Source organism: Camelus dromedarius, chromosome X (genome assembly GCF_036321535.1).
Source record: "Camelus dromedarius isolate mCamDro1 chromosome X, mCamDro1.pat, whole genome shotgun sequence".
Taxonomy (NCBI): domain Eukaryota; kingdom Metazoa; phylum Chordata; class Mammalia; order Artiodactyla; family Camelidae; genus Camelus; species Camelus dromedarius.
This window is the reverse complement of record NC_087472.1, coordinates 87146932-87291110: the sequence shown is the minus strand read 5'-3', so window position 1 is coordinate 87291110 and position 144179 is coordinate 87146932.

Here is a 144179-nt window from a genome sequence, read left to right as displayed (position 1 = left end):
ATCTATGAAGAAATAATAGCTTAAAATAGACTAAAAACAGCAATGACATTTCCACCTCTGAGTATTGTGATTTTAGTTCCAGAATATTCTTATAACAAAAGCACTTAAGTTCTAGAGGTCTTTTATTTTTCAGTTGACACAGTAATTCCAAGTGTATAATTTCAATAGTCTCATAGACTTGATTTCATCTTTATTTTGCAGATGAAGATAATGAAAGCCACAGGGTGAAATAACTTGCCTAAGGCCAAATAACCAGTCTGTAGCACCCACAGTCTTGTTCTTGGTCCAGTATGCCTTCTTCCATACCCAGGTGCTGTCCTTTGCAAGTACACAGTAGAGTTCTGGAGGGAAGAGGTATCTGCAAGTTCTTGCTAGAGGAGGTGAAGGATGATGAACTCTACTACAGCAATGACTAATATTTGTTCCATATCTGCCTTTCCTATTGGATGGTAATCTTCTTAAAGACAATACATTAAATCTGTATCCCCCATACCTCACACAGTATCTAGCATGTAGTCAGTATTAGAAAGGTTGGATTTAAAAAGGCTTAATGAGAATGACTGTGAAACTCTCTCAGGGACACCTTGTCCTGTCACTAACAGTAGAGACCCTTCTCCAGACCTGGGAAAATGTGAGAAGGTATGTGGGAACTGGGTTCATTCATTCAAAAAGTACTTATTGAGCATCTACTATGTGCCAGGCACCGTGTTAGGCAAAAAGCATACTAATGTAGAAGATAGACGTGGTGCCTGTACTCCTAAGAGCACCCATAGCACCCACAGACTTGGAGCTGTGCCTTAAACTCTTGTTACAAACTATGGAACAGTGCTTCTCAAATTTGAATGTGTGTACGAATTACCCAGGATGTCCCAGATTCTGGTTGGGGTGGGGCCAAAGAGTCTACATTTCTCACAAACTCCCAGTTGATACTGATTATGCTGGTCCCAGGCTCACCCTTTTAAGGACCAAGAGTATAACATTTTATTCTTTTGAAATATTGCCCTGTGTCTGTGTATGTTTAGTTCTATGCAATTTTATCACACATGTAGGTAAAGATACAGAAAACATCCATCACTCCCAACACCCCCTCCCCACAACATTGCTAAGCTCTGGCAACCACAAATCTGTTATCAATCTTTATAATTTTTTCATTTTAAGAATATTATATAAATACAATCATACAATATGTAGCCTTTTGAGATTATTGCTTTCACTCCATGTAATTCTCTGGAGAGTCATCTAGGTTTTTGCCTGTATGGATAGATCACGCCTTTCTATTGGAGAAAAGTATTTCATGGGATGAAAGTATCAGTTAGTTTAACCCGTCGTCAGTTGGAGAATATCTGGGTTGTTTCTATTTTCATTGATTACAAATAAGACTGCTATAAACCTTTGTGTACAGATTTTTGTGTAAACATAAGTTTTAATTTCTTTGGGACGAATAACCAAGATTGCAATTGCAGGGCAATATGATAGTTTCATGTTTAGTTTTATTAAGAAATTGCAAAATCAGAATAGCTTTACAATTTTACATTCCCACTAGCAAAGTTTGAGAGTTCCAGGTTCTCCTTATCCTTGTCAGCATTTTTTGTTGTCACATTTTTTTTTTTAATTTTAGGAATTCTGATGGTTATGTAGTGATATCTCAAAGTGGTTTTAGTTTACATTTCCCTAATGAATAATGATGTCAAACATCTTTCTTATGCTTCTTTGCCATCTGAATATTATCTTTGGTTAAATATCTGTTTATGTTTTATCCCAGCTTCTAATTGGGTTTTTTCTTTGTTGTTTGAGTTTTAAGAGTTCTTCGTATATTCTAGATACTACCACTTCATCATCTACATTCTTTAGAAATACTTTCTCCTGGTCTTAAACTTGTCTTTCATCTTCTGCACAGGGTCTTTTGCAGAGCAAAAGTTTATCATTTTAGTTAGGTCCAATTTATCGGGGTTTTTTTCTTTTATGGATTATGCTTTGGGTATCAAGTTTAATGCTGTTCACTTAGACCTGATTGCAAAGATTTTTTCCTATGATTTCTTTTCTCATAAAGGTTTTATAGTTTTAAGTTTTACATTTAAATCCATGAACCTTGTGAAGTTTCTTTGGTATAAGGTGTGAGTTTATTATACCTGTTGAGGTGTAGTATGAGGTCCAGGTGGGTATTATGTTCAGTTTCCCATGGACCCCACCGGCATCACCCTTACAGAAGTGGAGCAGAGCACTTACACCTCACTGTGGCAGACAGTTGAGGTGGAAGTTCAGCTAGCCCTTCCCTCTGTTGACATCTTCCTAGCATGTGTGACACTGACTTTCACTGCCTTGTTGACGCTGAGTGAATGTGTAAGCTCAGCTCCTCACTGGGCCCCTCTGACACTATAAGAGGAGAGGGAAATAGTGTCCACCATCTCTCCAGCTCTCATCATCCCATTGCTGGTGGGTGGGGGTTGAGACTCTCCCCGTTGTGACCACTGACACAGGGAAAGGACTGTGAAGCCTGGAGACTAGCTCTACCTCATACCACCTCATTAAGTCTTGTTTCTTCTAGGAAGATGTGGAGAGTCTGTTCCCTGCTGGATCCAATGACACTGTCCTGGGTGGGAGGGAGGATGATCATAACACTTGCTTCTGGCTGGTGGGGGGCAGAAGATCAGATCTCCACTGAGCTTTGCCAGTACTATTCCTGTAGGGGAACTGGTGCACAGCCTGCCTAGGCTGGGCAGAGGATAGATGACTGGTTCCCCCTTAGCCCTGCCAACACCACTGGGCAGGGGAATCAGAGGGCAGCCACCTGCTTCTGTGGTGCAGGGGGGGAGTGGTAAAGTGAAAGATCAGCTTGTGCTTACTTTCAGTGGGACTCTGGGGAAAGGGTACAGTCTTTCCATTGTTCCATTTGGTTTTGGCTGGAGTAGGGTGGCTATTGCCAAAAAGGTTTCTGTCGTTAAGGTATCCATTTTCTGGGCCTTCAGCTAGGGGAAGCAGTGTTTTTTGTTTTGTTTTTTTTTTTGATCTGTGCTTGTTGGCGGTTCTGAGTTGGAGGCTTTTGTGGCATCCTGTCTGAGATACATGGAAATGAGAAGAAAACACAGGACACTCACTGCCATGTTATTTCTCAAAGGCCCTGCAATTTAAACCTGCAAATAACATACCACTAAGGGATGGAAACTGGCTTCCTCTGGATTGTTACTGGCAACTGACCCTTTTTCTCAGCCCTAGATAATTGCGTTCTCTGAATCCTGTGGGCCCGGCAGCATGACACTTTCTTTGTCTCCTGTTAACTGGCTCTTTCATAATGATTTAAAAGAGCAAGGCTTCAATTCTGAGAGCCACCCTGGTGGCTTCTAGACTCAGGAAGTGCTATCAGCATTTGGGGGGTTACATGGGATGACAGCAAAGGAAGCTCTGGTCAGCCTCCTCGTAGCGCGATCACATCTGGAAAGAAAATGAGCTCCTGGCTTCTCTTTCTGCCTCTGAATGTGGTCTTTGCTTACACCTTTCCAAGTCCAACGTGCCTTATGTTCCTTATTACTTAGTTAACATTTCCAAGTGCTCGGCTCCAGGAAGGTCTTGGCAATCAATGGTGAAACTTCATAGCAATTATTCTTAACCTCTGCCCCTTCGTATATGTGCTCTCTGCCCACCACCAAGGATAACTCAGAGTGGCCAAAATTTCATGACATGGTCAATTTTTAACATCTTTTGTGAAATAGAGGAATGTGACAGACTTGCACAAAAATCTGACAAGCTTTGGTGTTTCAGACTCCTTTAAAAATACTTTTTAGATTCATACTAAGATTTTATCAATAAATAGTTATAGCTCAGAGCTTAAGTGTAAATTTCTTAAAACTATTTCAGTTATAGAAAGTATAAGTTCTCACTCTGTCAAATATAATGCAGAATCATAAAAAAAACACGAGTAAATCAACCCGAGTCATCCAGACTTAATTGTAAAATCCAAACACCAATGCTCTTTGTAATGGGAAATCTAAAATATTTTCCTTTTATAAAATGATATTTATATTTTCAAACTGTATTTGGAGATGAAAATGAACCTCTTCTAGCTATACACAAATAACCCATTAATTAAAGGCACAACTGGTTGAATTGTTAGAAGATTCGATAGTCAACCAAACCACATAATTTTCCAAGCTCTGGAGAGCAGTTTCTCAGAGATCAGTTTTCTCCCCTAAGTTGTGTATATCACAGTCATCCTCAAAGGCCAAACTGGAAAGGGCCCAAAAGGTCATACAATTCAGACTTCACTTGGAGATGAGGAAATTGATGCTCAGCGAAGGTAAGTGGCTTGTCCAAGGTCACAAAACCAATTAATTCTGAATTAAAATTCATATCTCTTAATCCTTAGACCAATACAATTTTCATTACATCAGTGGTTCTCACATTTTAGGGTGCATTAGAATCACTTAGTGGGCATGTCAAAGCACAGACTGCTGAGTCCCACCCTCAGAGTTTCTGATTCAGTTGCTCTGGGGTGGAACCTAAAGTTTTGCATTTCATGCCAGATCCCACAAAACTACTGATATTGCTTGTCTCAGGGACCACTTTTCAGAACCACTGAATGGCAGCATTTTCCTCTCATATTTCTATGCTATGTTACTTTAATGAGCATCTTTATTTTTAACTTTATATTTTGGAGAATTTTGACAATACACAAAAGTGGACCAAAAACTATGTATAAGGAATCCTCACAAATCCATGAAACACCAACAACCACCCAACAATGGCCAATCTAAAGAACTTCTTAACATACCACTTTATTTTTTATGCACTTTTCTCTGGGAGACAGGTATTCTTAGATGTTCAGAATGTCTAACAAGAATAATGTCTTGTATTATTACTCTAGTATTTTTCATTTTCTAATTTTATTTAATGTAAGCTATCTTTACAACTTTAAGAAAAGGTGGAGACAGTCGTTTACCAATTCCATATGACGGTGAAAGAAATGGAGACTCACGTGGTTCTTAAGTGATTTGCCTGGGACTCAATACTGATGTCTGACTCCAGAATTTACCTTGTCAATCATTATCATTTAATTGCTTCGATTAAAGCCAAACTCATCCAATTTAAGGCAAAATTACTCTCTTAGTCCATTCAGGCTGCTATAACAGAATACCATACACCAGGTGGCTTAAACATTTGTTCTCATAGTTCTGGAGACTGGAAAGTCCAAGATCAGGGCTCCAGGAGCTTCAGTGTCTTGGAAGAGCCTACTTCTTGGCTTATAGATAGCCATCTTCTTGCTGTGTTCTCAAATGGTAGAAGGATGAGGGATCTCCCTAGAATCTCTTTTATAAGGGGCACTAATCCCATTCAAGAGGGTTCTACTCTCATGACCTAATCGCCTCCCAAAGACCCCACCTCCAAATACCATCACATTGAGGATTAGGACTGCAATATATGAATTTGAGGAGAACACAGACATTCAGTCTATAGCAAGCACATAACTGGCTGCAGTTATTTCTGTATATGTAGCCAGTTGTGGTGACACAATGTAAGCACTTGTGGGCAAATGTTAAGTGGCTGGTGGCCCAGGAAGATTCAGACCTTCTGGTGGAGTGGAGGTGGCTGTATTTGCAGTCAAACTTCCAGTGACGTTAATTGACATAGGGACTTAAACATCAACAGTGTTCATGCCTGAGTATGGAGTTCTTGCTTCATTTAGGACCTGGGTCTCACTGAGACAGTCTCTTGCTTTTCAGAAATGTGGACAGTCATTGTCATTTATGTGCCTCCAACAAATTGTGAAGCTTAATGAACTATCAAGAGCTTTTTAGGTGAATGTTCATGTATAGTAGCATGTATCTCTAAATAGTTCTCTGTATTATACATTTATGAGTAATTCATATGCAGTTATGATCCAGGATAAAATACCTACATGTCAAATAAAATGCCACTCAACATTGGCATCTTATGAAATCTTATCCTCAGTTCTGAACCCTTACTTTGTTCTAATAGTTATTGCCGCATGAGACATAACTGATTTACTTAGTATGATAATGTACCTCTCTGATTGTTTGTGACAGACATTATACCCCGGACTTTCTATGATTAGCACAGGATAAAAAACAAAAGGTCAGAGAAAGGCTACGTAAGATGAAACTTGGTAGTTACAGTACTTTCTTACCACTGACCTGTGGGTTTTTAAAATGTGATTCTGGTTTATTTTCTTCAGGTTTATTAATTTGGGGTAATAATGAATGATTTTTAGAAATTCTGTGAGTTGACAGCTGTTTTTATCTAAGATCTATGAATAAATATAAAAGCACCTACTTTAAGATACTTTTATATTAAAAGATTTGCATCCATACAGATTAATTATTATGTGAAAAATTGTTCAACATTATTAGTCATCAGAATTGCAACCTCAAACCTCAATGAGATATCACTAGACTACCACCGGAATAGTTAAAATTAAAAGGACTGATAATGCCAAGTGTTCGCAAGGATATAGAGTAATTGGAACGCTTGCACGTTGCTGGTTAGAAATAAATTGGTAAAACCACTTTGGAAACCTGTTTAACAGCAACTGGTAAGGCTAAAATACAAATACCCTAGGGTCCAACAATTCTCCTCTTGGATGTGTACACCACATGTGTACACGTGTACCAAAATGCATGGGCAAAAATGATCTTCCCAGCCAAAATCTGAGAACAACACAAATACCGAATCAAGTGATACAGTCATACAATGGGCTATAACTCAGCAATAAAAAGAATAAACTACTGATATATGAAAATACATGAATGAAATTCACATACATAGTATTGAGCAAAAGAAGACCAAACACAAAAGAGGACAAACTGTATAATTCCTTTTATATTAAGTTCAAAAACAGCCAAAACTTTTGGGAGTATTAACTAGAAGAGGGCATAAGGGAGCTTCCTGGAATTTTGGACATGTTGTATATCTTGATGTCAGTGCTGGTTTCATTGGTGTAAATATTCATCAAGCTTTATACTTAAGATCTGTTTACTTACTAAAAAATATTTTTAAAAAGAGAAAAAGATTATGTATCCAAAGTTGTCAAAATGCCCTGCTGAATCAACATTTCTGGACAGGCTGATTTCAAAGTGTATAAACTTGATCTCAGAGAATGAAAGCTTTTCTTAGTCACCAGGTCATATTTCTGGAGGTTCTATATGGGCAATATATTTTCAATGCTGTGCTCAGGAACAGGCGATGCTTAAATGTAGACTTAGTGTCATCTCTTTTTATTGTAAAGTGCCACATGGAAGTGACAACATCTCATGACCTACATTTTGAGTTTAATACTAAGTCATATAACTTATAAATTTCTACTCTTAAACGCACAAGTTAACAACTTAAAAACAATTAACAGCCATCATAACTCATACAACTCCTTAAAAGCAATGATTTAAGTTAACTACTAGATTTATCCAATAATGGAAAAATTTTGCTTAATAAAATACTCATCAGTTTTTCCTGAGATTTAGGAAAAATATCTTTAAATGTCTACACGTATCTTATTTCATAATTTTTCCCAGGTAGATTTCTTTTTCTCCACACATACTCTATCACTGTTTCAAAAAATTATATGCAGGCCCAGAAAAAAGGTACAGCCTCGATTTGTAAGCCATACTCTGGATGGGATTACTTTCTACCTGGAATGGACTAGCCCACAAAGGGACCACAACATAGGAGGTGCTCTAGACCTGAAGAGATTCCAGCTGTGAAGACATCTGCTGAGGGTTCTATTTTGCTTTTGCTAAAGTTTTGCACCACCCTCTGTTGCCCCAGATACAAAATGACACAGGGAATTAATTCCCAGGAATGAAAGTTAAGTCATGGGTTTTGTTTGTCTTTGGAAACCTCAGAATGCTTTTTCAGCACTGCCTTTCTGATCTTTGAAATGGAGCAAACCTCTGTTTCCTGGGGTTAGTTTTCACACCAGAGGACATTCTTGAATATCATTTTTCCCTTGAGGGGATCTGTCCCTCACATTATAGTCATGACATATTATTAAGTATATCATCTCTCCCAGTTGAAACATACTATTATAAGTCAGGTGCTACTCTCAGCATTGCAATAGCTGAAACCAAGTAGACTATAGAAGATGTTTCATGTCCATGGATGTGGTAGAGGCAGAAAATGAATTGGATTCCTTTAAGATGAATCTTTTATGGATCAGCAGATTTATTTGGGGTTACTTAAAAAGGAGTTATTCCATTAGCAACTAACTCTGATCTATGTCAGCAATAAGGCTTCCTTAAGTCATTTATTTCAGTACAAGAAGTCACTACAGAAGAAATGTCATTATTGACTATCTAGGAGGGAAATAAATATTGAGGCAAAACGAAGACTTTTTTTTAACAGAATTATGGATATTACAGTTGATTTTAAGCTTCATTTAATGAAAGTGGCTCTTTTACTTTGCTGAGTAAGTTTATGATCAGGAAAGACAAAGTAATTATTTTTTAAAAACACTAAAGCTAATGTATTTTTGGAAAGTTTTTAGCAATGATTTAAGTATAATTTCTTAGAGCTATTATACAAAGAGTATAGGAGATGCCAACTGCTCAACTGATTTTGGACAAAGAAGCAAAAGCAATTAAATGGAGAAAAAAATTACCTTTTCAGCAAATGATGCTAGAGAAGTTGGACATCCGGAGCCAAGTATATAAAATGAACTTCAGCCTAAACCTCACACCATATACAAAAATGAACACAAGATGGACCACAGATTTAAATACAGAATTTAAAACTATAAAACATTTAGTAAACACGAAGAAAATCTTTGAGATCTAGGGCTAGGCAAAGAGTTCCTAGACTTGACATGGTCGAGCACAATCCAGTAAAGAAACCCACTAAAGAAAATATTGATAACTTGGACTTCATCAAATTTAGAAACTTTGGTTTGTAAAAAATGATGTGAAGTGGATGAAAACAGAAGCTACAGCCTGAAAGATAGTAACTGCAACCAAACCATATATCTGCCCACAAGACTAATATCTGCGATATATTAAAACTCTAAAAACTTGATAGTAAAACAACAGCAACCAAAAAAAGAAATCAATAAATGAATCTGATTTTAAAATGTTAAAAATATATGAAGAAGAACTTCATGAAGAGGATACACAGAGGGAAAGCAAGCATATGAAAAGCTGTTCATCATTAGATGTTATAAAAATGCAAATTGAAACCAAGATGAGACACCACCATACCTCTGTCAGAAGAGTTACAATTAAAAATAGTGGCAGCAAAATTTCTGGAGAGGATGTGGAAAAACCTGATCAGACATATGTTGCTGGTGGACATGTAAAGTGGCACAGCCTCTCTAAAATCAATTTGGCAGTTTCTTATAAAACTAAACATACAACTGCCATACTACAGCCCAGAATTTGCACACTTGGATAGTCGTTCTAAAGAAATGAAGATTTCTGTTCACACAAAAAAGTGTACATGAAAGTTCGTAGTGGCTTTATTTGTATTATTCAAAACCGGAAATAACTCAGATGGTATTCAACAGGAGAATGGTTACACAAACAGGGGCACACCACTACCATGGACTACTATTCATCAATAAAAAGGAACAAACTGTTGATACAGCAGTCTGGATGAAACTACAGAGATGATTCTGAATGAAAAAAAAAAAAAAACCAATACCAAAAGGTCATATACTGTATGGTTCCATTTATATAATATCCTCAAAATGATATAATTGTAGAAATGGAGATCAGATAGTGGTTGTTGAGTTTTAAGAGAAGGTAGGAATGAGAATAAAGTAAGCTTGGCCATTAAAGGGCAACATGAGACATCTTTGTAGTGATGGGATTGGTCTGTATCTTGACTCTATCAATGTCAATATCCTGGTTATGAGATTGTACTATAATTTCATAAGATATTACCACTGGGGGAACTAGGCAAAACATATATGTAATCTCCTTTATTTTTACCACTGCATGTGAATCTACAACTTCTTTAAATTTTTTAAGTTTATTTTTAAAAAGTATTATTCACAATGTGTTTGTAATTATAAAAGAAATTGTGTTCAAAAATATTACGAATGAGTAATACCGAGATTCTTTTGGATGAAGATACCATGAATCTCCACTAAAAAGCACTTCTCTCAGATATATAAGAAGGACAGCACATAGTCATTTGTCCTGTCTGTATCTGGTTATATACTTCACTACCTCACCCCAACTTGGTCTGACCATGGTGTGGTAAAATGTGGAGGCCATGAACCTTCTATATCCCTTACCCATATACTAGTATTATCATGCTTTCTCTTTAAACAGATCCAGAAGGAAATCCATCTGGTAAGCTCATTCAGAGTAAAGAATTAGTGCCTGAAGTTTAAATATAAAGGAGAGATCTGTCAGAAGGATCCAGGTGTAACACATGAAACCCAAGGATATGCAATACAGACAGACCTCCCCAGTGATATGAAAAAGACACTGGAATGAATGGTATTAGTAAGCAAGACGCATCATAGCATCTCCAGTTTGTCTCTCTCTGTACATTTACCTTATTTCTCTATCTGAAGATGTTTTTCTTCATTTATTGATGCATACATTGCCATCTCACAGCTCCCAAATTTATCAACTGAATAGTTGATACCAAAATAGATTCTCCCATTCCAATGCCAAATTCCTAGAGAAAGTATCTGATGTTTTTTTTCTAAGGTCAGTTTCCTGCCTTTTATGCAATTAACTGTAGGGTCATGCAAGAGGATGAGCATGGATATTGCGGACTTAGATCTAGAGTTCTGATCTTGCTTCCTGATCTTGCTGGGGACATTGACCCCTCTTCTCTCATACTTCTTTTTCCCTTCTCTGAGTAGATCAGAGTTTCCTCCAGTGTTCAAGCCCTACTCACACACTGCACCCTGACTCAGATGGGCCTATGTTATACTTGAGACTTTCTCATGGCCCCTGCTTCTCTCCTTAACTAGTTGATTGAATTGGAAAATTTTACGTAAGTCTTTAAATGTTAAGCATCTCCTAAAACACCGAAAATAAATTTAGTAACTGATTATCATCTATATGTGTAAAATTCTGGAAACCCCATAGCCATTTCCACTTGAAAGTGGTTGGATTTCCTTTATTAATTAATTTGGCAAAGCTCTAATAGAATGTGTAGTTAAAATTAACCCAGAAACACCAGTAAAAATGTCACAGTTCTGTCTTTCATGTATCCCCTTTTGCTCTACAAACTTGGCAATGAAGGATAAATTATAAAAAAAAAAACCCAAAGAAACTTAGATAAGATAAAAATCTTCATATGGCAGAGACGAAACAGAAAGCTGGAATTGTAAATGAGGCTGAAGATCCATATTCCAAGGGAAGGGAGGGTATAGCTCAGTGGTAGAGTATGTGTTTAGCATACATGAGGTCATGGGTTCAATTCTCAGTACCTCCATTAAAAATAAATAAATAAATAAACCTAATCCCCCCCAAAAGAATAAAGAACATATTCTAAGTTAGTGGGAGGTATAAGTTCACCTCCTTTGGGAAAAGAAGGACTAGAGGTCTTCCATGTGAAATGGAAAAATTGAGTCAGCCTCACTGCATAAGTCCAAGGGCTCTGAGTCATAAAAGTTGGATGAAAAAACACTGACAACTGCTGCCTGGGGCTACAACTTAGAAGGAGCTGTAACCCTGAGGATCCGGACACAGCCTCAGGACAGAGCTGCCTGAGGCTCACTAAGCAGTTCGGTAGATTCTTCATATCCGTACCGGGGAGGAGGCCCCAGCCTGCGATAGGAGAGCTACTTCTCAACCCCAGGACATTCATGGAAGTAGCCTCATAACCCCTTGTTGGAGAGGAAGGAGCCTAGAGAGAGAAAGAAAGAGAAAATGATGCGAAGAAAAAAAGAAAAAGAGATGTTCCCCTTATATAAGCCTGTGATCTGATACTCTAAAGTGCCTGAAGAAATCTAATGTTAAGGAAGAACCAGAAAAATAAACCTTAAAACAGGAGTTATTTTCTAATGATGTAAATAATTATGAAAGAGTTAGACAAATGTTTTAAAATAAGCATGGTTGGGATGCTCAAAGGCTTGAGGATGGAACACTCATAAAAAGAGCAAGATCACATTAAACAAGAAGTTATATACATAAAACAAGGCGGGTATTAAAAAGAATTAAATTGAAATAGTATAAAAATGTAATAAATGTAAAAATAAAATTACTAGACAAGATAAACTCTAAACAGAGCAGATTCATCTGAAAAGATTAATCCTGATTGATAGCACTGAACACTTTGCCTACCACACAGTAAAAAGATAAAAGAGAGAACATACAGGCCAGAGCAGTTAGTATCCCACAAGATCTATTAAGTTATTTTGCACTTCAACTTCACTAATCTCTTTGAAAACATGTCCTAGCATATAGACAATACAGGCAATGCATGGAAAGAATATTTGATATTAGCTGAGAATTTTCTAACACTGAAGAGAGTCAGAAGTTCTCAAATTAATAGTGCACTGTGAGTACCAAGCAGAATAATAACAATAAAATAATAACAACATAATAGATCTATAGATAGATACATAATAGAGAAATTTCAGGAAATCAAGGATAAAAGAAAAAAATATAAGCTAGAATAGCTTATAACTATATTCTTATAACTTATAACTATTGAACTATATTCAAGATTTTGTAATAACCTATAATGAAAAAGTATCTGTAAGAGAATATGTATATGACTGAATCACTTTGTTGTACACCTGAAACACTGTAAATCAACCATACGTCAATAAAAATAATTAAAGAAATAAAGAAGTGAGACTAAAGAAAAATCAGTTTATCTAAACGGTAAAAGTAATGTGACAGTGTATTTCTCATTATCAACAAGTAAGGACAGAGAAAGTGGAATAATAGCTTCAAAGTGCTGAGAAGAAAAACAATTATGAACCCAGAGTTCTATACCCAGCAAAATGTAATTCAAAAGGGCAAAATGAAGACCATTTTAGAAATAAAAAGACTAAATGAAGTTGCCACAAATGAATCTTATAATATTGACTTCGGTTAGAAAAAAAGACCCTTAATAAATGCCATTTTTTCTCTTACTGCAAGTAAATTTCAATAACTATTTACAGGGAGATTATATAAGTCTCAAAACTTTCCCGAGACGCTTTACAATCCACACTTGACCCTTTCCTTCCAGGGGATAAATACTCCATGTTGTCCAGTCTGTGCAGGATCTCTACCTTGCTGGGGTTGGCTCAGTGGGGACAGAACTTCTGACTGGTGTGCTCTCACTGCAGGAACAGGATCTAGATATTTCTCATTCTAACCAGTTTCTTGTCAGTTTACACCACTGCCTCTTCTTTTCTCTGCTCATTGCTCTTTAGTTGTCTGTTTTTCAAGCTTGTGTCTGTGCCCTTTTTCCCTTACTCAATATTTTGTCTTAATGTGTGAACCTTTGAGTCACCTGGAGCATTTATGAAAATGTAGATTCTTTAATCTAGCCCCAAGTATACTGAATTGGTGCAAAAGAACCTTATAACTGCATTTTAAGCAATCAACTCAGATAATTCTAATGCACATTAGAGTTTAAGAACCACTGCTTTTATGAGCTTTCTGCAAGCATTATCATGTATAGCTCTGCTTTTGACTCATTATAATTCACCAGTAAGTCACAAAATTTATATCAGAATCAAACCCATGTTCCATCTGCTGACTGTCCATTTCAATATAAATGTCCTATATTTACCTAAAGTAGTACATCCAAATATGAGCCCATCTTCTTACCCCCTTATTCCATGTAGTCACTGAGCTAAGAATGTGAATTACTTTAACCTCCTCTGTTCCTGCCTACATTTGTTCCCATGTTTTCTGACAGCCCCCAGCCCATTTATCCTGAGCTCCAAACATTGCTTACTGGTTCATGGACATGCAAGTCTGAAAATTCATACTCCCTTTTATACATGGAAGACTCCAAATCCAATCACACTTTGTTCAAAAGTAACCTCTTCCCTCTTCCTTGAAGCCTCTTCTCACTCCCCAGCTAGAGAGTGAGAAAATAAAACCCTCTGTGTTTCCACATCGAGGTCTCAATCACAGCACTTTCCGTATGATTTGGAAACTGCGTGCTTACACTTGTCTTCTCCACTAGTCAGGGAGCACCTGCAGGAAAGGTCTGATCAGGGCTCCTTTGTTTTTATATCTCAAGGTTGAGTACAGAACTTAGCTTGGAACTTTCTTAATATCTGTTTATTAAGTAAGGGTATAAACACAGGAACAAACTGATAGATACTTCCAATCTACAATCAAGTTCCAAATCAGTATATGTATTTTTTTAAAGGATTGTTTAAGTTTCATGTGGAACTTTCAGATTCCCAGAAAACTCTCATCTTCCATTCTGTAGGAAATGAACATATTAGCGACCCTCAAATAACAAACTCCAAACAAAACATCTTATGGCTTTTTCAGATTCCTTTTTCAATATGAAGTTACAAACATCAACACAATATAGGGTAATCCTTCTCCTCTAGAGATAAGGAAGAAGTTTATGGACATGGTTAGACCTTTTCCTGGTTACCCACACCCCGTACTCCCCATGTAACTGAATTGATTTGATGCCCTTTGATTTTAAGAGTCTTTTGATATTCACAAGCGTTGGACTAAGAAATAGTGAAAAGTATACAGTGCAACAGTTTTCTCTCCCTTAATCCTTTTCCAACACCGTTACATTCTTAAAGTAAAATAAAATAAAATAAGGACTGGTCCTGCTTGAAGACTCTTCAAGGTTTTATCAATCTTATGTTGCTCCACAGGTTATCATAGGAATTAGGACCACAGCTATATAAAGACAGACATTCTGAACAATGTTTCTATAAGAAACTGAAAAAAGAAAAACTGCCAAAGGAACATTTTAAACTCCTTATCTAATTTCAAATCCCTTAAAATATTAAAATAATCCACAAAGGATGGGAGAGCAGAGAACATCTGACATTATGACCTTGCTCTTTACGTCTTCTTGACACCTTTGGTGCCTTGTGACATAAATCCATTAAGTCCTGAGGTTTCAGGTATTTCTTGACATCTGGCTACATTGGGGACAGTTTCAGATGGATAAATACCAAATTTATAAACTAGGCAAAATATGAAGCCCAAATATTCTAAAACAAATTGAGAATTGTTTGCTGTATGGTTCTGATAATGGATAGGGCTTTGGAAGAGCATTTGAGAATAAATACTAACTAGAATAGCTTGTACTTCAGATGCCTGCCAGTAGAGGAATCCAGAATCATCCTACAAGTCCAACAGAAGTTCCCACCTTTTAAAAATTATAGTATTGATTTACTTCTCTCCCTTACTGCCAGATACTATTTACATTGACATTGGCCAAATCCCCCTCACATCAGTCATCTCTGTGGAGATTCTGGGATTCAAGAATGACCCTTGCATGTTACCTTTAGAAAACAGCAAAGAAGTAAAAAAAAAAAAAAAATGTATATTGAATATGTAGCAACAGTGTTTGACTCTTCATTCATCTTCTTGATGAATACCTTGAAAATCCCATGTAAGGGATTTTTACCCACGTAAAGAAATACTTTTACAAGATACACATCACGGCCATTTAACCTACCCTAACGTCCTATGCTCTTCTTAATGCAACATGACTGAAAATTGATCATCTCTTGTCTATATAATAATCACTCCCTAGTGTATGCATGGAAGGGTTCATTAATGTCAGATCAAAATTCAAAGACCACCAGTGCTGATAAAAACAAGTAGAATTTACTGCTCTCCAGGCCTCTGCTTTGAGAAGCAGGTATGTCACTCAAGAGACAGGTTCACAAGGTCTTGCCAAGTTAAAAGCAAGACTGGATATAGCATAGAAAGAGAAAGATTTTCCCAAATTAAGATTCTGAAAGTCATGAGTTGAATGAATAGGAGAGAATTATAAAGTCTTTTGGGGACTGATCATGGCACTGGTTTACCATGGGCCCAGAGATCATACATTTACATTAACAGAGATCATCATTTTCCACTTGCAGGACAGACTGCAAGTTCATAGGCCAGGACTTTGTTTCAACTGGCTCTGCATACCAACATCATGCCCCTTGTGTCATGCTGGGCACATAATAACTGTAAAAAATAGTTTCTGAGTAAATGAGTGGATGCACAGAGGTTATGCAGATGCCCCAACTTTGCATCATCCTCAGAAACCTTTGCCTCCAAGAATGATTATTTCCACGTTGAGCGTAGTGCTGTGCTTTTCCATGTCAACACTTTATCTCCAGGAGATTTTCCACTTTTCTGTGGGTCTTTGCATGGTTTATAACTGATTCTTTGTCTTCAGTTTATTTTCACATTCTGTTCTCTCTGGACCCATATATAAATCCAGTACAAAAAGACCTTTTAAATGAAAATGATGTCAAATACTGAGAGAGTGTCCCCTGAGGACCTATCTTCTATTCCAGTGGATTAAGGCTAGAATTTCACTCTGTTTTTATCTCTTTGTCTCAGTTCCCATCTTGTTTCTGTTTTAGTCAAGGATATTAAGGCTTCTCCGTCTTTCTTCTCACGTGTTCATAAAGAAAACTAAATACCCACAATTAATCCTTTTCTCTCAGCAGTTTTTCTGTCAAAGAGCTGCTTAAGCAATCCAACAAGTACTTTTAGGGTGCAGGGCTAAGTACAGGTCTGACAGATGCTCTTTGGCTTCATAAGCATTTTTGATACATCAGTAATTCTTAAATAGGTCTCTAAACTAGGTCTCTAATAATCATATCATCCCTGCATATAAGTTAAGATGCCTCCATTATCTTAATGTGTCATCTCTCCTCCTAAAGGAGCATGGGTGTGCAGGGAGTAAACCACAGTGTGGCACAAAGGAACAATGAAAACTGGGGGATGACGGCAGAAAAAGAAAATCAAGAACCAGTTGGAATATCAAGGTGTCAGTTGCAAGAGGTGATTCAGAGGGCAGAACAGGTGAGGCCTGACAGCAACAAATGCACCAGAGAATCCAGACAAGAGTGGCTATTTGAATTCCTTGCATATGGGAGTCGGGGCGTGGCTGGGAGTTGGATGAAGGTGGTCAGTGTCAGAGAACTGCCTGAAGCACTGAGGCACAGCTGTGGACTCAGACTGTGACTTCAGCCCCACTGAAGAAAAGATGGGGAGGACAGAGAACCAAACTAGGAAGGGCATTGTCCCGAGCTATAGTATGAATGGTGCTTTTGATACACGTATCTAAATTGGTGGTAATCTCTTGGAAACTGCTTTTGCTGGTCCCATATGTATGGTAGGTAGAAAAAGCACTGAACTACTAATAGGGAGACAGATTCCAGGACTGCCTCTCTTACTCACTTAGGGCTTTTGAGGCAAATGCTAAATTCACTTCAAATAAAAAGACAATTAATGAATGCTTTGCATAAGGAACAGCAGTAGGTAATGTGGTGGATAGAAAGATGATTAAGTTCCTATCTTCTAAGGGCTCAGAAATAAAGTGAGGGAAGCATTCATGCCCAAGTGATAATGAGACTGTGTGACAAGGACTACCATGGTATAAAGCACAGAGAGAAAGAACTCGGAAAAAAAGAAGTGTTAACTCAGGTGGAAAACATCTGACACTAAACTTTCTGCTGAAAGAATTTGAGCAGAGTTTTGAAAGATGGAACGTATGTTACTGGGCAGGTATGGGAGAGAAGGGTACTTTAGCAAAGGAAAGTGCACAGGCTAAGGTACCAGGCAAGAGATTCACTGTGACCTGAGCTCTGGTTTTAAGGCAGATGAGGGCAAAACAGTGTGGCGATAAGACAGTGCATGGAAGAGGGTAAGATGGTGAAAAGATTTAGATTTCAAGCTGAGGAAGATGATCTACATTGTAAGTGATGAGAAACCCTTCACAAGTTTGGAAATATAACTGATACATTAAAACAAAACAAAACAAAACAAAATGTATTGGAGGGTGGCAAGCTACGGCAATCTAGACCTGCCCTATCTGACCAGGGCGGTGCAATGGGCCTAGAAAGGAAGGGATGGTTACTCATAACGCTAAAGAGGATGAATCAATAGGATCTGAAAAAAAAAATCAGAAAAGAGAAATAGTAACTTTTTGGAGCAGTTATTAAGTCTGTGGCTGTTAAACCGCCTGTGGAGGGCTTGGTTCCATTCCTTGTCTCATGAATCAGGTTGGATTGAAGAAGAGGCTATTGGGTGGGCTTTCTGCAAGAGTCCAGAATGCAGTCAGCAGGAAGTGGGTCATTTTAATGCCCAGATATTCTTATCTGCCTTTTTCCTGATCTCCTCCTCCCTTCAGTCATGGAGGTCCTGCCTCAATACCCTGCGTGCTTCAGGAGAGAAATAAGTTTCTCCAGGAGCAGGACACAGCTGGGGAAGCCAGGCACCCCCTCAACCACCCTACCTTCCACCACCAGGAGAGGCACGGCCGGCAGGTTCAACCTCGCGTGCCACGTTGGGAGAGGGGCGGCGCTAGTAAAGTTCCTCTTACCCTCTCTAATGCATTCAAACTCATCATTATTTTGGGGGGGCTCCAATGGAGGGCTGAATCTCTCCTCAGGAAACCAGGACTTCTACAAAGGTTCTCTCACTGTCCATGGGTCAGCGCCTTCCCGGTATTCCTGGACCACAGCCAAGAGGGGCTGAGGCGGGTTCACCGACTCCTGCTGGTTCCACGGCCTCTGTCAAGGTCTGTCTGCCTATTACCCGATGCACAGGTGGGCGAGACTCCCTCGGGTTTCTTGCCATACGGTTCTGAATCCCACAACTCCCACAGATGCACTTTTGCTTATGGATGGATGTCAAATTTTAGTTGTTAAGGGGTGGTTGTGCAAAAAGCCGGGGCATTTTATGCCACCATGATGCTGACGTCACTCCACAGTTCTTATTTTAAATTTTTTATTGGGACTTGGCCTTTCTTTGGAGACTCAAAAAGTATTGTGACAGGATTTCGATCTAAAACAAAACCGGAGGATCTGAAATGGAGAATCTCACGCATGCGCCCTCAGAAGAATGAAAGCTGAGAGAAAGACTTACTGTAAATGCCTGATTTACCTTATCCTCTGACCAATGAAGAGCCGCCATGAATCGCTCCCCATCCTCAAGCCAATGAGCTTCCCGCTCTTTGTGCTCCTTACCCATAAATAGCAGCCCACCCCAAACTCGCCGCACGCTCGCCGGTCTCTTGCTACGCCTCTGCGGTTTGGAGTCGCTGGTCCTGTGCTCTTCCCAGGTGAACTTAATTTCAGGTAATTTGAGCTTGCCTCAGTTTACCTCTTTATTTAGGTTGACAATACCTTATATTCGCTTGAACAAAGTTATTTTTTAAGCAGTGGGCGTGTGACAAAACTAAAAGCAAATGGAGTAAATCTCAGGATTTTTGTAGGAAATGCTAAGAAAAAAAGGAATGTTCTTTTTATGCATTAATCATGATTTTTTCCCTGTATTTTCTGATGTTTTGAAATATTAAAAATCTTGCTGGCTGGAGAGTGACTCCCCCTCCCAGGGCTATCTAGCCCTTTCTGGGAGACAACAAAGCACTCTAGCCAGGAGCATGTTTTTCCGTATACAAACCAACCAAGCAACCAACCCTGAGAGTATAGTCCCAACCACCTACTTACCTGACTCTCAGGCACAAGCCAAACCACTATTTTCTCTGCCTAAAATCATCCTAAGTCTAGGAACTAGAGACCATCCCTGTAGCCGAAATCCTGCTGTAATTATTCAGACAAGCCTGTTTTAAACAATTTTCTCTCACTTGCCTTGCTTTTCTTTCCATAACCCCACTAAAGGCTCTGGCCTAGACTTTCCTCTTGCCATTGAAAAGTAAGATTGAAAAGCTTGCCACCTGACCAAAACCTGAAGCTTCCTCTGTGGCCCTACATGGTGTGCAGTGACTACCCTCTGGGATCTGTGAATATACACCTAGTTTACCATATCCAACATTTACATTCTTTGAACGCTTTACCCATCTACTTGAAACTAAAAGGATAAAACAGGTATAGTAAAATACCCCATGAAGGAAGACACTGGAGCTTCTAGGCAACCATGTGTAACGCTGAAACGGAGCTTACCCACAGCAAGAGATGAAATGGTCCTCAATCTTAATGACTTTATTTTTATTCTAAATCTAACCATGGGTGAAGCTGCTTCTTGAGTTTACAGTAATGTGAGCAAAAAACTCCACTTTGTTATTTAATCCAATCTGCTTTAGGCTTGTTGCCAGTTGCAATGCAGACAAACCCACCTGATGGACAGCTGAATGTGATGGATCCTAAATTATTCAGTTGGCTGAGCAGAAGTTAGATGGAAGCCATGAGGGACTGATTAATTTTACCCTGGTATTTAGTAATTTTTAAAAAATAGTAGTAAGACAGTAGGTCAATGTGTTGCCTGTTTTATTTAGCACTAAAACAGTGTCAGTGAGGCTGCAGCATACGAGGTTTGGAAGTAAAAATTCAGGATGGACTTTGTAAAACGTTGCCTCGTTTGTTTTTTTTTTTAATCAGTTTCACTTGGAATGTACAATAAAGATTCAAGCTATTAACAAGTTTCTACCGTGTAGTACAGGGAACTATATCTAATATCTTGTAGTAACCTGTAATGAAAAAGAATATGAAAAGGAATATATGTATGTATATGCATGACTGAAACATTATGCTGTACACCAGAAATGGATACACTATAAACTGACTATACTTAAATAAAAATAAATAAATAAAAATAAAATTAAAAAAATGCAAGCTATGACTATATATATACATATATATCTCAGGGTAAAACTTTAGTTGTTGCTTGTTGTTTCAGCCCAAGCCTGCCAGATATATTCTCCTGGATATATATCACCAAAAATTATCTGAACAAACTCTAGATGAACAGAAACCAAATCATTATCTGCTTCTCTGTTTTCAATCTTTATTAATGGTACCAGCACTTGACAACTCACTTGGCTCAAAAATGTAGAGACAGGTTTGACGCTGCACCTTCCCTTAGTCTGCATATGTTGTTGGTGTCTCTTATCAATGCAGCCTCTTCGCTCCCAAGGCTGCCCTCTGATTAATGCCTTATTATCTGTTGCCTCTAATGATCTATAAGATGAAATCTCTATCTTTATTTGGTGTCTTTTTCTTACACTGATATTATCCTCATGTCATAGCCATATTAAAATTCCCTAGTGCACAGTTGCCTTAATTGCTTTCCTGTTCAAACATCTTTTAATATCTCCCACAGCCAATAACACCAAAAAAATCAAATATGTACATTATAGTCTGCCAGTTGAGCTTTTGTGTAATGTGACTGCAATTGAACTAAATTGTCTCCTGCTATTCTCCCATACATACACCCAAAGAGAAATAGTCACGGTTTGACAAAATCACCCCGTACTTTTCCTGCTTCTGTGTATGCTGTTCCTTCTGTGTCAAGTGTGTCCCCTTCTGTCAGTCTTTTGTCCTTCAGTTTCTAATTCATTTTATCTCCTCTAGGACCCCTATTCTATTTCTATCTCAATTATTAATAGCAATTTGTACCTTTCCCAGTGTTGGTTGTCACATTCTGATTTGTAGTTAGTGTTTTTTTTTGCCCCCCCACAAACTATAAATACCTTTGGATAAGAACTATAGGAACTACGTCTTCAAATACGCATCCCAACTCCAAGTTAATGCTTTATAATTTTAACAAGTTGTTTCCATAATATTTTATAGGCATGTTTAAATAATGTAGTCTCTTGACAGTTTCAGAAATAAGTTAGAATTATAACATATTTAGTTAAATTTATGGGTGTTTATATGTGTATGTGTGTCATAAAGTGATTCTGAATGTCAATTCCAAAAGTGAAGCTACATAAAGTCTTTTGAACAGTGGAAATACTGCCATGTATCTGACTACCAGGTGTATAGCGAATGCAATGTCAAAGAAGATAAAATGATTCGTATCAAAGCTTCAAAACTGCAGTACTCAAAGGAGGCTTCATTACTCAGTTGAGCCTTGAAAAGTCAGTAGGCTTTGGCTAGGCAGAGGGGGAAAAGTCAGATGGGACAGGAAAGGCGTGAATGAAAGTACAAGAATGAAAATAAATGATTATGGCGATTTCGTAAAGGGAAGGAAGGAGCCTTGTCTGCTGACAGCAGAGACCGAGTGTGAGGGAGGAGGAGTAGTAAATAATGTGTAAGGTCACGTTTTAGAGGGCTCTGAAAAATGGTAGATTTGGGCTTGATGTAATAATAATTGATTGTGCTTGTGAAATGACTTATACCTTACAATGCATAACAGATTTCTTTTTCATTTAAACTTGAATTTGTAACAGGTACTCTGTATTATAGATGAGAAACTAAAACCAGAACAGTTGAGAATCTGCTGAACATCACACAGCTAGTAAAATGCAGGACACCTGACTTACTACTCAGCATTTTTTGTGTCTGCACCATGTTATCATCTGCATTTTTAGGCAAATGATAGAAATAACTGGTATTTTAGGAAATGTGTTCTGTCTATATTGGAGACAACTCTGTAGGAAACATCCAATCTACAGTGTAGAGGCCAAAGATATTTTCTGTATCTGAAACAAAATAGAGGGTAATGGAGCAGGAGAGTGAACACAAGAACAGTAGAAGTTGTTTGAATAAGATATTTGTGAGGAGTATTATTTGGAAACAAGAAACAGTTTCTTGTGATGGCTGCTTTAATGATGATAGCAAAGGAAGATTCCTCTGCCTATCACAGTCAGAATGGGTAATTACATTTCCTTTCTAGAATAGTGATTAACATCACAAGCATGCATCCCTGTTAAGAAAGCAGATATGAGCACTTAGGAGAGGAGAGGAGCACTTAGGAGAAAAACCACAGGTCAGATAGCAGTGTGGATTCAGTGTAGCAGTGATGAAAAAAAGAAAGTATTCTTGAGACTTTTGCTGGGGTGAAATGTGTTTCTCTATTTTGGAAAAGACAAATGAATTCTTCCCCGCAACGCTGAATCAAATGTGGGTAATGAGCAGATGAAATATGAAGAGGGGATAAAAGGGGGACAGGGTGACCTGGGGAGCATGGATGAGTCAGCTTTCGCACAGCAGTAACGTGGCCGCCACTGATGATAAACAGAACGCGTCAGGGGACTGAGATGCCGGCCCTGTGCTGAGAGTCCCTGTCAGAGTTATAAAATGTATTAAACAAATACAACTAAACAAGATAAAAAGATATTTTAGTGCCTCAGGAATCAATGAGTGGGCTTGTTTATTTGCTTGGTAATTTTGTTCTTTGGTTTTTTACTTGTTAGTTTTAAAAAAAAATTTTATGAAAATAGATGTCTAAAGAAAAAAGTCAATGAATATTAAAATAATTATAGGGAATAGGGAATTCAGAGTTACTATCAAAGGCCCCTTTTTAAAGGAGAGAGAACATAACAGTAGGGGTGCCCTGTGTGCTAGTCTTCAGGTCAATAATTTTATTTTGTAATTTCTTATTTAAAAGATGGAAATTGCATAAAATTCCAGTAGTTGAAACTTTCTGAAGATATTATCAAAAATGAGAGCAGTAATAAATTCACTTTTGATACGTTTTAATAGAAAAAGAATCACAGTTGGAAAGTGCCAGCCCATTTTGAGATCCTGCTCTTTAAAATGTAAACATTAACATAAAATTCTGTGGATTAACTACTTTTCAACTGCTTTGCACCAAGTTACTGTGCATTTAAAGCATATTGCACAGTCATTTTCACTGAAAATCAATCCAGTTTATCAGTAGCCTTCGTTGATGATTTTGACTGAAAATGACTAGAAGTAGTGATAACATGTGGTAGTATGAAGAAAGACAATTTTCATTATTTGATACAAACATGTCAAAAAGCATCAATATTAATAATCTCTTAATGAGTCCATGTACTTTCCCTCCCGCTCTGGATCCTGAAGTGCGTGCTAAGATGATCGGTTCCATGTTTACTTCTTTTTATCCGTGATAGCAGACATTTGCAGTTTAAAAAGACAGATCCTAAAAATGGTGAATCATGGATCTCTGATGCAGCATTTTCATTGTCTCAAGATAAACAGTATCTAATAGAGCTACTAAAATTTTGTTACTTTGAGGAATAATCTCTGATCCACATTTCAGAAATCAGTATCAGCATATAAGGATACCTAACCTGAAATAAAGGTTTTTTTTTTTTTTTTTAATGAACCACATTTCAAGGGCCGATGAATATTCAGGAAGAGTTACTGACTTAAAACTAGTAATATCTTATATCTGGATGGTATAGATGTTGGGGACATTGTGATGTACATCTAGATAACTCTTCAGTGAAGGACTTAATGCCTCGGATGCTGAAAGTGCTGTGCAAAGACTGTCCTTGGCTGTCAGTCCCTTAAGGAATTGTCTCAACTGCAGAGAAGCACCTCCTCTAAGATTGCATCCATTTCCAGGTTGATCTACATCAAATATCAGGGCAATAGAGGTGTGTTAATTCCTGGCCATATCAACCTTACTCCAGGCAACTCACTAGATATATTCTAGCAGCAGAGATATTCATGGGGTTGATGACAGTTGTCTTTGGGACTGCATTGCAGCCTAGCTTCTTCCTCTAACCAATCTTGCTTCCTTTCCTTTCTTTACACATGTCTTGTGTCTAAAGGTCCTCCTCACTAAGCTTCTGCACGGTGCACTCCATCTCTGGATCTGCTTTCCACAGGACTGAGTCAGAGCAATTGTCATTAAAAAATAAACCCTGTTTTCCTCAGGAGTTAGCTAATTAGCTTAGTAACTCAAGCACAAATTGAAATGCATTTTTCTTTCTTCTGTATGTGAGAACACAATTATTTGGTTAAAAGTTTAAACCCAGGGTTAAATTGAGAGTATGATTCATTGAAAGCATTGAGATGAAAGAATAATCTGATGTTCTGGTGAAGTCATAATTTTAGCAGATGTTTGAGAATGCTGAGGAATCACTTGTTGGAATGTATTTCTTTTGTTAATGTGTTGAGATTTACTACCCTGATAAAGTTACAAAAGTAATTGGCTTTATCAAGAAGTCGTAGCCCTTAAAATCTCTTTATCTTGTGCATTAGTTTTCATTGTTGTGTAACAAATAACCACAAATTTACCAGCTTAAAACAACATCCTTATATTGTCTCACGGTTTATGTAGGTCACTTGTCCAGATATATCTTAATTGGGTCCACTGCTCAGGGTTTCACAAGACTGAAATTAAGGTGCCGTCTGGAATGGACAGAGATGAATCCATTTCCAAACTTATTTCAGGTTGTTGGCAGAATTCAGTTCCATGTGGTTGGAGGACAGAGTCCCCATTTTCTTGCTGACTCTCAGCTGGGGACCATGCTCAGCTGCTAGAGTCCACCCTCTGGTCTTTGCCATATGGCCATCTCCACAGTGTGCTCACAACCTGGTATTTGCTTATTTAAAACCAGCAGAAGAATCTCCCTCATTTTGAATCTCTCTTGCTCTGAATTCCTCTCTTCAGAAAGAACCTGGATCCTCTTTTGAAGGGCTCCCTGATTAAGTTAGGCTCAGCCAGGCTGACCTCGCTTGATTAACTCAAAGATAATGTGTTAGGAGCCTTGATTACATCTACAGAATTCCCCCACCTTTGTGATACCCCAAATAACCTAATCAAGGAGAGAAATCTCATCATAATTTATAAGTCCTGCACATACACTCAGGTGAAAGGAATTATAAACAGCCTTTGTACATAGTGTGGGAGGGGGGATTTCAGAGTCCGTATTAGAATTCTGCCTACCACAAATTGGTTTTGTGTTTATAGACACCATATTTTCACATAAATTAACTTCTCATTTCTGCTTGTTTAAACTCATGCTTTAAAGCTTTGCGAGATACTTGACATACATTTTATCTGATGTGTGTGTGTATGTGTGAATTATCTAAAATTAGAAGAAAAAAGGAAAAATCTGTGTGTGGGAGGTTAATGTCATTTCAGTATCCTAGGAGTCACAGGTCAACCTAAAGATTATTTAGGAGAGTGAACTGTTTGACTCAGTTTCCTATTAAGATTCCCAGACATAATGATGTTACATGTTAAATTACAGATTTTCATTTGGTATAGGTTCAGATAATTGGTAGAAAAGATAACTCAGAAGTTACAGTTTATAACCCTGTAAGTCAGTAACCAACTGTGTATGTAATCTATCAATTTTATACATTCATACCAATTTATACATTATACTCTACATAGCTCCTCAGTTTCTCTTTTAAATGAGTCTCAATATTGTACTGGTTCCCTAATTAATAAATTATTTAAGTAAATCTTTGACCTCACATATTGACCTGAAGGTCATTACAATTACAAGAATTATTTATATAATCCAGCTATTCACCTGAGACTTGGCTATTTTTTACACTCTTGCCACCAAAGTCAACCTAAGTTTGACCAACATTGGTAGTGGGTATGTGTCTATTTCCCAACACTTCCTTTCAGTTTTAAGTTGACAGAAAGTCCTTCCCAGAATGAGAGATGATTTCGAAATAGGATGGATTGATGGATAGATGAGCGTGTTAAGCAACTATGGTAAGTGTTCATTACAGAATAAGTGATAGGTATATGAATATTCCCTGTATACTTATTTTGATTTTTCTGCATGCTTGAAAATGTTAATAATGTAGAAAAAATTTTAATATGGACCCAAATTCAAATTTCTTAAAATATGTTTCTCTACAAAAATAACAGGTATTCCTCACTAAAATTACTTCTGTGGAATAGTCATATGACACGCTAGAAATGTACAATTTAAAAAGCAATATTTTCAAAGAATTTTACATCAGTTATACTTAATATTAGCCACAGGATTTGTACACTACTTCTCTATATAATTTTTCACTTATTGTAGAACTTAGTTTTTTCCCCAAAAAAGGGCAGCAACAAATGGTTAAGTGACATAAATTTGGTTACCAGTTCAGTTTGTAGGATTTGTTTTATTCAGTCATATAAACACTCATTTTATTTGGGATTTAAGAGCAAGTTGTACGGTACTGTGATTTTTATTCAAAGTTGTGTTAAGAATAAGTTTATGGGGAGATATAACATGACTCAGTACACATGCAATGAGAAATTCAGACAACCCAGCCCATGGGTAGTTAACTGTAGCATTCATATATTTTCCCCTGAACTGTATAGAACTTATTTCTCAGAAGAGAAAGCTAAATGAAAATAGGAAATTACTTCTTGCCACTCACTTTGTTGTAATTATATGAGTAATTTGAAAGTAACTACTGTTGTTCAGGCCTAATCCCATTAGAGGCAAACATACATTACTTACAATTTTCAGCAAAACATTATTCTTAATGATACCAGCCATTAGAGTCCTATATAGATCTTTATAACATTTGCCTTTAAGTAAGTGTATAAATCCTGAAGAAGCCATCATATTCAGTGTATTATATGAAATATTTTAACCACATGGTGAAATATGAAAACAGTTCACTGATGGCTCTTATTTTCGTATCTTGCTGTCTCAAAGAATCAATGAGGAAGAGAGCCATGGAGTAGCAAAATATGTTACCCAGTCATGAAGAAACCCTCTCCCTTTTTCTCTTTCATCACTTTCACACTTTGATGTTGTGTTGACATTATTACCAATGATGTCCTTGGACACAAGCAGGAGAAAGTAATCCTAAAGCTATATATACATAAAAATCATTAAAAATGTTCATGCTGTGCAATTAGAATAGCAATGATTCTCAAAAGTTTTGTGTATCTTAACCCTATTAAAATCAAGCCTAAAGCCTCTTCATTTTGCCTGAAATGCTTAGGTAGTCAATACCTCATATTTGAATTCATGGCTCATGATTTTCAACCTTTTTTTTTTTTTTTTTGCATGGCAATATAGCAAGTAAAAAAGGAACAGTGGAGCAAATCAGCTGAGATAATGTTAAGTCGTAATAGTTCAAGGAAATAAAAATTAGCAAACTAAGAATGGAATCAGGTCACTTCTTAACCATTGAGTTAATAGCAACCAAAGTTGCATTTGATCAAGACCTAGTATAGCTCAGTAATGCATGTTAAAAAAAATCATATATTCGCTGTTGGTTATTCTTCTCTGAAAGGTTACTTACACACTTGATTATGAATGATGAATATGAAGGCAGGTGTAGTTTGAGTACATTTGGAGACATACTCAATAGCACTGTCAGACCAAAGCTTATATATAACCAATAAGCAAAAATCTAAGAGATTGCAGATACTGCTGTAGGCCCAGAACTATGCAGTTGCAAGGAATGCAAAAGAACTTTAAGGAAAAGACCGTCTTCCAGAATTTTGCCACCTAGTTGAGAAAAATTGAAAGTGACAGCTTAAACGACACTGCTTGATGTTGATACAACTGCAATAGAATTTGTATGTTTTTTTTTTTTGAAAAAGCCCCATAATTTAGCTGACTCATAAACACACCAAGTATGATACGAAATAATTGTTTTTTAAAATTCTTTTCACATTTTATATTTTCTATTTTTTAAATCAAGCTATAACATTTCTAGTAGGGTTGATTATCTGATACAGTAATTCACTAGAACAAACAGATGTCAGAATAAGGAGGGAAGGAGAGCACTGAAACCACCTTTGACAATTCACACTCATGTTACTTGCACGGTGTTTGTGAAGCAGCAGCACTAGTTGGATGGAGCACACATTCTAGCACTTGATCTTAGATGGATGACTGTCCTTTATGTTGTAATAAACTCTGACTCGACAGTCACATAGGCTGCCATTAAAATCCCAGCTCTGCCACTCACAAGCTATGTGATCATAGAAAAACTACTTTCTGTCTTTGAGTTGGCTCTTTCCCTCAGGGTAAATTACATTTTTTTTCAGGGTGAATAAATGAGGAAATACGTCTGTGGTAGAACAATTCCAGTACTCGTTAAATGGTAGTACCTTCCCTTAGGCTTGCTTCACCAGAATTAGGTTTAAAATACATTTAATGTTTTTCCAGCAATGTGGCAGACTAGATATCCTGGAAAAAGAAAGAAAATACAAAATTTTATCTAAGCATCTAGCAGTACTTAGTTTAAAAAGGGTAATGAAGGCAGAAATGAACACTTTAAATAGCAATAAAAGAATCTCATAGGGAATAGCAGAAACAAACACAAAAATGAAGGTTAGAAAAAAACAGAGGTAAGTTAGGGCAGATGCAAATGCTATCTTGGGGGCTGTTTGCTGATTTTAATAACCAGATTTTAACAGCTGTGTCAATAGAAAAGCAAGTCTCCACATGGCAGGCAGTCAAAGCTGAGGCTCTGTTTTAAAGCCAAAGGCCTTGAAGGGCTGTACCCTCGGTAAAAGAGTAGACTAGATAAAAATCTGTGCCAGAAAAGAATATGATTAGGAAAATTGAGAATTTATAACTATGTGCAAATCCTCATGTTGTGCTGATGTTTGTATGTACATTATCATTAGGATTTGAGAAATCCGCAAACTAAGATAGTACCATAAATTTGACTCAGATTAAGTGTTAAAAGCAAATTCCTTCTAATGGGACACATCTTCAACCAAGGTCATTTAATATTCCCACGGTTAGTCCTGCTAAACACAGGATCATCAACAAAAATTGTAAACACATGAAAAAGTAAACCATAAGCGCAAAAGTTAGAAAACTTTTAAACAGCCACAATAAAATTTCAAGAACTAAAATTAGTTGAATATAGATTTTAAGACAGGGCATAGGAATCAGCCAGTTGAAAGCTGGGGATGTGGAATGATGTTCATTTTTATCGTTAAGAAGCCATGAGCAAAGCTCAGAGGAGGTAAACAGGATGCTCAGTTTTGCTGGAAAAGAGGTATCATGTGTGTCAATTATTGTCATCATCGTCACCCTGGAAGTGTAATGTAAGACAGTGAGATAGTAAGTATTGGGACTGAGTGTGACGTCCTGGCTCTGTCAAACACCGTGGCCTTGAGAAAGCTACTTTTACTCTCTGTGTCGTCATTTCCTTACTTGTGAAATGAGGATAATAGTGTTTTTATAAGGACAGAATGAAATTATGAAAGCACTCAATTAGTTGTTCAGTACATATCAGTAAATATTCAACAGGGATCTTCAAATATATTCATATTAATCAAGTGTGCATTCAAAACATTTGGCTCTGATAAAGTATTAAACATTGGTAAACAAAGCTGGTTAAGAAGAAAAGAAATGGTCAGGTGGGAAAAATACTCATATAAGCTAGCAGTTATAATGTAACGATTTTATTTGCCTTAATGTAGATGCATATAAATTGAAACTAAAATCTGGAAGAGTGAAAGGCAAAGATTTTGTCATGATGTAGTCAGCTTCAACGTGGAAGGAAATATTCAAGCTGAATCAAAAATGGTTATTAAGAATTTCTTGACAGAAGAGAAAGGAATGGAGACAATACTATGGGAAACGTTAAAAAAAACCACACACACACACACACACGATTATATCCAGAAAATAGCAGGTAGTGCCTTGTGGGTGATGTTTACTGTATTAAAGGGAATATGGAAGAAAATTAAAAATGTAGACTAAAACAGCATTGATATGGCCTTGTACGTGAATCTTGGGAAGCTAGAACCAGTATTAAGTGTTAGAGGGTTTTAAGTCTTTGTTTATTTCTCACATAGACTTCAATTTTGAGAGTTCACAGCAAAATTGAGTAGAAGATATAGAAACTTGCCCTATATCCCCTGCCCGCTACATATGCACAACCTCCTACCATCAGCATGCTGTATCAGGGTGGTACCTTTGTTAACAGTGAATTAACATTGACACATCGTTATCACCCAAAGTCCATAGTTTACATTAGCGTTCTCTTTTGGTATTATGCATTCTAGGGGTTTGGGCAAATGAGTAATGATATGTATCCACCATTATAGCATCCTCCAGAATAGTTTCACTGCCCTACAAAATTTCTGTGCTCTACATAGTCATTCCTCCCTCCCTCCTAACCCCTGGCAAACATTGATCTTTTTCAAATTTCTTTATTTTTGCTTATTTTCAGAATGCCATTTAGATGGAATCAATTATGTCAGATTATTTCTTTTACTTAGTAATATGCATTTAAGTTCCCTTCAGGTCTTTTCTTGGCTTGAGAGTGCATTTCTTTTTAGTACTTCATAATCCGTTCCCTTGATGCACCACAATTTATCCATTTACCTACTGAAGGACATCTTGGTTGATTCCAAGTTTTGGCAGTTACGAATAAAGCTACATTGAACATGTGTGTGCAGGTTTTTGTATGGACATAAGTTTTCATATCCTTTGGGTAAATACCAAGGAGCATAATTGATGGATTGTATAGTAAGTGTGTTTCATTTTGTGAGAAATTTGCCAACTGTATTCCAGAGTGGCCATACCATTTTGCATTCCCACCAACAATGAGAGTTCCTTTTGCCCCACCATTTGGTGTTGTCAGTGTTCTGAATTTTGGTCATTCTAATAAGTGTGTAGTGGTATCTCACTGTTGTTTTATTTTTTCCCTAGCTTTATTGAGATATAATAGAAATATAATGTGTAAGTTTAAAATGTACAAAGTGATGATTTGATACATGTATATATTGTGAAATGATTGCCACAATAAGACTAATAAACACCTCTATAACCTCACATAATTACCATCTTTTGTTATTGTTTGAGGGAATGAGAACTTTTAAGATCTATTCCCTTTGCAGCTTTTACATATATATTACAGTATTGTTAACTATAGTCACTATGCTGTACATTAATCCCTAGAATTTATTCATCTTAACTGGAAATTTGTACTCTTTGATCAACATGTCCCTATTTACTTCACCCCCTAGCCCATGACAGCCACCATACTGCTCTCTATTTCAGTGAGTTTGGCTTTTACAGATTCCTCCTTGTAATGAGATAATACCCTATTTATCTTTGTCTAATATATTTTACTAGCATAGTATATTCAAGGTCCATCTATGTTGTCCCAAGTGGCAAAATCTTCTTTCTAATGGCTGAATTATATATATCTCCACTACATTTTCTTTATTCATTCATACATGAATGGGCCCTTAAGTTGTTTCCACGTCTTGGCTACTGTGAATAATGCTGCATTGAAAATGGGCGTGCTGATATTTCTTCAAGATAGTGATTTCAGTTCCTTTGGGTATATACCCAAAAGTGGAATTGTTGGATCATATAATAGTTCTATTTTTATTTTTTTGAGGAACCTCCATACAGTTTTCCATTGTAGCTGTACCAATTTATATTCCCACCAGCAGTGTACAAAGGTTCCCTTTTCTCAGAACTCACTGACACTTGTTATCTGTTGTCTTTTTGATAATAGCTATCCTAAGAGGGATGAGGTGATACCTTATTGTGGTTTTGATTTGAAGTTTCCTGATCATTAGTGTTGTTGAGCATCTTCTCATGTACCTATTGGCCATTTGAATGTCTTCCTTGGAAAAATCCCTATTCAAGTCCTGTGCCCATTTTTTAAATCGGGTTGTTACTCCCTTTTTTTTTTTTTTTTTTTTTGCTTTTGAGTTGTATGAGTACTTCATGTATTTTAGATATTAACCTCTTATCAGATACATGGTTTGAGAATATTTTCTCCCTTTCTGCAGGTTACCTTTTCATTTTGTTAACTGTTTCTATTGCTGTTCAGAAGCTTTTTAGTTTGACATAGTCCCACTTGTTGATTTTTGTTTTTGTTATTTGTGCTTTGGATGTCATATCAAAAAGGTCATTACCAAGATCAATATCAAAGAGTTTTTACCTGTAATTTTTTTTTTAACAGTTTCGTGGTTTGGGGTCTTTAATTAAATATTTAAGCCTTTAATGCATTTGGAGGTAATTTTTATAAGTGGTGTAAAATAGGGGTCCAGTGTCATTCTTTTACATGTGATTATCCAGTTTTCCCAGCACCATTTTTTGAAGAGATTACCCTTTCCCCACTGAGTATTCTTTGCTCCCCTGTCATGTTAGTTGACTGAATATGGGTCAACTTGAGTGTATTTGAGGGCTCTCAATACTGTCTTATTGGTCTATGTGTCTGCTGATTCTTTGATCAGAAATTTTAAATTTGCTGTTGAAGGCCTGTAGTGAATTTCTCATTTTTGTTATTGTATTTTCAACTCCAGAATTTGTTTGCTTCTTCCTTATAATGTTTATCTCTGTTAATTTTCTCTGTTTGATAAAGCATGGTCATCATGCCTTCCTTTACTTCTATAATCATGGCTTTCTTTAGTTCTTTGGACATAAAATGACTACTTTGAAGTCTTTGTTAAATCTGATACCTGGCTGAATACTCTCTTATCCCAGGAGATGAGTTATACTTTCCAGTTTCCTTGTGCTGAGGGTAGAGGCAGGGCTGTCCCAAAATATGCCAAAGTGGCATATAGATTATTTTGAATTAAGTTAACTTAAGAAATAGCTGATGCAGGAGAGGTACTTTGACCTCTCTGTCTCCCTGAAAGCAGAAAATAAATCTCATGTAAAAGGTGCCCTCCCTGCCCAAGGAGGTAGAAGGACACCCTCATCACCAGAGATAGGGAACTCAGGGCTAAGAAACCTGTATAAACAGACCTTGTTACTTCTTTACTGACAACTACCCAAACCCAAATTTTGCTTCAGTTCTTTCCTAATTAAGCACCCAAACTGAATTTCTTTGTCCTGTCAGTTCTTCTCAAATGTATTGTTTCTTTGTCTAAACAGAATAAAAGCCCCCTGCTTTGCCCTTCCTTAGGTGCCTTTAAGACCTCCAGGAGCATGAAGTAAAATTTTTTTCTCCTATTAATCTGTCGGTTTAATTATTAGATCTGCCAAAACTCAAGAAGAGTAGGAGGGGGAATTTCCCTCTCCTTGACATTTGCATGACCCATATTTTTTTGTTGGAAATTCGACATTTCAGATACTATATTATGGCAACTCTGGGTACTGATCCCCTGCCTCTGGCCTTGGGGCATTTTATTGCCATTTACTTGTTTAGTGACTGGCTGTATTATTTCCCTGATGTCTCCAAGTCTATACCCTCTGCTTTGATGTGAAGTCTTTGATTTTGTAACTCAGGGGACGCAGCCTTGGGTATTCCCAGAGTCACCAGTAACGTGAAAGTGGTTTTGGCAGGGCTGTCTTTGACTGTCTTTCTCTGACCACACTCAGCTGTCAAGCACCACTAATTGCTGCCTGATTGCTTTATTATTTTAAACAATTCCCTGCTTGACCAAATTGCTTCACAAACTAACCCCTTTGAAAGGATAGTCATGGAGGTCAGTGTTTGAGATATTTTCTGACCAAAGGAGGGCTCTCTCCCTATTTCGAGAATTCTCTCCAGAAGACCAGCCAACCCACAATTTAGCCTATATCTCAAATGAATCTATCAGTATCCTTCTGACTGCCTTTTAGCACAACTTCCACTTTTTTTTTGAGAGTGCCCATAGTCACGTTTCAATTAAAGTCAGTTCCTTGGAGAAGGAATTTGAAGCTCTCTGTTGTATGGCTTGCTTTTCTACCCCAGGGGAAAAAGATCTCTGAGCCCAGGTTTTAGTGTTGGGAGAAAGAATAATGGTGCATGTCTCTCTGAGTGAACTCCCTCTTTAAGAGCTTAGTGCTCAGTGGATTGAATGACAGTAGCACCAGGTCTCCTTGGTTTGCCATTGCCATATCAAGAGAAGGAACCTCCACCCCACAATCTGGAACAAGGACCATTAGGGCCCCCCTATTCTTAGTGACTTCACACCCAAGGTAGAGCCTGTGTTCAGTGAGTTAGGGTATGGGCAGGAGAAGGGAGCCCCCACCTCTTGGCCACACGCATGCCCAGATTGTAGCCTCAGCAGTAGGTATCTGGGACCTGGATGAGAAATGCTGACTTCATGCCCCTCTTGACAAGGAAATGGTGGGAAAGGAAAATTTTTTTCTTCCTTATACCAATCTAGAGTGGAGTTTCTATGTCACTGAGCTTGACCAGGGAGGGAGGACATGCATCTTGGTTCAAACACCAAAAACTCTCATAAATATTACCATATTTTAGTAGATTTTCTTGGATAAATGTTCTTCACTTGCAGTTTGCCCTTAGGGCTATTTTCAGAGATTTTAAATGTTTATCTTTTTAAGTAATTTTTTCCAGTTTCATTGGCAACTGAGTCTGTGGAGCTCCTCACGCTGTCACATCAGATGTGGGACTTTAATAATTTTATGTCATGACCCAGTAAACAAACACATACAGACACACACAATTGAAACCAGATTTTACAGAACAGTACTTTTCCTTACCAAGTGTGATTATGTCTGATGTTTTTCTATTCTGCTTTGTTTAATTAAAAAAATGTACTAGTTGGCGATAGCTAGATTGATTTTTCTACCCACTAACAGATCGTGACTAACATTGCAAAACACTGCTCAAGTTGATTTGTAGTCTTTGTTTATTTGTCCACTCATTTATTCTTTTAATTCAGTCTATAATTATTTAGCATGCTAGTTCAGTTTTCATTTTTGAAAGTGCAAATATGAATGAAATACAATTATTTATTCAGAGGAGCTTAAATGCTACTTGGGGAGCATATTAAGTATGAAAATGCTATTGACAAGAAACATACCATTGGAAACTTCACCAGAGGAGTAACGTAATCATACCTATGTTTCAGGAAGTTAAGTCTGGTGGTGGTGTAGAGGTTGGATGGGTGATGGGGAGAAACCACAACTGGGTATATCCATTTGGAGGCTTTTGCATTGTCAGTAAACATAGTGTGAACCCAAATTTAAATATTATGGTAGAATCAGGTAAGAGACAGTTGAGGGATGGAAATCTCAGAGATACATAACAGATAGAGCCGATACAGTTCAGTCAAAGGATTTTAGGATAAAGATGTTTTCTTCTGCAGTGGAGGGTACATGTGGCATTACTTAGTTGAGGTGGGGGTAGGAGGAAGAAGGAATATGTTTAGGGGGAAGTGCTGATAATTTGTTCATAACTGAGAAGATGTAAACTGAGGAAAGCATTAACTGAAAAGTCTGGTAGAAATTATAGGAATTTAACAGAAAGTGATACACCACTGAGTGCAAATACAAATTATTCCACAACCCTGATATTTATGAAATTAAATTAAAATTAAATCATTTTGACTTAATATGTATTATGTAAATATTTGGCACTTGTTTTCGTGTCTTTTAGTGTAATGCATATTGTCAGTTTCATTTAGTGTAAAGTAGTAATCTATTTACAAAGAAAGCATTAATTTAAAAAGTTAGTGTACATTATCTCAAGTACAGTGGTTATATTTGAAATCATTTATGAAATTTTTAAAAATTGCAAGAGAAGACCATGTTATCAATGTATTTTGATTTTAGAATAATAACTGAACTATTTCAAAGTAAATGACTGCATATAGACATTTACCACAGTGATCTTGATGCTTCAGGGTTTATTAAAAATAGAGGGAAAGTAATATTCATTTGTACTTGTTTTCTGTAGCTGAAATAACATCTGCTCTTGATCACATAAGTAAGAACCAGTTTCAAATTCCTGCATAACTTACTATGTGAAAATGAGAAAATAATTTTTCCTTAAACCTTGTTTCTTCATCTAAAAGTGAAAAGTAATACCAGCTCCCTCCTAGAGTTACTGTGAGGATTCAGTGCAGAAGCCAAATAAAGGGACCAGCACCCACACCTGGCCTTTAGTCGGTACAAATGAGTAAGATTCAGGAAAAGACCTGCCTCTATACCTCAAACTTAGTGCAAATGAGTGACCTGCAAAATTGGACACACACAGCATTTCTGGAAGCAACGCACGGCAAGCATTAGCCCTCCAGTTTAATAGCCACGTTATCATGGTGCAGAGTGACTGCTGTCTATCTTGTAAATAGTATTATTGCTCAGGTCACGTCATTTTTAGATAACAGTAATGGCTGTAATGCTCGAATTTTGTAATGTTCAAAATTTGAGGATGAAAATAACTACATTAGAAACTGCGGTCCAGTTTAATGTTTATCCATTAAAGTGGTTTATATATTCCTATAAGCACTCTAACCAGGTCGTATTATTAGGAACTGTTTCATAATTAGCAATTACCAAAAAATGTCAGTTTTTGTTAAATGATTACATGGATGGTGCTAATATCTATAGAACAAAGTCTCAAATGCAAATTTCTATTTAATTTTGTACAATTTTAAAATGGAAACATTATGTATATGGAATTACAGATGCCAAAATTTTTTAAGAGATTAGCTTAAATATCTTAACATAAGCTATGTTACTACAAAGAATATTTCCTGATAAATTTGAATAATATACTTCTTGGAATCAGTATATGAAAATATCTGTAAAGGCCCATTGGAAATAACCTATAAATATACTAAATTTAAAGCCCTAATTTTCAATTAAATTAAATTTCAATCAAATTAAAGCCCTAAGTTTCAACTAATTTTGCAGTAAGTGAACTATACTTTATATCTGTATCTATACATTTCTGTATTTCTCTATCCAATACTAAATGCAGAGATGGTGGTAGATGATGCTGGGCATGAAATGGAGTTCAGAAATAGATAAGGAGTATTTTATTTTCTCACATCGTTAGAAGGAATGACTTACAATGGGAGTCATAAAATCAGTTAGTAGAAAGTCGATCATGTCATTAATCCAATACACCGTTTGCTGATGTGGAACTGTTTGAGTCTACCCTTTGGAACTCAGGAAAGGTCTTAGGAGGCCTAATGAAGCCTATTTCCTACAAACATGAAACAAGGGACATGGAAAGGATTTATACCTGGGAGGGCCCCACAGGGTCCTCCTTGGTTTCAGAACTATATTCAGGTACCCATGGGTTCTATAGCAAGTTTAATGACATGTATACCTCCTATGTATGAGGAGACCCAGGAAAACTGAGTAACTCTGAAATGGCTCTGGCCACCACCTTAAATAAAATCTCTAACTAAACACAAAAGAAGGTGGTGGGGGTGAAGGTAAAAGCACACTAAACAAGGGTAAGATTGTGCAGATTTAAGTCATTGCCTTCTCCACTGATAAGCGTTTCTGTATATTTAGAGTCATCCTCCTCTTCCTGGTACAGAGAAAGAGACACTCCTACAGATGGACATTTGCTTATAAATGTAAATGTCTCTCAAAAGAAAGGCAACTTTGATTCACTTTTAAGGTCTTTTCCTGTATTTTTTGTTTCTTAAAAATAATCAAATTACTTAAAATAATCCTCATGCCAGAAAGGCATATTTTGGAGTGATATGTTCTCCTTCCCTTTCTTTAATAAGGAAGCTTTATGTTATTTATAGCAGAAGTTTAAAATTCGGTATAATTCTAAAAAGTCACTGCTTCTAGAAAACTTTGATCCACTCTTCTGAATTTTTTAAGATGAAGCACAGAAACCAAGCCTGGGATCTTCAGGAAAGAAAAAATGTTTATGGTATTAAAAAATAAAATTCAGCTGAGTAAATTTGATCTAATTTGCTTTATTCCACAACACATGAATTGGGCAGTATTCCTTCTAGGAAGTAGAAAGTTGCTCCAAGGGGCTGTACAAAATGGAGGCTTTTAAGGGCACAAATGGAATGGGGAAAGGAAGTGAAAAGCAAAAGAAAGGATTATTTCAGGCAACGTCATCTTCCTTTGGGGGAAGAGTAGGAATCTATCCTACAAGTCACATCAGTCACTCATGTTGATCCAGAAATTTCAGACTGATTGCTTTAAAATTCCACTCCTGGAAAGGCTGTTTAAAATTCCACTCCTGAAAAGGCTGTAACTGCAAATAGGTTAGGTATTAAGTTGTGGTTTGCTGACGTGAGGCTAGCACAAGTTGCTCCATTTGGGGACTGTGGTTTCTTTTTTTAACAGTGAACATCAGTGAGCTATGCAGTGTGTTCTTCTTTCATATATTCTACTAATTTTTTAAAACAAAATCCAAGCAGAACAAGTATGCCTGGAGCTGAGAAACAACATCATTGATGAATAGCTCTATGCATGAATAATAAAAATAATGGCCATCATTTATTAAACTTATGTCACATCACATTTCAGTCAGATCTCTTAAATGAACTGGGGAGAAAGCTTTAACCAGAAATGGGGAGGATTTAGACTGGTTTCCAGGAGGGAGCAAGAAAGACAGAAGCCTAGGGTCTAGAACTGTATTTCCTGAGGGGATAGAAGAAACTACAAGTACCGCTCTTTTGATACAAGGGCTGATGGATCAGGAGATTGTCTCAGCCTGGATGCCGTGGTTGTCTGCCCTTGACAGACACCAGCACCTGCTGGTTGTGAAAGCTGTCATCAGCACTTGGGGAGAAGTCATCATCAAACAGCGGTAGCACAGTGGTGCAGTCCTGTCCCCTCTGTGATTATGCATGTATGCAGGCTTCCTCTGGCTCCAGTGGCATCCTGGGGCCCTGTCAAATGAGAGGACCTGAGCAAGGGATGGCATTGGCCTTGAGGGAGGCAGAAATATGAGCGGACAAAGGACTCTTCAGGAGGCTCCTGGGGCCTCAGGAGGAGCTATGTCAGTCCCCCAAAGGCAGCATGGGAAGAGGAAGAGGATGGCAAATAAGAGACACCTCAGAAATCCCCTCCCTTTTAGAGCCAGAGAGAAGGCACAGGATGGTCCCAGACTCAGAAAAATAGACGTGTTATAAATGTATATCCAGCCTATAATCTTAAATTCAGGTTTTGCACAAATCCCTGTCATACAGACAGCTACCAGTGCATTAGTTATTATTACAGTTTTGCCATTATGATGTTCAGACCCAATTGCTTAATGACATAATAATGTAGATTTCCTTTGTGAGACAAATCTTTTTAAATGCCTGTGTTTAACCTGACTTCCCAGTTACACACCTTTGTTCCCTGGTACTGATAGATAGGGGTTGTGTAGTCTCAGGGATTCATGAGAAGCAGTGACATTGTACTAGTGGAGGGATTTGAATAGAGACAAGAATTTGAACTATACAAACTGAGAGAAGTAACAAATCACTGAGCCTGTCCTATCCTTGAGCATCCCTAGCAAAGTTTTGTTCTGTCTTAAGTCATCCCATATGCAATTATAAATCAGTGTTTTGTTTTGAAAACTAGGTCAAAAATTAGAGATGTCAGCTATTGCTGATGATGGGAGAGGATAAAAAACCAAAGCAATCAGTAAAATTTGACTTTCAGAAGAAAAACAAAAATTCTGGTTGCATCAGGTAATTCAGTGTTGAAGCAATAGTTTCAACTTATTGTATATGATGTGAATGGGCCTCCTGTAGGTTATATGAGGAAACAAAAAAAAGGAGGGGCTTTCTAAAATGACTTTAGTCAGCGCTCTGGTCTGTTCAAAATAACACTCATCTAATTTAAAAGAAAAGCATTAGAGAAAATTGGAGAGTCATTTTAATTGAGATTCAGGAAATGTATAACTTTTCAAGAGAAATACAATTCAAGAGAGACTCAATAGGTGTCCCTTCATCATCATTACTTTTACTTCATTACAGTCAACTAAGTTCATCTTTAACCTTACTAGACTTAATTCTGTAAGATTGGGTATGGCAGCGGCAAAATTTATTTCAGTAGATACACAGAAAATGTATCCTATATTTATAGAATCATTGAGAGTTTTCAGAGAATCATTTTTGTTTTTCTTATATGTTGCCATTCTTTGTGGGGGAAGTGATATGCTAGAGATATGTTCACATTGGAAATCCAAGAACTTAAGACATCACCATGTAGAATATTAAGGGCATACATTATCTCTAGTTATTTCATTCATTTACTAAACGTACTAAATCCCTACGTTACATATCCCTAATGGGGGATACAAAGAAGTGTAACAGATGATTCCTCTATTCAAGTAGCTTGTAATATACTTGGGAAAATGAGCTATATAGACAAATAGCTATAAAAACAGAATCATTTAAAATTTGAAAAGATACAATATATCAATACTTAAATAAAGGCCACAGAAAAATAAGGATTTTATAAACTCACAGGAGAAGGGAATCTGTGAGGTAAACTGGTCAAATAGTTGAAACTTACACTTTAAAAGAATCACTCTGGCTATTCTGAGGATAGTCTAGGTAGAAAGAAACCAGTAAAGGAACTTTGCAGTAATCCAGGCTGAAGATGCTGGTGGTTAGATCAAGATGGCAGTGGTAGTAATGGTGAAAAGTACTTGGATTTTTGTTTCTATTTTGTAGATTGCATCGACAAATCTGCTAAGGGATCAGATGAGGTGTGCAACAGAAACAGGGGAATCAAAGTTTGCTGGAAGTTTCTTGGCCTGAAAGAATGCAACAGTAAAATTGCATTTACTGAGATGGGAGGACTTTAAAAAAAAAAAAACACTTTAGGGAAAAATTCAAGGATCTGTTTTGAGGTATGTTACTGATAAAGATGAATACCAGCATGCAAATAGTGATGTTGAGTAGATAATCGGTTACGTGAGCCTGAAGTTCAGGGAAGAGGCCTAGGCTGGAAATACAATTTTGGGTTTCTTCAGAGTCCAGATGGTAAGTCACTAGATTGGTGAAATCACCTAGAGAGGGAGAGTGGGTAGAACAAAAGTCTGAAATTAAGTCCTGGGGTACTACAATATTAAAAAAAAAAAATTATGGAGATGAGAAAGGTAACTGAAGGAATCTAAGAGTGCCAGTAACAAAGGAGGAAATCCAAGAAAGTGTGAGGCTCTGAGGGTGATGTGAGCCCAGTGGTTCAAAAAAGGAGGAGTGATGAACTGCACTGATGGACACAGGTTAAGTGAGATAAGGAGTAAGAACTGACCTTTTATTGAAAGCATGGAGCGAGTACAGCAACCCAAGAGGCAGTGGTATTAGATGCTTCATCTGAGGGGATGCTGAAGTCATGGAGAACCACACCAGGGATGGTACAAGAAAGAGTGACATTAAACTAGCTGTCAACAGGAAGTTATTATGGTGTCTTTAAAATGACTGTATCAAGGAAAAATAGAGGTGGGAGATTGTGATGTCATGAGCTTCAGAGCTGGCATTTGGATGAGGACAGTGAAGAGTATAGGGAGGCAGTAGTGAGGAGGTACCTGCGCAGGTCCAGGCCCAGTGATCTGTGGAGTCCTGGGGATGGGAGGTTTAGTGCTCTTCCTTCAAGGCTTTAAATGTCTACGGTACCCAACCAACCACTCCCCCATGGATTTTTAAATACCCGCTAAGAGGGTTATTATGGCCCTGGTTGAAGGCCACTGGACCTGGTTCCAAAGCTCTTTTGCTCGCCTTTTTTTTTTTTTTTTTTTTTGGCACTTCCTCAACTCTGTGACCTTTTCAGACTTGTAAAGTTCTATGCATATCTATACCAAGATTATTTTTACATGGCCCCAACAGTTCATTGTAATTGAAGTTGGCATGGTTTCCAGGAGATTCTCCTTCTTTACCTAGTGGTTTGCAAGACTTCTGTTTTATTGATTTATATTTTTAGCCATGGACTTCTTTACTCAAACAAGTTATATAGAAGCACAAAGGAATAAAACAAATGAAGTAGGGTGTTTCTGTTTAAGAGTTTGTGTGGGGGGGTGGATGGGGGTTGCTGGGGGAGAGAATAGAGTTAGCAATTTGAAAAAAAAATAACAAACTTAATACAAAAGGATGACTCTCTAATAGAATTTCAGACCCAGTGTGTGATGACAGATATTTATAGAAATTATCCCTTCCTCTATGTGGTACTCCTTAAATTATACTGCCCAGTAGGATACCTATTCTGCCAACATCTGCCAAAGCTAATGCTGGAGATTACTGATGTAATCAGGACGGGGATGTTTAATGGCTTTCTCAGTGCTTTTGGTACATAAAATACAGCTGGCAGATCTCCTGTGTCCTTTGTATACTACAGATCAGAATAGTCTAGATCTGAAGTTCACAAAACACTAAACTGGAGTAGGGATGTGAATAGGGGTGTCTCTGTTGAAATGGAGCTGGAGGGAGGTGACAAAGACTCTCCTTGACCAAACTGTAGACAGGTTCCCCTGTGCCCTATTCTCAGCTAGGACTTAACGTGGGGCCTCCACACCCATCCTTGCTGAGTCCAGCCCTGACAAGAATCCTGCTAAATTAGTTTAGAAAGAATCCTCTACTCTTGATATCTGTTAACCTTGGCATGACTTCAGTAAGAATCCTGTTAAATCAATTTATTAAAAAATGTCCCTACTCTTGTTGTCTCCTCTTAGTAATTCTTCATCCACTGACCCTCTCACCTTATTCTTGGTCTATAAATTCCCACTGGCCATTGCTTTTGGAATTGAGCTCTTTTCTTTTTCCCTATTGCGATAGTTTCTGAATAAAACATTCTTTACTACTTCAACTAGTATCTAGCTCTGGTTCTCTATAACAGTTTCTTGGCGTCATGACTTGGATATGGATTGGAACCACCATTGGACCCTCAGACATGACCTCTAGACCTCTAGGCATGCACCAAGACCTTTTGTCTCCAGTCTGCTTGCTTATTTGGTTATCTCGAGGTGAATCTGATTACAGATTCCAGTGCTCCAAATAAATATCCATCAAAGCATGTAGAACAGATTTTGACTGATAAGAATCAAATATACTCTGGAAGTTGAGTTAGTCTCAGACAAACAAAAGCTAGATTAGGGTCACAGCCTCTCTGTTCATAAGTATGAAGATATCATTAGTCAAGAACATGGAATCTTCTTAAATGATTGAAATCCACCCCCACTTTGCAAACTCCTGCTGACTATATGCTTAACCACTACACCCTAATACTATCCACTTTCTTTCTCACTGACAAAGTTTACAAAACACTCACTTGAGCTGCATTGGCCCCTTTGGGGCTTCTGGAATATCCCCAAATTAATCTGCCTAAAAGGAGCCCTAGAGTAAAAAGGAAAAGAAAATTGGACACAAATGGTCTGCTTATTTCTCCTGGTATAAAGAAGCTGAAAAATGGCTAAATAATTCAAGCCTCCTTCAAAACTATTGAGGCTCTTCAACAGTGTCTTCAGAAAATAATTTTCTGACCCAGTAAGCTGTCTAGAGACCCCCATCATGCAAATATTTCCCTCCTAGTCCTCTGTATCCTTTTTTTCCCCCAAAATATTCTCCATCAGTCACACTTTAGCTCCTCAACTCCCTGTAATCATATAGTTCATCAGGCCCCCATCTTTTGCATATTAAGCCTGGGGACCTTGGTATTGGTTCATATTATGTGCCATCCCCAAGGGTTTCCTGATCTCTGAAAGGAAAGTGAAAGATTTACTGAACAATTTAGAATTGTTCTAGAAACATATTCTCCTGGATTCCCCAATTCATATCAACTTAACATACCTATTGGTTGGGCCCAGAGATGCCTCCCTTTGGTTTAAAAAGCCAAATGGATCACCCTTGAACACCTTCAAAAGAGTTCAGACTACTCGATTGCCATTGGAAACTGAGGGAAGTAAAAGAAAAATTACTAGGGACCATTCTACAACAAAGAGATAAAACGGTGGCTGTTACCACTGATTGGAGGTAACATGGAAAGGCATTCAGAGCTAGTAATGACTTCCCAAACAGCTTCTGACTACAAGCTTCATAAATGGTATCAGACCGGAGCTCCATGACATATTATGGGAAAATATTAACTGGCAAAATGCAAGCATTTCTGAGGTCCAGACATTAGCCCAGCATTACAAAAGTAGTATTTCCCAAAACGGAAAATACATGATGCAACCTTATGGAGATATTAGCCCAGCATTACAAAAGTAGCATTTCCAAAAAATGGAAAACACAATGCAACCTTATGACATTGGAATTAAGACAGTCAGAAAAACCTGAAAAATTTAATCTGTGGCAACCTCCAGACTCACAGGTTCTCATTGATGAAGATACTTGCCAAAATTTTAAGAAAAAAAGATACTGAATCTGGGATTGTCTGGACCTCAAGAGAAGAAGAAAGCCAGAGTCTTTTTCTCGTCAGAACATGATTGGCTCCCCTCGGAGAAGGTAAATGCCCAGTGCCCTCAACTGTCACTGATCTTGCAAGAGAAAATAACTCTGCAAGTTGAAGGACACTCCAAGTAACTCATGTTGTGGGAGCAGCACTTTCAACTTGGAACACCACTTCGTTTCCTGTCTCCCTTCCTCAGTCACCAAACTTTAACAGTGATGGGTTTGATAATTTGCCTCAGGATTTCTTTATCTCAGCCTCTTACTATTTCTGTCAGACCTTTCAAAACTCAAAAACAACTTCTTTCACAGTTCTACCACCCCAGTAAATCTGTTAGGAAGGGATCTTCTCATGAATTACAGTGTCAAAATGTATTGTGCCCCTGAAGGACTCCTTTCTACAGGTCCTCAACTCCTCCTCTTGATGCCTGTGTACCCTATGGACTTTGTCCAACTTGACTGAGTTTCTTTGCCCCCTTCCACCTAGCACTTACTTGACTAAAGATTTAAATCAGCTGTTAGATAAAATTCTTATTTACAGCCAACAGATTACACCACTATTGGACACATGCAGGATGCAGAACCACTCAAAGTGGAAATAGATTCTTTTACACCCCTCCTCAGGATTCCTCAACATTGTCTAAAACCAGAAGGACTTGAGAGGCTTTGCCTGATATTCCAAAGTTTATTAAACCAAAGACCTTTGTCTCCTCTTATAGCCCATGCAACATTCCCATTATTGGCCATTAGGAAAACAAATGGGATAGGATGTCATTTCGTTGAAGACCTAACATCTGTCAATAATGTTGTCAAATATAGATTTTCCTTGATGCGTAATCCTACCACTATCCTGTCTGCTACCTCTTCCAGCGCCCAGTATTTCAGTCATTGATTTATGGTCAGCTTTTTGTAGTACTCTCCTTCACAAGGAATCCTAACACTTCCTTGTCTTCACCTGGGAAAACCAACAATATACCTAGACTGTTATGCCTCGAGAATTTGCTAATGCTTCTACTTACTCTTGCATGCCCCAAATGCCAATTTGAAGGTCTTAAAAAATCCCAGGAGATGTCACAGTAATCCAGTATGTAAATGACCTTCTTATATGTTCTGACAGTTCTGACAGCTCCCTTCTGGACACTGAACACTTTCTTAAGGCATTAGCAAGAACGAGCTTCAAGGTAGCCAGAGACAAAATTCAGTTATGCTCTCTGGCTGTCTGATATCTCGGTCTTAGCTACGGGAAAAATTCTGCAGACCAAGAATCTACCATCCAACATTTTTCTCTCCCTGAAACAAAATGACACCTGAGAGATTATTTTTTTTTATCTTGTGGGATATTATAAGATGTAGATACCTAATTTTCTTATGATTGCCTTACTTCTCTGTGTTATGACTAAGGAGTCATCCCCAGACCCAGTAATCTGAAGTCTTCTATCCAGAGATGCTTTTGAGAACCTTATGGGCTCTCTGCTTTCACCTTCCCACCTTGACTTTTCAGTTACTCTCTGCCTTTTTCCTCGTTTGTTCATGAATGAGAGGGCCATGCCCTTGTAGTATTATCCCAGAGGCCTAAGAGATACCAGCGACCCAAGAGATAATACAGCTTGGCCTTAGACCTGGTATCGGGGGTAGCCCTCTTGCCTGTGAGCTGTGGCTACAACTGCCAAGCTTGTCCATGCTATCTCTGAGTTTGTATTAGGTCTCCGCTTGACATAATTGCTCTTCAGGTTGTAAAGATCCAATTTCTTAACATACACAGTACTATTCTGCCTCTTGGTTTACTATTCTTCATTTCTCGCTCACTGTACATTGCTGTCACAAACTTAACCCTGCCACCTTGCTTCCTTTACCCACTGAAAGAATCTCCCATGAATGCTTCACTAATACCAGATAATTATCTTACCCTAGGCCAGATGTATCAGAAAACTCCCTCTCCAAGTTGATCTCATTATTTCTGTTGATGGCTCCTCCCTCTAGAAGGAGTCTGGGATATTTCAGGTTGAATATGCCTTCTCTGATCAAAACATATCTCTTGAATATCAAGCCCTGCTAAATGTTAAATGAGCTCAGATGGCTGAATTAATTGATCTCACTCAGGCTTGCATAAAAGCAAAGGGAAAGAAGGTTAATATTTATACTGACAGCCACTGTGCCTTTAGGGTAATGCATGATTTTGGTATGTTATGGAAACAAAGGATTCGTGAAGTTAGCTGGTATCCTGTCTAAAGTAAACCTGAAGTGACAGAACTTCTAGAAGCATTGTTGGGGGAGAGTATAGTTCAGTGGTAGAATGTGTGCTTAGCATGCATGAGGCCCTGGGTTCAGTCCCCAGTACTTCCTCTAAAAATAAATAAACCTAATTATCCAGCACCCCCCCCCAAAAAAAAACTGAAAAAAAAAGGATATAGAATTAAGAAAAGAAGCATTGTTACTACCCCAGCAGATTGCTATAGTTAAAACTGAGGGGCATAGTATTAAAAAGATCAGACAAGGCCCAGGAAGACAAATTGGCTGATAAATATGCTTAACTAGCAGCCTCTTTCCTTAGTTGGTTTCCAAGTCTTGGGACTATGCCCCTGGATCCTGTTTCAAAGCCCTGTCTGGTGGAATTACTCACCCTGCCTTGAGGGAAACAGCTTACTTAGAATGGCTCCCAAGGAAATAACAGATACCTGCATGACCTATATAGCTTCAGGCTCAAAAAGAACCAAATGGGAAAGGTGGAATGTTCAGTCCACTAAGACTTTGGAAACACCAAGATGGCTCTTAAAACCACTTGATGGCTCTTAAGTCGATTGCCCAAGACATGGTGTATAGTTTACATGATATGACTTATCAAGGAAAGGCCAAAATGATGAATATATTAAACAAACAGTGGTTTGGACCCTTTTGCTTTTATTTGGACCAAGTAGTTGCCACGTGCTTCATATGGCAAAAGCATAATCCTGGAAGAACTATGTGTCCTTTGTGGGACAAGGAAGGGAAGTAGATTCTCCCCCATCAAACCTTCCTTCACTCAAAAGTAGATTTCATCAGATTACCAAAATCACAAGGATACCCACATATACTCACTATAATCTGCATGTTTTCTAAATGGTTTAGAGGTTTTCCCCTGCCAAAATGCATCAGCAACATCAGTTGCCAAAGTTTTTTTAGGATGAATCTTCCCCTCTACTATTACTAGTGACAGAAGATCGCATTTCATTGGCAGAATTATACAGCAAATTGAAAAGGCAGCGCACATTCATTAGTCAGTCTCCACTGCTCTTACCATTCTCAGTCATCTTTGCCCATAGAAAGAGCCAACAGTACCTCGAGACCAAACTAGCTGAACTATCTGAAGAATTGAACTTATTACCCGGGCCAAGAGATTCCTCTTGCACTTATGACTCTCAGAATTTCACCCCTATCTTTATATAAGCTGTCTCCTTTTGAAATTATCATGGAAAGGCTCTTGATGATGCCTTATTCATCTTGGCTTGCAGAAGCTTCTAACTTGACACAGTCTGACATCTTTAGATACCCAAATGTTAGTAAAATATATTCAATCTTACATCAGCAAATCAAGACTGCCTTCCCTTTAGAATTTCCTAATTATCCTTTATATGACTTAGAAATATGTGATCTGGTATTCTCAAAATGCCACCATTGGAAAACTTACCTTGAGCCCAGATGAAGGGACCTTATACCAGTTTACTCTGCTCAAACTCCTGTCAAATTATAGATTATTAAACCTTGCGTTCATATTTCACAACTGAAGAAATACAGGAGCTATTCAGATGGGAGAAGTATTCTAACCAGAGACCTTAAACTGAGGCTATATCAAGAGTTCCAGAAGCAGACAAGAGCCAGAAGCAGTCATCCTAAGAACTGCCAAATAAGTAGGTGACATCACAAGGTAGTCATCTTCTGCCCAAGGTCACAGAAGAAGACTCACCTGGATTCCCCTTCCTTATCCCCTGCTCCTTTATCCTTGCCATTTGCCTGGAAACTCTCCTGCTCTTTCTGACTCTTTTATCAAGATGTGTTTCTACCCACGATAACTCTTTACCTGCAGCATGACCTTTCCTTGCCTAAACTTAGTCTTCACTTCATTTTTCTGCCCCTAAATTTAAGATTTCCTGCTCCTCCCTCTACTCCCTCCCCTTTCCCTACCTCTCTGCAAGAGTTTTTCACCCATAGAACCTTTGGCCATCCTGGGCCAAACTTTACCTAATTAAGCATCCTCCATTGTAGCAGGCCTGCATATCCTTTAACACTTTTCTCGTTGAAAGGTGGGCCCTATGTTCTCTTTCTTAATTGCAACCAGTAGAATGTGGCTGAGGTGATGCTGCCTAACTTCTGTGTCTAGGTCAGTGTCCTGCATCTTTCACCTGATTCTCTTGAGATACATACTCTGTGATAAAGCAGTCATCATATAGAAAATCCACCTACCAGGGAGATACGTAATAGACTATATGTAGGCACTTCGCTTGACAGTCCCAGCTGAGCTGCCAGCCAACAACCAGCATAAACTGCCAGTCATGAGATGTTGATTGTCCAGCTCTGTCAAACTGTAATTGTGGACATGACCAACATGGGACTACACCTGTATGAGAAAGCCTCAGTAATTAAAATGCATCAAAAATGTATTCCAAGCCTACATACTGAATGTAGTTAATAAAGAAAATTCCATTTGCTACTCAGTATGTTTTAAAAATCCACCAGTGTCAGTATGTATAAGGCTTGCATTATTATATTCTCAGAGCCAAAGTTATACAGAATCAAAGTCTGTAAAATATTCTGCTGGCATTTTTGGATTACTTGGTAATTCTGAGTAATTCACTCAATATATGAGGATCATCAGAGTTCAGGACAGAAGAATCAATTTTCTTTCATATTTTGAATTCCTTTGACATATGATTTGGTATAGAATTCCTGATAAATACATTCTTTTTCTAGGAAAATGTTTATTGATAATTAATGGAGGAGATCTATTTCATATTTCTTTTGAGACTGTTTTTAAAATTAGCACTTGAAGAAATACCCCAGCATAAAAGACAGAAGCTGCTTCTAATTTGAAACAAACACCTAACAGTATATTAGGGGTACTGATTAAAGATGAACTCAGCCGTTAAGTTTGAAGCAAAATTACTGCTTTCTTTTTGTTTCTTCCATACAAACATTTTGCCATACTAGCCTCTTTTATTCTCTTAAAAAAATACTGGGGAATAAAAAAAGCAGACTGAATCTTGTGTCATATATTTTCCAGTGGTACCCATAGCCAAACTACCGCAAAGATGTTAAAAACATCAAGGTATTCAATGAAAATACAAAATTAAATGAAATGCCAATCTGAAGAAATTTATTTAATTATTTTAATGTTTTGTTAAATGCTTAGAGAATGTAGAAAGGTAATCTGGAAGTCAACTTGGACTTGGATTGAGAAGAAATGAATAGATGTAGGGGAATAAAGCAAGAGTTGAGCTTCTAACTTACTACTCTGAAAAGGCTGAACAGTTCATAGTTTTAGTATTCTCACTTGTATCATAGCAAATAATATTTTCAGTGTATCTGTAAAATACTAACATTAGTATTACTACTACTACAGTAGAGTCTACTGTCATTAGGATGATACCCCCAAAACTGAAAGCAAGTCTTTTTGGCATCTAAATTAAATTGTATATTCAGTAGGATGTGATATGCCCCTGTTCTTCCTTACCCTCTTTGTGAATCTAAATATGGACATGTCATGTCTCCAATTAAATGTGACTGGGAACTCTGCCTGCAGTTAAAGACAAATTAGACTAATGAATTTTGTTTTCAACTTAGAAATAATTATGATGGCATTCTTGCAGAAAACTCAAACATTTCATTTTCGATCTTTATTGAGAGTTTTCCTTTGTGTCATCTAGAATTTTAGACTTTTGTGTTGATTGTAATTGCATATAACTGATGATTGAATTACTTAATCTGTCAAAAGCAATCATAAGTGAGGCAGTAGAGGATGGAGCTTGTGTAATTTTAATAGAAATTATTTGGTTGCTCTGTTTTCATCAAATTACATGCGGGATACTATTTAAGATGATAAATTAACAAGGACACAATATAATAGTTCAATTACTCTGAACTCTATATATTAATTTCTGCAACCAAGAAAGAATGAAGAAAATTTTACTTGTTAAATGCCCATAAAAGTTATGAAATCAGTTTATTATATTTTAGGTGGAATATACCTGGTGTGTATTTAGTTAATTATCACCTACACTAGAAACTTGTGATGTAGAATATCTAAAATACACTCCTAGTTGCAAAGACTCTGAGCAAACTCCAAATGTTATGTAGAACAGATGAACATACAGAACTGAATGAAGGAAAATCAATTTCCTACCCAAGAGGTAGATTTTTCAGAGTAAACAGGTAGAATAGTATAATCTACTGCCTGCCAAGTAAGTAGAAATTCATTTTTGCACTCGTGATTGCAAAGGGAATATTTTCAACTTGAACAAACTGGGAAAGTTACGTGGAACATTTCATCAATTAGTGGAGGAGCAGAGCTCTCATTCATGCCCATAGCTGTGTTTCTTTGGAGTTGATTAACCCATTTAAAAAGCCTGTTGTTTATGAAAAACAAACTTTGAAAAGACTCCATACATAGATGTAATTGCCTTATCCAGTGAATAAGGATGAAGATTGGCAGAACATAAAACAAACTCTTTTAAAAATATTTTTTGAACTTTTACAAAATCTCTAATTAGAAATAGTAATTAATTATATATGCCTGTATTCCCCAGAAGCCCAAGAAATACACGAAGGCTCTCTTGTTTTCCAAGAATACTTAAAGGCAAATTTATATTCAGTAGTTACTGAAGGCATCACCAACTTGTTACTGATTGTGGAAACTAAAGTGCTTGGGGATTTTCATTCTTTCTATGTATACTTAATAAGCATCTCTCACATGCTTGTCACTGTGCTGGTTGGTTGTTGGGGATACAGTGCTTGAACAGGATGACCATGGTTCCTGCCCTCATTGAACCCAGGCTTATGGTGATAACAGACATTGTAGGACAACAACACGGATCATTTCTAAAGAGAATATTGGTGTAGTATTGTTATAGGAACATACTTACGGCTTTCTAGTATGCTTCCAGAAAGAAATGACATTTAGGTTGAGACCTGAGGAATGAGTAGAAGTCAGAAGGTGCAGGGACGCTGCACTGTTCTGCTCAGATCACCTTTCGTGAATGAAGGACTTTTAACTCCCCTAGCTGGTGAGAACACAGATGGCTGACCGCACCAAGCTGTCAGGCCTCTCCAGGAGTTGCCTGCACTTGAAGAGAGCTACTTTATCCAAAGACACCCCTTCTTCCCTGGGTGGCTACCTGCATCCAGTGACTAGCCAATGCAGAGATATAAAAGCAAAGCCTTCTTACTCCAAATTGGGATACATCAGAAGAGTTAATTAAGTAAGAGCTTGAATGAATTTTTATTGAGTCTACATCACAGCTCAATTTCTTCCTCTGCCAAATCCTGAATATTTTTCTTTCTTCAGCATATGGTGAGTCCTGAGAGCACTCCTTGCACCATCTGGCTCTGACTGGCCTCTCCAGCAACTTGTTGCCCTCTACACTTCCTTAGCTTCATTCTCTCAGCCATGCTGGCCTTCGGTGGCCCTGTGTCCACGTCCTGCTTTCTCCTCGCCAAAGGACCTTTGCCTGTGTGGCTTCTTATGCCATCAGTCCTGGTCTTCTCTTCCCTTCTTATCCCTCTGCAGCCTTCAAATCTCTCTTCCTGGTAGAGTTTCTCTGACCTCCATGGCTGGGTCAAATTTCCTCATTATATGTATCAGAGCACCATTTACTTCTTGTCATAGTTGTTACAGTTAAAATTTCACATTTTTTTTGTATATGTAGTTAATACATTAAATAAATTAATGAATAATAAAATAATTAATGACAAAGCATACTGACCCCATTATTACATAGGAGGTAATGTTTCTTTGATTTGAACATTCAGCTCACACAGGACTTTATTTTTTTTTCAGCTTTTATAGAACCTGAGTCAGGTGATTTTAGATCTCCTTATTCTGCTTTTCACATGTTTCTAGATGCCTTAGAAGTTTACAGTGACCCCCTTACAATGCAAAATTCAGAATGAATTAATTATTGATAATGTCTCTGAATAGCAGTGTTGAAGCTCATGCTTCAAAATATCCAGATTTTGCTTCCTTATTGTTATGGCCATTTTTTCCAAAAACTTTTGATTTCTACATAATTAAGTTCTTCCTTATGGTTTAGAACTAACTCCAGAGAGTGGTAACCATTCGGAGTATAAACCTATCGGTGAGACAGTTAATTTAAGCAAATAGATCAGTGTGGATGATAGTTGTTACTGCTCTGTCTTGCTTCCTGCCATTTTTTATTATCAGTACAAGGGCGTTATTACCTCCCATGGTTTATGTCCTGCCACGTAACCTATAATGTAGTTGCTTTTCTCATTACTTTACCCAAACAAATTGAGACCTGTTACCACAGACACAAAAAAGTTATCCCTTGTATCTGTTCATATATTTTGCATCTCTAAACATTACCCAGTATTTTTGAGAAAAGTCTTATGATTTGAGTTTTTGTTTGCCACATGTGATATACAGTAATCCAAAGTATTTTTTGAAAACTGTATTAACATAATTACTACTATCACCTAAAATAATACTTACATCTGGTTCTTTAATAAAAACAAAGACTAATAACTTTGAATACTTCTCAGAAAGGTAAGTGATTTTTTTTTAACCTAAGAGATGACAGTCTTCCACCACAGTCTCTTTTTTCTTAGGTAACCACAATAATTCAGACTTGATTATACCTTTTGAATGGATATTAGGATTCCACACTGCTATCAAATACCAGTAAATTACATCTCACCAGTGAAATTGCCTCATTTTTGTTGTTCTCCTAAAAGCACACATTTTGAAAGTTGATCACATGTGCAATGAAGAATTTCAAGGTGCAGAGAAATCTTACCCACTTACAGCCTTCTCACAGTTCCAAATGGCTGTTTTTAATTTGCAACTTTATAAAATAGATTTTTTCTTTTTCCTTTTTAAAAATTTTTATTTTTTTGAGTTATAGTCAGTTTACAATGTTGCATCAATTTCCAGCGTAGAGCACAATTTTTCAGTCATACATGAACATACATATATTCATTGTCACATTCTTTTTCACCATGAGCTACCACAAGATCTTGTATATATTTCCCTGTGCTGTACAATATAAATTTGTTTATCTATTCTATATATACCTGTCAGTATTTACAAATTTTGAGCTCCCAGTCTGTCCTTTCCCACCCACCTCCCCCCTGGCAACCACAAGTTTGTATTATATGTCTATGAGTTTGTTTCTGTTTTATATTTAAGTTCATTTGTCTTTTTTTTTAAGATTCCACATATGAGCAATCTCATACGGTATTTTTCTTTCTCTTTCTGGCTTACTTCACTTAGAATGACATTCTCTAGGGACATCCATGTTGCTGCAAATGACATTATGTTGTCGTTTTTTATGACTGAATAGTATTCCATTGTATAAATAAGCCACAACTTCTTTATCCAGTCATCTGTCGATGGACATTTAGGCTGTTTCCATGTCTTGGCTATTGTAAATAGTGCTGCTGTGAACATTGGGGTGCAGGTGTCTTTTTGAAGTAGGGTTCCTTCTGGATATATGTCCAGGAGTGGGATTACAGGGTCATATGATAAGTCTATTCCTAGTCTGTTTTCCACAATGGCTATACCAAACTGCATTCCCACCAGCAGTATAGGAGGATTCCTTTTTCTCCACAGCCTCTCCAGCATTTGTCATTTGTGGACTTTTGAATGATGGCCATTCTGATTGTAGTTTTGATTTGCATTTCTCTAATAATTAGTGATATTGAGCACTTTTTCATGTGCCTATTGATCATTCATATGTCTTCAATGGAGAATTGCTTGTTTAGGTCTTCTGCCCATTTTTGGATTGGGTTGTTTGTTTTGTTCTTATTAAGTCATATGAGCTGCTTATATATTCTGGAGATCAAGCCTTTGTCAGTCTCATCTTTTGCAAAAATTTTCGCCCATTCTCTGGGTTGTCATTTTGTTTTGCTTATGGTTTCCTTTGTTGTGCAAAATCTTGTACATTTAATTAGGTCCCATTTGTTTATTCTTGCTTTTATTTCTATTGCTTGGGCAGACTGCCCTAGGAGAACATTTTTGAGATGTATGTGAGATATTGTTTTGCCTATGATTTCTTCTAGGAGGTTTATTGTATCTTGTCTTATATTTAAGTCTCTGATCCATAAAATAGATTTTTAAAAAGTCAACAAGTGCTCATATAGACACTGAATCTCTAAAGCAGAAAGAAATGAAATATATGAAAAAAGTTATAAATCATATATAAATATATGTATGTTTTCTTCCTTTTATTATTTTTGAATACCTGATTAGATTGATCCTCAAGAATGATCTCTTCATTCTAATTTCATACTTTCATTTGTGTATTCACTAATCAATATTTCCCAAATTCTAATATGAGTCATTTACTCAAATAGGTGTTAGATCTTGTGCCTTAGGAACTCATATTGTCAGTGAGAGAAATAAATATGATAAGAGGTAATATTGCCTGTAACTTAACAAATATCTTATGCATACAAAGAACTAGAACAGGAGTTGGTGGAGTAATTCTTTATTGAATAAATGAATGAAGAATATTGCCAAAATCAATTGCCTTCCCACCAGGCCTGAAAAGTGAACTAATCATAGACTGTAGGGGCCTGTATAGTCATCTTGTTAAGTACTTCTTAGTGACAACATATACAGCTTCATCTGCTCCCAGCCTTATCAGTTTCACTGTGGCACAATAAATTCTAAAAATTAAAACTCTTGTGGTTCTTCAAATAGAACATATTGTTTCATGTATTCTGTGTCATCTATACACATTGTTCTCTCATCCTGGAATTCCTTCATCATCGTCCTATATATGCCTTGCAAACAACTATTTAACCTTAAAACCTCAACTTAAAATGTCTGTTAATTGAAAGAATATATAGAGAAAGCAGGTGGGGAGTTTGCAGATATAAACAATACATAAACCCAGTGGAGCTCACATTCTGTGGAGTTGTGGCAGATTGTTCTTCCCAAAGATGGCTGTCAACATGCTCTTGCACAGTACAATCTGGCACCTTGTCCTTTGAGAGGAAGAGCCTAAGTCTACACCTCTTGAATCTGGACAAGCTTGTGACTATTTTGACAAAGTGTGATCAAATGATGCTGTGTGACTTCTGAGGCTGAGTAATAAATGGAAATTCAGTCCTGAGATGTTCATAGAACTCTGATGCACTGTGTAAGAAGTCTGACTACCTCAGAGCTTCTGTGCTTTGAGGGGCCACATAGGGGCCTTTCTGTGCATAGAAAGGCCACAGGTGATGATCTGGCAGATGCTAAAATCCCAGCTGACAGCCAGGATCAACCACCAGCTGTGTGAGTAAACAAACATCCAGATAACCTTAGCCACAATCCTCAAGTCACTGCCAGCTTTTCAGTCTTCCCAATTGAAACCTCAGATATGGTGGATGAGAGACAAGCTATCTGCACTCTCAGTTCAAATTCCTGACAGACAGAATAAATAAACATAATAAAATAGCTGTTTTAAGGCACAAAACAACTTTGGTTTTTTAGGGTCTTTTATGCAACAATAGTAATAACACAAAAAGTAAAACATATTATTCCCTTTTGCTGTCTAATTTTCACAAAGCTTGATCTTCTTTGTATTTGTCTTTAGTAACTGGCCTAATACCTCAACTAAAATAAACATCTGTTGATTACCCACTGTAAGTCAATAGCTTAAATGTTTTAAAAATAGAAAATTGCATAGTTCTTTAAATTAATGACTGTATCATAGTTTTGATTTTGATTTATTTTCTGGTATTAAAGGAGAGTGACATCTTGTGTTTCTTGTACATAAATATAGCAATTTTTTCTATTAAAATTATATCCTATTTGACTAGAAGAACATTTATCTTGGGGGGTTTTGTTGAATAAATAAAAGAATGAGTTATTTCAAAATTATTTTTCATATATTGATTTTAAATACTAGATGATGTGGGATTACAAAAGAGAGTCATTAAATTACACAGAGAAATTTTATTTGTTGCCTAAGGAATATATTTCTAACTGGCTGGGCATATAAGTCATAATCTTTAAGAGTAAAATAAAAGTTTTGGTTTCAGTTATAATGGAATAAGTAGACTCAAACCTGTATTCTAAGTGAGTGCAACTAAAAACCGTGAGTTCAGGAAGGAGTTATTGAAATACTCTGAAAAGTAATGATAGCGCAGAGTTGGGTAGGAGATCCAAACACAGAGTAATATAATTTACTGGTGGGTTTCCTGTTTATATTTTTCCTTTATTATGCTCAGACCTGGAGCCAAAGACAACCAAAAACCCAGAATTGAGCACCATTTGTGAACAGAAATAGCTCTAAGCAGTCCCCTCTTTTTCTTATCCAAGAAATGAGCAAGAGTACCACTGAGAGTTATAGAAAGTGGAGAAGATGTGAAGTTTTATTTTAGTTTTTTTTCCTCTACTCTTCTCTATCACCCATCCAGTCCCAAGGCAGCAAAGGAAGTTGCAATGGTGAAATCAGTGGCACTGGTTAGGCCCTACAGCTCAGAAAGAAGGGAACCTTTCTCTGTGACCAGAGGAAATGTGGTACCAAGATTGTGGGGAAAATCCCATGTACCATGCGAAAACTGAACACTAATCAAATTAAACTTGGAGTCCCTTATATTAAAATCAGACAAAGTAGCCAAAGATGCTCCATAACAAAAAAGAGTTTACCAAGGACATAATAATAAAAATGTGTATGTATGCATCTAAAAATAGAGCTCCAAAATAGAAAAACTGATAAAATGTAAAGAAGACTTGGACAGAATCACACTATATTTGGAGAATATGTGAACCCCCCCCCACAATAATCAGTATATTAGGCAGGAAATCAACAAGGATATATTTGAACTAAAAAAGATTATCAGACACTAAAAAAGATTATCAAAGCAATGAATAATTCTAAAAGGAAATGAAAAAAAATTTCTTTAAAATAGCATCAAAAATAATAAAATATTAACAGGTTTACCAAGGAGGTGAAAGACTTGCACATTGAAAACTACAAAACATCACTGAAAGAATTTAAAGACATAATAAAATGGAAATATATCCTGTTATCAACAAACTCCAGCTAGGAAAAGCACAAAGAGATCTATACCTAGATATTTCACAATCAAATTGTGAAAAGACAAAGAATGGAATCTTGAAAACAGCAAGAGTTGATTCATCAGATACAAGGGATTTACAGTAAGATGAGTAGTTAATGTCTCATCAGAAACAGTGGAGGCCAAAATGCAATGGGATGATATATTCAAATATTCAGTTTTTTATATATATATATATATATATATATATATATATATATATATATATATATATATATATATATATATAGTTTTTTTCAGAAGCTTTTCCATTATAGATTATTACAAGGTATTGAATGTAGTTTCCTGTGCTATACAGTAAATCCTTATTGCTTACCTGTTTTTTGTATAGTGGTGTGTGTCTGTGTATCCCATACTCCTAATTTGTCTCTCTCCTCCCCTTCCTCTATGGTAACTGTAAGTTTGTCATCTGCCTGTGAATCTGTTTCTTTTTTGTAGATAAGTTCATTTGTATTATTTTTAGAGTTCACATATGTGATATATAATATTTGTCTTTCTCTGTCTGACCTACTTCACTCAGTATGATAATCTCTAGGTCATCTATGCTGCTGTAAATGGCAGTGTTTCATGTTTTATGGCTGAATAATATTCCATTGTATCTATACACCACATCTTCTTTATCTAGTCATCAGTTGATAGACACTTAGGCTTCTTCCATGTCTTGGCAGTTGTAAATAGTACTGCCATGAGCATTGGGGTGAATGTGTCTTTTCAAATTAGAGTTTTTGTCTTTTCCATGTATATGCCCCAAGTGGGATTGCTGGATCATATGTTAGCTCTATTTTTATGTTTTAATCCAAATGTCTCCAGCTTTGTTCATTTTCCTTAGGATTGCTTTGACAATTCTGGGTCTATTGTGCTATCATATAAATTTTAGGATTATTTGTTCTGGTTCTGTGAAAAATGCTATGGGTAATTTGATAGGGATTACATTAAATCTGTAGATTGCTTTGGGCAGTATGGCCATTTTAACAATATTAGTTCATCCAACCCAAGAGCATGGGCCATCTATCCATTTATTTGAATCATCTTCAGTTTCCTTTATCAGTGTTTTATAGTTACCAGCATATGAGTCTTTCACCTCCTGGTCAAGTTTGTTCCTTTTTTTTTTTTTTTTTTTTGCTGTGATTTTAAAAGGGGTTGTTTTCTTATATTCTCCTTCTGATATTTCATTGTGAATGTAAAGAAATGCAACCAATTTCTTTATGTTAATTTTGTGTCCTGCTACCTTGCTGAAGTTGTTTATCAGTTCTAATAGTTTTTGTGTGGAGTTTTTAGGGTTTTCTATCTAGAGTATAATTTCATCTGCATATAATGACAATTTTACTTCTTCCCTTCTAATTTGGATCCCTTTTATTTATTTTTCTTGTCTGATTGTTATACGGCTAGGACTTCCAGTATTATGTTGAATAAAAGTGGTGAGAGTGGGCATCCTTGTCTTGTTCCAGAATTTAGTGGGAAGGCTTTCAGCTTTTCACCATTGAGTGACATGTTGGCTGTGGGTTTGTCATAAATAGCTTTTATTATGTTGAGATATGTTCCCTCTGTATCTACTTTGATGGAAGGTTTTTTTTTTTTTTATCATGAATGCATGTTGAATTTTATCAAATTCTTTTCTGCGTCTATTGAGATGCTCATGGGTTTTTGTCATTTATTTTGTTGGTTGATGAATCACATTGATTGATTTGCTTATGTTGAACCATCCTTGTAACCCTGAAATGAATCCAGCTTGATTGTGGTGTATGATCCTTTTTAGATATTGTTGGATTTGGATTGCTAATATTTTGTTGAGGAATTGTGCATTTATAGTCATCAAAGTTATTGGCCTAATTTTCTTTGTAGTGTCTTTGTCTGTTTTTGGTATCAGGGTGATGGTGGCTTCATAGAATGACTTTGGGAGTGTTCCCTCCTCTTTAGTCTTTTGGAATAGTTTGAGAAGGATAGATATATGATTTTGTATGTTTGGAAGAAGTTCCCAGTGAAGCTTTCTGGTCCTTGACATTTGTTTGCAGGGAGTTTTTCTTATTCTTATTCTTATTCTTATTCTTATTCTTATTCTTATTCTTATTCTTATTCTTATTCCAGATTCTATTTCACTTCTCGTGATTGGTCTGTTCAAATTGTCTGTTTCTTCTTGACTCAAGTTTAGCAGGCTGTATTAGTTTCTAGAAACTTGTCCATTTCCTCTAAGCTGTCCAATTTGTTTGCATATATTAATGTTCATAGTATTTTCATATTTTTTTGCACTTCTGTAGTATCAGTTATTTCTCTTCTTTCATTTCTTATTTTGTTTGTGTGGGTTCTTTTTTCTTCTTGATAAGCCTGGCTAGAGGTTTGTCAATTTTGTTTATCCTTTAAAAAAACTGTCTCTTGATTTTATTGATTTTTTTCTTTTTTTTTTCTTGCCTCTATTTTATTTCCTCTCTGATCTTTATTATTTCCTTTCTTTTGCTGACTTTGGGTTTTGTTTTTTCTTCTTTTTCTAATCCTTTTATGTGGTAGGTTAGTTTGAGATTTTTCTTGTTTCTTGAGGAAGGCCTGCATTGCTGTGAATTTCCCTCTTAGAACTGCCTTTGCTGCATTCCATAGGTTTTGTAAAGTCGTATTTTTATTGTTGTATGTCTTGAGGTTTTTCTCATTTCCTCTTTGATTTCATTGTTGACCCATGGGGGCTTTTTTGGTAGCATGTTGTTTAGTCTCCATACTGTCGTTTTTGGTTTTTTTTTTTTTTTTCTTTCTCTCTTTTTACTTTCTGTAGTTGATTTCTAGTTTCATACCGTTGTGATCAGAATAGATGCTTGAAATAATTTCTATTATCTTAAATTTGTTGTGGCTTGTTTTGCATCCTCCTTTGTCTATCCTAGAGAATGTTCTGTGCATGCTTACAAAGAGTATGTACTATGTGTGGGGGGTTTTTTGGATGTAGTTTTCTGTAGATACCAATTAGGTCCAATTGGTCTGTTGTGTCATTTAAGACCTCTGTTGGCTTATTGATTTTCTGCCTGGAAGATCTGTCCATTGGTGTCAGTGGGGTGTTAAAGTCTCCTACTATTATTATATTCCCATCGTTTTCTCCCTTTATGTCTGTTAATATTTGTTTTATATATTTAGGTGCTCCTATATTGGGTGCATATATGTTAATGAGTGTAATGTCCTCTTTTTGTATTGATCCTTTTATCATTATATGGTGTCCTTTGTTTTTCTTTATAGCCTTTGTTTTAATGTCTGTTTTGTCTGATAGGAATGTTGCTACCCCTACTTTCTTGTCATTTCTATTTGCATAAAATATATTTTTCTGTCTCCTAATTTTCAATCTATGTATGTCTTTCACACTAAAGTGGATCTTTTGGAGGCAGCATATTGTAGGTTCTTGTTTTTTTATCCAGTCTGCCACTCTGTGTCTTTTGATCAGAGCATTTAGTCCATTGGCATTTAAGATAATTTTTGATAAGTATATATTTATTGCCATTTTAAACCTTGTTTTCCAGTTGATTTTGTAGTTCTTTGTTTCTTCTTCTTGTTTTTCCTTTTGTGGTTTGATGGTTTTCTTTTGTATTATGCTTGAGTTCCTTCTTTTTGTCTTTTCGTGACTCTATTGTATGTCTTTTGATTTGTGGTTACCCTGATTTTCAAATATGTTAACCCATACTATACCTACTTGCTTTAGATTAAGAGTCATATAAGTTCAAACACATTCTAAAAGATCTACTTTTTTTTATTCCCCTCCCCTACATTTTGCAATTTTGATGTCCTATTTCACTTCGTCTTTATCCTTTTGCTGTTCATTGCAGTTATAATTGCTTTTGTAATTTTTTTTTACTGTTTTTTAATCTGTGTACTGGCTTATTGAAGGTATCTTCAATCTTTTAATATATTTGCCTTTCCTGTTGTTTTCCCCTTTCCTATAGATTCTTGCTTCTTTTCTATTTAGAGAAAACCTTTCAATATTTTTTGGATTAGGTTTAGTATTGCTTTATTCTCTCAGTTTGTGCTTGTCTGAGAAATTCTTAGTTTCTCCTTCTATTCTAAATGATAGTTTTGTTGGGTAGAATATCTTATGTTGCAGGTTTTTCCCTTTCAGGACTTCGAATATATCATGCCACTGCTCTCTGGCCTGCAAAGTTTCTGTAGAGAAATCAGCTGATAGCCCTATGGGGTTTCTTTGGAATTGACTGTTTTTCTCTTGCTGCCTTTAGAATCCTCTCTTCATCTTTAACTTTTGCCATTTTAATTATGGTATGCCTTGGTGTAACTCCATTTGGTTTCATCTTGTTTGGGACCCTCTGTGCTTCCTATCCCTAGATATCTGTTTCCTTCTTTAGGTTTGGGAGGTTTGCACTCATAATTTCTTTAAATACATTTCTGATCCCCTTCTCTCTTCTCCTTCTTGGATCCCTGTTACTGAGATTGGCACACTTTGAATTATCCCTTAGGTCTTGTATGTTGCTTTCATTTTTTAAAATTTGTTTTTCTGTTTGTTGTCCTGATTGTGTGTTTTCCATTATTCTCTCTTCCATAACACATTCATTCCTCTGCACTATCTTTCCTGATAGTGATTGAGTTTAGCTCAGTTTTTGTCTGAACAATTTAGTGGTCTAATTTTGATTGGTTCCTTTTTTATAGTTTCTAGTTCCTTGTTACAGTGATCTGCATTTCTGTCAATAATCTTTCTTAATTCCCTTAGCATTTTTATTACCTCCTTTTTGAAACTGGGGGTCTGGTAGGCTGGAGAAATCTATTTCATTGCTTGTTCCTTCAGGGGATTTCTCTTGTTCTTTTAATTGGGAGCTGCTGTGGATTCCTTCCCAGGGGCTGTTCACCAGGGAAGGTGCAGTTTTGTGATGCTGCTCACCACCTGGTTTGTGGCCAACAAAGTCCATTGCTGCTGGTACTACACGTGCTGGCACTTGCTGCTGGCACCACACCACCCCCACTGGGAGAGAGCTGATAATGTGCTCAGTTGTCAGCCCTGCCCCCGTAGTGTGAGTGCTCACAAAGCCCATCATGGCTGGAGCTGTGCCCTGAAGTGAGCACACTGACAGTGGGGCTCCTATAAGGGATTTACACCCCATCCTTCACACTGAAAATGGGATTCCTATGGTGGACCTGTGTTTTGTCTTGTGTGCACTAACAGTGATGACTGGACCACACTCCAGCACCTTGGGGCAGCTAAACCAAGTCCTTTCCTGGTGTCTGTTTGCTGAATTCTGAGTTTCAGCACCAAGCTCCTATGCACAACAGCAGGTGCATGTTTTTGGCTGGGAAATGCAGTGACATTGTGGCCATCAGTGTCAGTCTCTCTCTGCTAGCAAGCCAGCAACTGCACATCCTCTTGAGCAAATTCCAGACTACTCTAGATCCCTATCTGTCCCTTCAGATCTCCCACTTGGTGAAGGGGGTTCCCAAGGTGAGAGAACTTTTCCTCTTTCACAGCTCCCTCCCAGGGATACTGGTCTCATCTGAATTCCTTCTTTTGTTTGCTTTTTTGTTTGTTTGTCCTACCAGGTCATGTGGGGATCTTTCTTGTAGCTTTGGTTGTGTAACAGATCCTCTGCCAGCCTTCAACTGGTATTTTGTGAGAATTGTTCCACACATAGATGTATTTTTTTGTTGTATTTGTGGTGGGTTGTGAGCTCCATATCCTTCTACTCTGCCATCTTGATCTTCCCTCTGAAATACTTTTAAAAAATTAGTGTGGCAAATGGCTTCAACATTGGATATAATCAAAAAAATATAATTTCTTGTGAATTATTTTCAACTCCTCTTTGTTAATATTTCAAAATGAGCAAAGTATTTTTAACATTTGTTCTGAGGCTCACATTAGTTATTGATAAAAACCAGTTGAAAATATTTCTCTAAGCCTGAAACACTCATTTGAAGATATTAAATTATTTGGATTTTAATAAATCTAATAGCTTGCCATACTTGCAGTTAACTGGTAGAAAATGGTCTGATGACAGTACTGTAACATATTCAAAATGGCCAAGATCCTGTGCTCTCAAAGGTGGGGACTCCAACTATAATTGGTGATCATGCATTTCACTGCTTATTGCCTTTGACCTAAGTCCATAGAATGCATTCATACATACCCAGTGCCTTTGTAAAGTTCATTTCTATGGTAGATAGGGACCATCCTGAGCCTCCACAAAGCACAGACTGGCAAATCATGCCGAAACCATTCTTCTGGCAGTTGTAAAATGAAGAAAATCAATAAATTAAGTTCTGCCTTCCCAAATTCATAGTTCTCCCATCTTGCCCAGCACCAGTGTGGGAAGTATGCAGTATGACTTGGGGATATGAAGCTCTTATCTCTCCAGCCACCAACATTCAGCAGTCTGAGTTGAGTGAATATAATTAAAGTTCATTATGAAAAATCTACCTTACTCAAACAAATTCTCTAGCTTGCAGTGAAGAAAATTGAAATACTTAATACCAATTCCTAGTCAAATATAAAATACCAGGGAGCATTTATATTAAACCAGAGTATACTTAAAATATGTTGCATGTGTTCATGTGAGAGAGGCTGAAGTGTTCTGTAAGGTCTGATATTACAAGGGCAGTAGGAACAGTTACGATAAAGCAGGCAAATGAGATGGAAAATGGAATTAATGTGTCACTCAATCATCTCCACTTAGTTAAAGCGTTTTGTAAGCTAGAACTTTTAAATCTTATTGAAAAAAATCCACATATGTTAAAAAAAAATTCATTGGGATGGCCATTGAATACCAGTAGAAAAATTTTCCTAAAGAATCAGTGTCTAGTTATTTCCTTTTATCTCCAACTTTCTTTGGTCTTTGCTTTGCAGACACTGTACTTTAACAAATATACTAAATGTGTAAAGTTTGTGCACAGAAGCAATGCTCCTCTGGCTTAAGCAGCAAAAGAAGACATAATATGATTTTCCATCTTAAATTTTGTTTCACAGTTGAGCATAAATTGCATTAGTAAAACTGAGCCACATACTTTTGCTTGATATATTACCTCCTCTGACTTGTCAGCCTAAAGCCAGTAATAGATTACTTGAAGAAGCTGAGCCTTTCAATGTCAATGACACCATCCACTTCAGGTTCAGTGATGACCAACATTATGGGAAACTTCCAGATCCTATCATGCCCTCTATTATCAGTGTGACTTGAGACACTGAGTAGAATAAGAGATGTGTGAAAAATGCTCTTTAGGAAAAGAGAAAACCGTAGCATGCTAAATCAGTATCCAAGGTGAAAATGTAAACCTTGAAGACTTGGCAAAATCATTGTGGGTTTTAATCCTTAAAAAAATGCAAGTGGTTGTAAACTACATAAGAGGAATAATTTTTATGTTACCGTTTAAATTATTTTCCATTCAGGGTAATCATTTGGCAGGGCATCTTAACCAGTCTCCACTTGTTTACTAAGAACTAGTAGCTTGTATTTAATGGGCCCTGTAAATTTAACCAGCAGAGACTATAAAAAATACAAGGAAAGATTTGTAAAATAAGCCCCAGTATTAGGATAATAGGTAGGATACCTGAGGGTTTTGTTCAAAATGGCTGATTGTGAAATAGCCTTTTTAACTTGTTCATCTCTTTACATAGAAAATGAATGTTTTCTGTGCATACTTGAACAGCCTTGTGACATTGCCTGACAAAGCCTTCTATTTTAAATTAAATTACTATTGGTGACCACAGACACGTTCCAGCGTAACACCCTGTTGTTAATATCACTTCACTGTTTAAGGGAGCTGAGTGTAGAGTCCTCTGTACAGTAGGGGAAAACATTGTTAAGTAAATTTGGTAGTTACGGAACAGGGAGAAGAAGAATATGTCTTACTGACTGTTACTAGCTGTTGAGCTGATGGTTTTCTGCAACATCTTTTTAGGGAGAATATGTTTTCCTAAGTTCACATTCCATTGTGGACTTTAATACACATATTACTGAGACACAGATCCCTAAACATGGACAGTAACCTGTGATGTCAAAACCTATGGACATCAGGGGAAGCTGCAAACGTGTGGGCTCAGATGCAAAGACATTCCCTCCTGACCTGTCTGCCATTGAGAATTACCCCAAGAACAACTGTCACCAGTGTGGCAGGTTGGATTTTGTGTAAAGTAAGTGCTTCAAGTGCTGGCTCAGCCTCCAGGTATTTAAGGTTTAGCAAGATCTCGCATTACATCTTTTAAGCCACATGTAAAGGAGAATCGCCTTTACAGTGACAAATTGTGATTGTCATTGTAACTTCTCTGTATCTTCTGTGTGTAAACTGCTAATCATATTAAGGTTGGGAGGAACTAGAATTTGAGATTAGACAAATATGGATTGTATAGTCTTCTGACCTGTATGTACCAGTAGGTTATATAATTCCTTAAGGTCTCGATTTACTCATATTTATATCACAGATTTACTGTGAGATTAAGTAACGTAAGTAACACATACACAATATTTGGCACATCATTAATTCTCAAGGTATGTTAGCTTTCTTCTCTTTCTTGTATCTTTTCTAGTGACAAAAAACAAAATACATCAAGTTGTAAGTAAATGTGAAACTTAATTTCTGAAGTATGTGAATGAGTACCATCTGTGTATCTGTGAATCAAATTATGGGTTTGACCTTAATCTCAGGTTATTGACATTCTTGTTATAATTAGAATGGCTTTGGCAAATGGATGCTTTCCTTAGCCTCCTTTTACTTACTTTCTTTTTTTTTCACTTTAAAAAAATGAGGTAGACTTTGCATCCACTCACATAAGTTCCTTCATGTCCCAATCATTCCACCCTTTCTTTTGATTTCAGTTATCATGAATTAGTTTTGCCTGTTCTGCAACTTTATATGAATAGAATCATGCCATATAATGTATTCTTCTGTTTTTTTTCCACATGATGTGAAATGTTTGCAGTTCATTAATACAGTCCACATATCACTAAGTTGTTGCTTTTTATTGGAGAGTGGTATTCAATTGTTCAAGTATATCAGAGTTGTTTATCTATTCCCCCTCATTTTTGCACTTATTTTTCTGTTAGTATTTCAGTTTAGAAAGTAGAGTGATCATTATTGAGTAGGTGAAAAGATACAGGGATTGTTAAGATGATTAGTATTTCACAATATATTCCAAAATAGGTGATAAGTACGGAATCAAATCTGTCCCACCACCTGTTTTTGTAAATAAAGTTTTATCGGAACACAGCTTTGCCCATTTGCTTATACATTGTTTATACCTGCTTTCATGCTACCAAAGCAGAGTTGAGTAGTTGTGACAAAAAAAATACATATATAACCCACAAAGTTTTAAATACTTCTGTTTGTCTCTACACAAGAAGTTTGCTGATCCTTGTTCTAGAATGATTATCAGACTAAAGGATGCTACACAAGCTCTGCACCTAGTCAAAATGTCTTCACTGACTCAAGTTACAATGTTAGGTTTTGATTTTTATTTAAAATCAATATAAAATGGCCAAAGGCCATGGAAATAGTACTCCTCCATCTTTCATAAGAAAAAAAACATAATTTTAGGTCATTCACTGTCATTATGTAGTACAGTGTGTCTTAAAATATTCAAAATGAAAAATTACCTAGAAATTATCAAAAAGATACATTGTTCTGAAACAGTGGTACATTTTCCTTTACCAAACTATGAAGATTTGGAATGCACAGTATTTTCTACCTTGCCATTCTAGAAGAGTTAAATGCTCTATGCTAAGGTTTTATTATAATTATTTATTTTGATTGTTTACTGATTCTGAACTATTGCTTTCATATTTATTGGTGTTATACATGTTATTTATTTGTGTCTCTTCTGGTGAAGTAAATCAAATACATGGAATAAGGAATGACAAAATTCAATTAACATGGAAATATATGCATAAAATAGAATTGTTAAAACACATCAAATCATCAGACAACACTCACAGAAAATTATGAGTCTCACACACACAAATTGTCCTAATCTGATTTCCAAATACTTACCAAGAAGCTCTAAATACACAAAAATTTGACTGAGTATAAATATGAGTATTGGCCATATTTACCAGTATTGTCTCCTCCTCTTCTAGTTGTTGCTGGTATTTTCTGTATCACTAAATTAACACAATAAAAAATAAGAGTGAACAAATATTAAAAGTTAAACACAGAAAACTGAAAATCAAAGATAAGATAAAATGGGGGTAAGATTGATATTTATAACTTATATTCTTCTTGAAACTTGATTTTATTGCTGCTGTCTAAATATTCTGGTATATTAGTAATTAAGCATAAATATTCAGGGTAGTTTTAAATATATTCATGACCATATTAATAGATACTTTACATTAGTAGTCAAAATATAGTTATAACTGAAAAACACAATAAATAATTTTGATGTTTCAGGGGGTAGGAAAATTCTTGGCCACCAATCTTGTCACTTACTTCTTAGGAAAGACAAAGTACCACATTGCAAAGTATACCCTGAGGGCATTATGCTTCATTAAATAAGTCAGAGAAAGACGAATACTACATGTTTTCACTTATATGTGGAATCTAAAAAACAAAACGAATGAACAAGTATAACAAAATAGAAACAAACTCACACATACAGAGAACAAACTAGTGGTTACCAGAGGGGAGAGGTGAGGAGGGTAGGGCAAAATAGATGAATGGGATTAGGAAGTACAAACTATCGATTATAAAACAGGTAAGTTACCAGAGTGTGATGTGTAGCACAGGGAGTATACTCAGTATTTTATAACTCAGTGTAATGTATGATCTATAAATATGCCGAATTATTTTGTACACCTGAAACTAATTTTATATTGTAAATCAATTAAAAAATACAATAGTACAGGTGAGAGGGGTCACATATCCCTGGGCCTGGGGGACAGAGCTACTAGAAGTACTTATGCAACTGGAGGAGGAGAGTTCTAGGAAGAACGGACTTAGACATAAATGATAATTTAGCACCAAAAGGCCAGGTGCTTCTGTGGATCTTTCCATGAGCCCTAAGGTGATAGGGTGGCTCAGCAGTGGAGGGCAGCTAGCCAAATCCTGTGGAACTCTGTAGGAAAGGCAAAGGAAAACATACAAGTGTCCTTAACATGCAGTCCCGTTTTCATGCTGTCTGTGCTGATTGTTTGCAGTATATCATTGGCCTTATTAAATTAGCGTTGTTAATTTGAAAATTTTGGTTTGGTTGGTTTGTTTTTATTGAATTCATAAACTGATTATTTTTATAGCCGCATGAAAGCTGTAAGCTAAAGATACGCTTTTTTAAAAAATATATTTGTTTGACCATATTTAAGTAACTGGCTAGAAGTCCACAGAGGGAGACTGAAGTTAACTTTTTTCCTTTCCTTAAATTGTCCTAGCAGTGACCAAGTTTGAGAAAGCATGGCTTTAAAAAAGTAACAAATACTATTAAGATGGTCCCCATGACAGCAGAATAATAAAGAAAGTGTCCTCCCAAAACAAGCTTGAAAATACAAATCAAAGCAATACCAAGACATTTTCCCTCACCTGTCAGATTGGCAAAAAAATCAAAATTTGATCATTCACCTTTCTGTGGCATTATAAAGCCCTAGGCACTGTCCTACATTCCTAGTGTCAGGGAAAAATGGTACATCCCTACGGAAGAAAATCTGGCAATATTTATTAAAACTACTATTTGATCCAGCAGTCCTACTTCAAAAAAAATCTACCCTGCAGATACACCCACATATGCACAAACGGACTCTTTGAGCTGAGTGGATTATTGAGCTAGATCAATAATTCTGTAAGGAATGGGGCATGATTTTTGCCTTCCCCCAGGGGATATTTGGTAAAGAGTGGAGACTTTTTAGTCTGTCACAAAAGAGGGGAGGGGGTTGCTACTGGTATCTAGTGGACAGAGACCAGGGATGCTGCTAAAAAGCCAAGGGTGCACAAGATGGCACCCCTAACAAAGAATTTTCTGTCCCAAATATCAGTAGTACCAAAGTTGAGAAACCCTGATAAAGGTCAGTTCTTTAATTGGTATGGTTCTATAATTCATATCTTCTGTTTTGCTTTCAGATTTTAGGGACAGCTTTTGCATTTTTTGTCAACATTTATGGTTCTGGGTTGTTTTGGTTTGATTCCTCTGTAGTAACAATTAAGTTAGATTAGAAATAACTAGTAAGTTTAAATATTTTAATAATTACAGCGTCTCAAGGGGGAAAAAAATCTTAAGTGCCAAAACAAAAGCAATTATAAGCATTTATTTGCTGCCTTTTATTTAGCTTTTTGTATCCCTGCACTGAAAATCTAATTTAGAACTTTAAAACCTGCAAAATACAATTAGTGCCCTTTGGAGTTTTTGTATCTGATGAAAATCTATGTTGTTATATCATAGTTTCCTTTCTGGGAATATTTTAAAATTTGTTTCTAGAGGGTTCCTTAACACAGATGCTGCCTAAACCAAGTGACAGCACATTGAGGCAAAGAGATTGTGTACCTTCCATGAAAATTGTGAGATGTATGATTCATGCCTGTGATCACTGTACTTGGAACCCAGAATCTTTTAAAATGTTTATTAAAAAACATCCAACACATAAAACAGAAAAATATAAACTGTCTTACAAAAATACTGAGCTATGATGACTAACATAAAGTTTACATCTACCTCTCAAAGAATATATATACATTTTATACTTGAGAAAATTTTCAAATCCTTTCTTTTTCTTCAAAAATGGACTATACAGAAACCTATTTTTAGACAATAACTTTCCCTTTCACTCTCCATATAAAAATATTTTGAAATGGAGTAAACCTCCATAAGAAAATAACCACTCCCTCATTTCCTTCCTCTCCCTTGCTTCAGGCTCTTTCTGTTTCCCTTTAGCCTATTATTTCCATTGTATATACTAATTTACTTCCAGAGCTACAAATACTGTATATAGTTGATATCTGCATGTATTTCTGTTTAGTTATTGAAGCCTTAATGAGAATGACAGTGTCAAAATGAAGCTGAGAAATGAGAAGCTAATTTTAGTTTCAGAAGCATTGAACCTCCTATGAAGATCTGTCTCTATGGTTGTACTAATACTGATGATAAGAATATTCACTGGTAAAAGTAGAGGTGATTATCAGCTGGGAGGAGAGGGTAAGGCAAGTAATAACCAAGTGAATATATTTTTCATGCTATATATACATACCTCTTGTCTATAGCTCAGATGTATTGGATATTAGCGCCTAAGAAGAAGGACAGAATCATGATTGACAAAAATCACGATAAGCTGACATTCCACATTATGTTTTAAAGTTGATCTGTTAGAGTCTTAGTATTTTATTTGCTTGAAAAGTTTGAAAAGTCATATTCTTAATTAAGAAATATGCCATTCACTGCATTCCTAATTTGGACAGAATTTGGATAGTCCTTTTATGTGGATTGGGTTGATAACAACTGTCAGTGAATTTTCATCTGGTTGTTGGATAAAATCAATCTTTTATGATAAACATAGCTGACAACTTTAAGAGAATAAATGCAGGCTTCTAAAATAAGTATTTAACAAATTCAGAGTTAGAAATCCTGAGTGCTATTGTTAATAAACCTTTTAATATTGGAGAAAATTTCTGCCCTGTTTTAGCAAATCCTTAGACACTTCAGGAAATCTGTACTCAGAATAAGTATTTATTTAACCTCAGTTGTGTTTGGGATGTAAATAATTAATAACCTATTTTTTTCTATCTTACAATATGCAGTGGTTAGCACAGGCTTGTCCTCTCAAAGCACCTCCCATTGTCACTTGTCTCCTATTCTCTGAAGATCTTCCTGAACCACTGACTGAGACCAATAGATTCCACCACAGTTAAATTTTCTTGCTGTAGCTAAATTCAGAATATGGGGTAGATAATTTTGTTTCCACAGCCAATATCTAAACATACTTTAAAAACATATTTCCTATGATTTATATTTCTATTTTCATTCCTTTATTCATGTGGTGAATAGTAATTGAGGGCTTTTATTAAAATGAAAAGTATGATTCCTATCCTCATGGAGCTTAAGATGAGTAGAGGAGAAATGACAAACTGCCACTGACACAAGTTGTTTTAAAATGATTAGTGTGGTAAAAAAAAATAATAATAAAATAAAATGACTACTGTGGTTAACTGCTACCATCAGCAAGCAAAGGTGACTATGAGACCACAGGTCCTAGCACCCTGACTACTGAGGATTCCCCATGAGGAGAGCAGTACAGCAACCCAAAGGGTGAGACAGAGTTAGCTGGATGAAAGAGGGAAAAATCATCTCTAGGCACCAGAGAAGCTTGTGGGAGTTTTCCATAGTGGAAACCAGCTTAGCCCATTTGAGAAAGAACTTACGTGGGTGGAACCGAGGGAGTGGGAAGAACCTGTCTAGAGATTAAAGTGGGCATAGTTGGCAAGACCATAGTGAAGATTTGGGGCTTCTAAGAATAACAGAGGATAACTAATAATTACTGGATTTTTAAGTATGAAAATAATGTGTTCTTTTCATGGTAAATTGAGCAAAGGAGATTCAAGGAGACAAGTTAATGAAGTTTCCACAGTAGTTCAGGCCTGGTAGTGGCTTGCACAAGGGTGAGAGGAACACATTAATTAAGAGCAAGTAATGCCCTACTGTGTATGAAACAGGAGCTTTGTGAGCAGTCATGACTGGTAACTAGAATCATCATGAACTTACCACTTTAGTACTGTATTCACACCATTAACATATATACAAAATATTTAATCAAACAGGTTTCAAGAATTGCAGAGTAATCTATCTGTCCATCTGTCTAACAAAATAGTGTCATAAAACAATAATGGTAGTAACCATTTGGATGTGCCAGAAAAGTCATTTTATTAGACAAAAGGTATCCCATCCATACATTGTCCCTATATAATTACCATTCAACCTAATGTATGTATTATAGTGCCAACATATCATGCAGTGGGAGCTATGTTGGCCAAGGTTGCCTATTATTTGGGTGAATTAGGAAATGACTGACTTTTAATCAATATGGTAGAATATCAGTAAATTTAAAAAGCAGAGTACTTGACTATATGTGATAAATAATTTAAAACTGTTGAATTATAACAAATTTATTTACAAAATCAATAAACACTTTAATGTGTAAGAAATATTTTTTATGGCAAACTCAACAAAAATACCAAGGTATAATGGAAATTGTCATCCATGTTATTTCCCTAAATATCTGTAGTTTTCTGTGCTTTAATAATAAGCATATACACTTGTTTAATAGGAGAACATAATAAGTATATAAAAAATGAATGGAATCACTGAAAACACATTTGAATTGGGATAAAGATTACAACGTATTCAAAGAAAATGGAATGATAGATGAACTACAAAAAGCTATTTTCTTTGAATATATAATTAAATAATGCCATCTGCATACTCTTATTTATATAAAATTGCATGTCTTTGAAGAGATTTCATTTACATGTTTTTACTCCACTTTTGTAAGGTCATTTAAAAGATCAGGCATTTTGATTAACTTCAAATAACTATGTTTTCCTCTGGTATGGCTGCAAGAACACTAAGCAACAGCATAAAAATTGAGAGAGAAAAGTGACCATACACCTGATGCTTTTCTTACACATTTTCTTAAAGATAGAGGAATGAAAGATACAGGGACTTCTGAAACATCTTTTACATGAGCTTTTAGCCATTAACATCCAATTTTAGACTCTACCCAAGAATGAGGCTTCATGTTTTTGTACTTTCTTTTCATAGAGTATTATTTTATGTAATTCTTAGAAAATGCACCAAAAACGGAAGTTGGGCCCTCTAGTACATCACCATCACAAGATACCCAACTAGAGCTTTAAACGGTAATGTAATATCTAACACTTATGGAACACTCTCTGAGAATCAGGCACTTTCTAAGGATTCCACAATTTGCACATTGAATCCTCAGAAATAACCTGTGTAGCAGATACTGTTGTCATCTCCACATTACAGTTGAAGGAACTGAGTTTCTAGTGAAGACGTTTTCTCAAGGTCCTACAGAGACCAAAGGGAAGAAGCCAAGGCGTTTAACTTCGGGCTTCACAACCTAGGACTTCAGGCCTGTCATACAGCACAATTACTGAGAAGGTGCCATCAGCATCATCATCATATGTGCAGAACGTAGTCTGTAACCTGTGAAACACAGTGGAGTAGCCCTCAGGGTCAGACATCAGAGGAAGAGGAGCCAGCAATAGAGATGGAGAAGGGACAGCCAGTATACTATTAAATTAATAAAGCTAGTCATGAAAGCCAAGAGCAAAGAGAACTTCAGCTGGTCAAACGGTAAATGCTGCTGATGGGTTGAGTGAGCTCAGAACATAGATCTGACCATTGAATTAGAGGTATGATAGACAAAGTTGGCATTCTTTTGAAGGGTGATCCTACTAAAGTGAGAAGGACAGAAGCTTTAATGAAGCGAGCTGATCAAAGAAAACAATGTGAGGAGGGGTGGAGCAAAGGGTCAGGGTCTGGAGGCCAATGTGGGATCATGTGAGGACCAGTAGCAGACTTCACAGGAGCCTTTGTGATCACAAACCAAACCTGACGTGGGAGTTTACATTCAACTTACAAACCAAGCACAGCAAGATGACTGGCCTTGGATGAAATGAGACCAGCATGACACATAAATCAGCAAATCAGACACACAAAAAAGACAACAAATTAGTCAAAGAACAATGTCCTTCAGCTATAGAACACTGGGGAAATAAAGAGTCGTGAATCTGATGTGCAGCTAAACAGTAAAACCACTCCCTTAGAGAACATCCCACAGAGAAGAGTCACTGAACTAATCCCCAGAGAGGCACGGAACACCTGGATCACAAGTTACTTAGGATGAAGAAATACAAGTAGAGGGAAATTGTACCTGCAGAGAATGATTTATAATCTTATAGAAGTGACAGGGCGAAACAAAGACTAAATATCTACCAAGAATAATATCCTGGCAGGGAAATACCAGCTGATTTAAATAGAACAGATGCATAAATTAAACATGTTGGAAAGATGTTCATTGAACCTGTTGACAGCAGCCTGTGTTTTGCTCATTTTAGCATCTGCGATTGAGCTTAGTATCTGGCAGTAAAGATGCACACTCGATTGTTGTTGAGTGATAACAGTATTAAAGTGATCATTGTTGAATGATAACAGTATTAAAATCGTCAATGCCAGTTAACGCAGACAAATGTGTGTGAGCACTGGGGGTGGAGAGAGCAGAGGAGTCCTGGCATTTTCATTTAATAAGGCTTGATGGTTTTCCTGGACTGGTGGGTTGAAAATGATGAAGATAAAGGGAGGCTGATAGAAAAGGAGTGGTGGAGATTATTATCTCTTACTTATTACATTTACATAGGGGAGCCTATTCACTGACAAGAAGGGAAAAGTATGGGAGAAAAGAATGCCAGCTTCAATCTGCCTCTTCCATCATGGTTCACCATGGGAGAAAAAAAAGCAGCATATCAAATCAGTGACTTTGGGTGAAGAAATGGAACATGAGTACATGATCAGAGCCTTCTCTTTCTTTCCCAATAACTTGATTCCAGGAATCCATCCTTTCTCCTCCTCCTTTATGCACAGTTTTTTTCCTGCAAGAAATCTAAAACTGGCCAATTTTACATTCAATTGTGGAGGAAGGTATTAAGCCCATTGTGTCCAAAGTTCCAAACCTCTTTCCAAATCATCTTTATAAATAATTAGCTGACATTTTAATCTCCATCTGCCTTATGTCTACATCTACTTCTCAGTTGGTTTTATACTCAGATGAGGTAAGACAAGGGTGTGATCAATTAATGACTAATGATCACTCCTAAAACCTAATCACAGTCCAACCCACAGAATGAAATATTTTATTTCTACCATAAGAGAGTTAAGAAACTATAAGAAGTACAAAATAGCATGAACAACATTACTCTTTTGGACACTATTTAATGTGCTGAGTAAACTGAAATTATACTCAAGGGGAAATATAGCTGGTTTCCCTTTGCATATACTAAAGAACAAAATCATATTCAGAGTTACAACTAAGTTCTTCCCTTCAAAAAGAAATAGATTTCTTAGATTCCACATATGAATGAAAACATGGTATTTGTCTTTCTCTGTCTGACTTAAAAATAAGTCTTGGCCTACTTAGCTAAGCATTTGTAGCTAAGCTACAAAACTTAGCGTATTACTCTCCAGGTCCATCCACGTTGTTGCAAATGACAAAATTTCATTCTTTTTTATGGTTGAGTAGTGTTCCATTGTATTTAAATACCACTTCTTCTTTATCTATTCATCTGTTGATGGACGTAGGTCGCTTCCATATCTTGGCAATTGCAAATAATGCTGCTATGAACATTGGGGTGCATGTGTCTTTTTGAATTAGTGTTTTTGGTTTTTTTCTGATATATACCCAGGAGTGGAATTGCTGGATCATATGGTAGTTATATTTTTAGTTTTTTGAGAAACTTCCATGCTATTTATCATAGTGGCTGCACCAATTCACATTTCCACCAACAGTGTGCAAGTTATCTTTTTTCCACATCATCAACAACATTTGTTATTTGTGTTCTTTTTGATGATAGCTATTCTGACAAGTGTGAGATGAAATCTCATTGTTGTTTTGATTTATATTTTCCTGATGATTAGCAATGCTGAGCATCTTTCCATGTGCCTAATGACCATCTGCATTTCCTATTTGGAAAAGTGACTGTTCAGCTCTTCTGCCCATTTTTTAATCAGGTTGTTTATTTTTTTGATGTTGACTTGTATGAGCTGTTTATATATTTTGGATATTAACCCCTCATTGGCCATATCATTTGAAAATATTTTCTCCCATTCTGTAGGTTGTCTTTTTGTTTTGTTGATGGTTTCCTTTGCTATGCAAAAGCTTTTTAAGTTTAATTAGGTCCCATTTGTTAATTTTTGCTTTTATTTCCTTTGCTTTAGGAAACAGAGCCAAAAAAATATTGCTGTGATTTATGTCAGTGTTCTGCCTATGTTTTCTTCTAGGAGTTTTATGGTTTCTTGTCTTACATTTAGGTCTTTAATCCATTTTGAGTTAATTATTGTATAAGGTGTTAGAGAATGTTGTAATCTTATCCTTCTACATGTAGCTGTCTAGTTTTCCCAGCACTGCTTATTGAAGAGACTGTCTTTTCTCCATTGTATATTCTTGCCTCCACTGTGTTGTAGGTTAATTGACCATAAGCGTATGGGTTTATTTCTGAGTTCTCTATTCTGTTTCACTGATCTATGTGTCTGTTTTAGTGCCAATATCATACTGTTTTTATTACTGTAGCTTTGTAGTATAGTCTGAAGACAGGGAGCATGATTCCTCTAGCTCTGTTCTTCTTTTTCAAGATTGTTTTGGCTATTTGGGGTCTTTTGTGTTTCCATACAAATTTTAAAATTATTTGTTCTAGTTCTGTGAAAAATGCCATTGTTATTTTGATATGCATTTCCCTGACAACATGTATAGACCCAGAGGATATTGTATTATACTTAGTGAAATAAGGCAGACAGAGAAAGATAGATACTGTATGTTTTCACTTATCTGTAGAATCTAAAAAACAAAAAACAAAATAGAAACAGACTCACAGTTACAGAGAACAGACTAGTAGGTACAAGAAGAGAGAGTAGTGAGGGGAATGGAAAAATAGGTGAAAAGGATTATTAAGTACAGACTCTCAGTTATAAAATGAATAATTTACAAGATTGTAATGTGCAGTTCAGGGAATATAGTCAATATTTTATAATAACTTTGGAGTATAATCTATAAAAATATCAAATTTACTTTGTTATAATATAATACTGTAAGTCAACTGTACTTCAATTAAAAAAAAGTAAACCAGTTTTTTTTTTTTTTTTAAAGTGATAAGGGAAGCATAAGCAGGGAGACTTGGAGAGTGCAGGCAAGTTGATTCCCTACACCCTTGGAGTAGGGGCAGGGAAAGGAATCACATTATTGCCAAGTGCCTTTAAGGAGCCCAAACAAGGGAGAGGTCAGCTGATATATCAAAAATTTAGATACCGTGAAGAGAGAGAAAAAACGTTAAAGTTGGATGGGGACTGATCAAATCTACTTCTCTATGGCAAGACATACTTCAGGAGAACAAAAGCAAGTGTTCACAAAATTAAGTGTCTTTAGCCAAAACATAATGAACTTGTTGAATTTGGTAGCACTAAGCCGGAAATAAAAATGTTTCAGGTATTTTTAGGTAGTAACTTTTAATCAATTCCTGTTATCAGATTTATAATTTCTTCAGTTTACAACCTGACATATGTAGAAGTCAGTAAAGTAGTGAGAACATATAACAGTGTTTTCTACATGCAAACATTCATTCTACCTTCCTTTATATATAGAATCATTTTCCTTCATCACAATAGGTTTCCAGTAGAAATCAAGCTTTGAACACTTAACCCCAGTGTAGTTTCTACAGTGATGGATAAAGATAAGCCTGCAATCTTTCCATTTAGTTATTTTTAGCATTTAGTATTATTTTTCGTTATGAAAATCAATGAAACAGTAAAATTAGGTCGATATCAAAACATATATTTTCAGGACCTATTTGAGAGAGATTATTTTTCTGTTTCGCCTTTCAAATTTCCAAAAATGATGTTAGAGCCTTCCTTGTAGGTTCTGTTCATCTAGGAGAAAGTGCAGGGGTTTTGAGATAATAACTTAAAATTTTTTTTTCAATTTTATTGAGATTGGTGGGGAGGAGAAAATTTCCCCCTCTACCTCTCTTGAATTCTTGTGGCTGGATTAATAATAAAATTGACATAAGACAGATTAACAGAAAAAGAAAAAAATTACATTTATTCACAAAGAGATCCCATAAAAATGGACCTAAGAAGTAGCCAAAGCAGGCAGCTTTTATATTTTTTAAACTAAGAAACAATAAATTTATGAGAAATCGACAAGACAAACTTAGGTTTTAGGTGCTCAATTAGTGAAGAATCTAAACAGAATTTGGGTTTGGAGTAGGCAATTAAAGAAGTAACAAGGTTTGTTTATATAGGCTTCTCAGCTAGAATTCTCTATCTTTGGCAATAAGGGTGTCCTACCTCCAGATTCAGGGAGTGTACCTTTCACTTCAGAAATTTTATTTCCTGCTTTCAGTGGGACAGAAAGGAGTGTCAGAGTGTCCCTCTTGCGTTGCCATTTCTTAATTAAGTAACTTTAGTTCAAAATAGTAAATATTCCATTGAGACACATTTTGGGGTGGCCTGCCCTGGACCCCAGCAAAATATAGTTGACATACAGCTCACTTTTGATATGGTCCTGATTTTACTGTTTCATTGCTTTTCATAATGAAAAGTTTTTTCTTTCCCACTATACCCCTTTCTTTTTTTTTAAACAAAAACTTTTTAAAAATCTATTTTTATATATAGTTGCTAACATTTGTAAATCTCAAACTCCCAAATTTATCCCTTCCCACCCCCTTTCCCTGGTAACCATTATATTGTTTACTAACTCTGCGAGTCTGTTTCTGTTTTATAAATGAGTTCATAGTGTCTGTTAGATTCCACATATGAGTGATATCATATGGTATTTTTCTTCTCTTTCTGGCTTACTTCACTTAGGATGACAATCTCCAGGTCCACCCATGTTGCTGCAAATGGCAGTTTTATTCTTTTTTATGGCAGAGTAGTAGTATTTCATTATATAAATACACCACAACTTTCTTATCCAGTCATCTGTCGATGGACATTTAGATTGCTTCCATGTCTTGGCTGTTGTACATGGTGCTGCTCTGAGCATTGGGGTTCATGTATATTTTTGCATTAGAGTTCCCTCTGGATATATGCCCAGGAGTGGGGTTGCTGGATCCTATGGTAAGTCTATTTTTAGTTTTTTGAGGAATCTCCATACTGTTTTCAATAATGCCTTCACCAAACTACATTCCCACCAACAGTGTAGGAAGGTTCCCTTTTCTCCACAGCCTCTCCAGCATTTATTGTTTGTGGACTTTTGAATGATGGCTGTTCTGACTGGTGTGAGGTAATACCTCATAGTAGTTTTGATTTGCATTTCTCTGATAATTAGTGATATTGAGCATTTTTTCATGTGCCTATTGCCTATTTGTATGTCTTTATTGGAGAATTGCTTTTTAGGTCTTCTGCCTATTTTTGGATTCGGTTGGGTTTTTTTTTTTTTGTTATTAAGTTATGTGAGCTGTTTATATATTCTGGAAATTAAGCCTTTGTCAATTGCATCATTTGCAAATATTTTCTCCCATTTCATAGGTTGTTATTTTGTTTATGGTTTCCTTTGCTGTGCAAAAGCTTATAAGTTTAATTAGGACCCATTTGTTTATTTTTGCTCTTATTTCCATTGCCTGGGTAGACTTCCTTAGGAGAATGTTGCTAAGATTTATGTCAGAGAATGTTTTGCCTATGTTTTCTTCTAGGAGGTTTATAGTGTCTTGTCTTATGTTTAAGTCTTCAAGCCATTTTGAGTTTATTTTTGTGTATGGAGTGAAGGAGTGTTCTAACTTCATTGATTTACATGCTGGTGTCCAGTTTTCCCAACACCACTTGCTGAAGAGACTGTCTTTTCTCCATTGTATATTCTTGCCTCCTTTGTTGAAGATTAATTGACCATAGGTCTGTGGATTTATTTCTGGGCTCTGTATTCTGTTCCATTGATCCATATGTCTGTTTTTATGCCAATGCCATGCTGTTTTGATTACTGTAGTTCTGTAATACTGTCTGAAGTCTGGGTCAGTTATTCCTCCAGCTTCATTCTTTTTCTTCAGTAATGCTTTGGCAATTCTGGGTCTTTTGTGATTCCATATAAATCTTAGAATCATTTGTTCCAGTTCTGTAAAAAATGTCCTGGGTAATTTTATAGGGATCACATTATATCTGTAGATTGCCTTGGGCAGTATGGCCATCATAATGAAAAGTTTAAGGTGTATAGCATAGTGACTTAACTTATATATAGTAAAATGATTATCACAACAAGTTTAGTTATCATCCATCAGCTCATGTAGTTACTAAAAAAATTTTTTTTCTCCTTTTGATGTGAACTTTTAGAATCTCCCACTTTCTTAGCAGCTTTCAGGTGCTTTAGGTAGTAACTTTTAATCAGTTCTTAGTATCGGATTTTTAATTTCTTTAGTTTACAACCTGACACATGTACAAGGAAGTAAGGTAGTGAGAACATATTACAGTAGTTTCTACATACAAACATTTATTTTATCTTTCTTTATATGTAGAATCATTTTCCTTTATCAGGATAGATTTCCAGTAGAAAGCAAGCTTTGAACACTTAACCCCAGTTAGATTTCTACAATAAAACTTAATCAACCATTAAAATTCACTTAGGTATAGCACGATAACACAAAAAAATCTTTTCACATCTGAATGAGATTGGTCATCCCTGGGGTACTATAAGTGTCATTCGTCTGCTTATTAAAATTTTGTTCCATTTGAATCATGAAATACTTAAATTTATTTTAGCCCATAAAATTGTCAGTTAAATGTTAAACATTTGAACTCTGACACAATCCACTCTAGTATCTACTTCCCTGATTTGCCCATTAATCAGTTTTTGCTATTAGTTGAAGAAAGGAAGACTTACAGGATTTCATTTATTAAGCATTGCATTTCTAAAATTGCTCTAATTATTTTACTAGAGCAAGTTCTGGATCCAGGTTATAATATTCCCAAGATAAGAGGGATTGTTTTCCATCTGTCCAATTTTAATTTGAAGAAATAACTCCATAAATTGAAGAGTAATTGAGAAAGCTGGCAATAGAATAGTCTGTGCTTTCCATGTGCATGTATTCCAATTTTATTTATAAATTTAAGCCCTATATGATTAATTTGGCCCTGTTTACAATTACAAAATTAAAATTTACTCAAAAGAAATAACAACTATTCAAAATAACATCATTAAAATTTTTAATTGTATGACCTAATAATACTGTCTCCTTTTGCAGAATGTGTATTACTAATGTCTAGCTGGTAAATAAAAAGGATGTAATTTATGTGAAATATCAAACTTTGTGTAATTTCTAAGAACCTATGAGTTATAGTTGGGTGCAGATGACAGCAGATACTGATTTCATACTTCTTTCTCCACTTTTAAGGAAAAATAATAACTTTTATCTCTTCCAGTAAATATAAGAGTAGAATTATTCTGACAGTGGCTTGTTTTTGTTTTGTTCTTTTTTTTTTTTTCATTTACTTACTTAACAAATATTTGATAGTTCCTGAGCTCTACCATGTATTGTTGAGACTATTGTTTGTAAGAAACAGCACCCACTGAAAGTTCTGTGTCCTAGGAAATGTCTTAGTCATGAGGAAACTGGGATTATTAATCATCCTATTTCTAGTCCAGTACACTGGAGCGTAGAGGTTTCTGGTCTCAGGGAATTTGACTTACTGACTAGAAAGTGACTGGGGCTCTGTCTTAAAGAGTGGAGACAACATTATGATGGTAGCAGTGAGATGGGGGTGTGTGACAGCAAGAGCTTCCCTCTCCATTGTGTCACTAGGCACAGAAAAAATATTTCATGTATAATAGATTCTTAATAAGTACATTTGGATAGATAAACAGATTTATTAAATCATTAGCAAATGAAGTATGGCAGAGACTGCTAGATACCTCCCCAATATTTATTTCCTTCTTTCTCCTTTTTTAATGATAGAAAATCCCCCAATTCTATCTGAACATGCCAAGAGACAATAGTTCCCAGCCTAATTTGCAGCGAGGTGTGTCCAAATGACTGAGTTCTGACCAGTGGGATGCAGGTAGATATGACATGTGCATCCTCAGGTCATGACTTTAAAGGGAACCAGCTTGATCTTCACTACAGATGTGACTGCACAGTTGACCATGCAGATGAGGGCAGCTTAGTGGGTGTTGGAGCAGCAAGGGAAAAGGAACCTGAATCCCTGATTGTCTCAAGAGGCATAGACACTATACTCCCTAAACCACCTGCAAGACCAGGTTTTCACGTGAAAGAGAAATAAGCCAGTCTTATAAAATCACTGCTAAAATAGCTGAAGTACATGACTAACATGTACCAGGACTTACTGGTTTTCTGTTTAAAAGATGTTTCTGCCTCTCAAGTTTTCATGGAAGCATGGGAGATCATGTGCCTAATTGTTTATGGTGTAACATCATCTGCGTGGAATTAGATTGAATTGGGGCTGGAGGTAGAGAGGGCGCTATCCATATCATTCAGCAATTTCTTGAATTGTTAAAAATGGAAATTTTAGTAAAGTAATAGAATATCCATTATTAAAATATTTAAACTGCTCTACCCTCTCTCTTAATACTCCTTCAGTTATATCTCATTTACATTCTTTTATCATTGAAATACTTAGATCAGAGCCAGAGTTGATAAAACTAAGATCAAAGTAAAACAAAATAGATATAAATGAAGCAAATTAGGGAAGAAGTTTTTGTTCTTGCAAGGAATTGCATATTCAATTTTGTGGTCAACTTGCTTTTTAAATAATACATAAACATAGATTTTTCCCCCTTGAATGTAGTGATATGCTGCTATAAGAATTTCCCTTTCGATGTAGATTAGGCTTATTCCAGGTTAATTCATCTGAAAGTAAGTTGAAAAGTAAAGTTTGCATCATTGGGATTTGGTTTTGCCACATCATCACATGAACTTTTTGAGAAGTCTTAAGACTAAATGTCAGAGGAATTACAGGGAGCCAAGTTCACTGTCTGAAATTCAAATCAAGATGGTTTTGTCCTTCTGTACTTGTGGACAGCTTGAGTCCTTACTAAATTCACTTGCAGGCTGGCTCGTTTGCCAAAAACCCCTGAAACCTAAAGCTGAATTTGTTTAAAATAGACCTTCCACTAATTATTATTATTATCAGTCTGTATCTTAGAAACAAATATTGCTTGCTGAGCACTATACAAATCTCAGAAGAATCATCATTTTAGATACCTGAAGGAGAAAGAGATTTCCTAGCTATTATACTAGAACTTTAACTTTTACTTACCTTTTTGTTGGTATTATACTAAACACAAACATTGTGGAATTAAGCTTGACTTCCTAGCAGGCATCAGATACATCTAATAGTGACTGACAGACATAAATCACTCCACTACCCCCAGGATCAAAACATTTCATTACCAAAATGCTGACCTGAAAAGATGAAATGCCCCAAATCAATATCTTGATGTACATTCAAAAGTACAAAACTTAATAAGAGCAATTCTGACTTGTTCAAAATGTTGTGTTGTCCATTTTGTTGGTGGTATATGTTTTATTTCAAGTGAAAAATCTCATATTTGGAAAATTAGATAAGATATTTTTAATTATTTAGAGTCAAAATTAGATGCCAAAACTACCAGTAAAAAGCTATAATTTATTATGATTGATTATTTTTAAAATGGGCATTATATCTAATTTATGTCAGTTTTTCTATTTCTATAAATAAAAAGGCATTTTATCTAAGCTTGTGTTTCTAAAATTAAGGCTATAACACATGGCCTCCATCATATTCCGTAAAATCAAAAGAAAATCGAAGAAATTAAAGTAGGCTTGAAGTGGAAATTGCAGTTATTACAGATTTTCTTCTTTTTACTGTTGACAGAATCACAATCTATGTCTTATAAACCTACTAATAATTTTAGTTAATGTCATTTGTGGCTGTGACAACCAAGTGAAGACAGCAAATGTAAGAACTGAGCACTCGTTAAACACTGCTCAAATGATGTATTCTATAAGGAAAGTAAATGGACAATCAGCATTCTGCAACTGAAGCAAACTGTTTAATGGTTTAAAAAATATTCATGATTGTGGTTCTCTTACCCTTAACATTTTTATTACAGTTATCTGAGCTCCTTCTTAAAACACTGTATAATTGGTCAGTTCTAAGGTAAGAATTGTTCACAAAAAATTCTTTATCATTATGCTTGGATTCTTTTTTCTTTTCTGTTTATATACCTATTATAGGTTTTTGGTTTGTGTTTACCTTGAGGTCTTTGTCTAGCAGTCTGTATATACATGATTGCTTTTGAATGGCTGATCTCTTAATTTTAAATGCATTTTAAGTACCTTGCATTTGTACTCCTCTCCCCTCACAATTACTGTTTTATATTTTACATCTAATTGTTTTGTTTATCTCTTAACTGCTTATTGTAGATACAGATGATTTTTACTACTATTGTTTTTTGACCTCTCTACTAGCTTTGTGTGTAGATGACTGTCTACCTTTATTGTATGTTTGCCTTCACCAGTGAGCTTTTTTTATTCCATAATTTTATTGTGTCTAGTTGTGGCCTTTTCTTCTTTGCTTGGAGAGGTTCCTTTAGCATTTGTTATAAAGCTGGTTTGGTGGTGCTGAATTCTCTTAGCTTTTGCTTGTCTGTAAATTTTTTTATTTTTCCATCAAATCTGAATGAAAGTCTTGCTGGGTAGAGTATTCTTGATTGCAGATTTTTTCCCTTTCATCATTTTAAATATATCGTTCCACTCTCTTCTGGCTTGTAGAATTTCTGCTGAAAAATCAGCTAATAGCCTTATGGGAGTTACCTTGTATATTATTTGTTGCTTTTCCCTTGTTACTTTTAGTATTGTCTCTTTATCTTAAATTTTTGTCATTTTGACTACAGTGGGTCTTGGTGTGTTCCTCCTTGGGGTAATTATGTATAGGACTCTGCAGTTCCTGGGCTTGAGTGACTGTTTCCTTTCCCAAGTTAGGGAGGTTTTTGCCTATTATCTCTTCCAATATTTTCTTGGGCTCTTTCTCTCTCTCTTCTTCTTGGACCCTTATGATGCAAACATTATTGTACTTGGTGTTGTGTCAGAAGTCTCTTAAACTATCCTCATTTCTTCTCCCTTTTTTCTTTCTTCTATTCAGCAACAATGATTTTCACTACTCTTTCTTCCAGCTCACTGATCCATTCTTCTGAATCATTTACTCTGCTATTGATTCCTTCTTTTGTATTTTTCACTGGTTGTTGTTTATATTTTCTAACTGTATTTAAAACTTCTAACTTCTCACTCTGTGCATCCATTCTTCTCCCCAGTCCCTTGATCATCTTTACAATCATCATTCTGAACTCCTTAGGTAGATTGCTTACCTCCACTTCACTTAGTTATTCTTCTGGCTTTTTATCTTGTTTCTTTGTCTGGATCATATTCCTCTGCTGTCTCATTTTGTCTAAGTTGCTTTTTGTGTTTATGTATGTGGTAAATTCATTGTTTCTTGACCTTGGAGAAGTGGCCCTCTGTAAGAGGTGTCCTATGCTTCCCAACAGTGTACTCCCCTCTTGTCACATAAGCTATATGATTTAGAGATTTCCTGTAAGAGGCTGTGTGGGTTCTTCTGTTGTGGCAGGCTGACTATATGCACTGTCTGGTAGTCTCAGTTAGCCCCTACTCTTGTTGGTTGCCAGGTCCTGTCTTGTGTAGATGCTGTTGGCTCCTGTTTAGTGGGGCCTGGTCATGAGGTGGCTGGTTGTAGAATACTGCGGGGCCCCGGGGCTCACTGGTGGGCAGAGTTAGGGTCTCAAAGGCTCTCGGGCTGTTGCCCACCCACTGCCAAGTGAAGCCAGGTTCTGGGGTTAGTGCCAGTCTACCAGCAGGCAGAGCTGGTTCCTGGAGTCTGGCTGCAGGACCCAGGGATCCCAGAGCTTCTTTCATATCATTGGTAGGGGTGTAGGGTCAATTCCTGATACAGTTGGCTGTGAAGTCCAGGGTGTCCCTAAGGTTGTGCTGGCCTGCTTGTGGGCAGGGCCAGAGCCCAGCTGGTCCCGGGTTAAGGTCTCGCCTGAAATGTAGAACTGTAGATTTTTGTTTTGCTTCTGGTGTCTGTCTCTGGTGCCTGAGGCTGGTCTAGAGGCTTGTGCAGGCTTCCTGGTGGGAGGAGCCAGTGCCTGTCCACTGGTGGGTGGAGCTGGGTCTTGGCCCTCTAGTGGGTTGAAGTGTATCTGGAGGCTTGTCTCAAGGTGGCTCAGTAAGTCTTTAGGCTGCCTGTTTGCTGCTGATGGGTGGGGTTGTGTGTCCCTACCCAGTTGTTTGGCCTGAGGTGTCCCAGCAGTGGATTTAGCAAGCTATTTGGTGGGGCCAGGTCTTGGTGTTAATGACGCAAGCAAGATGTCAGCCTCCAGGAGCGTTTGTGCAGATGAATACTCCCCGATATGTCTACCACCATGTCTGTTTCCCCAGGGTGAGCCACAGCTACCCCCTTCCTCCCTAGGAGACCCTCCAAGAACAGCAGATAAGTCTGGCCTAGGCTTCTATGAAATTACTGCTTTTGCCCTTGGTCCTGGTGTGAGATTTTTGTATGTGTCCTTTAAGAGTGAAGTCTCTATTTCCTCCAGTGCTATGGTGCACTTGCAGTTAAACCTTGGTGGCCTTCAATGCCAGATACTCTGGGGCCTCCTATTCCTAGTTTCAGACCCCTGGGCTGGGTACCCTGACGTTTAGCTCAGAACTCACTCCTGTGGGAGAACCTCTGCAATATAATAATTATTCTCCAGTTTGTGGGTTGCCCACCCAGGGGGTATGGGATTTGATTATAATATGCAAGTGTGCCCCTCCAACCATCTCGTTGTTGCTCCTTTTTGTTTTCAGACGTAGAAGATCTTCTTTGGTAGGTTCCAGTCTTTTTCATCAGTGGTTGTTCAACACATAGTTGTGGTTTGGTGTGCTCATGAGAGTAGGTGAGCTCCGGGTCTTCCTACTTACTTTTTGGGCTGCTCTCCTGTGGTTACTTTGACACTTAGTTTATATGATTATTCTTGAGGTATCAAAAAATAAACTATGTTGTGAAATACAAAACTTCCTTGGTATGTATTATCTTGTCATTTCCTGTGGTGTTTATACATAAAGAAACAAGAAACTAATACAAAAATAAGTGTATATATAAATGTATGAACATACACACATTCTGCCCAGAAAAAAAGGTTGACAGGAAACTGGTAAAGAATATACAAGATGATGGAGATGACTACTAAATAATACACAAAAAGATACTACTACAAAAAATATATCTGAGATATAAGTACTAGATGAAAGAAGACGACTAGATTAGTACATAGGAAATCTACTCCAAGAATATAATTATATTACTAATTCAACTGACCACTGTGAACATATGAATTTGTTCACGGTGATAGTAACAATCTCTATTTTTATAATAATTTTGGAAAACTTAGTGTCACACCGTAAGCAAAGTACTTTGTGTTTTTACACTTTAAATATTTTTCTTATTCAAGTAGTTCCTTACTGAAACTACTTATTCAAATCTATATTTAAACTAATTTAGTAAAATGTTTCACATTTTAATTTTTGGATTACTTTTCCATTTATAAAATGAATAGACTGTTATGTTTTTAATTGTGAAAAAATATAATTTTAGTTAATTATCTCAAAAGTAAGCTTAAATATGAGGTTACATATTTATAAGAGATCTATCTATCTATATCTATATCTATATATATATACTTATATGTAGATAGAGGAGAAATTGTCAGTGATCTTGTGGGAAATAAAAATATAATTTTATCTGTACAGATAGTGATTACACAAAGACATGGTATTATTATTTTCCTTGCCCCTTAGAGTATTCTGGGGCTGTGTTAGAGTCCAAATAAATAGGAATATTTATGTTTCTAACAAATATGTCAGATATTATACTTCAATTAAGTCAGATGCACAGATAATATAAGTTGAATTTGTGGGTAAAGGGGAATCATAATACAGAAAACAGATTTTGCAGTTTATTATATTGTGTTTTTGTGGCATGAATAATCATATGTCAACCTAAACTACAAAATTGTTAAATATGCTCAGATTTATGTGCATCTGCAATATCTAGCACATTTGTAATTTTAAAAATGTCTAAAATAAATTTTTTTTCTAAAATTTATAGGTTGATATCAAACACTCTAGACCTGGAGTACACATGAGAAATAAACAATAAAAATACAGTGAGATGTAACTTGAGAGGGTTAGAATGGCTGAAGAAAATCTATAAGCTTTTTGGATTATAATTAGCTTCACTGGCTTAAAGCATTAAATTGAAAATTAGTATGATGAAAGTTAAAATTAGTATCATGTCAGGTCTGCTCCTGTAAGTCCTTAAGAAATTAATGCCCCGGCAGTGGAAGCATCACTCAATCACAGTGAACTCATGTTTCATTGTATTTCCACTGTGACAGGTTGTGGAGTCCTTTACCAGTTATCTACCCAGTGGACAGGAGAAGAGAAGGATGCTCAAAGAGAAATAGTGGCTCACAAAACAAAAAAAAAAGGACTCTAGACCCTGGGTTTGAAGATAATATGGGTGATAGATACAGAAAAATAGATATATAAATAAAATAAAATACCAACAGATGATCCAGTTGAAAAGAAAAAGCATGGAGCTAATCTCCAATGATCTACTAAGTAAATAATGAGGACTGGGCTGTACAGAATGTGTATAACTCACATCTATACATTATATCAGTGTGCTTCTTAAAGACATTGTAGGTAAAAATTACTAGTGTATCTTTCAGCTCTTTGATAAAATGATTCAATATCTAGTACACAATCTGTTTCAGAACACTGAAACTGTGTTTCGCTACTATAATCCAGCATACCCTCAATTAAGACCTCACATTTAATTTAATAATCAAGTAAGTACCAAACCAAATGAATAAAGGGAACATGTCTCCATCACTTACAACTTTCTGGACCTTGTGCTGAAACTTGGGTGTAAAAAGACGTGCAAGAAAATTTGTACTTTTATGTTCTCATGTGCCTTGTTTTAGATGGAAATTTTCTGCTGTGCATTTTTAATTTGGGGAAAAGAAAACTGTGTCTGCCAAAGACACAGGCAACATTACTGTTAAAATTCTGACAAGTAATATCTAAGGCTTTATTACATCACTGTGATCCGATGACTGAGTATTATAAATTTTAAACTTCATCTCTGTGGAAACTATACAGTCAATTATCTGCGAGAAATAAAAAAGAAACAGTTTGACATGTTTCTGAAACAACTTGAAAATAATCTAATAGTTATGAAATATTTATATATGCTATATATTTTTTAACCCAAGAGTAAGAATACTGCAAATGAAAAAAAAGAGTGACATTATTGTCAAAGGCACTGCTGGAAATGGGGATTTTCACTCTATTTGTTAAAACTAAAACTATATAAGCAGTGGTTTTGGCTTCCATCCAGGCTGGCTTTTAGAGAGTTGAAAGGAGTATTGCTTCCACCCTTACAGTAAAAAAGAGCCAGAATAACTTCAAATTACATGGATTTTCTTGAGCTACCAGAAAGCTGAGGTCACTGGTTCCAAATTTAAGGAAAGACCCTGTCTGCAGGGAGAGATAAGAGATGAGTATGTGTTCACCTGAGGTAACATAATCAGAGAACAATAAGATGATTTCAGCTACAGTCAGGGACAGCTGGTAAAGACCAAGTGTGGCCTGGTGAGACAATGTGAACCCCCTGCAGGCATTGGGAGGAGTCCATGGACTCTTGCATGTCTTTTCTCAACAAACCCCAGCAGGTATTCACAGAAAAGATTGGTAGGAGCCCTGAGGAATAGCCATTGTGGTGCAAGTCCAAGAGGAAAGCAACAGTCATAATGAGAGGGGCCAGAAACTCTAACCTTCTTTTCCACTAGCTCCTGTACAAAACAGTAGTCTGAATCTGTGGGGAGAAGGACAAGAAGCACTGCTGATCTTAATGAACTGGTCAACAGTCATGGCGTTTGGGATCATTGAATAGGTGTGAAAACCCTACTCATTGAGAAGAGGATGATTGTGCATTCAGCCTCTGGGTACAATTTGGAGAGGCAAGATAACCAACAAGTCACATCCCTGGCACTCAGGTAAATCGTACGTGCCTCTGACCCTTAGTCACAACACCACCACCCCCATTGCCAAGGTAAGAAGTTTTGAGTAACAAGTGACAGCAGAATGGAACAGAAGAGGAATAAGTGTGCCAAGGAACATTCTCTAAGCCACATTTTAAAATGGCACAATATCCCCTAGTCAAGGCCATGTTTCATCAAGATTTCTATCACTTGGTCAATGCCAGCATCAAAAATCCTATAGTTCCCCAGGCAGACATGTTTGATACTATTCTCTGGATACTGATTATCTCTCTCTGGATACTGATTATTTATTATCTTAGTCACTAATATCCCAATTTACAAGGGGTCTCTTTGCATGTCTCTGACTATGATTTATTGTTAATGATACACACAGTTGAACTTGTTCATCATTTGGAACATAGAATCAGCAATGGAATATACTGTACTCAGATAACACGTATGTTTTCCCCCTCTGAGAATATAAATTTTTTCATGTGAGACATCAATAAATAAATTCATTACCACAAAATCATGAGTTTTGTATATGCATAGCATGTAAAAGAAACCAGTCAGACCAGTGTTAGTTAAAATAATTTCCCTTCAGTGTTCTTAAGTGTTTAATCTCTATATCCAATTCATCAGAATTATAAATTTACCTTTTGTGTTCATCGTCTGAAAAAGTACCAGTGTTTTGTATAATTTCATAAACTTGGCACTAACATCAAAATACCTATACTCTTGAAGGTAATGCAATATCTATAAAACATAAAAATTAATTCTCATGTGATATTTGCGGAATACAAATTTAGCAGCATTATTAATTATTTTTCCTTTAGTGTTTTTCAGCTTATTAAAATCACTTTTAAATTCAGCAATCCCACTTCTGGGTATTTATCCAAAAGAATAGAAATCAAGATCTTGAAGAGATATTAGAATTCCTATGTTCATTGCAGCGCTATTCATAGTAACCATTTGTGGAAATAACCTAAATGTCCATTAATGGATGAATCAATAAAGAAAATATGCTATATACAACAATGGAACACTATTGAGCTTTAAAAAAGTCAGAAATTCTGCCATATGCCCTTACATGGATGGCCCTTGAAGACATTATGCTAAATAAAATAAGTCACAGAAAGACAAATACTGCACGATTCCATTTACTTGAGTCATCTAAAAGAGATTCATAGAATCACAGTGTGAAATGGTGGTTTTCAGGGGCTGGAGGAAGAGGGAAATGGGGAGTTACTAGTCAGTGAGCATAAAATTTCAGTTGAGTAAGATGATTAAGCTCTAGGGATCTGCTGTACAATAATACACCTATAGTCAACAATAATAATGCACACTTAACATGAGATCTACCTCAACAAAATTTTAAGTGTCTTACCATAGTATTTTTTAAGAAATCACTTTTAAATAAAATTTATAGTATGTTAAATTGCAAGTATACTATTACCATTGTATCTCAAAAGGTATCAATCAGCCCTCTTTAAAAAGTCTACCCTCATTTCTCTGGGAAATTTCGTAAGGGACAGCTGGAGTTTCTCACATAAGGAACCATAAAACTCATGAGTCTATCACACTTTATAGAAAGAGAAATTATATTAAAACTCATTAGTTTCATTTAAAAAACCACTTTGATTTCTGGTGTATTTATTTCCACTCTGTAACAGGTCTGGGTCTCCATTTGAAGTCTCAAAATTGCTGCCAGAAATCACTGTTCATTTCCTTAACTGATCCAAGATGGAAATCAAAGGTTATTTGTAAAAGAAAGGAAAATTCTCACTCTTGTGGAAACCAGAAGACAGAATGATTGATAGCAGTTTCTTATGTCATACTAGATTGGGAATTCTCAAACTTTACTATGTATAAAATTCACCCATGAAGCTTGCTAAAAAGAAAGCCTGGCAAGTCCCAGCTCCTGATTTTCTGGTTCATTCAATCTGGCTGGTGTCCAGGAAGCTGCCATTTTGAGGAGCAGCTTTAATTAGCCACTAAGGGGTTCAGAAAGAGATGATCATGGGGGCATACTTTGAAAAACATTGTATTTGTGACTGGTATTAAAGGTTGCAGAAGTTAGGAGTTTTGTTTTTTTTGTTTTTTTACTATCAGTAACAGTGGGAAATTTAAAAAAGTGGTATCTTCCTTCAAGATACTAAAGTATTGTTGGCTGTATTATTGGCTGTATTCTTATTCTTTGTCATAAGACATACAGTATTCAAAAGTATTTTACCGAAGGTGATACTTTTTACTAAATGATTAGTAAAGACAAAAAAGAAAGCAATTTTCCCCTTCTTCAGTATACTCGACCTTAAAATTCTTATAATCCCCTCAAATGTTAACTTTATTCCTTAATAAATGCAAATTTATCAAGTTCACCATTACTAAATATACCACAGTTAGTAATTAATAGTAACTGATTATTAAGCCTTTAATATATGCTGGTTTCTGTTCTAGATATTTGGCTTGTGTCATCTCGTTTAACTATCAGAAAACCCCATATAAGTGCTGTAAGTATTCCCATTTTATAAATAGAGAAATTGAAATGGTAAGGTTAAAACACTTGCATAAGGTCACAAATACTGTAAGATATAGTAAAAATATAATTTTTTACTGATAACAATAAAACAGTATGAGGTGAACTAGGATATCTATACAAGACTTTTTACCTTCCAGTTTGTCTTTATGAGCTCTACATTTCTCATGACTCATTGTTTTGATAGATACCATACAGTTAATAAAAAAGGAACATTTTTTCTAAAAAATAAACAGTATAAAATATTATGTATGTGATTAAATTATATATGTAATGAAATCTTGGTATAGATCCATAAGACTCATTTGACTCTTAAACCTAATCTTTCTGTTTTAATCAATACATGATTCTTGATCATTCATAGCAAAATAAGAAAGATTGTATTTACTAGTTTAAAATCCATTAATTTCCTTGCAGAGTTATGAAAGAATAATGTAGTTGACTTCATATTTCAAAGGTCACAAGTATAAATCTGATTAAGTATACATTTTGTGAAAAATTCACCTCTTTTTTCATTATACTACAGTAATAGATTGGTCCCTTTTAAAACATTTTTAGAACACAAAACAACAAGAGCTGATTCAAGTAAACCATACATCTCAATCAAGTTTAGAAAATATCATTTAAACTTACTAGGGCTATTTTATCACTAAAAACATACTTTGACATTTATGTCATCTAAGGAGACAAAAACATCCATTCTTTACATCATCGTTGCTTGTAATATTTGAATTAAAAAGCAGGATATGATGCTATCAAAATCAATAAGCTCGTTTAAGTAGAAATCCAGTGACATGTTTGTGCCTATAACTGCCACACCTAAAAGGACAATGGCAGTTTTCCCCTAAATTTACCATAAGACTTCTTTAGTTTTAATTATACTCTTGAAGAATGAGAATCAATGTTCTTGCTAACCTGTGAAATTGTAGTTCAGTGTTCAAAACTACCAAGAAATAATAAAATCTGAAAATTGAAAATAACTTTAAGATTTTATTGCATTCACTTAGTGTCTCACTAATAATAAATATTCCATAACATTCTTGTGTTTTCTGTTCTTGGCAACATTCTGAACAGGAAAGTGAACACGGTAGGGATAATTTTGATGTAAAATAAGGGGAGTAAAGAAGTTAGTAGGCATGTATGTGTTTGAACAACAACAATAGCAACAACAAAGCAAAAGAACAACATAGAGATCCTGAAATGCTATTTGAAAGACATTGAAAATCATAAACCAAAGAGATTACAAACTTAAAAAAAGTTAAGAGAATTAAAAGTAAATAATCTAGGAGGTGTTTTGATAATTTTTTCCAAAGTAAAATAAGGTTTTTCAAGGGAATGCATGTCATCTTAGCTACTTAGCCACTTTGAACTCTTCTGTAAGTTCAGAGTTTGGCACATAGTATGCACTGAAAGAATAAATGGATGAATGAATTCCTGAGAGCCCTGCCTACGTGAGATCAACCTAATATTGGCAGAGTTTGGAAGAGAAAAAAAAAAAGAGTACTTCTTGGAAATTTCAGAATGCTTCTGAGATCTTTCATTATCTCATTTTCCTCATTATGAACATCATTTTACATTGTATTCTTAAGCAGACAGATGCATAAAAACTAATTAAGAGCTGGTAAAGTAGCGAGTGAACTTCCTAAAATCGTGTATATATGTCTGTCTGTGACTATATTAATGTAAAATGGCTGGGAATGGAGGATGTAGATAACCACACATTAATACACAGGCAAAAATCTCATAATAAGTGATGTTTACAGTCTACCTGGCTTGGAATTCACACTAAAATAAATGAATAAACTCACTGTTGAGCATGGTTATTGTCTCCAGAAAACCAGAGTCACAATGAGTGTTATAAGAGTGAATGAAGATCCTGAAAAATGTCTCTTCTTCTTTTAATTTAAATATGAATGTATATAATTTGTTTCACTTTAAGAATCTCAATAAAACTGGAAGGAAAAAAGAATCCTTGAGTGGAGAAGATAGCAAGAAGAAAAGAGGCTCACATATATTTTGCATAGTGAACACTTAATCTGCCTACAGTAATACTGTATGCATGGCTTTCTAATTCTATGCTTCACAAGGAGATTTCATAAATTGAGGAAATACTATTGGGTAGGAAAGTAGTCTGTATGCTTCATGCAAACTGTGGAAATCAGTGAAGAAATAAATGGAAGGAGATGAACAAATCAAAATATTGTCAGATGGGATTAAAAGAAACCTATATACTGGTCACAGGAGACACATCTAAAATATATGGATACAGAGAGTTGAAAGTAAATGTACAGGTTAAAAAATTCTCTGTAAATATAAACCAAAAATAGTTTATAGAGTTAAATTTATAGAAAACAAACTAGACATTAAAGAAAAATGATTACTGAAAATAAATGGAATTATTTTATAATTATTAAAGATTAAGTTGATCAGGGAGATATAGTAATTCTAGATTATAGAAAAAATCTCTTGTGGCAGTTTTCTTGAGATGTAATTCACACACTGTATAATTCACCTGTTTAAAGTGTACAACTCTGTAGTTTTGAGTATCTCTTAACACAGTTGTACAACCATCACCACAATTTTAGGACATTTTCATCACCCCCACAAGAAACCCTGTACCCTTTAGAGATCACAGTCCATTCCTGCTAACTATTCCCTCCTTCCTTGCCCCAGCCCTTGACATCCACTAATCTGCTTGTATAGATTTGCTTATTCTGCGCATTTCATATAAATGGAATCATACAGTATCTGATCTTCTATGACCAGCTTCTTTCACTGAGCAGAATATTTTCAAGATTCATCCATGTGATAGAATGTATCAGAACCCATTCCTTTTTACCGCTGAATAATATTCCATTTTATATGGATATGCCACATTTTGCTTATCCATTTGTCAGTTGGTGGACATTTAGATTTTTTCTGCTTTTCGGCTATTATCAATAATACTGCTGCGAACATTGATGTACAGATTTTTACGTGAATATATGTTTTAATGTGGACTTGCTGAGCTATCGGGTAACTGTGTATGTAACCTTTTTAGGAAATAGCCCAACTGTTCTGCACAACAGCTGCACCATTTTAGAATCCCACAAGCAGTGTCTGTGGGCTCCAATCTCTCCACATCCTTGTCAACACTTGTTATTATCTGCATTTTGATTCTAGCCATCCTAGTGGGTGTGACGTGATATCTCAGTGTATAGTTTCCCCATATGTCCCCTTAACCCCTGGCAACCACTGATTTACTCTCTGGCCCTCTTGTTTTGCCTTTTCCAGAAGGTGATATCTCTAATCATACATGATGTTGTCTCTTGACTCTCTCATTCCCTCCAGCATAAGGCACTGGAGATTCACCCATGTGGTTGTGCAGCTTTTTTGTTGCTGAGTTGCAGTCCCTTGCACGGATGAACAACTCTAGGAGCCCCTGCTCATATGCACAGTAAAGTTAAAAGGATCCCTTGCACAGTGAATCAAAGACTAAGCCTCACCCCTTGTTGGGGCCCTTTATATTTTGGGAGGCCTTTTCTGAGCCTCCCAGGGCACTAGCATTGCAGGAGACCCAGCCTGGCCTTCTTGTAGGTCCCTTTGAGCTGCAGAGCTGAGCCTGAGGTCAGTGAGCTGGAGCCCCTTGAAAGCAGAGACCCATCCAGGATTAAAATTTCTGTGTTGTGTCTCTGACATGCTTTTCGTGGCAAGAGGCCTCTGTGTGAGAGCTGCAGTCCAATGAGACAGGTGAGGCACCAACCACTGGAACAGCTGCTGCTGGGAAGCTTGGGCCTCTGCTGCCCAGCTGTCTCCCTTCTCAGCAGGGAGCCCCGGAAGCTCCTTGGGCTCATGAATAAAGCCATTTTCTCATTCCCTTATGTGTCTTCATTGCTGGCTTGCAGCTTTGAGTATTTGCCACGTCTCCTTTTTCCACCACCCCCAAGTATAACAGTTTTCCGATTCGCCATTACAAGCACAGGGAGAATATGATGTACTGATAAATAACTCATAATGAATTTGCACCTACCAGGTTTATTATCTACATCAGAATCCACAAGGTAGGCATAATCACTTTATGCAGGAAGAAATCAAGGTCCTAGTAAGTCTATTTTTAGTTTTTTAAGGAATCTCCATACTGTTCTCCATAGTGCCTGCAACAAACTACATTCCCACCAACAGTGTAGGAGGATTCTCTTTTCTCCATATCCTCTCCAGCATTTATTGTTTGTGGACTTTTGTATGATGGCCATTCTGACTGGTGTTAGGTGATACCTCATTGTAGTTTTGATTTGCATTTCTCTGATAGATAGTGATGTTGAGCGTCTTTTCATGTGCCTCTTGGGCATCTGTGTTTCTTCATTGGAGAAATGTCTGTTTAGGTCTTCTGTTCATTTTTGGATTGGGTTGTTCGATTTTTTGTTGTTGAATTATATGAGCTATTTGTATATTCTGGAAATTAAGCCCTTGTCAGTCACATTGCAAATATTTTCTCCCAGTCCATAGGTTGTCTTTGCATTTTGTTGATGGTATCCTTTGCTGTGCAAAAGCTTGTAAGTTTAATTAGATCCCATTTGTTCATTTTTGTTTTTATTTCTGTTATGTAGACTGAGCTAGGAGAACATTGCTACAGTTTATTGCAGAGAGTGTTTTGCCTCTGTATTCTTCTAGGAGATTTATGGTGTCCTGTTTTATGTTTAAGTTTAAGCCATTTTGAGTTTATTTTTGTGTATGGTGTGAGGGAGTGCTTTAACTTCATTAATTTACATGCGGCTGTCCAGTTTTCTCAATACTACTTGCTAAAGAGACTGTCATTTCTCCATTGTATATACCTGCCTCGTTTGTTGAGGATTAATCGACCATAGGTGTATGAGTTTATTTCCGGGCTCTCTATTCTGTTCCATTGATCCATATGTCTGTTTTTGTACCAATACCATGCTGTTTTGAAGACTATAGCACTGTAGTATTGTCTCTGTAGTATTGTATTGCTTCCAGTTTCGTTCTTCATTATTGCTTTGGCAATTCTGGATTGTTTGTGATTGCACGTGAGTTTTAGTATTATTTGTTCTAGTTCTCTGAAACATGTCCTGGGTAATTTGATGGGGATCACATTAAATCTGTAGATTGCTTTGGGTAGTATGGCCATTCTAACCATATTAATTCTTCCAGTCCAAGAGCATGGAATGTCTTTCCATTTCTTTAAATCATTCTTAATTTCCTTTATCAATGTTTTATAGTTCTCTGTGTATAAGTGTTTTACTTCCTTGATCAGGTTTATTCCTAAGTATTTTATTTTTGGATGTGATTTTAAAAGGGATTGTTTTTTAACTTTTCTTTTCTGATGTTTCATTTTCAGTGCAAAGAAAAAGAAATGCAGCAGATTTCTGTATGTTAATCTTGTATCCTGCTACCTTGCTGAATTCTTTTATCAACTCTATAGTTTTTGTGTGTACTCTTTAGGATTTTCTCTATATGGAATCATGTAATGTGCATATAGTGACAGTTTTACCTGTTAAGGCATTTTATATGCAAATAAGAATGATTTAGAAGGAGGAGAATTGATGCAGGTAGTGATAAAGGAGAATTGCTGGAGCCAGTAAGGAAGGTATCTAGTGGACAGGTAGACAGAGTGACCTAAACAGAAGTTCTGACAGTTTCTTCACAATAAAAGGAGGTAAGACAGGTCACAGGTATATGTGTCTGGGTTGTCAAGATGGTGAGTGTTTTTAGAAGTTCTCATTTGATTGCCTCTGTATTCCCAATAAGTTAGAACTGTCAACTGTTAAGATTGAGGATATGGGAGGAAGTTTTGGCTGTATGAGCAAGAGAAAGATGTGAAATGGTCAGGGTGAGAAGCCTTAGGAAATGTGAAATGATTGGAAGGTATAATTTGGGACATAATATATATTATATACTATATATGAATATAGTGTATGTACTATATAGAATTCCATATATTATGTATATAAAATTCTGTTCTATATACATATATAGAAAATATGTGGATATATGTCTAATTATATATGTTACTAATGTTTCTATATTCTATATATTATAATTTCTTATATACGAACTTAGCATTCTTAGAACTCAGTCCTCACAAATAAACCAATGTCACATGTGGAGAGTTTGCTAATGTGCCTAGGAGTTGAGTGCTTGGATACAAGATGAATGTCTCATCATTTGCCCTTTTTCTTCTATCGGTTTTCCTTGGGAGAAAATTTCTGGTAAATATCAGAGCACCATTTATATATGGTAAGAAGGTAAATGTAGCTCAATAATAACTCCTATTATAACTCAATAATAATCTTTCAAGGAGGCAGAGGTCCTGCCCAGTTGCTGTAGGAAAGGACATTTTAACTACCATAATTCAGGAAGAATAAACAACAAAGGTCATGAATGGTTATGCCCAGCCAAAAGAAGGAAATCTGAGAATGTTTTTTTAAATACAATGCATCCATTATTTCCTTTATATGAGATAACTAGAGAAATAAGAAACTAATTCATCCCATAAGATTAAATGTTGATTTGCTCACAGAGCAAGTGATGGTAGAGTATTTTATTCATGTGAATTCTTATATGTGACGCAAAAAGCCCAACCTAATTGTCTAAACCCTGGCTCATTCACACACATGGGCTAGTGTAAAGTCTTGTTCTAAATCACAGAGTTTTCAGATGTTTTTCTTTGCAGCACATTTGTAGCAATAGCTGATGGTGACACTGGACATGATCTTACTATTGAGATACCTCCAGTATTCTGTACCCAGTGCATGTAGAGGCCCCATGACCAAATGAATGAACAATTTAAAAAGCAAAACTTAGCTTTCCCGTTTGACTAACAGAAATTTTGATACCAGGAATCACATTTCTAATATAAATTGTACCCCTTGAATTGTACCTTGGCTACAATATTCCTTAATTAAATACTATTCATATCCATTATATAAATATCTTGAGTTAGAAAATATTATTCCTTTTAATTTGATAATTTTATACATACATTACTGGCTCATTTTTTTTAATTTAATAAGCATTTATATTGAGCTTATATGTTACTCTTCTCAGCACCATAAAAGTACTGATTTCATCCTCATTAAACTGTCTGCATTAGGTATTATTATCACTTTTGTTCTAAAGACAATTAAACGGAGGCTCATAAGTTTAAGGTGTGTCTAAAGTAATCAGATATTAAACAGTGAAATGGTTTGAATGTAGGCAGTCTGACTTAAGGATCTGGGCTCTTACCTATTAAATGATACTGTTAAAAATAAAATATAACAGAAAAATTGATAAATAACTAATAAAATAAAACTTTAAAACATTGATATATCACTCAGAATTATCTTAACACTGTTTGGTGTCAGGGAGCAAAGACTAAAAAGAAGCTTAGTTTCTAGGAAGTTTACTGAGGAGTGCTTTCAGGAGCAAAAACTGTGGGCCAAGAGCATGAAACAGGATTAAGCAGAGGATGGGCTGTGATTCAGTCCCCGCCCCCCCCCCCCCAAAGTCTTAGCTGACTTCAAGTGAAGAAGCTCTGAATCTAGACAGACTCTTTAAAGTAGTCCTTAATTGAAGTGTTGGAATCAAGATTTTATATCCCTGCATCAACCAGTCATTGGATACAATCTACCTGTGGAAAAAAGTCCTAGCCTTGGGCAAGGCTGCTGTCTTCAATCAAGGGCAGTTCTCCAAAAGAGCTGACGCAAGCTCTCAACAGGCAGTACGTCCACTAACTGGGTTTCAGTTTTGAAGGATTATCCGGGTGGTACATCATAGCCTCCACGATGCCTTCCAAAGGTATAGGAAACACTTTGGGAAGCATAGTCCTAAGCCATGACCTTTTAGAACACTTTACATCACACCAGGTCAAGAGCAATATGTATTTTGTAAGTACCCTTTCTCCACTGGGGCGTAGTGAGTGTGAGGGATTTTCAAGGCTGATCAAGGAAGAAGATCTGGTCACTAGGCGGCAGTAGCATACAAGGAGATTTATTCAGGCAGCACTTTGATAGGATATGTTCAAGGGGAAGTCCCTCACTGCCTGAGACTTTCCAGAGGCAGCAGGGCAGGGCTTCCCCCAGAAGGGGAAAGGGCACGGTAACTCCTGGGAGAGATGGGGAATCAGCCAGGAGGTTTATGTGTGTAGGTGATACTGATTGCTCAACAGCATGGTGGGGAGTCTTTCAGTCAGAAAACTGAAGGGCAGCAGTGACTGAGGTCTTTAAGAGCTACAGAGTTTATCTTATTTAGATTCAGCATTTGGGTGCAGTTTTGTGGAGGTATGCAAAACAGGAAAGCTCTAAATGGCTAAAGATCTGCTTTATTTGTGCTATCTTAAAAACAGTCAGATGTATAAAAGTGTAAGTTTGGTGCCAGTAGGCTTTTGAGATGATGATCTTTGCCTACTGTGAAGAAGTAAACAGTACAGAGCCAAGGTGCATAAGTCATCTTTGGCTCATTTATATAATACCTGCTATCGCTCTTGTCCGGGTCCTAAAACCTAAGGACCATGACCATGATATTCAGAACATTCAGTTTACTGGAATACAATTCCTGTAATTTTAAACTTAATTTCAAAATATGATCAATGTAATGATGTCATTAGCATTTTTTAAAATCTTTAGATGCTGCAAAACTAATAGCAAGTGAATATTCTCTGTGGCTTAAATTGTGTTTTTTATTATAGAGTGTAAATTTTGCTGTGTATCTATATGATCTACATTATTGATTTGGCATTTCATCTACTATAGACTTACTGAAGTCTTAAAGTATCCTAATATTAGTGTGTTTTCGTCTATTATTTTCTCCTTGCATCTCTTGTGGTTGCTGTGTTTTTAGTACATAGTTATTCATAACTATTATATATACAGTTTGATTGTGACTTTAGCATTAAAAAGTAGCATTCTTTCCCATGAAGGATGCTTTTGGCTCAAATTATACTTTATTTGATATCAGGTATTCCTTGATTGCTTATTGTTTCTCTTTGCCTGGTACACCTTGGCACATTTATTTTAGCCTTTATGAATCACTTTGTTTACTACAGAATATGCTTGTATTTTAGATTGTAAGTCAAATTGGATATTACATTTAATAGGTGGGTTAAGCCTATATCGTTTGTGACAGAGTTGAGTTTGAAAATTATCATTTCTGGCTCCTAGTCAAGTGCTCCACTCTACCAGTGGCTTCCAGCCCTGGATCCTTAGAACCCTGCACCCCTGGGGATACTTGAAGGAAGAAATATGGGCATTATTTTAAAAGCTCAAGTAGAAATCAATTACCCATTTCCCTGTGAAAAGGCCATGCAGGTAAATGGAAGGGTGAAGTGTGTTAGCTGGAATTACAGGAACTCAGTGAGGAACATAACTACTCCTTTACTCTCTACAGAAACTCTATTGAATAGTTTCAGATCTTAATAAGAATAGGTGAATGATTATTACTCATTCAACAGAAATTGTTTGAAAGCCAACTCTTTCAGAATACCAGCAAAAATCAAGATAAAGATTATCTTGGTTGAAAAAGGGTTCTGAACTGTTACACTGAAGTGTGCAGAATTTTTATATGTTTTATTTTTACTGTCATTAAGTTTATGTAAGATAAAATATGCCATTTTATCCATTTTTAATGTATATCAGAGGCATTAATTACATTCATAATGTTGCATATCTGTTATCACTATTTCCAAAACTTTTTCTTCACCTCAAACATAAATTATGTAACCCCTATTCCCCCCTCCCTCCAGCTCCTGGTAACCTCCAATGTACATTCTGATTTTATGATTTTTTTCTTTTCCAGATATTTCATGTAATATTTATACTTTTGTTTTTGGCTCATTTCACTTAGCAAAATATTTTAGTATTTGTCCATGTTATAGCATGTATTAGAACTTCATTTCTCTTGGGGCTCAATAATCCATCATGTATATATACCACATTTGCTTATCCTTTCATCTGTGGATGAACATTTGGGAGTTTTCTACCTTTGCCTTTTATAAATGATGGTACAATGAACAATGGCACACAGTATGTGAGTATTTTCAGTTATTTTGTGTATATACCTAAAAGTGGAATTTATGGGTCATACAGTAATACTGTGTTTAATTTTTATGTGTTCAAGTCCTTCACACATCTTTTTGGTTGGAGTGTTTGTCTTTTTGTTGTTGTAAGATTATATATATCTTTTAAGATTATATATATAATCATATGTGATTATATACACCCAAACATGTATGTTCTAGGTATTAAAATTTTATCCTGTACATGGTTTACAAGAATTTTCTCTGATTTTGTACGTATTTTCACTTCAGTAATAATGTCTTTTGAGGGGAAAAAAAGCTTTTAATTTTAATTAAGTTCAGTTATCACTGTTTTATCTTGTGCCTCATGCAAATTTCAAAAATAATTCAGCAGATGCAATGACATAAGTTTAGTTTCCAACGTTGCTAGAATTCTAAAGTTGCACAGAACTAATAATGCCATATTATGCTTTTAATTTATGTTTAAATCATGAGTTTTCCAGTGTTAGATTATTTCTTTGGGCCCTAAGGGCCTTTGTCACTGTGAATCAGCATGATTGGCATGCCAAAATTAAGCACAGAATATGACAAATAACTGTCATTCACTTTTACAAAAAATGTATTTTTCTGCATGCTTCTGACTTCATAAATAGGGATACAATTAAAAACCCAGGAAGACAATTATGGAGAAATATAAAATAATAAAGTTGTGGTGGAAGTATTAGCTAGTTTAAAAGTAATACCTTGTATTCTCATTGACACTTACATCACATTTGTTATAATCAGACTGGCAGTTAAAAATAAAGGAAATGGGTTTAACAGCGTGGCCAAATGCTCATCTGTTACACAGATGACTCAATATGTCACTTCCTGGCTTTTTGATAATTGCTGATGTTAATAAAGCACATCAGTCATTACCATAAATAATGTAAGTAATGCATTTTTAACACTTATATCTGGCTAGATTATTGAAAATTATTGTATAGCTTTTTATAAACAAAGTTCTATGCTGTCTACCCAGTCTATTTTTGGGCCTCTAGATAAGCCCACCTGTATAACTTGATGTATACACACCCACTAAGGTCACACTTGAATAACTTAAGATAAAATAAAGTTCATGCGTGTAAATGATTACACTAGTGGTCATCCAAGAACAAGAAGCTTTGAGTGCATTCTGTCATGCTTCAGTGCCACAGCCAGCATGGAAGTGAAATTCCCCAAATGGATAGTCAGAGAAATAGGTATTTGGTTATGGCTTGTTGATGCATCCTTGAGTCTCCATCCAGCCATTCCATCCCATTCACCTTTTGTAGTTGGTAGGCATTAAGACACAGATAGACCCCTGAAACTTAACTTTCTCTATATATTGCCTTGCATAATGCTCAACTGAAAGTTCTGACAAGGGCTTGCTGTGTTCCTATTGCTATAATTGGTACATGTCCTTGCCTGGAGTCTTCTCTTCCTAAACTGAGACAGGAGAAATCCAAAAGAAGTTGAGAGTTACAATCCACTCCTGTTGGCTTATCTTGTCATGGGTAGGATATTTCTGCAGCAGTCAAAAGTCTTGAAATAAACTATGGTGCTTGTTGGCTCATATGTGCATTTATTTATATGCCTCATCTGTTATAAAAACTTTTAAAGGTATCACAAAGAGATGAAACGCAAGAAACTGTGAATTACAGGTAATTTTTTAGAAAGTTGAAACAAGATTAGAGAAATCACCTGAAGTCAGGGATGAGCCACAGTATGGCCACATCACTTGCTCTGGATAAGCCAGAAGGTCCTTCTAGCAGCTGGTGTATGGCGAGTGGCACAGTCATCCTCCATGGGATCAAAACCAACCAACTGCTTAAAAGAGTCAACCATTCTTCCTGATACTAACATATAAAAGCAGTCTCTCCCAAAGTTTTCATTAAAAAGATTGGAAAGCCTTTGATAACATTTTCCCTGAACATCAAGCTGAATACCTTACAATATTTCTTTGTCATCTGATGTTGTAGATAGATGACATCACAACAATCTTTGGTTAGATGAAAGAGGATGTGGATATTTTTAAGTACAGGACTTTTGACTCAGTTGATTTAATCATTGAGTAGATTTAACAACACCTAAAGGAATAGATACATTCTAAGACTTTCCTTTAATTGTTTACTAGTATTATTTCTTCAGTAGAACTTTGAGGTTTGGGATACAGCTAGGTGAGCAGTTAGTGAGATAATATTCTGTCTGTTTACTGAGAAGCCATGTGCAAAGTGATTCAGAGACCCAGCTTTGCAGACTTGGGTTTTTATGCCAGCAGCATCACTCAGTAGCTCTGTGATGTTGAGCAAGTTGCTAAGCCCCATTATGCCTCAGTTTTCTTAGCTTTAAAAACAGAGATAATGCCTTTTTCTGAAGGTTCCTGCCCTGGGTTGGCTGAGCAGGCTCTGGCATCCAGAGAAATCTCCTAGGAAAAGAGTTGTGGTTATTGGCAGTTGGAAGATCACCCAGGTGAATTCCATGCAGGAAACCAAAATAATCCTGGGATAAAGATGAAGTGCTTTTGTAGAGTAGCCTGTCATAAGTTACATCTTAAATAGTAACTATTGTGTATCACCTAAATCACAGCAGTTCCGTTGCAGGTAAACAATATACCATGACTAACAGTTGAGTTAAAGGTTGAGTTCACATTCTCATGTGGAAATTGAGGATCATAACAAGGATTTGTGCCTAAGTGGAAGGCAACCCTCCCCACTCAGGAAGTTCTTGTGAATGGGTTCAGAATTCTCCTCAGGACATAATTGTGAGCCCGCTTTACTGCACAGACCAGTGGGTGACCAAGGCCTCCAATCTGCTCCAAAATTATAGCCAGGAAGATTTTTAATTTGGGATTTTAAAAATTGTGGTACAATCAACATAACAGAAAACTAACGGCTTTTAAAGTGTACATCTGATTGGTATTTAAAAGCACATTTACAAAGTTGTACAACCACCATTTCTAACTCCAAAACTGTCATTTCTACAAAAGGAAACCTTGTATCCTTTTAGCAGTCACTCCCTAAGGCCCTCTCCTCCAGACTCTGGCAAAACCAATATGTTTTCCATACTATGGGTTTACCTATTCTGGACATTTCACATAAATGGAATGATACAGTATCTTTCCCTTAATGTTTTCAAGGTTCATGTACATTGTAGCATGTCTCAGTATCACTTTTCCTCTTATGGCTACAAAGTAATGCCACAGTTCATTTATTTATCCATTGACTGGCATTTGGACTGTTTCCACCTTTTGACTGTTGTGAATAGTGCTATGGTGAACATTTGTATCAAATTTTTGTTTATCCTTTTTCAGTTCTTTTGTACTTAAACCTAGAAGTGGAATTGTTGAGTCACATGGCATTCTGTGTTTTTAACTTTATCAGAACATCTGTCTTCCAGAATGGCTGCTCTATTTCACATGTCTACCATCTGTTTACAAGGGTTGCAGTCTCTCCAGCTACTCACCAATACTTGCTATTTTCCATTTTTTTTAAATTACATGAAGTGACATATCTTTGTGGTTTTGATCTGCCTTTACCTATTGGCAACTGACATCTGTCATCTTTTCATGTACTTGGCCACTTGTATATCTTATGAGATATATGATTTACAGATGTTTTCTTCCATTCTATAGGTTGCCTTTTTACTTCCTTGGTAATATCTTGTGATACACAATTTAAAAAAAAAATTTTGTTAAGATCCAATTTATCTTTTTTTCCCTTGTATTGCTCATGTTTTGAGGTCATATCTAACAATCCATTACCAAATCTGTAGTCACTAGGGTTTCTTCTAATATTTTTATAGTTGTAGCTCTAATACTTGGGTTATTGGTCCATTTTGAGTTATCTTTTGTATATGCTGTGAGGTAGAGTTCCAAATTTATTTTATTTTATGTGGCTATTCTTTTTTATCAGCACCGTTTGTTGAAGAGACTCTCCCTTCCCCATTGAATGGTGAATTCTCTCTCTTCCCCAGTGGCGTTTGCATCTTTCTCATATACCTACTCATACTCTTCTTCTGCCTTCAGTGCTCTTCCCCACATTTTTCATCCTCTAAACTTTAGTCATCCTGTCTTTGGATACCAGCTCACGTGACATCTCTCTCTAGATCTTCTCTGCATCTGTTAAGCCTGAAATGTTTACTTGTCTTATTGGAATCATGTGGCAGCTTATACACACCTTTATTATAATATTTGTCACAGTTTTGCAGCTAATGTTTGTCTTTCATGCTGTATTATGAGATCTTTGAAGGCAAGGTTTGTGTGGGTACTTGTATGGCAAATGGGACAGAGCAATCCTTCAGTGCTTGTCTGCTGGACAATTGGACTATGACTAACATATTGTACATATCTAGAATTCAGAGTTAACATAATAGAAATAAAGTGGAAAAGACTCTTTGAATCTAAAAGGGAAATATTTCTAAGATAGATGTTAGAAGTGGAAATAGCCAAGATGTCATGAGGAAAAAAAGATGCTAGAGAAATAATCTAAAAGTTTGATAATGAGTTTGCAACTCCAAAGATTCTGTCTTGGAAAAATAGTGGGGTGTGGGTGTGTGTGTAGAAGGAGGGCACAGGTCGAGATGCAGGATCTGAAATGCTGTGAGATCACTCACATCCACAAATTTCCCTCTGGGTGATATATGATGCATCTCACTATCAATCTGCCACTAACATCTCTAATTTTGTGATTTCTGTAACATCTAAAGGCACATTCACATCGTCTGTTAAAGGCAACAAGAGAGAGCACAGTCCTATCATGGAATAATTTTAAGATATTTACAGATATTTAAATGAGATGTTACTAATTTAGTACCTTTTGTAATGAGTACGTTTGGCATATATGTTAAACATTTTTATTCTTCTTGTCAGTCATGTTTCCCTCTAGCTCTTTGACGATGCAGGCCACATTATGAGGGTTTTTCACCAAGGAATTGTCGTACAAGAAGATACATAGATGGTGCCTAGTAAAAAAAACAAAAGAGAGAAATAATAAGTTATTAGAGAGAAAGGAAGATCCTTTTCATATAAAAGGGAGATAGAGGAAGAGAGAGGAGACATCAGAGGTTGGTGTCTCTTTTTGCTCCCGTTTCTTATATTGAATTTGAAAAGGGAAGGAGAATCAGTAGATGAGCAAAACAAGATAACTGTTGGAAAAAAAAAAAAAAAGACTGCAGAGGCAGTTTTGTGCCACATTGAGTTTGGGGATCTTGGTAAGAAGCTCCTGTGAACACATGGTACCCAAATCCGAGTAAAGTGTGAAAAGTAGAATCTCAGGCAGAGGGAATTAGAAATAGAATCAAAGGGTCTCCTGTGGCGGCTGTGTGGGATTGATCCATAAGTTCCTTATTGCCAAAATGAGGTCATATGAAATAGCTGATGGTGCAGGCTAGAGGTTTTGCAAAATCAAGAGTGGGTCAAAAAGCCCAGGTGGTTGAAGACTACTGGGCCAGGTCATGCCTGGTCTGCGGTTCCAGCAGGAGTTATAGTCAACTTCATGGGATTTCTCATGATGCGATAGAGCCTGACCAGCCCTTAGAACTTGTCTATGATGGGAGAATAGCCCAAGCATTTCACCAGCCTTGTATTTGAATAGAGTAAGAGGATTCAGCTATGGATCTAGAGCTGCCTCTCCCATCACCAGATACACTCCAGCTGTCTACTGTTCGTTCCTACCCACACCACTGTATGAAGAAAAAGGGAAGAAAAACTCTGAGAGTCTGAACATTTACCCTAGAGACAGTGAGTTTACTGAGGAGAGACTGTTTTGAATGAGAAAAAGATTGCAATACCTTTGACTGACAAGTTTATGGATTTTTTTCTAGCTACAGGGCGGGAAGCAGCTTAAACCAATTGTGGGGAATCAAAAAGACAAAAATTATTTCATAATTTATTTTTAATGGTAACATACTGATCCAAAGTATTTTCATAGCTTTCATACCCATGTAGTGCTTTATTTTTTGATCTGTTTGTTTAAGGTTTCCCCCAAGAACATCTAATACATTTAATATAGTAAGTCATTTTTGTTTACTATCTGATAGTTTAACTTCTTTATATATATGAAAGTCAGCATGCGTTTCTAAAATAACTAAGTGAGAGGTCTACCATCAAGAGATTAAGGAAGGAGCTGGCACATTAGTGCCCATGGGTCAAATCCAGCCCACTGCTTGTTTTTGTAAATTAAGTCTTACTGGAATGTAGCCATGATCATCTGTTTAAGTATTATCTGTGTCTGCTTTTGCTCTAAAACAGCAGAGTAGTTGCACCAGAGACCATATGGGCTGCAAAGCCAAAAATGTTTACTATCTGCCCCTTTACAGATAAAGTTTGTCGAGCCCTGGCATGAGGAATCAGTCATTGCAGATATTGGATATATTTTTATTTTATTGCAGCATCAACAGTCTGTCTCTACAGCTTCTATTTGCTAAGGGACTTAAATCACAAATATGTTAAGATATTTTTAGAAGAACATTGAGTATTTGCATAATTATGTAGTTTAATTAGTTAACAAATGGCTGTTTACTTCTTGGCTGTTTTACAAAATAAACCCTGGATAACAGAAATCAGGTAACTTGAAACCATTGTGATGAGACAAGCAGCAAAAAGAAGAAAGTCATGTTTTCTTGTTTCCCCAAGTGTCCTGGTATAATGGAGTTTTTTGTGCTTCTCTTTTAAGACACATTCTGCTATTATTGAACACAATAAGCAGTGGAACACTAATATCCACTAATACCCTAGCCGTGGCTTAAATTATCCTCTGGGGTGCAGAGAGGAAAATTAAAGTCACCCGGTGAGCATGTGCGTTTCTGAAAAACAAGTAACATTTTCAGGCCACCTTAATTGGAGGCTTCTAAAAGAGAGGCAGTAAAATCTTTAAAGCTTCAATTCTGTTGTTTCTAAAAGATGAAACAAGTAGAGGTAGAGAGAGCAAATCTGGCTTGCACGTCGAGCAGAACTCCAGGATGTCAGAACTTGCTGGAAATCAACAGAGCTTTCCATAGACACAGGTTGTGAGGACCATAGACCATGCTGGGTTATCATGACACTCTGATTTTCTTCTTCCCTCATTTTTGCTATTCTGACCTTTCGGGGAAGAAAGTCAAACAACTGAGTGAGAATCAAATAAGTAATGCCAGCTTCTTGAATATTAAAAATGGAACAACTGAAAACCAAGAAAGAAAATATCATAATGTAATGTTTGAGACCAATGCAAGCACCCAGTCCCACATGTGCTGTTTACTACTTTCTTTTATTCTCTTATGCGGTGATGCAATCTGGTTTAGAGACTGTGGTAGCATAATATGAGTTCATGATATATTTGCACTTGTGATACCTTAACCAAATTAATGTCAAGATTCAAAATCTGCCCAAAACACCTCTAGGCTAAAGATTTTGCAATGTAGAGATCTTTACATGAATCCAAGCTAGAAACAAATGAAGTGAATAATAAGCGATAGTCATTTCCCTCAGTTCAGGCAAGATGCATGGCCAGAAATAGTTCCTCTAGGCACTGCCACTAGTTGATTTTAGATTATTCAGCAATTCAGTTGTGTGTCAGTTCATATACATTTAATCAGTTAAGAGAAGAAACAAAATCTATATGAGTTTTTTTTTTCATAATGGTTAAAAGTTATTTCAGACTCTTAGAGCTAGAAAAATAAACCTTGAAATTTTATTTTAAAAAGCTCCCTTAGATGTCTGCACTTACACGATGCATAATATATTTTAGAAAGTTCATTCATTTAACACTTCGCAGTGAAGTGCTTTTTGTTTGAAAGGGATGCCAACTAAATGAATTAAATAAAAGAAGACAAGAATGATTCAAGGATGAAAAGGGCAGGAAAAATTGCAAAAGTTAGAGCACTACGTTGAAAAGGTTGAAGGAGTCTGGAGCCAGCAGCTGAAAGGATGAGTTATTGATTCAAGTCCAAGTTCAGATGAATCATTGGAGATTTGTTACAACTTGGAAGAGGATACTCAGAATGAAATCAAGTACCAGTATTCAACTGGTCCACAAAAGATTTGAGTTGATTATTTACTTGTTTGATTTCTTTTGTGTTTGGTAAAGAACTTCAACTTCTAGACTAGGATTTTCTAATGCTAGTAAGTTTCAGAACTGATAATCACCCTGCTGATTTATCAATTTGTGTAAAAAAAAAATGAATCTCTTCTATATGTTCCTTTCTGTATGTGGATTACTGTTTGTTTAGTTTTGGATAGTCAAGAATATTTCTCAGATATTTGCTTGAGGTCATTTATAAGTCATATCTGTTAGTCTCAGAACAATTCTTCTAAAAAGAAATTACACATTTTTGGAAAAGGCAACATTTCAGTCACCCACAGGCTGTGCACTGATTTTAGGACTCCTGTATTATATTTGATTCCACTGCCTCTCAGATGGTAGAGTTCTTAGAGCTCTTTGGTGTTCTCTAAGACATTAAAGGGCATTCCTCCATTGACTTTCTTCCCCATCAAGATTTAAAGAAAAAAGTACATAATAATAACTTTACAATGCTATCTAAAATTTTCATTGGCAGTAAAAGAGTTACAGTCGCTTGGCAAACTGTAGGTACCTGTGAAAAATAGTTGTGAAGACAAGCTGAAGGCAGACATCTTGGGTTCAGGTCTTGCCTCAACCCCTTATTTGTTGCCTAGTCCTAATTTATTGGTGTCTCAGTTTCCTGATCCATAAAATGGAATTGAAAACAATATTTTCACTATAGGTTTGTAGTGAAAATGGTTTGAGAAGATTCTTAGGCTGGTTTGTAGCACATTTAGAGATGACCAAAAATTGATAAACTACTATTTTTAAAAATTATTGTTTCTGCATGCTGTGTAGATGAAATGCAGTGAAAAAACACATTATGTGCAAAATCACACTCTCTACATTTTTATATTTATGTTCATAGAAAATTGTAAAGCCGAAGCCCAAAAATTAGCATAAATGCCAACAATTTGGCATTTACATAATAGTACCTATCTTTTAAATCTGGGTAGAGATTCTGCTTGATTCAAGCAATCTAGTGATTAAAATATTTATTAATTTCAAATGTAATTAATTTGACGTATTCTTAGAATACACTATCGTATCTTAGTGTAGTGGAAGTTGATTGAAGCATGATGAATAACCTTCCTGAGCACAGAAGGATGAAACTGAACAGATACCTCTGTAGTGAAGTGAGGAGGTATGATCAACTGTGCAAATATGGAAAGAAGCTAAAGAGAAAAATCAATACTTTTGTTTGAGTCAGCATCTTTGTGTACTAGGTATAGGCAAGGTTGATGTTCATGTGATTAACGTCTTGCCTCGCACACATTCTTCATTCTCAGCATGCTTGCTCAGTGTATTGGTAAAGCAGCCGTTGGTAAACAGATGACTAAGCTGCATATCAAAGGAGTGATTTCATTGAGCCCAGACTTTTGCATCTTCCCATACATAGAAAAGTGCTAAATTCATTAACTTGAGATGTCTGATTTTCTTTAATTAATTGTAATCTTTTGATGTTCTGACTACCTGGTTTTTGTTGAAAAAGTTCTGTACATTCTGGTTCCTCCCTTACCTCTTGGGAGCCGTCCCTCAGAGCAGTCTGAGAGGCTGCCTCCCAGGCCTGTGTCCTCAGAAAGTCCACTGAATAAAACATAGCTGTCAAATTGTAGGTTGTACATTTTTGTTTTTCAGTCGACAAGGATAGATCTTAAGTGTTCTCGCTACGATAAAAAAAAATGAAAATAAGAAGTCACCTGCACAGAGAGGATTGATTGTCTAATTGATTAATAAAAAATCCTTTGTTCACATTTCTTCAAGAAACATGACTAAAGAAATGAGAAAAAAAATTTGAAGGCATTTTTTCCTTTTCAGGTTTTTATTGATCCTGAAAGTAGCAACTGAATGGCTTCAGGAAGTTCAATAGAACTTTCAACTAACTCCTAAGTCAGGAGGGGGTAGGGGAGGGCAATGGAAGTGGATTTCAGGGTCAATCATGGGGGATGAGTCCTGGAAAAGGCTTCGCACTCTCCACTAGAGCCGAGAAGTAATCCCTTCTGAGATTGAGAGTATAAACTTCAAAGCATCTCAATTCCTGATTGGATTAATATGATTTGGACTGCTGGCTCACCTCTCTTAGCTGACTGCTCTATTACTTTTTTTTTTTTTCCTGGTATGAAAAGAAACTATTTCCCAAGGTCACAAATTACTTCTAGTATTGTGGTTGGTTGTGATATTTCAACAGTCAATCTCAGTTAACTGTCTCAACTCTAAACCTTTATCTGGCTGAAAACAAAACTAGAGGAAATACATGTATATAATCTTAACTACATTTAGTTTTCATAATAATTTTGATATAAAATGTGCAAAATTGTTAGAATTATATTGTTTAAAGTGCACTGTTGATAAGTGTACTGTGACAGTCAGTGCTCATTGTGATGTATTTTTTAGCATTTTTTATTTTATGGTGAGGAGATTACTTCATCAGTTCTTCAGAAAAATAGTGAACTTAGCATTAACACTTGTTAAACTTAAGGAATTTTAATGTATTGTCTGAACTGACGCAGGGTATGTAGTTAAATCAAATGTGGTTTGTTGAATTGAACACGTATATATTTTTGTACGAATGTTATCTAGCGACATACGTCTCTGGAGGGCTCCATTTGTGATCAATATGTGTTCAGCTCCACTGGAGAGAGCTTGTGACACTCTGGAATCTTACTTGTGCTGGTATCCCAGCTTCATTACTATTTTATTTGTGCATATTTGGACAAGTAAATTAAGATCTACAAGCCTCAGTTTCATCATCTATATAATGTGGGAAGATGCATTATTACCTCTTCTGAGTGCTGTGGGAATTGTGTATATGTGTAAAATGCCTGCCACAATGACAATAACAGAGTAGACAGTAAGTATTAGGTAAGATTATTTATCTTAATGTATGCTGGTAAAGAAAATAAAAGATTTGGTCTTGGCTCACAAAATTTGTAGTCACACTGGGGAGATGCAGTTGAAAGGTGGCCACCCTCCTCCAGCCCCCATGATACATCTATGTCAAATTCCTGGAACTTGTGAATGTTACCTTATTTGGAAAAAGGATGTTTACAGATGTAATTAATTTAAGTTCTTGAGATAAGGCAATCATCTTGAATTATTCCTATGGGCCTTTAATATTGTGATAAGAGTCATTATAAGAGAAAGGCAGAGGGATAATTGATAAGAAGAAAAAAGGTGGAAGTGATTGAGGCAGTGTGACCATGAGACAGAGAAGGGAGTGATGGAGACAAAAGCCAAGAAATGCCTGCAGCCAACAGTAGCTGGAAGCAGCATGGAACAAACTCCTCCAGAGCCTTCTGAGGGAGTGTGACACTACTGACACCTTAATTTCCAACTCTTGCTCTCCAGAAGTGGGAGATAATAAATTTCAGTTTTGAGCTACCCAGTTTGTGGTAATTTGTTATGGCAGCTCTAGGAAACTAATATGGGAAATGGGACAAGGCTACATTTCTAGTGACAGTTGATCAAAGAGTACCCATTATAGTAAGTTATATCCTTTTTGTTGTTGTTGTTGCTTCAAATTACAAAATAGTTTTACCCTTTAAAATTTTGCAAATTAAGTCATTTATTCATGCATTCAGATGGTAATTACTTGGTTCTGATTATATGCCAGATCAGTGCTAGGGGAACAGATAAGAATTATTACCCTGAAAGAGCTTGTAAACTAACAAAGAGTATTTTCATGGAATAAAATTAAATGCAATGTAAAAATCATATCTAAGTCACTTGTGGACTTTGAAATAGCAATAAATAATTTGGAAATTAGTTTTGAAATGTATCATAAAGTTTATTATTTTATGAAGGTAATTGAAGTATATATACACATATATGTGTATGTGTATGTCTTTTCACAAATAAATTTTTAGCAAATTAAATGCTAAAAGAGTACCTGTAAGCATTTTTTAAATTGAAATATAACTGATGTACAGCATTATGTTAGTTTCAGGTGTACAGCAGAGTGATTCAGTTCTATATGTATTTTTTTAGATTATTTTTCATTATTGGTTATTATAAGATACTGAATTTAGGTCCCTGTGCTATATAGTAAGTGTCTCTTGATGATCTATTTTATGTATAGTAGTTTGTATCTGTTAATCCCATACTGCTAATTTATCCCCCCTTCTCCTCTCCATTCCCTTTGGTAACCATAAGTTTGTTTTCTATGTGAATCTGTTTCATTTGTATTATTTTTTAGATTCCATATATAAGTGATAAATAGTTTTTGTCTTTCTCTGACTTACTTCACTAAGCATAATATTCTCTAGTTCAACCCATGTTCTGGCGCCCTGTACTCCACATAATAAGTATTAATTTGAAAAAATCACAAGCCATCTTAAGCATTTTTAAGTGTACAGTTCAGTAGTGTTAAGTATGTTCACATTATTGTGCAACAGATCTCTAGAATTTTTCATCTTATAAAACTGAAATTCTATACCCATTAAACACTAATTCTCTTTCTTTTCTCCCAGCCCTTGGCAACTACCTTTCTACTCTCTGTTTCTGTGAATTTAACTATTTTAGGTACTTCATGTGAGTGGAATCATACACTATATGTCCTTTTGTGAGTTGCTTACTTCACTTAGTATAATGTCCTCCTGGTTCATTCATTTTGTAGCATGTGACATTGTTTTTATCTTTTTTTAAAGGCTGCATAATACTCCATTGTATGTTTATACCACATTTTTAAAATTTTACTTTTTGTTGAAGTATATACTGTGTTAGTTTCAGGTGTATAGTATAGTGTTTCGGATATGTGTATATATATACACACACACACATATATTCTTTTCAGATTCTTTTTCATTATAGGTTATTACAAGATATTGAATATAGTTCCCTGTGTTATATAGTAGGACCATGTTGTTTATCTATTCTGTTTATAGTAGTTTGTATCTGTTAATCACAAACTCCTAATTTATCCATACCCCTCCTTTCCCTTTCGGTAACCATAAATTTGTTTTCTGTGTTCATGAGTTCATTGTTCATTTCTATCATTTTCTAAATAAGTTAATTTCTATCACTTTTTTAGATTCCACATATAAGTGATAGATAATGTTTGTCTTTGATTAACTTGACTTAATATGATAATCTCTAGGTCCATCCATGTTGCTGCAAATGGCATTTCATTCTTTTTTATGGCTGAGTAGTATCCCATTGTGTGTGTGTGTGTGTGTGTGTGTGTGTGTGTGTGTGTGTGTGTGTGTCTGTGTCTGTGACTGTGTCTGTGTCTGTGAGACATTTTTTCTCTATCCATGCATTTGTTGATGGACATTTAGGTTGTTTTCTGTGTCTTGGCTATTGTAAATAGTGCTGCTATGAACATTGGGTACATGTATTTCTTCAAATTAGAGTCTTCTCCTGATATATGCCCAGGAATGGGATAGCTAGATCATATGATAACTCTATTTTTAGTTTTTTAAGGAACCTTCATACTGTTTTCCATACTGGCTGCACCAATTTACATTCTCACCAACAGTGTAAGAGTTCCCTTTTGTAAACACCCTCTCCAGCATTTATTATTTGTAGACTTTTTGATGATGGCCATTCTGACCAGTGTAAGTTGAATACCACATTGTGAATTTGATTTGCATTTCTCTCATAATTAACGATGTTGAGCATCTTTTAATGGACTTTTTGGCCATCTATATGTCTTCTTTGGAGAAATGTCTATTTAGGTCTTCTGCACATTTTTTGATTGGGTTTTTTTCTGATATTTGTTTGTATATTTTGGAAATTAATTCCTTGGCAGTTGCATCGTTTACAAATATTTTCTCCCATTCTGTAGGCTGTCTTTTTTGTTTTGCTTATGGTTTCCTTTGCTGTGGAAAAGCTTTTAAGTTTGATTAGGTGTCATTTGATTAGGTCTCATTTGTTTATGTTTCCTTTTATTTCTTTTGCCTTGGTAGACTGGTCTAAGAAAATATTGCTGTGATTTATGTCATTTTATCTATGATCTCTTTTAGGAGTTTTATGATGTCATATTTTATATTTAACTCTTTAAGCTGTTTTGAGTTTATTTTTGTGTATGGTGTGAGGGAGTGTTCTGACTTCATTGACTTACATCTAGCCGTCTAGCTTTCTCAACACCACTTGCTGAAGAGACTGCCTTTTCTCCATTGTTTACTTAAGAAACTGCCAAAGCAAGAGGGACACTCTGATTCTCTTTTGTCTCCCTGGAAGCAGAAAGTCTCTTGTGTGAAAGGCACACTCTCTGCATCTGGAGATAGGACATCCTATCATCAGAGGAAGGGAATCTGGGCCGAGAAGCCTGTATAAACCTTGTTACTTCTTTAATTGACTACCCCAAACTCAAACTCTTTCTAGATCCTTCATTAATTGAGTACCCAAAACCTTACTTTCTTTGCCTTGTCAGCTTCTCACAAATTTATTGTTTCTTTGTCTAATAAGTACAAAAGCTGCCTGCTTTAGCCACTTCTTAGGTCCTGTTTCTTTGTGACGTCCATCAGTTTGAATTAAAATGTTTCTTTTTCCCCTGGTAATCTTTCTTGTATCAATTTTATTATCAGTCTAACTGTAGGAACTCAAGAGGGATGGAGAGGGAAATTTTCCTCTCCTCATCAAGAAAATTCCTTTGGAAACTGTCCAAACTTTTTCTGTCTTGCTTGTACTTAAGGAATAGGTTAACCAGCATAATGACTTAACATTTTATGTGAAAGAATTTGTGCTTGTTTAAAGAAATTGCCTCCACTTCTCACAATCTGTCATAAAAGGTCTATATCTTGTATGTTTAATCTTGTGGAATTTAAGTATAGATTTTAAAATAAGAAGGACATTCCAAAGATGCTGAAAATTATAAAATGGAAAAAAATTCAGGTAATTAGAAAAGATTGGGATACTATTTAAAATATGAACAAACATGCTTGAAACTTTGCAAGTCATAAACCTTTTCAGAAGAAATTTGAATATCTTACACACTTTAAGATAAATATATTTGCAGCAATTAAGTATAATAATTTTGGTTGATTTTATTTTTTTTTTTTACAAGACAGACATTTGAGAGGTAGCATACTCTAGACACAGACTGAATTAAATTACTCAGCTATAATTCCAGGGAACACTTAGGAAATACTGTGCTGAGATTTTTTTTTTTAAGTTGAATTCATTTGAATAGAGATAAATGAAACTTCAGGATCACACAGGTTGTCTATGCCACAGCCAGATTAAAACGCTGGACCCTGTATTTCCAGGCCCGGAATCTTTCTGCTGTTCCACATTGTTTAAAATTTTTAACAAAGAATTCTAAGTTGTTAGAAGAGTAGATTGGAATTTCCTAATGTCGCAAAAACTGCTTTTGGTATTTCACATTTATTTTCTTCCATTTTTACCTCTTTGCTGATTACATATAATTGCTCTTTGATGCATGATGATAAATATGTCACAGCCATGGCAAGGATATATAATTATGATTGTGTTGTTTTAAATATATTTCATTTGTTCATTTGTTTATTCAGTTAATGTTTATTGAATGTCTACTCTGTGCATGGTATAGTGGTAAACACTCAGAATATAGCAAATCAGTTGGACAGACATGACTCTACATTAGTGGCACTTACATACTAGCAAGGGAAACATATTAAGCGTAATGATAAGCTTAATTATAATCAGCATTATTTCATTAGAGCAGTGATGAATTACATAGGTGAAGTGCAGGCTGGTACGAGAGCATACAACAGGGGATGCTGAAAAGCCAGAGTCAGGAATGGCCTCTTTGAGAAACTTACCTCTACAGGATAAAGAGTAGACAAAAAAGTAATAGGGAGCAGAGAAAAGTAGAACAGAGAAAGGAAGAACATTCATTCCTAGGAGAAGCTCAGAAAAGGCCCTTGTGACTAGAGTTTAGAGACTAGGGGAATGATCACAAGATTTTATGTTGATGAGTTGTGCAGGAGCTTCACAGATATATTAAAGAGTTTGATGTTTATCCCAAGAGCAATGCAAAGCCACTGCAGTGTTTTAAAGAGGAGACCTGTATCATCAGATGGATTATTTTGAAAGAATGTAATAAATGCTACATGGAAGATAAGTTGGAGGGTGACAAGACTGATTTGGGAGGATCACTAAAAGGGTTACTACAGAGTATAGATTCTAATAATGACTTGAGTTCAGGTGATGACAGTGGAGATAGAAACAAATGAATTCCAGAGATGATGATTTGATTGGATGTAGATGGTCAGGACAGGGGATGTATTCAAAATATTTAATGACTGGTCCATGACTACTGTCAATCAGAATTGATATCAGCAATAAACAGTAATCATGGCAGTATCATTGTGGACCACCTGGATGTAAGACCTGGCTGGTGAACTTCAGTGGATGGTTGCACGTCTTGTTTTGATGGGAATAGTGGGAATAATTTTGAGTAAACAGGTAAAGGCTTAAAGAATAACTACTATTTTAAAAGCAGGTTAAAGAGACAAGTTAAAGGTATAACTGATTTCCTTTTAGTCATTCTGCTATGAAAATTCCAATCAAGGAGCACATTGTAAGGCTGAATAAACTATATTCCATAATAATTTTGTTTTTAAAAGGAGAACCTTCTTTTGAGAAGTTCTGCTTGCTTAAATATTCACTTCAATTAATTAAACTGAGGGGATATGTTCCCTAAAAAAGGACTTAATCATTTTTGCACTAAAAATATTATGTCTGTTATTGTTATAAAATTAAACAAAGCTATATTAAACTCTATTAACACTGATAGTTTAACAATGACTTTAGAGGTTGCTGAAAAAGTCATTTTTAATTAAAAATTACAATATTAAAAAGTGCAGTACAGATCCAAAGAAAAGGTAAAGTAACTTTTTAAAGTACTTTGAGTTAAAAAATGAATATCCCAATATTGTATCACTTACAGTTCCATGAAGTTTTCTTTCCCTTTCTAAACATTTATTTTCCTTAAAAATTCTAGTGTATCTTCAGATAAATTCATATTTGCCCTAAAATAGCCAATTTGGTATCCTATAAGCATTAGACAAACAAATAAGTGGATCATATGTGTTTTTTACACTACTTTTTTTTTCTTCTAATGAAAAACAGTAATAGCATAGAACATCTAGCGTAGAAGTCACAGTCAAAAAGCCTGGGTAACAGTAGTTGCAAAGTCTGTGTGAAACCCAAATTGATTTGAACACAATACTTACTTTTAAGAGATTAAACTGTACAGATCTTTACCACATATTAATAAAATGACCTTGTCAACTCCTCTGACTCATCTGATACATGTTGCTGAATTAGGCTTGGTAACTGTCTTCTTTGAGTGTATGTGGCCCACTCCTATGTAAAAGTAAGAGTTTTTTGTGCAGGTAGTAATTTTATTTGGGGAATCTCAGTTTTCATAATAGAATGTCAACTCTTTACCTGGCATAAAATCCTTCAGTAACAATACAATAGCACCTCTCAAGAAGTGCAGTCTCAAATTCTCTACTCTTCAGCCCCCATCAAAATTTGATACAGGAAAGTAAAGCTTAGAGAACTTTATATAAAGCACTAGTTAACTGCATATATAGGAATTGTTATCATTCATTATAATAGCATGCACCGATAGTGTTAATAATAATATTTATCGCTAGAGTTGTTAAGCATAAAATAATGTTGTTACCAGGGAAGTTTTTAGGAAAACCTACCACCTTTAGTTATGTTTTACTCACATCTACTACCCAAGGCTATTGCTAATATGCTAACATGTACCGTGGCAGAAGGATTGCTCGGGTAACTAGAATATTGTTTTCTTCGTAACAATGATAAACTTACTTCCAATAATGAAGAATTTGGTGATTCATTATTTCTAATAACTATATAACAGATTATGCCTGTGTTTTCTGATTGTTAGAAATCTCAAGACAATTTGAAATATATAATAACTAAGTTGACACTTATGTTTGGTGTATGCTCTCGGTACCTATTGCTGCAAAACAAACCACCCAAAAACTTAGTGGCTCTTAAATATTATTTTTCCAAGAGTCTGCAGATTAATTTAGGCTCTCTCATACACTTTCAGGTAGAAGGAGGCTGGGCTGGAGCCATCTGAAGGCTCAAATAGGGTAGTTATCAAAGGTGGCTTCTTCAGTGACATGTCTGGCAACTGAGCTTGGGATGGCTAGCCCAACTTTGGACAAGGCCAGCACTCCTTTCTCTCTTTTCTCTCTCTCTCCCTGGCCCCCCCTCCCCGAGCTTCTCCATATTGTTTCCTCACAGCATGATGGTAATAGGGTAGTGGAACCTCCTGCATGACTGCTGGCTTCACCTAGAGAAAATATCCCAAGGAAACTGCGAAAGTAGCCACAAGTTTTCTTCTGACTTAGCCTCACAACTAAGGCAACATTACTTCCCCTCCATTTTATTGGTTTAAAATAATTCGCTCATTCACTCTTGATTTAAGGAAAGGGGTCTACAAAAGCACATGAATAGTAAGAGGTGAGTTATTGTGATCGTCTTTAGAGACCAGTTACCACAATACAACTAGAATTTCCTTTTTCTTAAAGTAAGTTTTCTATTTTATTACTTTATTTGTATTTTTCTTAAAAGGTGCTTTTGAGATTTTATGGAGACTTTAGGTAATAATAAGCGATAAAATAATATTTGTACAGACGAAATAATAATACCTCTTAACACAGGCTATGAATGAGAATTGTTTGAGTTAGTACATGTGTGAATAATTCATATATAAGGTCAAACTATATTATTGGTAAGTTTGAAAATAGTTTATCATGGGAGTTCTTGTTTTTCGTTGGAATCCTAAGGATTTTTGCTTCAGATTAGTGCTTTTAATGTCAGTCAAGTGATGCGTGAGTATATGACAAGATAATAGAGAGGAACTGGGTGAACTGAACAGAGGCAAAGAGAATTATGTCACAGTAAAATATCTGAAGATTCTCTACATGGTTCTATTAAAATATAATTATCTGAACCTATTAACATTTTATGTTTCTGTTTCAATCTCTGTGTTTCTTAGAAATATCTCCTAATTAATACATCAGTACCTAAATCTGTATTTCATTTCCAGTTGGAATTTGATAAAGAATGAATTGGAAGATTTTTAAGATTTCTTTTATGACTCTGATTCTAAGATTTTTCTCTAAAGAGTCGATTCTCCAGTCCCACTGCTGCCCAATGCATAAAGTGTCACCAGAGAATTCTTGGTGATGTGTCTTCCTCTTTCTTCTTCCTGTTCTGTTGTACAGTTTTTGACTGTATAGTAAGGACTTTAACTTGGTGTCATTTGGATCTTTTTGATCTTTTCGCTTAAAATTACTTCAAGTGTTCCTACTGTCAGAAACCAAAGGGCTTCTTACTCTACTTAATTTGGAATCATCCCGCTTTTAGCTGTATTTGGCCATACGGCAGGCCAACCCCCACATAAATTGTCCTCTCTTTGGCCTCTATATCACTACATATGCCATTTAATCTGCCTAGAATGTCATCCCCACTTTGCAGTGTCACAGCATCTGCCTCACTCATTAAAAACCTTCTCAAGGCCAATGACCCTAATTATACAGTGAAACCTTTTTATCTAGCCTTTTCACTGGTCTAAACACTTAAGCACTTAATGGGAACATCTATAATTTGGCTCTATAAATGTTTTCTCCATATGTGTAATTTTTTTTTATTCTTTTTTCACTCTCATTAAATCAAACAGCTGACTTCTGGAAACTTATCTTTTATTTCCCTTCAAACTCTTCACTGCATCCAGTAAAGGTTTCAGCCTTTAGAAAATATCCTACAAATATGTTGACTAAGAAAAATCAGCACTAGACCTTGGTGAACTGTTGCTCTCTGGGCTTCAGTTTTTTTGCCATTTACAAAAATGAATACAGTGAAGGTAATTTACCAGTAGAAGAGTGTTTCTGAAATCTTTGAACAGAGAATACTCTTCAGCAATTGCATGAAATACTGCCACAATTACAGTGATTTCTGGATGCCAGTCTGTTACAAATCTGCCACCTTGGAACAAAAGAAAATACCACTTGAAGAAAACTGGTTAACAAAGTGCTGTGCAAGGCCAAAGTGCCACCTACTCCACCGTACATCAAACAGTGGACTTTTCTTTAATCTCCTGATACTAGAAAAAAATAATTTTGAGAAAATTTTAGCTCAGGAAAAACTCTTTGAAAAAACAAATGGATTTTCTACAAAGAGCAGCTTGCTTCCAGCCTGGAATGCCTATTCTCTTTTTTCTAGTTGATCTGGTAGGATTTAGAAGGTTCTGCCAGCTGGATTCGCTAGTGTAAATCAGTTTAAATAAGTGGTCATTTAGCACTATAAAAATCCAGAAAAATTTTATGAACGAATAGCTAGGAAAGCATTTAACTAATCTAATGACAAAGATATAATTAATTAGAAGAAGAGCAGATTTCGATATTAAATGCCAACTGAAAGTTGAACAAGTGATACAGTCAATTCATTACAACAAAAAACCCTAAATCTTGAAAGATTTTTATAAGGAATACTTTAAATAATTAGTATGGTGATTTAATAATCAAAAATATTTTTGATAAATTCTTGAAAAACTACTGATTTCCGTCATTTAAAACAGTTCCAATGCCCTATAGTGCAAAATATTTAGATAATACTTCTCAATTACTGTTATTATGAAATTGCTTTTTTTCTTTCTGGAATGTTCCATATGTTTTACTCTTCCCTAGATTAGCCACTTTTTTTTTTTTTTACTTTTTTTTATTGAGTTATAATCATTTTACAACATTGTGTCAAGTTCCAGTGTAGAGCACAATTTTTCAGTTACACATGAACATACATATATTGTCACTTTTTTTTTTTCGCTGTGAGCTACCACAAGATCTTGTGTATATTTCCGTGTGCTATACAGTACAATCTTGTTTATCTATTCTGCATATGCCTGTCAGTATAGCCACTTTTCATCTTTCTGATCTCATCTACTTTATTTGTCATTTTCCCAAATATAACTGTTTTCTTCCTGATATCCTCTTCCATTGCTTCTTTGTATATTCTTTTGAAACACTGCAATTTATAATTGTAAATTTATTTTGTATTTATTTCCTTACCAACTATTTCTCCAACTAAACCTTAAGTTGAGTGAAGGTAAGATGACTGTCTCTCATTTATTTATTTATTTATTTATTTATTTATTTATTTATTTATTTTTGACCTTCTGTACCAGCATCTAGCACAGTGCTCAACTCTTAGTTTGTGGTCTACTAGTAAATACTTGTTGAATGAACTAAAGAATTAAAAAAAAAGTGATAATCCCTCATCATGTTATCTGATACTACCAAAACACTAATTCATTTTGATAAATAAAAATGTAAATTAAAAAGAGAACTATCATATGATCCAGCAGTTTCACTTTGGGGAATATATCCAAACAAAACAGAAACACTAACTGGAAAAGGTATCTGCACCCCATGTTCATAGCAGCATTATTTACAATAGTCAAGACATGGAAACAACCTGAGTGTCTATAGATGCATAAATGCTTAAAGAAGTTGTGTGATATACATATTATTATTCAGCAATAAAAATTGAGAAAATCGTACCATTTATGACAACATGGACAGACCTTGAAGGCATTGTGCTATGTGAAATAAGTCAGACAGAAAGAAAGACAGATACTTTATAATCTCACTTATATGTGGAATCTTAAAAAAAAAAAACTCATAAAAAAAGAAATCAGACTTGTGGTTACGAGGGGCAGAGTATGGGGTGAAGGGACACTGAAGAAAGGTGGTCAAAAGATAAAAGAAGTTCTAAGATGAATAAGTGCTAGGGGTGTAATATACAACATGATGACTACAGCTCTGGGAAAAGTAGGAAAGTTGTTAGGCGAGTAAATCCTGAGAGTTCTCAACAAAGGAGAATTTTTTTTTTCCTTTTTTCTTCTTTTTTTGGTCTTTATTGTATCTATGTGAGGAGATGGACGTTAGCTGCACCTGTTGTGGTCATCATCTCACAGTATGTAAATCAAACTATCATGCCTTAAAATTATGCAGTGATGTATGCCAATTATTTTTCAGTAACAGTGGAAAAAATGTATGATTTGAATGTTGTTTTTGACTTAGGGAGGATTATTGGGGCCCTAAGATACTCTCCAGTGAATGATACCAATTAGATGGGCAGCTTGTTTTACTCTCCCTTCTCATTCTTTACAGTGCTGTCATAAATTGCTTCATAAATTGGTTTATAGGGTGACAATTTTAGCTATGGTTTGTTTGTGTAAACCTTTGAAGCTGGATTTTATTTATCACAAAAATTTTCCTCTGGAACCAGATAATGGATATTCTTACCGACAATTTCCTACCCTCCTCCTCAATGCTCCTGCAAAAATGATAAAAATGAGTTTCAAGGTTGAATGAAGCCACTGCAATACTATCTAGGCATTGCATCTAGTGGTTTGCACTCTTGTTAGTGGCACATATAGCAGTTGGTATGTCGATTCCAAAGTTAAGTGATCGGTGATATCCCGGAAAGCTTCAGTTATCATGCAAGTCAATTCTCTCAGTGTAGTATATATATCAGTTCAATCCAACCTTTCAAGTGTAGCCTGATTTTTTTTTTCCTCCTCGAATATCTGCCTCACCTTACTGGGAAGAAAAAACAAGCAGAGAAAATAAACATGTATATTTTCTAGTTTCCTACCCTGTCTCCTCACTTTTCTAATTTTTGTAACATTTTAATTTAGAAGCCTGTGGAAACAAAACATTTGCAAGAATGGCTAGTATTTGCTATCTATAAATATACACATTGACATTAAACGTGTAGAAGATAGTTTTCTAAAATCATTAGAATTATATGTACATCTTTATAAATATATATATATAGAGAGAGAGAGAGAGAGAGAAGAGATACTATCCCCTATTTTGTTATGTTGGGTAATTGGAATACCTTTCACTTAATAGATTTAATAATCATCAACAATGTTTTCTAGATTCGTAACAAAAATTCTATACACCATAAAGAGGTTAGGAAACATAATTTAATTCTTAAAATAAATTTAGTGAACAGAGATCTCTGTAATGATTAATACAAGAAATGAAAAAAGTATTTACTATGTGAAGTTATGAATACTGTTTTCAAAATAAAGGAGTACAAAACTAAGATATTTATAGTATTCAACCCTAGGATAGTTTCAATTAAATTAATGAAACATATAGTTTTGTATCTATAAGGGTTTCACTCTCTGGTTTACAGATGCATGTTAGTTTTAATTTGCTCACTTTTAAAAAATTAATTTAATCAGTGCATTTATCAAATGGAAGTCTGGTCTCTCTATATGTATAGCTATGCTAATACAGTAGCCCCTGGCCACATATAACAATATAAATTTAAATTAATTAAATAAAATTTAAAATTCAGTTGTTCTTTTGCCTCAGCCACATTTCAGTTGCTCAATAGTGGTATGTGGTTAGGGCAACCATTTTGGTGATACTGTATTTTATATGAACATTTCCATCATTGCAGAAAGTTCTGTTAGAAAGTGATGCTGTTGAGTTGATTCAGTGATAACCTAGGCATATGGACAATACATTTCAATGCATGTTTATAGGTATTATTAACAAGGTAAGATTTTTTTGATAAACTGCTGTTTGGGTCTACGCTCAATTTCAGTGTGGAGGGACGTCCCCCTCACACCACCAAACACCTAAATTCTGACATTATTGACCTGGACATCGCATCACATTCCACAGGTTAAGGACAAGACCCCACCACCACCAACAGCCCCCACCATACATACACACTTCAGACATGACTTGCAAGTCCAGGTTGTTACCTGTACTTCTGACTGACTAGCTGTAAATCAGAGGTTCCCACAGCCCACTCCTTGAGTTTGATTGATTTGCCAGAGTGGCTCACAGACAGACATTCTACTTACTAAATCACCAGTTTATTATGGTTTATTGCAAAAGGATATAACTCAGAAACATCCAGATGGAAGAGATGCATACAGTAAGGTATGGGGAAAGGGCATGAAGCTTCCATGCTCTCTCTGTGAACGCCACTCTCCTCAAATTGCCATGTATTCACCAGTCTAGAAGCTCTCTGGGCTCAGTATATTTGGATTTTTTATGGAGACTTCATTATATAGGCATAAATGATTAAGTCATTGGCTATTAGTGGTGATTCAACCTCCAGCCCCTCTCCCCTCCCAAGAAATCGGGGTGGGACTGAAAGTTCCCCTGGCAACCAGCCCCCATCTTTTGTTATGTATAATAAGACACCCATTTCACAATTATGGCTCTGAAGTGATTTCAGAAACTGAGGACAAGAGACCAAATATTGTAGCAAAAGATGCTTCCATTGCTATTACCACTCAGAAAATTCCAAAGGGTTTGGGAGCTGTGAGCCAGGAACTGTGGACAAAGACCAAATATATATGAGAAATATATTTTGGTTATGTGAGTGACCAAATATATATTTATTATAAATCACAGTATCACAATTGCAACAGATAAAATACACAAATTTCCATTACTTAGGAAAGTTACACACAAACTTTTGCACAAGCTCTTAGTCATCAAATGTTATTATAAATAATTTGGGAGTTTGATAAAATATATTCACCTTCATAAATACATTGATTCTGTGTTATCTCTGAAGGAGGTTTAGGAAACTGGTTGTGATCTATCAAAAAAGCTTTTATATCCACTTTTAGATCCTATATCTGCTGTCAACCAAACATTAATCAGTCTAAGAAAGAAGTGGGAAATTTTATTCGAGCCAAATTGAGGATTATAACCCTGGAAGAGCGTGTCAGAAAGCTCAGAGAACTGTTCTCTGTTAGAAGCCAAGACACAGTTGTATAAGTTTTTTGATATAGAGGAATGTACATTAAATGATGTACTATTGACAGTCTACACGGTCCAGATCTAGGCATCACTGTGGCCCCTTACAGATCAAGAAGAAATGTTATCTTTAAGAAGTTGTCTTATTGATGCTAGGAGAATGTTGCTCTTTGTGGTTGAGCAAGTGTTTCTGCCAATGGGAGAGGTTTGGTTGATGCATAATGCAGATGCACAGTGCACAGTAGGAGGGGGAAAGAGGGCCAAAGGGCAGAGAAAAATTTTTGTTTAAATTTTTCTTGTCTTGCCATAAAATATGAATTTTATTTCACACTACGTACCAAGGACAACAACATCTCAGATAACCAGAACCTTCCAGATACTAGTAAATCTCAACCTGGAAGTGTTACTGAACTCAGGTTCAGCTGCTAGCCAGTCTAAAAAAGCCAGTACCTGAGAGGCAGCTGTTGGTTAGAAAGGAAAGGTTGCTTCATTCAGGAGGCCAGCAATGTGGGGAGAAGGCAGACTCATATCCAAAAACCAACTCTGAAGATTCTGCTCCATCATGAAAGTTTTTAAAGGGAGAACCATTTAGGGAGGGGGCGGGGTGGTCAGAGTCTTTGTTATCTTCCACTGGGTGCAGGCTTTCTTCTGATTGGTTGGAGGTGAGGTAACAGGGTGGTGTTCCAGGAATCTTGTGCTCAGCCTGAAGTCATCATCCACCACCAGGGTAGGGGCCTTAGTTCCTGGAGAAGAACTCAAAGACATTGTTATGTATATTCCTTGAGGAGGAACCAGGATCCTGTCCTAGGGCTGCGCTATTGTTTCTTGACCACTCCTCCTTTGTTTCGCATTCCCTCCCTTCCCTGATAAGCAATTATTTGAACTGCTCTTTGGAACTCAGGGAAGGTGAAGGAAGCTGAAGCCTTTTTTCTCCAAATAAGAAATGGGAAACAGGGGACATGGAAAGGATTTGTACCTGTGAGGGTCCTGTGGGGTCCTGCTCCATTTCAGAAGTTTGCTGAAGCTTTGCCAAAGCATAACAGTCCAAAGTTTTCAGCTGTAAGTAACATGATGTCAGGCATTCATTTGGATGATTTTACAGAGTTGTATGCATAAAACCATAGTGATAAATATACTGGTGATGTACCTATGAATTAGTAATATGGATCTGAAAAATAAAAGCATACCAAAAAATAGACTAAGCATATATTCTGGAAACCAGAAACTAAAATAGTTGGAAAGATGTCTTTACCTGTGCAGAAAGCTAGATGGCCACTTTTCCACAATGCCTCATGAAATGTTTTTATCTTGGTGAATTAACCACAATATGATCTATGTCCCTTGGTTTTACAATATATAAATGTTTAGAATCACTATAGAAATATTTAGACCCATGAAGACTAAATTTGTTTAGTCAGCTCACAAGAGACAGATAACATTGAAAGGAAACAGAATTTTGCCACCCCCAAAAAATGCCACTTTGGTATGAGGATGATTTTGAACTAAAGACAATGAAAACCCAGCAGATTCAGGAAAAACTCTTTACCTCCCCATCAAGTGCTTACATTTGCATTGGAAAGGGGACCTTACCAGGAAAAGAGCTATTGTTAGAGGTATCTTTTTACTAGAAACTTATTTGCAAAACAGGTCGACCTTTGTTTTTCATGTCTCCTCTGTCTTCCTGTGAATGGCCTTCCTTCTCTTTGTGTCCCCAGACTCGCACCCCTTTCCTTAGCTCAGGATATTATATCAACTTCAGTCACCTGGCTGCCTTTTGGGTCTCTTATTTTTATGGGGCGTCCATACATATGAAATTAAATTTGTTTTTTTCCTGTTAATTTGCCTTATGTCATTTTAACTGTTTGACCAACTGCAGAACCTGGAAAGGTAGTGTTGAATGAAATAAATTCACACAATGTGAGAGTTGTGGGTTAAGTTTTTTTGGGGGCAAAATGAGGACTATAGCCCAGGAGACAGCATCCCAGAAAGCTCTGAGAAAGTGTTCCAAAGAGGCAGGGGGAAAACTCAGTATTATATATGATTTCAGTGAAGAGGGGTACATGCAGTCAGGCACATGTTTAGGCAGAGGCTTGCTGCTAGTCACAAGGAGCAGACGTCACCCTTAGTGATTTTAGTGCTTTTCTGGATATGAGGAGATGCAATAGCTGGGGTCATAAAATCTTCTGAGAATACCCAACTATCTGAAGGCCTGTTCAGCCAGTTTTCCCAAAGCACAGAGTGCCTCATTCCTGACCTCCGTCCTGAACTCCTTTCAGGGTGTGTTGGAGGGCATCCAAGTAGAATTAGATGGCAAGTGCCAACGTGATCCAATCCTTATAGAGGCAGATGGCAAGTGCCAATTTTTAGTTATCAGTAGAACGAACAAGTTTTTTTCCCAGCAACATATTATGAGCAAAAAAATTGTCCAGTGAAACAGATGTGCACTGAATGATCATATTAGCACATTCCCTTTCTTTAGATGGAAGGCAGATTGTTTGAAGGTTGCTTAATCAACACAAGACCAAGTTGAAGGGAAGACAGTGGCTTGATCAGACATTTGATGACATCAGACTCTGATAAATATACTTGTCTTTGGCCAGGCCAGTTGAGATTTTGTTTCCACTTACTGGGGAGTGTGGGGGCAGGGGGAACATCTCCCTGTGCTTTGTTGGACACTATGACCATCTGACACTTGTCAGGATTCCCTGCCTCTTGAATGGCATTCTCTGTCTCTACACAGGTGAACACTTTCTGTTACTTTACTTTTCACCAGGAACACATTTTTTTTCTTTGTTTTGCAAAACTTCTTTCACCTCTGATTTGTTTTATTTTATGTTGCATTTATGCTACCTCTCAGAAGAAACAAATGTGTGATTGTTTATAAAACTCCTTCACTTGTGCTCTGCATACACATATATTGAAATAAATTCTACAATGGAAAGTATAATGAAAGTATAAATGCTACCCCAAGGAGAGATGTATTTACAAAATCAATATCAAATTGTAAAATAGACACTTCTGGAAAATTTCCTTGAGATCTGGTATTTAAACTAAGATCAACAGTCAGTGTTTTCTTAATAAGTCAGATATAAAACTACTGATGTTTATTCTGTCACCAGCATAATTAATTAACATTTGTGAATATTTTATTTATGTATATATTTTTGAAACACACATTTCCTCTCACCAGGAAGTTTATGTCTGAAGAGAAACAGCATGTCATGATTAATGAGAGATGTTTATTGGACAGAGCACTGGATTGGAAGCAAGGAAAAAGAATTACTTACACTCTCTGGGCTTTTGTTTCATTAGACGTGAAATGAGGAAGTTGGGCTTTATTAGCTTTGTCACAGCTTCTAACATTATGGTGTTATAACCTTAATAAGAAAATGAAGCAATCACAAAACATAGGGTTAGAAAATCAAATCAATGTCACATCAATAAATGAGTGTTACTGTACCCTCAAATAATTCTGTTCCATCTTGGGTATTTTAGTTTTTGTAATATCTTCTAAGTAAATTCCAACGAGTAAATAATCTGACTCTCTTGCAAGCTAGGTGTTCTGTTCAGTGTGTTAATCCTTTTTCAGAACTCTAAGGAATCATTTATTAAGGAAAGTAATGTTCTAGGAGAGTAAATGGCATTCTGGTGGCCTTAATTTATGCAATTAAATTTCTTTAAATGTGGAGAAATGTCGAGGCTTGGGAAAACATTGAGAGAGCAAGAATATTTAAGGAGGATAGCTTATTTTTTTTCCTTAAAAGAATATATCATAAAACTGTTTATAGAATAATAAAGTTGCTGGATAATTTACTTTAGAAAATCTAAACATTTTGATAAAGACTTCTGCAAATACGAACACTGATGTGTGAAGGGAAACAGAATACGCCACCCCAAAACGTGCCACTTTGGCATGGGGACTGTTTTACGGTGAAGGCAGTTGAGACCCTGCATGTTCAAGAGAAGGTTTTTACCTCTCCCTTAAGTGCCTAAAAGCATTTAGATAGGTGGACTGTACCAGAAAGAGAGCTGTTACTAGAGATGACTTTTCACATCAGAAAGACTTACCTGCATGACATGGCAAATGTTTGTTCAAAAAACATTTACTCTTTTCATCTTCTTGTGAATTGTCTTCCTCCTTTTTGAAGTTCCAGACTCCTATGCCCTTCTCCTTGCTCAGGGTGGCATATAAGCCTCAATTACCTGATTGCCTGAGGGGTCTTATGTCTTTGTCAGGTTCCCGTTGGCACATAAAATTTGTTTTTCTCCTGTTAATCTGTCTTATGTCAATTTAATTATTAGATCAGTCAAAGAACCTAGAAGGGAAGAAGGGAAAATGTTCCTCCCTAGCACTTATAAAATACACAAAAGCATTCTGGGGCAAGGGGAGTCTGGAAAATAACTCCTTTCACCATTTGATAATTATCCTGGCTCAGCTCTAGAAACAGTTGCAAAATTATTCTCTCCCTGACTGGCTGTACCAAATCCTAATACAGGTGGAGAATTTGAATAAACTATGAATTGATCTGTTATTTACACATGATTTGAATGGACAAATGATTATTGAATCTACTGGCTTTCCCTTTCTTTGTGATTCATCTTTCAAATGAAGAACACTCCAAAACCTGGTAGTTCTCATCCATTCTCTTTGTTGTTACAAAAGCCTTTTCTTGGTCACAGTGTTTCTTCATTAAAGGGCTGTGACATGGGCTTAAAAAGTCTTAAAAGGCACATGAAGGCATCTAGAGGCAACTAGGACGTTAACAACTTAATCATTTGTATGAAATTAGGAATAAAGGACACCCCTGAAAAGCATAAAACTCTCCTCTTCATCTTTTCTTCCTTAAAGACTGCTTATTATGGAATAGGGGTTTTTATGGTGACTGAACGAGGTATGATGTGAAGATTTTCAGGACTCTGTTAGTTTCTGAGAGCACTGACTTCTGACTTCAGAGCCAAGTTTCCTGAGTTTGAATCGAGGTTTAGCCATTTACCAGCTATGTGACACTGATCAGATCCCTTAATTTCCCTGTAGCCCGGTCTTCTCAACTGTAAAATGAGGATAACAGTATTACCTCAAAGGGTTATTGTAAGAATTAAATGAGCTACTATTTGTAAAGCATTTAGAATAGTGTTTGGTATATAGTTAGTGCTATATAAGTGCATATGAAATAAAAATTAAAAATTGGAAAAAATATACAAACATTTCCTTCTCTGAATATAACTTGAAATGGGGCAGAGCTTGATTTCAAGATGCTGGAGGGCATCTTGAGAGCACTAAAGCATCCTAAAAGTCAGTGTGCCTAATGTTCTTTGTTTTATATTGACTGTCACAGAATATTAAAGGATGATGGCTGTAGTAAGCCCAAGGTAGAGATTGAGGAAATGATTTGGTCTTATTAAAAATTTACATCTTAGATTAGATAATATTTTTACAGAGAAAATAGACTTTATTCCTACATTTTCAAGTTACCACAAAGCATAAATTAATGGAGTCTAAATTAATGAGGTTTAGCTGAGATGTTTTAAGCTAGCAAGATCTGACACATAAAATTGAAATTGTACATGAAATTAAAGCGCACAACTCATTTGGGAAATGATTCATTCTTTTTGTGTGTGTTGCTGAGGTTCTATTTAGCACATCAAAGAAGACTTTGCCGTTTATTAGCTATGTGACTTCGGGAGAATTACTCAGATTATCTAAAGTCTTTTCTTCATCAGTAAAACAGAGTCTACAGCTCCAGAACTTGTCCCTCAATCCCCACTGCATCTCATTTTTCTCACGGGGCAATTAGGAGCACAAAACAGTTTTGTATACAGTACAGCTATAGGGATAAAACTGAGTGTCGATCTTAATTTGGGTCTCCCTGACAGCAGAGTATGCAGCAAGTTTTTAGGAATAGGATATTTGACCATGTTATCCATGGAAGGATAAAGGAGAGAGCAGGCAGTGTCAGACTGGAAAACCAGTAAGGAGCTGGTCTTCCCTATGGACAGATAGGCTCAGTCTCCCTGTGAACCTTATGAGGAATTATATAAAATTCCCTGTGGAATTGGCTTCCCCTCCAAAGGACAGGAGGCTGGAGCATTTCACTGTGGACTCCATCCTCCATTGGTTGATGTTTTTCCTTGAGGGCATTAAAACCCTGATTGGACTTATCAGCACGCAGGAGGAAGCCTTGAGGCAGAAAAGCAGAGAGGCTATATGTGTGCCCTTAAATTGGCACCTTGGGAGTGTGTAAGATTCAGTCCACTGCAGCTGTAGGTGAGGTCAGAGGTGGGCAGGGGATATGTGGTGCAGACAGTAACAGCGTCTGCTACCACACAGTGTCTGCTATGCCCTTGTGAGTAGAATTAAATTCGAGTTATTGCATAGAGAGATGTTATTCACTCGGGTCCATCAATGCCTTTCTGTTTGCTGGGTTTTGCTGCAACAAAGTGCTTACTCACTCTGTTCTTCAGAGCAGGGCCAGGCTTCTCTCATCAATTGTCTACTATCCTTTAATTCTCCTGTTTTCCTGAGATGGAGTCTTCCACTCTTATGTGTGGGAGGCAGAATTTAACAAGTCTGTGTCGATAGAATCTGCCCTGCCCTGGTCACCATTATTGAAGTTGGGGTTTTTCATCACATATGTATCTAGCTTTCCTCTGTTTTCATGATATTTATCATATTCAGTCATAGAAAGATACTTGAACTTCTGCATTTTCTTCCCCTACCTTTTTCCGTATAAGACTGTGAACTATAAGAAAGCAATATCAATTAATTCTAAATGCAAGTGAATAAATTTTCTACAGCCTTCAGAATATTTTAAAAGTCTATATAGTAGTTAATGTTAGCTGTCAACTAGGCCACAAGATGCCCAGATGTTATATTAAACATTATTTCTGTGTGTGTCTGTGAGGGGGTTTCTGGATGAGATTAACATTTACATCAGTAGACTGAGCAAAGCAGATTATCCTCCCCAATGTGGATGGGCCTCATCCAATCAGTTGAAGGACTGAATAGAATAAAAGGCTGAGTAAGAAAGCATTCTCTCCCTATGCCTGTTTTCCAGCTGTGACATCATCATCTGCCTTGAGACTTCAAGATGGTAATTTACACCACCAGCCCTCCTGGGTCTAGACTTCTCTCACTCCATAATTGAGTTAGCCAATTCCACACATATCTATATCTATCTGTCTACATATCTATTCCTGTAAATATATATAATTACACATTGTCTTCATTCTCTTTCTCCGGAGAACTCTGATAAATGCAGTCCATTTTAAATTCTAATAAGATTGAATAAATTTCTCATTGATCTATAATCTTCTATGGTTCTAGTTTAATTTGGTGAACAATACCTAGGGCATGCTAAGTAACTCTTCTTATACCAAAAGAAAAAGAAAAAAATATATATCTCTCTTAAATACTCTGATTTTCCCCTCAAAATAGCCCCCTCAAAATAAATGGGGTGTGAGAATTGCTGTTATACTGTGGCTAAAAATCCCAGCTAACAGCTTCATTTCTTTAAATAAATACCACTGGGATCTTTAGCAGGAAGATGGAGAATATTTTTCTTTCTTTCTTTTTTTATTAGCTAAACTTTTTTTTTTTAATTGAAGTATAGTCAGTTTGCAATGTTGTGTCGATTTCTCGTGTACATCATAATGCTTCAGTCCTACATATACATATATTTGTTTTCATATTCTTTTTTGAAAATATTTTTCTTATGATATTTTCATAGCACAACATTCTATTAAAAAGATATGATAAATATTCAGATATTCTAAAGTTATAAAATTTATCAAGTAAGTATAGATAGAATTAAAATTTAGAAAATTACTAAAAAAATACAGTCATTAGTTGAAATAATTAATGGACATCTACATAAAACTAGGGATACTATTTCATATATTCATAAAAAAAAGAGATGCCTGGATGGTGACTATAAAAAAATTGAAGGTGAATTGTAGATAACCAATGTCTTCTTTGTCTAATTTCAACATTTATATTATGCATTTCAAAGTATTACAGAAAAGTGAAACACTTTGGGATCAGAATTATAAATACTTACCTGGAAATCAAATATTAATTGTTTTTAGACAACAAATGTCATATTTTAAAAGTATCTTCAAGACATATGATAATGGTAAAGATCACAGTGTTAGCTGCATCCAGTCAATAATTTTTCCTTTGAAAAATTATCAAATATTTCATAAAGATTCATCATTTAAATATATTTAAAGGTCAGACATCTTTTTGTAAACTATATTACACTCCAACAGTTATGCAAAGTTTATAAACACTATAAAGTGTTTATAAAGTTTTTACTCGTATCATAAACTGATAATTTTAATAATTTTAAGCATATAAACATGAGTGAAAAGATGGATTATAAAACCATTAAAATACTGCTATCATGAATGATAAGCAAGTAGAATAATATTCCTCCAAAGATATCTGTGACTTAATCCCCCAAATCTGTGAATGTGTTCCTTTACATGGCACAGGGACTTTTGAGATATGATTAAGTAAAGGATCCTGAGATGGGAAAGTTATCCTGACTTAAATGACTGGGCCCAGTGTGATCACAAGTTTCCTTATGAGAGGAAAGCAGAAGAGTCAGAGTCAGAGTCAGAGAAGGAGATGTGAGCAGAGATGGAAGCAGAGATTAAGTGATGTTGCCCAGGCCAAAGAATGCAGGCAGCCTCTTGAAACTGGGAAAGGCAAAGAATGGATTCTCCAGAAGGAATGCAGCCCTGCTGACACTTTAATTTTAGCCCCATGAGAACAATTTTGACTTCTCACCTCTGAGTTACAAGGTAATGAATTTCTGCTTTTTTAAGCAACAAAATTGGTGAGAATTTGTTACAGCAGCAGTAGGAAATTTATTCGCTAGATAAATCTCCCATGTTATAGTACCAGTTTTATGTAAGTCTAAAAGATACCTTGCTTAGCTTAATTCAGACCCTGTACAGATAAGAAATATATATTTGTTAGGATTCTAATTGACCATAACAAGGTTATAAAAACACTCAAACTAGTTAAAATAAATACAGAATTTATTTTGCACTTTAGTAGGAGGAGAATCTTACAGAGCCCATTGTTTGGAAGTGTAGCTGAATTTTACAAAAACTAGAAAATCATTGGACACATAGTCTCACACTCACTCTGACTCTGGCTCTCACTCCCTTCTCATCTCCCTCTTTTTCATTCGCAGTGTGCTGTACCTTTGTTTTTATTCTGCGAGCCTACCCCAGCTTCCTTCCTGAACACTGACTTCCCCTGAAAATACTTAGGAGTTGCTAACCTGTAACTTTGGTTTATATAGAGCTTTAAGCCTCTGTAGTGCCAAGTGTAGTCTTGATTCATTATGGGAGTTCTGATATCTGTAGATACAGCCTAAAATGTCCTTATTCCAAATTCCCCAGAGAGAGATTCTGGTTGTGAAGTCTTCACTCTTGGACCAGTCATCTGTAGCCACACAGATAGAATCATACATCTCAAATATGGCTGTGTAAGCAAGACAGTCTTTTATAAGAAGGAATGAAAGTCGAGCCAATGGCAGAAATTTGACATACAGATATTTTACAAACTTATTTACACGACAATTATATTTTTATATGTACAGTGTTACTCAGTGTTGTGTTACTCAGCTACAGCTAATTCATTGAATCTTAATTATGTGGATTGATGCTAAGCTGGTATGAGTTGCACCAAGCACTGGCCTGTATGACAGTAGTACATACCATAAATCTTAAAACGATGGAGCAACTTCAGTTGTTTCTCATCGTACAGGTTATTCTAATGAGGTGATCCTGTCAAAATGTCTTCCTCACTGGTAGCTTAACATAAAACTGTTTTCCAGGACAGAGTTAAAAGAATTATGTGGTAACCTACAGTAAGCAAACCTTTGCTTCTTCCTGTAAAGTAGTGACATCCCTGCTCTTCGGATATAGAGTAATCATAAAATGACTCATTGGTTCCCCGTGATGGAAAGAATCTTTGAAAATAGTGACACCCAGAATGCATTACATCAGTGCCTATCATGGGTCAGAACCAAATATTGGAATCATTTATAAAATCTCTTTTTAACATTCTCAACCATTCTTCAAGGTAACTCTTTTTACTTCACATTTTATAGAGAAGAAAAACAATGGCTCAAAAATAAAACAACTTGCTCAGAGTGAAATGAGTAAGAGGTAGAACCTGGACTTAAACCAGACCTGCCTGGTCCAAAGCTAATATTGTATCCCCTGTATTAAACTACTCATCACTGTAGAGATGAAAACCTAATAGATTCTCCTTATGGGCTATAAAAAATAACTTACACACAGCTTGAACTATACAGATTGTCATTCAGTGCTACTATAAACATATTACAAAATGGACAAGAAGGAAAAGTAACACTAGATCAATATTTTAGTAAGATTTACTGTGTTATATTTACATTACTCACAAGTCACTTACTTAGAGACTTTACACCATCTCTCATTAGTTTCAGCTTTCCTCCATCCTCGTCCCAGCAGTGGCAATGAACAGGCTGCCAGATGGAAAGCACAATGTGTATCTGGAGAATAGGCGGATCTGTTTAGGAAGCTTAACTCTGCAGCAGGTGTTATAACAAAGGTAAGACTGTCCTCACACTTGTGACCAGATGTGCTCTGGGGGAAATCCAGGTTTTGTGGGGCTTGAAGCTTGTATGGTTTGTATGACCTCTTTAAGAGAAGAGAATATAAAATTGAAACTAAATAGGTATCAAAAGGACTATTGAAAATGGGAAAAGAAATCACAATGAATTACAAATTTTGAAAGCTGATAAATGCTGCAAGCACTACAACATCCTGAAAAGGTAAGTTGATCAGCTGCTTGAGATATCTGTGAAATGCTTTTATTTTCGATATTTCTTGTCTATGTACTTTTTTGATTCCCTCTACATGTGGCAATGGGTTTGTAGTATCATTTTCTACACATATTTCACTTGTGATAGTTAGTTTTATATGTCAATTTGAATGGACTAAAGGATGCCCAGATAGCTGGTAAAGTGTTGTTTCTGGATGTGTCTGTGAGGATGTTTCTAGAAGAGATTAGCATTTGAATTAGTAGACTGGGTAAAGGAGATTGCTGTCACCAATGTGGATGGATGTCATCCAATCCACTGAGAGCCTGAATAGAACTGAAAGGTAGGGGAAGGGTGACTTTGCTCTCTGCTTGAGCTGGAACGCCCATCTTTCCTGCCCTTGGATGTCCGGATTCCTTGTTCTCTGGCCTTCCTCAAACTGGGGCTTACACTATTGGCTATGCTTCTCAGGTGTTCCGGTTTAGATTAGAATTTCATTACCGGCTTTCCTAAGTCTCCATCTTGCAGATAGCAGATTGTGGGACTTCTCAGTCTCCATAACTGCATGGGCTAGTCCCTCACAATTAATTAATTAATTAATTAATTAATTAATTTCTTTCCTTTCTCTCTCTCTCTTTCTCTCTTCCTTTCTTTCCTTCCCTTCCTTCCCTTCCTTCCTTCCTTCCTATTTGTTCTGTTTCTCTAGACAGTCCTAATACACCAATTATTCCAGTATCATGACTAATTTGTCAAATATGTTTTCGTCAGGTATGTTTCACAAGTATCAAATGCAATTGTGCTTATCTGTTTGGAGCCACAGTGCACTGTGGTGGTGACTTCCTAAGCGTCCATGTAAAACCTTCAGTTTTAAAGTTTCAAAATTGTTGAAAAATCTTCCAGCTGAACTAATTCCAGTAGGCTCTATTTAATTTCTCACATATTAGGAAAGCATTTTTAAGGAGTGCTTTAAATTTGAAAGAATTTCTAAAAACTGCATGATATATAAATAAAATCATTTACAACCAACACCTGTATCTGAGATTCTTATACAAGTGCTTTACGTGAGAAAATCTGTCAAATCACATTTTCATTTAACTGGAAATACCTGGTCACAACATACACAAATTCCTTTTTTGTCATAGATACATATATATAAAATTTTCAGATTATTTTCTATTATAGGTTATTACGATATATTGAATATAGTTCCCTGTGCTATACAGTAAATCTTTGTTGCTTATCTGTTTTATGTATAGTAGTGTGCATCTGTTAATCCTACACTCCTAATTTATCCCTCCCCCTCCCCTTTCCCTTGGTAATCATAAGGTTATTTGCTATGTCTGTGAGTCTGTTCTGTTTTGTAAATAAATTCGTTTGTATTATTTTTTATATTCCACATATAAGTGATATATTTGTCTTGCCCTCTCTGGCTTCACTTACTATGATATTCCTTAGGTCCATTCTTCTTGTTGCAAATGGTAATATTTCATTCTTTTTTAATGGCTGAGTGATATTCCAGTGTGTGTGTGTGTGTGTGTGTGTACACACCCCAAATCTTAAACCAGTCATCTCTTGATGGACACCTGGATTGTTTCCATGTCTTGGCTATTATAAATAGTGCTGCTGAGAACATTGGGGTGAATGTATCTTTTCAAACTAGTGTTTTTATTTTCTTCAGATACATACCCAAGAGTAAGATTGCTGGATCATGTAGTAGCTCTGTTTTTCGATTTTTAAGGAACCTCCATATTGTTTTCCATAGCAGCTGAACCAATTTACATTCCCACCGACAGTGTAGGAGGGTTCCCTTTTCTCCACACCCTCTCCAGCATTTATTATTCGTAGCCTTTTGATGATAGCCATTCTGACCGGTGTGAGGTAATACTTCATTGTAGTTTTGATTTACATTTCTCTAATAATTAGTGATATTGAACATCTTTTCATGAACCTATTGACCATCTTTATGTCTTCTTTGGAGAAACATCTATTTATATCTTCTGCCCATTTTTTGATTGGGTTATTTGTATTTTTTGACATTGAATTGTATGAGCTGTTTGTATATTGTGGATATTAACCCCTTGTCAGTCTCATCATTTGCAAATATTTTCTCCCATTAATTAGGCTGTCTTTTTGTTTTGTTGGTGGTTTCCTTTGCTGTGCAAGAATATTTAAGTTTGATTAGATCCCATTTGTTTATTTTTGCTTTTATTTCTTTTGCCTTGGTAGACTGATCTAAGAAAACATTGGTACAATTTATGTCAGAAAATGTTTTGCTGTGTTCTCTTCTAGGAGTTTTATGGTGTTATGTCTTATATTAAGTCTTTAAGCCATTTTAAGTTTATTTTTGTGTATGGTGTGAGGGCGTGTTCTAACTTCATTGATTTACATGTGGCTTTCCAGTTTTTCCAACACCACTTGTTGAAGACACTGTCTCTTCTCCATTGTATATTCTTGTTCCTTTGTCGTAAGTTGACTAGGTGTGTGCGTTTCTTTCTAGGCTGTCTGTTGTATTTCATTGATCTTTATGGCTGTTTTTGTGCCCAATACCATGCTATTTTAATTACTGTAACTTTGTAGTATTGTCTCAAGTCTTGAACGGTTATGCCTTCAGCTTTGTTCTTTTTCCTCAGGATTGCTTTGGCAATTCTGAGTATTTTGTGGTTCCATATAAATTTTAGGATTATTCTAGTTCTGTAAAAAAAAAATCATGGGTATGTTGATAGGGATCACGTTAAATTTGTAGATGGCTTTGGGTAGTATGGCCATTTAAAAAATTTAATTCTTCCAATCCAAGAACATGGGATATCTACCTATTTCTTTGAATCATCTTCAGTTTCCTTTATCAAATGTTTTATAGTTCTCAGCATATAGATCATTTATTTCCTTGTTTTAGTTTATTCCTAGGTGTTTCATTTTTCTTGACATAATTTTAAACAGGATTTTTTTTTTTTAACTTTCTGAGATGTCACTATTGGTGTAAAGAAATGCAAGACATTTCTGTATATTAACCTCATATCCTGCTACACTGTTGAATTCATTTGTTAGTTCTAATAGTTTTTGTGTGAAGTATTTAGAGTTCTTTATATATAGTATCATGTCATCTACAAATAGTGACAGCTTTCCATCTTCCCTTCCAATTTGGATACCTTTTATTTCTTTTTTAAATTTTTTTGTCTGATTGCTGTGGCTCAGACTTCCAATAAATACTATATTGAGTACAACTGATGTGAGTGGGCATCCTTGTCTTGTTTGTGAATTTAGCAGGAAGGCTTTCAGCTTTTCATCATTGAGTATTATATTGATTAGGGGGCTTGTTATAAATGACTTTTATTATGTTGAAATATGTTCCCTCTATACCCACTTTGGTAGGAACTTTCGTCATGAATGGCTGTTGAATTTTATCAGATGCTTTTTCTATATCTGTTGAATTGATTATATGGTTTTGTATTTATCTTCCGTTTTGTCAATGTAGTATGTTGCATTGAATTACTTTGTGTATGTTGTACCATCCTCGTGACCTTGCAATGAATCCAACTTGATCATGGTATATTATCCTTTTTACGTATTGTTGGATTTGGTGTGCTAATATCTTGTTAAGAATTTTGCATCTATTCATTAAAGATACTGACCTGTTTCTTTGTAAAAGTGTATTTTTCTGGTTTTGGTATCAGGATGATGGTGGTTTCATAGAATGAATTTGGAGTGTTCCCTCATCTTCAGTCTTTTGGAAGAGTTTGAGGAGGATTGGTGTAATTACTTCTTTGTTTGGTAGAATTCCCCATTGAAGCCATCTGGTCCTGAGGTTTTGTTTGCGGGAAGGTTTTTGTTCTTGTTGTTACAGATTCTATTTCACTTGTAGTGATCAGTCTGTTTAAATTATCTGTTTCTTCTTGACTAAGTTTTGGCAGGCTGTATGTTTTTAAAAAGTGTCCATTTTTCTAAGTTGTCCAGTTTGTCAGCACATAACTGTTCATAGTATTCTCTTATGATTTTTTGTATTTCTGCAGTATTGGTTCTTATTTCTCCTTTCCTTTCTTATTTTGTTTATTTTTGTCCTCTCTCCTTTCTTCTCAGTGAGCCTAGCTAGAGATTTGCTAATTTTATTTATCTTTTCAAAAAACAGATCTCAGTTTTATTGAATTTTTGTATTGTTTTTTGATCTTTATTTATTTACTCTCTGATCTTTATTATTTCCTTCCTTCTGCTGACTTTGGATTTTATTTATTTATTTTTTTAATTTTTTAGGTGTGGGTTAGGTTATTTATTTGAGGTTTTTCTTGTTTCTTGAGGAAGATCTACATCTCTGTGAACTTCTCTCTTAGAACTGCTTTTGCTGTATCCCATAGATTTTGTAAGATTGTAAGATTGTCATTTGTCTTGAGGTATTTTCTGATTTCCTCTTTGATTTTATTGTTGACCATGGGATTTTTAGTGGCATGTTGTTTAGTCTCTATGTGTTCATTTTTTCCCCATTTTTCTTTCTCTGGTTGATTTCTAGTTTCACACTGGTGTGGTCAGAAAATACGCTTGAAATAATTCACAAATTCTTTTTTGATTGGCAAAGCAGAGCACACATACATACACACGTGCACACACACACAGAGTTTTATCTTCTCAGTATAATTGCTAAATATATTGTGCAGTTAAATATTCAGATATAAAGACTTTAAACAGAATGTCAAGGATGAACTCATCAGCCAATAAAGCTTTCTTCCTAAAGCAACTTGAATTTATATTCGATAGAGCATCTACAGCCTGCCTTACACTCCCAAGAAAAACTATATCTCTAACACATTATCAAGAATTACAAATCAGTCTTGTGCCAGTTTAATGAGGACCTCTTGGTAAACACTGGAATTGCAGTACTGTCTTTCCATCAGCCTGACAGAGTAGATGCAGTTGTGAAATTTAAGCTTTTCTTCAAGTTTGTAAGTCTTCCTTGATTGTGTTCTTGTTATTTATTTGCACTTCTGCTATTGCACTACTGAATACATCTTTTAATATTTCGAAACAATTTTACTTTTGAAATATATTTCTTACTCCATTCAATATTGACTGGATACCTGCTACTATATGTGAAGTCTTAGTCTGGAGGCCAATGCTGTCCTGGCAGAAAGGCCTGACCATCTTATGTAAAAATAGAAAATACAGGATGTCATCATTCATTGGTTTATTAACATGAATAAATTTGTCTCTAGCTAGTCATCTGAGTTGAAGCTGGGGTTACAATTAAC